Source organism: Polyergus mexicanus, unplaced genomic scaffold, assembly GCF_030449975.1.
Source record: "Polyergus mexicanus isolate NDT 795.1 unplaced genomic scaffold, iyPolMexi1.0 SCAF_6, whole genome shotgun sequence".
Lineage (NCBI taxonomy): Eukaryota > Metazoa > Arthropoda > Insecta > Hymenoptera > Formicidae > Polyergus > Polyergus mexicanus.
In genome coordinates this window covers 6314360-6458538 of record NW_027223326.1, presented here as the reverse complement: position 1 = coordinate 6458538, position 144179 = coordinate 6314360, and the positions used below count along the sequence as shown (strand labels likewise).

The 144179-nt window shown below is 31.8% G+C and overlaps 4 protein-coding genes across 9 annotated transcripts in view; 2 read left to right on the top strand and 2 right to left on the bottom strand.

Annotated features, from left to right (window-relative positions):
• Positions 1 to 15391, top strand: part of LOC138934001 (solute carrier family 7 member 14) — a 103034-nt gene extending 87643 nt beyond the window's left edge. For all 4 annotated transcript variants that reach the window (XM_070297350.1, XM_070297352.1, XM_070297353.1 and 1 more), the window contains exons 7-15: positions 6474 to 6645; positions 9240 to 9423; positions 9902 to 10026; positions 10884 to 11137; positions 12077 to 12319; positions 12579 to 12723; positions 14039 to 14132; positions 14258 to 14385; positions 14601 to 15391. In XM_070297350.1, coding sequence (XP_070153451.1) covers positions 6474 to 6645; positions 9240 to 9423; positions 9902 to 10026; positions 10884 to 11137; positions 12077 to 12319; positions 12579 to 12723; positions 14039 to 14132; positions 14258 to 14385; positions 14601 to 14983 — 1728 coding nt within the window. In that variant the 3' untranslated portion in view covers positions 14984 to 15391. The remainder of the gene's footprint in view (positions 1 to 6473; positions 6646 to 9239; positions 9424 to 9901; positions 10027 to 10883; positions 11138 to 12076; positions 12320 to 12578; positions 12724 to 14038; positions 14133 to 14257; positions 14386 to 14600) is intronic.
• A 13511-nt stretch (positions 15392 to 28902) lies between these two features.
• LOC138934087 (protein obstructor-E) lies at positions 28903 to 32982 on the top strand. The gene is made up of 4 exons (XM_070297518.1): positions 28903 to 29215; positions 31004 to 31282; positions 31956 to 32349; positions 32676 to 32982. Exons 1-4 carry the CDS (start codon positions 29155 to 29157, stop codon positions 32731 to 32733), a joined length of 792 nt encoding a protein of 263 aa, XP_070153619.1. The 5' UTR covers positions 28903 to 29154; the 3' UTR covers positions 32734 to 32982.
• Positions 32983 to 33678: 696 nt separating this feature from the next.
• Positions 33679 to 118568, bottom strand: LOC138934043 (serine-rich adhesin for platelets). Of its 3 annotated transcripts, XM_070297426.1 has the most exons (7): positions 117526 to 118568; positions 85232 to 85292; positions 44059 to 44120; positions 43807 to 43930; positions 42911 to 43079; positions 40685 to 41390; positions 33679 to 39894 (listed from the first exon to the last, which is right to left on the bottom strand). In XM_070297426.1, exons 2-7 carry the CDS (start codon positions 85263 to 85265, stop codon positions 35626 to 35628), a joined length of 5364 nt encoding a protein of 1787 aa, XP_070153527.1. In that variant the 5' UTR covers positions 85266 to 85292; positions 117526 to 118568; the 3' UTR covers positions 33679 to 35625. The 3 variants fall into 3 exon arrangements, with proteins under 3 accessions (XP_070153527.1, XP_070153524.1, XP_070153526.1); XM_070297423.1 differs by lacking the exons at positions 85232 to 85292; positions 117526 to 118568 and adding an exon at positions 47075 to 47307; XM_070297425.1 differs by lacking the exons at positions 85232 to 85292; positions 117526 to 118568 and adding an exon at positions 47075 to 47307 and having other exon boundaries at positions 42911 to 43067.
• A 10658-nt stretch (positions 118569 to 129226) lies between these two features.
• On the bottom strand, positions 129227 to 131427 carry LOC138933955 (quinone oxidoreductase-like protein 2). Its single transcript, XM_070297253.1, has 8 exons — positions 131080 to 131427; positions 130688 to 130921; positions 130415 to 130606; positions 130159 to 130340; positions 129961 to 130049; positions 129759 to 129885; positions 129557 to 129686; positions 129227 to 129431 (listed from the first exon to the last, which is right to left on the bottom strand). Exons 1-8 carry the CDS (start codon positions 131302 to 131304, stop codon positions 129378 to 129380), a joined length of 1233 nt encoding a protein of 410 aa, XP_070153354.1. The 5' UTR covers positions 131305 to 131427; the 3' UTR covers positions 129227 to 129377.
• Positions 131428 to 144179: the final 12752 nt, after the last annotated feature.

Genomic DNA, 144179 nt, shown 5'->3' with positions numbered 1-144179 from the left:
GCTCTGAACAAATATTGAATCAGTTTACACGAACGATCTCATCGAATTATTTTTTATGTTTTCTATTAATTTTTCATTTGCATTTCGCTTTCATTATTTCATATTTCGATATTGTTTTTGCACGTGTGTGCATCATTGCAAATAGCCATGTATAATTTGACAGTTGTATGTCTTTATCCATTTAAGTTAGGATGCGTCTGGTGCAAAAAAAAAGCAGAATTTTTAATTTTTTACGAATTGCTATACAAATGAAAAATTTGTGTTAAATTTAACAGATATTACATGTCCCAAACGATCCACACAATTTTTTTTTTTAATTTAACATAATATGGATATATTAAATGGACTACTAATACTCTATGTTAACATTGCAACACAAAATGAATGCAAACTTCATAATAATTTGAAAGAAATTTTGTATAAAACCAACATATTTTTAATGACAGAATTAACATGGAAAAATATTATTGAAGATCTATAGTCACTCTCACTCCTATTGTAGAATAGAATTAACATCTTTTTCTGCAAATTTTAACAGATAAGTTCTGTCATTAATAATACGGAATATATGTATTGTGTAAAATTAAAAATAGGTGTAGATTGTGTTATTTTTACATTTCTTTTCAGTTGTTTTAATTATTTAATATTTAAGTTTAATTAACACAATTATATTCATTAAGTACTTTTTGAGTTAATTTATATTTTAATCTGACTTATTTTGATATAAAAAATAAAATATTCAATTTTTGATAATGATTTTTGCCGTAATATTTTATGTACAGAATAATTATACTCTGTTACACCGTGTATATACACATATATATACATATCTAATCTCCTTAGTCATTTGACAGATTTTTGTAAATCTCACGGAATTAATACCATTGCTTTTACACGCGTAACTATTTTAGAATTTACCTATTTAAAGTAAAACGAAATTCTATAATTTATAATACCGTAAACACACTTAAAAAATACATAAGCATTTTGCAAATATAGGCAAATAAACGAAGGCGAAAGAGATTAAAGCTTATTACGATTGGTTTCTTTAAATTACATATAAATTGTAATTCCACCTGTGGTCTTTACTATCGCGTTTACCCATTGTCAAATATTAGCACAGGATCATCAGCTCTTCCATCAGTCGTTTCCGAAAAGTGCGAAGATCCCCGTCGTCTGGAAACGAAGACCCTTCCAGAAACTCCTCAGGCAGAGGAGGGTGCCAGGAGTTGTCAGAAAGATATAGACAGTCTTTTGCCGGGAGTAACTCGGGTTTCCTTGCGACCTCGCTCCCTAACATCTTGCCGTTTATTAAAGCCAATCCGTCGCGTATCACGTATCCCCTCAATCTGAACATCCACCCCGGATCGTGGCGAAATTTCACCGAGCAGACTATACGCGCGAAAGTTTTAGAATATGTACGGAAGATATATTGCGAGGATGTGGAAAGAGATGAGAAATCCCCTTAAGGGCACGTCCGTATGACGGTGATTCCGCAGAAGAGTGATTTCTGCTCTTTTAACGTACGACGCTCAGCGAATGCGCAACGGGCGTTACATGTTTCCTGTGATGATGTAACCGTCTTGACAAATATGTTTGCCGATAACATAAAATGTGTAATATAACACATGTACCTGCTCGAAATCGCGCACTGTTCGGTTTCTTAAATAAAATACTTTTCTTAAATAAATTACATTACTTTTATTCGAAATTAATGATGCAGAATTAGAGAGATTGAGGTTTATTGAGCAAAAATGTAGTATACAAATTGCGCATTTATAATTTATTTTACACTAAAAATAAAATTCTTTCCAATCAAATAAATGCAATTTTGTTAATTTTGATTTTTTAAATTTAAATATATATCTTATTAGCGAAAATTTAAATTTATAAATATTATATATGTATACGTTTTCAAAAATGTTTTGTTATATTAAATAAATTATTATTTGCGTGTAATAAAAATTATAATTTTTAAAATAGATTATTTAAAATTTTAATATAAAAAAAATATTTATTTCAAGTTAAAAAATTATTTACTAAAATAAAGAAAACTTTTGTTTTTTGAAACAAGCCAGCAATTAAAAATGTTCTTTTTTAAAGAAGTAATTTAATGTAATAAAGAGAAAAAATTTAATATAATTTTTTTTTATTTGCAAATAAAAGGATACTTTGCTTTTATTTTATATATTTTACTAATTCAAATATATTTATTGCTTGATTGAGATAACTAATTCCTTTGTAAGTATTCAAATAAATAATCTTTTTGTAATAATAAATAATATTCGTTTTTGAAAAAATTTTTTTTGGATTCAGTATATTTTTTTTAATGTAGAAAAATATTCAATGCAAAATGTTTCTAGTTTCCTCTACCACGACGTCTTTCAACGTCAATTTATTTTTCATTACGAAATGTTTAGCTTTTCTCAGTATATATATTTTGCTCCTTTCTTCTCGCTCAGGATGCACTTGTTTATTATTTACTTTCGCGGTTCTGTTGGTCTTCAAATGGTCCATTTGCGGACGCAATTTCCGAAACCCGAGAATAAATCAATCAGATAAAATGCAATACACGAGAATGCACCAGCTTTCTGGTGCTGGATCTTTCCCTCCCTTCCCCTCTCTCTCTTTCTCTCTCTCTCTCTCTCTCTCTCTCTCTCTCTCTCTCTCTCTCTCTTTCTCTCTCTCTTTCTCTCTGAAGATTTATCCTTCTCCTTCCGGTGTAATCTATGTTTCTAACCGCGTGTCTGTATATCGCGATTTTCAAGAGGAATATAGAATTTCTCAGAAATTGTTCATCCTTTTTGGTCTATAAATATTCTGCGATTTATATAGTATAATAGCCACATTTGAAAACTGAATGATCTTTTCTCTCTAAAAATTTTATCAGCCGTCAGCTTTTACAGTTTTTTTTTTCTGAAATGGTTCAGCATAAAAGGTAGAATATTTTTGAAAAGAGTGCACACATACATGCACAAAATATTAGCGCAAACATAAAACTTTTTTCTCAAATATTTTGATAAAAAAGATCCGATCTAAATAATCCTATTTGAGAAAACTCTGCATAAGATAAAAATTGTTTATCGAAGAATAAGATTGTTGCTCTGATAATACATAACAACGTGTCCTACCGTAATATTTTTTAATTTACTACATTACGTCTAATTAATGTTTGAAGCAAAGTGTAACTTATAAAAGATGTACTAATTGCGTGACGATGTGGGAGGGTTAATTTTACCTCCTTTTTCATATTTATTTCTTGCTCGCAATTGAAAAAGTTACTCTCTCTGTGCACGATAAAAATAAAATTTTTTTAAATCAAATAAATATTATATTTTGTTAATTTTGATTTTTTTACTTAAACAAATATATTCTTTGTTTTTAAAAATGTTTTGTTATATTAAATAAATTATTATTTGCATGTAATAAAAATTATAATTTTTAAAATACATTATTTAAAATTTTAATATAAAAAAATATTTTTGTTTGAAGATAAAAAATTATTTATTAAAATAAAAAAAAACCTGTGTCTTTTTAAACAAGCAGCTAAAAATTTAATTTTTTTTTTTTTTTTTTTTTTTTTAAGAAAATGATTTAATATAATAAAGATAAAAGAACAAATTCTTTTTTATTTGTTAAAAGCATACTTTGCTTTGGTTTTATATATTTTACTAATTTAAATATGTATAAATATATGTTTGCTGCTTGATTGAAATAACTGATTCGTTTGCAACTATTTAAATAAATAATTTTTTAAATAAAATAAAAATTTTTTTCTGTGTATAGTTTTTAAAAACTCGCAGATTATGCTTCAATGAAGTAAAATTGCAAGGGTGGCAATTTTTTTTATTACTATATTATGCAGAGAACATATTTAACATATTAAACATATTTATAAGTAGAAATGTTAAAATGCGTGTTTATAATTGCGATTAAGTGTTGTAATTAAACGCGTGGATGAAATGAACTTTATTTTTCGTCACAGTTTAATATTTAGGGGTAGTCAGACGGAAACTCTGTAATATAAGGATAAAGGGATAACGTGTGCAAGAGCCAACAGGGTCAGCTATCTTGCTGAAAGATTCACGATCCATCTTAGAAGCCTATCTCCCCCGTGTCTTCTTTTAAGGTATCCTACGCTCTTACCGTTCGTCTGTTGCCTTATAAAAATCCGGCCATCTTAAGCTCATCTCTTTTTTTGCCTTATAAAGATAAAAAAAATACTTTTTACTCAAATAATTAAGATAAAACGCGAAGGTTCCTCGTTAAGGGTATAACGGCGGGAGCAATTTTCAAGAGTTTGAGAACGAAAGTTTGCGGAACATCGTTACATTACATCCCTTTGTTCGTCTAGAACTTATATAGAAACTTACGCATAATAATAATAATGCTAATAATAACATTTTTTCGAGAGCAAATACTTGGCATTGTTTGCAATATCGTTTTTATGACTTGCGCCTTTGCACATCGCATCGCCAGTAATTTCTTCACTTGGCTAATGGAATTCCGGATTGAAAAACACAGAGGCATCTCGGTATCACTGAAGTATGCATTTGAATGCTATATCTGGCGTCGACTCGCGCCAAGATATTTGGTCACGATTTAACTGTGCTTTTGTGCAGCACGTGGGCGAAATGCAGGAACGTAGGAGAACGAAATGCGCTGGTTACACTACAACGCCCATCCCTCGCGAAAATTCACAGCGATTCCTGAAACCTCCCTGTTATCTTGTCACGCTCGATCCCACTATACTCTCTGTGGGCGAAGATTTAAATTTCAGTCTTTTCAGCCAGTAATCTTAGGATCTTTCTCTCCCTTTCTCGCTCCTGCTTTCCTTGCTTTTTCTCTCTTTTCTTACTTGGTCTTGAATAATTTAACCGACCTGCTCTTAGCGTTGTAGTGACATTAGCAATATATATATAATTTAGGAATTCTTTTTATCCATTTTCGGTAATTGTTTCGAATAAGGTCTTTTCTGAATTTTGAGAATATGATCGGATCTCTTGGTAAAAGTCTTTGTTGTGACCCCAACAGTGATAATCAATCGGGGAAGCCCGACCCCCGTCACCCCCATCCCCCAAAATTATCGAAAGATAGGTAATTATGTAGTGTAAAGTCCACTCCACAATCAAACCAAATTTTAGTTTTAAATCAAAAATAGGTTTGAGTTAGGTTATATATCTTTCGGAAATAGAGACCCCGCCGTAGGAGAAAGAGGGCCGGATCGTACTGGATCCACGCATACACTTTCTCATTCACAACAATCGTGGAGTGGACCTCGCTTTGCTTTGTAAAGTATATGCATGGACACAGTGGGTTCCGCCCCTCCTACGGAAGGCACCGCTTCCGGAAGATATAACCTAACCCAAACCAAATTTTAGTTTTAAATCAAGAATAGGTTTGGGTTAGGTTACATCTTTTGGAAGTAAAAGAGGAACCCACTGTGTCCACGTATATACTTTACAAAGCAAAGCGAGGTCCACCCCAAAATTGTTGTGTGTGGATGGAAAAGTGTATGCGCGGACGCATTGGGTTCCGCCCCCCGTACGGGGGGCCTCACTTCCGGAAGATATAACCTAATCCAAACCTATTGCTGATTTAAAACTAAAATTTAGTTTGGTTGTGGAGTGAACTTTATAGTACATAATTAGCTAATTTTCGGTAATTTTTAGGGGTTTTTCGTTTTTTGGGGGGGATGGGGGTGATGGAGGTCGGGCTCTCCCGACTGATTATCACTGTTGGGGCCACAACAAAGAGTTTTACCGAGAGATCCGATCATATTTTTCAAAATTCAGAAAAGGCCTTATTCGAAACAATTACCCCATTTTCATCAGAAGAGTGCACCAAGATATATATAGATGAATAAATTCTTTTGGACGATCGTTTTTTGTGTTACCTATTATTTAAGTAAAATATCTTCCCCTTCTTACTTCCTCTCTCTCGATAACGGAATTCATTAAAAATTTATAAGCGTATCGAGCAGACTTCAAATATATAAACGCTTTAATATTGTATTGAGAGAGAGGTTATTTGCAGTAAATCTGAGCAAAGAGAAAGCAGAGAACGCTGATGATAACCGCGAAACAATTCATGTCGAGAAATTAACTTTTATCGATTTCCAGTTAGTTATTTTATATGCATGTAGCCATAACTGATAAAATAAGCGCTGCTTTTGAAATCGGACAAATCGACGCAAATATTAAATTTTCAATACTAACAATAGTAAATTTTACACAATTTATAATAACAGCGCTTTATATGTATATAAAGGACTAGTTTTATTTGATCACGATTTTTGTTCAGATTTTTTTCTTTATTTTACTTTTAGATCTTTTTACTTCATTTATTTATTTATTTTTGCCTCTATTATATGTTGGATCATTATAATAGTCTTCATTGTAAGAGTTTCTTGATCAGCTCATTTCGTAATATATTTTAACTCGATGAAAAATTGTATTTCTTTTCTCTTTCAGGTTTTCACGGGCGCGGCGACGTGTTTTTACGCCTTCATAGGCTTCGACATAATAGCCACCACTGGTGAAGAAGCGACAAATCCGAAGAAGAGTATCCCGCTCGCAATAGTCTCATCATTGATCATAATACTCGTTGCTTACGTTACGAGCAGCATGGTGTTGACACTGATTGGTGAGTGGGCCGTTAAACAATACATAACGCCATTGTCGCTTCGGTTGAAATGCATATTTAGACGATTCGTCCTTGCAAGTGCGATAATAAGCCGTCTATTGTCGAGTGAAACGGACGCAGGGGGTGTATACTCCCTGGAAAAACATGGAAAACCTGGAATTCTCAGGAATTTCTTCTATACCTTGTAAAATTAGGGAATTCTTATGGAATTCTTATTGGAGAGTTAAAAAAGAATTCTTTGATAATTTTGCTCTTATATTGTAAGCAATCGGCAGAGAGTGTCTACTCTCTGGAAAAACATGGAAAACCTGGAATTCTCAGGAATTTCTTCTATACCTTAAAAAATTAGGGAATTCTTATGGAATTCTTATTGGAGAGTTAAAAAAGAATTCTTTGATAATTTTGCTCTTATATTGTAAGCAATCGGCAGAAGGTGTCTACTCCCTGGAAAAACATGGAAAACCTGGAATTCTCAGGAATTTCTTCTATACCTTGAAAAATTAGTAAATTCTTATGGAATTCTTATTGGAGAGTTAAAAAAGAATTCTTTGATAATTTTGCTCTTATATTGTAAGCAATCGGCAGAGAGTGTCTACTCTCTGGAAAAACATGGAAAACCTGGAATTCTCAGGAATTTCTTCTATACCTTAAAAAATTAGGGAATTCTTATGGAATTCTTATTGGAGAGTTAAAAAAGATTTCTTTGATAATTTTGCTCTTATATTGTAAGCAATCGGCAGAGGGTGTCTACTCCCTGGAAAAACATGGAAAACCTGGAATTCTCAGGGATTTCTTTTGTATCTGGAAAAATCAGAGAATTCTTATGAAATCTTATTGGGGATTTTAAAAAAAATTCACATTGTTTGATTATTTTGCTCTTATATTGTATGCAATTGCTGATAAGCCAGGTTATGTGAAAATTATACGTTGAAAATATATGATAAATTTATATATACCTATCTCTGTTTATATATTCAATGCTTAACAAAACATTGAATATGCAATATAGGGGAAAGTAGAGTAAAACCGGGTAGGCGGGTCAAACCTCGGTTTCTTCGTGATAAGCGCTACTATCTTTGGTTAACTCGTATCAATTGTATATCGATGCCATTATTATTTTGAGATGAATCGTGCCCACGTGCATACGATATTTCATTTTTGAGAAAAGTTCAAAATTTTTGGGCCAAAAAAATCGGTGTCGGGGCAACAATTAAATCGTTATGGACTTTTTCTTACACAGAGCATGCAACATTGCGTTCTGTAGATATTAGAGATCATATCGCATTAGTTTTGATCGTCATTTTTATACGCCAGAATATACAACTACTGTGTTTGTTATTTTCTTTTATTTGGGGTAAAACCGGGTATTTACGAACCTCATGTAATGAAAAGAGGAAAAATTATTATCCTGACTTTGTCCCCCTACAAAAAGCAGTTGAAAACGAAAACTATGACTCAGAAAAAGAAATCATTATAAAGAAAGCTTTTTGAGACCCCTAAAGTTAAAAAATTAAATAACAAAGTCTTGCAGCAATGTAGAAGAAAATATGCGATATTTTTATATGTGATTTTTAACAATAAGATACATCTTTGTTTTGATTAAAATAAATCTAGATTTTGTAATTGCACAATGTTTTACATGTTTTCGAATGAGTATCCGATTTTACCGGTAGGGCAGAATCGAGTATTTTGACTTCTCCAAAAAATCTTGTTACTCTTGGTAATCAAATATTTTTTTTCAGCAACTAGTCTCATTTTCTCATAGTTTAAGTTTAACTCCACTAAAGATCACTAATGGTCAGCAAATTCTTTTTATTCTCTGATTTTTTGTAGAAAGACAAATCCAAAAAAGTACCCGCTTTTACTTTGCTTTCCCCTATATTCTTTATTGTAATTTTTAGTAATAAAAAATGAAAATGTTATGCAAATAAAAAAATATTTATTTTACGAAAGCTATTCAGTTCTTTTGTTCATTGCAAATTTAGCACTTAAAACTTAAGTGACTCTGATGTTTTTCCTTTGTATGAGTGAAAAGCACATTAGGGAACGCATACAATAAAATAACTGTTTTAAAAAGTTACAGCAAAAAAATTATTAAAATATTCTCTTTATATAGAATTTTGATCAATAATACTTGGAAAACCAAGAAACTATCAAAGAATTTTTTTACAAGATTTGAGTAGACACCCTACACACATATGTTCTCGCATTATGTATGATTTTAAATGATTATTTTATATCGATGCTTTAGAATTATTTTAATCATTTTCAATATTTCATATCTAATTTTCGATATTCATGAATCCTATCACGGTTTCATCTCGTATTTGGATTTTACAACCGTAGAGGCATTCAATAAAATGTACAATGAAAGATTAAAATTAACATGGAATTATTATTTAACGAGTTTTATTAAAGTGATTGATTTCGGAGTACTACTATTATTATATTTCGCATATAAAATGGTTATTATTAACTCTGTTATTGCAAAATAAAATTTTTAGAATTAAATTGACATGATAGTGTTTTATGAAATGGAAGATAAGTCGTCAATGTACACATTTCTCGACATTTTCGATCTCTTTGTATTTTAGTTCCCTACGACCAGGTCGATCAGGATTCAGCATTGGTGGAGATGTTCGGTCAAGTTGGGGCCTACAAGTGCAAGTACATTGTCGCGGTCGGTGCACTAGCGGGCCTGACGGTCTCCATGTTTGGCAGCATGTTTCCAATGCCTAGGATAGTCTACGCAATGGCTCAGGATGGCCTTATATTTCGGTAATGATTTATATATAAATACTGTCGTATGTATTGAAGAAACGTGTGAGCCATATCGCGAATACAATGAACGTAGCATAAATCTAAATTATTGAAATATTAAGCGGGATGACAAACTTTGTCTAATGTAAATAAGATCGCAATAATTCAAATTGATCTAACATATTGTCAATATAATTAATATTTATTTATTTATTTAGCATAATATACGGAAAAGAAAAGAAAAGCTGGTATATTAAAGTAGCACAAAAAACACAAAAAGTTAATACAAATAAAAATAATTAAAAAAATTTTTTAATTAAATTAAATTAAATATACAAATAAAAATTAGCTTTGAGATAAAGAACGATGGACGGACCGTCCCAAAGTAGCGATGGACGAGAATAAGTCACATAATTTAAGTAATTGATAATTTAATTAATAGCCTTATATGAACTGTTGAAAAATAATTTTAATGAGCACATTTTTACTTACGCAGGAGCCTCAGCCATGTATGGCCCGCGACGGGCACTCCCGCAATCGCGACTCTAACTTCCGGCGTATGCGCCGCTTTTGCTGCACTGCTAATCCAATTGGAGGTGTTGGTGGAAATGATGTCAATCGGTGAGGGATATTAATATCGTGAAATATTCTTTAAAATACGAATTATTTCTTGTAGGAATTCGTGAGACTCTGATTGATTATTGACTTATTTTACAAAAGTAATTACTATTACTATTAGTAAGGATAAATCTGTTATTGTCTGCTCGAAGATTAACGTTTTTCAAATACAATGAATATATATATATATATATTATAAAATATAAAACATAATATATATTTTAGAAGATTTTTACTCTTAAAGATATTTTATAAGACATAATTACGTACATAATAAAAAAATTCTAACGTAAGATTTTCTTTTTAAATATTACACTGTTGGAAAATTTGTGTTTTCTCGTTAAAAAATATGCCGGTTAAAATTTTTGTATTAAATATTTAACACATTTATGCGTTAATTTAACATATTGCTGTTGTATTAATTGAACTCAAATGTTAAATTATTTAAAAAATTATGAAAATAACACAATGTGCACATATTTTTAATTTTACACAATAAATATGTTCCGTTAGTAACAGAATTTATCCGTTAGAATTTAGAGAAAAGATGTTAATTTTATCCTACAATAGGAATGACTACAGACGATAAATAACTTCTTTTCTAACAAAATTTATTTCAAATTACTATGAAGCTTGCATTCATTTTGTATTGAAATATTAACATAGTCACTATTTAATATATCCATATTGTGTAAATTAACACAAGAATTTGTGTTGGCCGTTTGGAGTACGCGATATATGTTAAATTTTCCAACAGTGTGCCTATCAAATTTATAGTTCATGTTTCTTGTATTCCATTGCCAAGAGAAAGGCACGTTATCTAAACGTTCAAAGATCTTCGTTCGCGATTTATATTTTAGGTACGCTACTGGCGTACACCCTGGTGTCTACCTGCGTGCTGATACTGCGGTATCAGCCGCACTCGACAAATCTAGTCGAGCTGCTGCCTCAGAGTCTGAGGACCCCGTGTCGTTCGCCCACGAAGGAGACGCAGGGGAACGGTCAAGTATCTTATGGCAAGGAGCTCAGGCCCGATCAGCTTACGACCGCGTTGAATTCGGTTCAGGCGTCCCAGTCGGAGCTCACAACTACCAACAACGGACAACGCGTTACGGTAAGGCGTGCTCGGTGTTTGTACAACGAACATCTTTTCTGCGATGGAAGAAATTCCAGCTCGACGAAAAAATAAAGTTTCTCTAGTTTTACATTATTCTCCCTTGGTTTTAAATTCTTATATATTTATACGAATTTGTTGTTTGGCGTTTTCAAAAATGTACACTGGTTTACTATTTCATTTCTGTGCTTGATTATTTTTGAATCGAGTTAGAATATTTCCGGCGAGTAATAGCTTCTAAGAGATCTTTTCCCCATTTCCTCAACTATTTTTTGAAATATTCTTTCTTCTATCCTTGCAAACTTTTTTTATATATTTATACAAAAATGTACTGAATCCAAAAAAAAATTTCTTCTTTTTTTATATATTCATAAAAAAATGCACTAAAAAATCTTTTCTTTTATTTAAGAAATTATTTATTTAAATATTGGCAAAGAAATTGGTTATTTCAATCAAGCAGCGAATATATTTGAATTAATAAAATATAAAATAAAAGCAAAGTATGCTTTTATTGGCAAAAAGAGAATTTGTTTTTTTTATCTTCATTATATTAAATTACGTTCTTTAAAAAAATATTTTTCAAGTTTTTTGGCTGTTAAAAATCTTCTTATATTAAAATTCTAAATAATGTATTTTAAAAATTATAATTTTTACATGCAACTAATAATTTATTTAATATAACAAAACATTTTTAGAAACAAAGTATATATTTATTTAAGTGAAAAAAATCAAAATTAACAAAATATATATATTTGATTAAAAAAATTTTATTTTTAATGTAGACAAGAACGACGAGATTTGTCTCAATTATCGTTAAAATTTTCAAGATGATGACACCCTGTTCTTCCAATATATTGCAATGTCGACGAAGGAAATTGCATCGAATAGTATGACGTAAGAATGGAGTACGGGTGTTACGAATTTGCATTATTATTACAGGTGCGGCGAGTAAGAAGATGCAATAGCTCGTCGCCGGATTCGGACGACACGTACGGCGGCGAGGAGGACGACGTGGGACTAGGTAAGGACGACCAGTATCTCGTCAGCGACAGAACGGAGAATAAATTTTACGGCAGCGTGCACGCGGCCGCGGCAGCCTCGAGTTGCGGTAGCGCTCATCAGTATCCCGGAAACACGCCGATCATAGGACCACCGTTGAATTATCTACAGCGTCGGCTTCAGGTAGGATCAAAATCCAATCGTCAGACTAGAATAAGGATCTTCGGTGATAAAAACCCGGAGGAAATATTTTAGTCCTTTCTTTTTAAACGTAATCAGAATTTCTGATACGCATTTGAAGAAAATTTCGACACAAAACTCGCCAAAATAAACATAATTTTGACAATTGTAATATATTATAATATATTTTTTAAATTATAAATATATTTTTGAATATATTATAATATATTTTTTTAAATACTATTTTGATAACGCTTTGTAGGCGGCGCAATATCTTTGTCCTGCTATATTCCCATGGGTGGACAGAGGTCCTGCGACAGAAGCGTCAGGACGTTATGTCATGAAGCTTGTTGGGATCTTATACTTATTGATCCTTATCTTTGACTTGATTATCGTCTGTGGAATGGGTGAGGAATTTATACACACAGAAGTAGGATTATATATATATATATATACATCCTGTAAAAAAAGCACCCGGAATTTTTAAATAAAATACAATCTACTTATTTAATCATCAAAATTTATTTTGTCGCCTTCAAAATAGACCCCCATCCGAGGCAATACACATATGCCAACGCTTAACCCAATCTTCAAAACACTTTTCAAACGCTGAAGAAGGTATTGCCTTCAGTTTCTCCTGCGAATTCTTTTTTATGACTTCTATCGACTCAAAACGCCTTCCTCGAAGTGGTAATTTCAGTTTAGGAAATAAGAAAAAGTCGCACGGGGCCATATCTGGTGAATACGGTGCTTGATCGATGACATTCGTTGAGTTTTTGGTCAAAAATTTGCGTATCCCAAGATTGATGTGTGCGACGGTGCACTATCGACGGTGATGCAAAATCCAAGAATTGTCTTTCTACAAATCTGGCCGTTTACGACGAATATTTTCACGCAAGCGCTTCATGACACTCATATAATATTCTTTATTGACCGTTTGTCCATCAGGAAGGAATTTCGAATGAACAACACCACAATTATCAAAGAAAACAGTGAGCATGACTTTGATTGTTAAGCGATTTTGATTTGCGGTTTTTTGGATTTTGGCTCGTTTTCGAAGCGCCATTCCGATGATTGTTGACTTGTTTGCATGTCGTACTCATAAACTCATGTCTCATCACCAGTTATAATGCGTTTCATAAAAGTAAAGTCACTAGAAGCTCGCGAAACCATGTCTTTAGCAACCATTTTTGCAAAAAATCGCAGAACACACCTGAAGTCGACTGACATAAACAGCTGCTGTAAACAAACTGGGTGACAGATGGCGCTCAAACTCAGCATAACAATTGAGTGCAGTGGTGCTAACTTCACCAACAAAATTTTTTTTCAATACATGTACCGCGGGACTTTTAAATGAGAAATTCCGGGTACTTTTTTTACAGAATATATATATACAGAGCTATTCATGAAATGGATCAAATGTTTCAATTTTAATTTCTATATAATTTTTTGATATAAAAAAGAGAGAAGAAAGAAGAATATATATGTATATATATATATATATATATATATATATATATATATAATATTTTATTTTACGTTATTATTAGAAGAGTACAGAGAGAGAGAGAGAGATAATACAATTTTTAAAATAACATACTAAATGAGAGATTTTAAAACATTTTTAAACACTTGATCAATTTCACGAATTAGACTATAAATCTAAATCTGTAAATCTATTATTGTTCAACATTGCACAGTTCTTTTTCTTTTTTCTTTCAGGTAATATGGGGACGTTCTTAACGATACTACTATTCGTCTTTCTCTTCGCCATAATCGGTATACTTCTCGCCATTAGTAGAAAGCCACAAAATAGGTAGGATTATTAATCCGTAATCTCATTTAATTCATAAATCACAAAGTTCAGTCGAGTGTGAAATAACTGAGCGTGAAATTTCACAAACTCCATACATAATTCCCGATATTTCCTTTTTGTTTTAGGAACAGCGTAATGTTTATGACTCCGGGCTTACCCTTCGTCCCCGCGATAGCCGTTACCGTCAACATTTATCTCATTTTCAAGCTCAGCATCCTCACCTTAGTCAGATTTACGGTCTGGATGATTCTAGGTACAAAAAAAAAAAAAAATTTTTATCGCTCTTCTAAAATGTAAAACTTCATACGAATTATTTAAAGATGGAGAGTTGTTTATGAAGAAAGACACGAGTCAATCCACACGGACTTCTCGTCGATTTTGTCTTAAACTTTCGGATGTTATTAAACAGACGATCGTATTTACTGCCGTCAATCAATCACAACAAAGCGCGCTTGTGTCTGTCATCAGGTTTTATCATGTACTTCTATTACGGCATCAAGCACAGCAGTCTGGAGGAGGCGAACGCGTCGGAAAACGTCAACGACATCGTCGTCGGTGGCACGGCCGGCAATATCGAGCTGACCGTCACCGATCACCATCAGCAATATGCGACGCCGGATCGTAGCATCTACGAGGGCCAACAGTTGGACGCGTTTGGCCAGCCAGTATTCGGCAGCACGAACTTTGGCGGTACGCCAAATCAGCAGCAGCAACAGCAACAGCAGCAGCAACGTATCGGCGGAGGCTATCAACAGAGGCAAACGGCAAGCGGCCACCGCATCGACCAAACTGCGTCGACGACGACGACCTTGTTCATCGATCAGGAGACCTTCCCCACCTGGGACGATTGAAGAGCGTCGTGCGCGATGCCGAGCGGATATTAATGTATACATAACACACGAACAGAAAGAAAGAGAGAAAGAGAGAGAGAGAAAGGTATTATATTACACAACGCTTGACAAACACGTTTGCGCGTGTGATTGGCATCGGATGATGATCACCGGTGACATTAGACCCTTCGGAGATTGCGATGATTTTGGAATCGAACTTTGACGGCTGCGCGAGATCTTCTTTTGGAACGCGACGAGCTTTCAGCAAACGATCATAGAGTTGCGCTTGAAATATGGATAAAAAAATCGTCTAGAATACGTCTTCTAAAGGTATATTTAGAAACGTAACACAATGGTTATTGTTGATTAATTAATGTTTAATAGATTATTCGAGATTAAAAACTTGAAGTGTTAATTTAGCAATGAAAAAAAAAAAGCAAAATTTTTGTGGAATTTCTCTAGTTTCTTCAGACTGAGAGATGTCTTGAAATATAACGACGAATTTTTGTATGATGAAAAAAAATGTACTACATAAAAAAATTTTTTTTTGATTGAAAATATTATCTATTTAAATACTTGCAAAGAGAGAGATATTGGTTACTTCAATTAAGCAACAAATATATGGGAATTAGTAAAATATAAAATAAAAACAAAGTATACTTTTATTTGTAAATAAAAAAAAAAGGATTTGTTTTTTATCTTTATTATACTAAATTTTTAAAAACTTTAAATATTATTTCTCAATTTTTGGCTGCTTCTTTCAAAAATATCGGTTTTCTTTATTTTAATAAATAATTGTTTATTTTCAAATATATAAATATTTTTTATACTAAAATTTTAAATAATGTATTTTAAAAATTATTATTTCTATTACATGCAAGTAATAATTTATTTAATATAACAAAGCAATTTTGGAAGCAAATATATTGATTTACATTTTTAAGAAAATCAAAATTAAAATTTTATTATTTAATTTATTTGATTGAAAAAGATTTTATTTTTAATTTACAAATATTCAAATTTATTTGAAATATTTACTTGTCATAATTATATGTGTTGACTACAATAAGTTAAACTTTGAATACGAGTTTAATCATGTTCTTTTTATCAAAATTACGAGATTATTGAGAAGATGTATGTCAATCGAGACCAAAATCCACGATGCTCCGAGGGTCGGACTTGTTGACTACTATTTGGGGACGAATGTAGGAAATAATTTTGCGGCAATATTTATTATTCTAGTTGTATAGTATCGTCATTGACAAGGTTGCAGACGAGGAGGAGGAAGAGGGGAAAGGGGAATGCGACATATCAAAAGAATAAAAAGGGGTGAGAGAGGGGAGAAGGGAGGAAAATGAAGAGACCATTATCATTAGTATAAGGCAAAACTTGTGTTTTCCAAAAGAGCGTTCTAACTGCTAACATAAGTTCAAATTTACCGCTAGTCCGAGGCGAATGCGAGACGAGAGTGACAGTGTCGTCTGGAGCGAAAGGGTGACTGAAAGATACGAGAGAATGAGAGCGAGGAAAAAAAAACTGAGAGAACAAAATAGAACAAAAGGGAACGAGGCGTGCTTGAAAGAATAATGAAGAGAAAGAAAGTACGTTCGAGCGAGTCCATAGAGGAGAACACTTTAATTGAAGAAATAAGAGAAGAAAAAAACAAAAACAGAAACGTCATCTCTTGCCTAACTTTAGTCTTTCCCCCCTCCTAAAAAAAAAAAAAAGAAGTTTAGTCTAATCTAACATATTATAATCGTATACCTAAGCTTACTACATACTTACATACGTCTTACCTCGAGTAAAACCCTTTGATTATTAATTTACACATAATTTGTATAAATTATCTAGAATTTAAGCTCTCATTGCCTCCCAACGGATGAAGGATTTAAATTGACATGAGCTCGGTCTTTTTCGAGGTCTCGCCGCAGAAAGAATAGACTTATTAAAAAAATTGATGGAAATAATGAAGAAATTGTAATCTACTCCCACATTCGCTAGAGGGCGCGTCCATTCTTCTTTCTATCTATTATATTTAAACAAAATAGAATATAAAAATTGCTAATCAAAGATTGAGAAATAAAAAGTAAACTTTGAGAAAATAATAGGGATATTACATGTTCAGTTTTACAGAGATTAAACTCTATCTTGAATCGATTTTTTCAATATGTTTATCTCTTGCGGAATAATGGGAGAGTCGAGAGAGAAAGAAAGAGAGAGAGAGAAGATTTCGTTTTTGTGTAAATATCTTTGGTGTTTCGAGAAAGAAAAAAAAAACTATTTCTCCGTACGTACGTGCACAAGTCCGTTGTGCTTCTCTGTCCGCTAGTGTGTTCCGCGCGATGAATCGAGGATAGCCTTCGATACTAATTAAAGTCGTGGAAGATGCGCGCCCGTGTCTCCGATCCGAGCGGATTACTTATTCATACCGCGATTGTGGCTGGTCTAATTAATTCGAGATATTTCGGGAATATACTGTGTGAAAGACGTGATACCCTCGTGCTTATTCCGTCTAATTGACATTCATCGGGCCGATATATTAATCCCGCGACTTAATTCGCGAAGCGATGAGCCAAGTATTCCAAGAGATCCAGAAAGATGATGCGACATGCGATTGCGATAAAACGCTAGGAAAGCTAGCAACGGGACGCTCATAAGATTGATCAGCGAGAATTTTTATCACCGAGGACGAAGCGTGCTGATAGCACGCAATAGCGAAAATGGCCTTAAGGCTCCAATCTATTCTAGTGGTATGAAAAATTGATGATCTTTAGGAATTTTTTGAAGAATATTAGACGTTGTTCTTTTCGACGATTCAGGATATATTTTTATTGATGTTTAAACAGTACGTCGGTGTTTTTGAATCTTGAATATTTAGCTTTTTTTGTTCAATGCGCGTGGCGTGTTCAAAAATGGCGATGCGATATGCTGTTTTTTGTATAATTGTCTGAAATGAAGAAACTCGGTCTAATTTTATTCCGTAGGATATTTTTTGGACCAAATTAGAATTAATAAAATCAATACTCTATATTCTTCCAATTAATATTAATAATATTAATATTTAATATTTTAATATTAATAATTAATAATATTAGAATTTAATATTTTAATATTAATAATTAATAATATTAATATTTAATATTTTAATATTAATAATATTAATAATTAATAATATTACTAATATTAATAAATATTAATATTCTTCTGACCTTCAAGAAATAAAAAAATTTCAGCAAAATTTAAATATCTAATTTCAATATGAAATTAGGTTTTTTTACTTTCTCTCAGTATGCCAAAAATATATTCTACGGAATAAAACTAGATCGATTTTTTTTTTTTCGGACACAATTATACGAGGAGTAGAATGAAGGGAGGGAAAAAAAAAAAAGTTGAATATCCAAGATTTAAAAATACTAAAAGTACTGTTTTTAAACATCAATAAAGGCGTATGTAAAAGGCTAAGAAGATTAATTTCTAATATTCTATAAAAAGAAAATTTCTAAAAATCATCAGACTGAGCCCTTAATTACGACACGAATTATTTTTATCTCGGGATTGTTGTCTTTCATCCCTTCTTTCCCCCGAAATGTATAAAGCTACTGCATATGCAGCGAGTATTTTCACGTTATCGTTACATTATTGACGTTATTATCGCTTCTCCATCATCGTGTTTTTTTTTTCCCCTCTCTTCTTCGCTCGTAACGGAGACACACGTTGAGCATAGTATTCGACATTCGATCGTGCATCTTCCGGAAGAGCATCGCGACGCTCGCCGATTGCTCGAACGGGCGAGAGGGTCGTTGGCAGGTACGACGGCACCTCCCCCGCTTTCGCGAAACTGCATTTCTTCTCGTGTCTGTATTTACTTTTTTGTCCAGCTGCTCCCAACCACTTTAACTACTTCGTTGGGACTACATCGTCCGGCACATCGTGCGTGGAAAAATCGCAAAGATCCCGCGGCTCTCGAGTCGTCCGACACTCCCCGCGTCCCTTTCCCACGCGAATGGAATTCGATGATAATATATAGGCGACGATACAGCAGGATCGATCGCTTCGAATGAAATTGCTTCGAGGAGAAACACTGTGATTGAATAGAAATTATCGCGCGCGTCCGATCGATCGTTTAATGGAAAATATCGATGGGGTCCGACTAGGAGAAGATCGATAATTGTTTATCGTTATCGGTATCGATTATTCTTATGGGGGATAAAATTGATCGAATTACAAATATAATTATCGTAGAATAAGGTATCATTTAGCGATCAAAAAAAAAAAAAAAAAAAAAAAAACAATAATTTGCTTGTTCGAGATGGATTTAATGTGCGTTAAGGCGCATTTCTATTGTATATGTATTTTTCTTTCTTGATATAATCGAAACTGCTCTATTGTAATTTCTCACGCGTACGTTTCGATCTTTGTACTAGGAGCAAATTTGTTCCAAGGTCGATCGTTCGCCCTGACTCCCTTTGGCGCATCTCGCGCGCGCGAATCTGTCAACGGAACCGATCAGGACCGTGATTAATCTCGCATGCGAGTGAAAAAAAAAAAATATATATATATATATATACACACACACATACTCTGTGATCGAAATCTCTAACGACAACGGCGAATGTCGATTGTTTCGGTTGTAAAATTGATTCGAGGATCAAGAGGAGAAATACTCGACACGCTACAGGGGCAGGTGTCGAGAGCTCGCGCGCGTCTCGCTTTTTTATTCTCTTACATATCGATCGGGGGTGATCTTCTCACATATCAGTCTTTATCCGCGACGCGGGAAAGTCGCGGAAACGTTGTGTGATTATATACAGTTATAGCTACATATATCGTATGCGCGCGCCGTCGACGACGATATATTGTATATGTATATGTTCCAATATACGTAGAATACTTTCTATACATACGAGAATGTTCGATTTTTTAGGTAATATACGTACACACATATCAGAGATATGGTCGCGCAAATTCGCGTCCACGCTCCTAATTACGATTTTCATTAACTCGACATCTGATTCGCTCAAATTCAACTGATTATGAAACTGGAGATGAAGGGGGTGACTTAAATTTTTAGTCGAATAGAATATTGACGTATGTAAGAATGTTACCGCACTGTCGGAAAGTTTGTTTTCTTGTTCAAAAATATGCCGGTCAAAATTTTCGTGTTAAATATTTAACACATTCATGTGTTAATTTCATGTGTTAAATTCTCAACACATGATATTTTGTGTTGAATATTTAATACATTCGTGTGTTAATTTAATATATATTGCTGTTGCGTTAATCGAATAATTAAATTAAATTAATAACATTTTTCCAAATTAATTTTATCATTAAAAATATAATGTTGGTTTTACACAAAATTTATTTCAAATTACTAAGAAGTTTGCATTCATTTTTTGAAATATTAACACAATATTAATGTCATCATTTAACATATCCATATTACATGTTAAATTAACACAAAAATTTCTGTGGACATATGGCAAATTCAGGCTGAATTTTTCAACAATGTAAAATATTTTTGATGTCAAAAAATCATGAAAAAAAAAAATGGCATTTAATTAAAAAAATCATCGGAAGAAAATTTAAACGGTTGAATTATCTGTAGGAATTTCATCATAGACGGAGCGCGGACGTGAATTTCGTGTGTTTGCAATGCAATTTACAATTCATGTTTCTTTTATTTTTATCTTGCTCCTCTACCCCTGTAATAATGTCGCGGTTATCTTAGGGAATTCTTTTATCACACGCTGGATCTACGTCACCGTGATATCATTTTACAAGAAAATTGGGCTCTTCGCGAATACGATTTACGATCCAATGTAAACTTATACGCGGCACTTTCTCCGAAAGCAAAGCACAAATTTGTGCCGCTTGATCGTTATATATATATATCTTGTATTATATGCATGATGAAAAATATTACTAAGCAATCTTGAGTATTCTCGAAATAAAGTTAGCGATCGATACGAGCAATGGAATCGAACGTGTTGGCATTCTCTTGTCCACGGTGACGTAACATGTGTCGCGCGTTGGAGAAGTTTATTCTGTGAAAGAATCGTGCCTGTACACATCTCTCTCCAGATGTTAGACGAAACGTTAGAGATCCCTCCCTTGAAATGGACAAGAAAATATGATGATCGAAACGGCGAACTTAATCGAAGGAGCTAATGAAGAATCAGCATTTTTATGAAAAATTGATTTCATCTTCGTAGATAAATTATTGTTACGTCATTAAAAATAGCGATGAGGAGCGTTTAATGGGATGATACGGTCCTTAAACGTCGTGATCTTAAAGTAATTTTAAACACAGCGCATGAGTCAATTTTTACATTAAGCTGTAAAAGTGTGACCTCGTATTAAATTGTAAAACTAACAGATATTACAGAAGAATCTCACACTCTTAGAAGATATAATAGATTACAGTTTACGAGAATTACATTCTGGGAGTTATGAGAAAATATGGACATCACACAAGCGATTCCTATAAATCTTATGAATAAATTGAAAAGTGATAACTCTGCAATATTTTTTTTCCATATTAATTTTTAATCGAACTTCAAAATCGGTAAGCTCGTCGCAACATGATACGGCTTCCTTTCCATATTCTTTAGCCTGTTAATTACAAGTATGCTACCTATGTGAGTATAATAATGTTATTGTAGTAAGCAGATTATATATGTTTCGGGAAGAGAGTAAAAACTACAAGAATAAACTTTTGCGAGATGAATAGCAAAACGATAAGAAGAACGTGACATTTTACTGTTCGCTCTTTTAATTAGTTTTTCGAATTCTTAGATGGGAGAAAATGGCCTATTGCACAGAGCGACGAGAGAATGTCGGCCGAGGTACAAATTATCAGGGTTGGGAAGTAACGCGTTACTTGTAACGCCGTTACCGTTACAGTTACTTTTTTTCGGTAACTGTAACGGTAATGGCGTTACAAATTTTATTTGTAACGGAAAAAGTAACTTCGTTACATTTTTCGGTAACGAGTAACGAATTTAACAGTTACTTTTATCGTTACTTTTTTCAAATTTTTTGATTTATTTAAGATATTATTCTTGCTATTGTGCGTGATAAAATTTTTATCTTAACCGTAAAGCCGTAAGCAAATCGACCAATTAGCATTCTTATTATGTTGTAATCTCATTTACTACCAGTTCTAAGTACCTTGCAACGAAAATTAGAAAATCTCAATAAATCTGACCTTATAGATTGCCATTCATTAGTTGAAGCTATTCAGCAAGGTTTAAATAAAAGATAACTTATTAATTTGATTAATACATATGTTATTTAATTTAAAATAAGGATTTAATTGAAAAATATTATTTTATTTTAAACTATTGATTCAAAAGTATTAATTTCAATAAAACAAACAATGTCGCTTAATTTACTATATTTGATTTTAGATTTCTTACAATATTTGAAACAAAAGAATTACTAATAGCAGCATGTTTACATCCAAAATTTAAGTTAAACTGGTTAACCGGAGAAAAAAGAAAACGTGCTGAAAATTACTTGGAGGATTTATTGGGAATCCGATCAACTGAAAATTCTCCAAAAGCTGGAAAATCTGACGATCACGATGATTTTTTCATTTTTGAGCAAAAAACGGTGCAAAATGAATCTGAACAAGAAGAATTGCAACGGTTTTTAAAATCAAATAATTGTAATATAGAAATGTTAAACGACTATCCAAAACTTAAAAAACTTTTTATTAAATATAATACAGGTCTACCAAGCAGTGCATCTGTAGAAAGAATGTTTAGCATCGGTGGCTCTGTATTAACACCACAAAGAGGGCATTTAAATGATGATACTATGGAGCAACAAATTTTATTAAAAATTAATAAAGAATTTCGATAAATTTAATCATTTATTTTGTAATAAACCTTGAATGAAATCTTGCTTACAATTTTTTAAAAGTTTTTCTTATGCAAAATAATTTATTAGTTTGTATTGTAAAAAAGTAACGGAAATTGTAACGACTCGTTACTTTTTAGTAACTGTAACGGTAACGAGTTACTTTTTAAAATTAGTAACGAGTAACGGTAACGAGTTACTTTTTAGAAAAAATAACGGTAACGGTAACGAGTTACTTTTATAAAGTAACTTTCCCAACCCTGCAAATTATAAAGTAAAATTTAAGTCACAGAAAAAAATCATTGTCATGTTGAGACGAGAGCGACCTGAACGATGTTAAAGTTCGAAAGGCGTCTACTAAGAATGTTCGAGAAATCTACACTGTTGGACAATTTTTGTATTAAACGTTTAACACATTCACGTGTTAATTTAACATATTGCTGTTGTGTTAATTGAACTTAAATGTTAAATTATTAAAATAACTGAAAAAAAGTGCAAAAATAACAGAATGTGCAGATATGTTCCGTATTATTAGTGACAGGATTTATCTGTTAATATCTATAGGAAAAAAATGTTGATTTTATTCTAGAATAGGAGTGAGAGTGATTGTCAATGAAATAGATCGTAAATAACATTATTCCCAGTTAATTTTATGAATAAAAATATATATATTGATTTTACATAAAATTTATTTTCAATTACTATGAATTACTACTTTGCATTTATCTTGTGTTGAAATATTAACATAGTATTAGCGTCACCATTTAACACATCTATATTATGTTAAAGTAGCACAAAAATTTGTGTAGTTTATTTAAAACATGCAATATACGGGGTGGGACATTTATATTGAGACACCTAAATATCTAAAAAATAAAGCGAGATAGAAAGAAATGTTTCGGACAAAAGTTGTTCGGTTGTAAGGGGGTCATAAGATGATGCCGTTAGTTTGATCTTGAGTGGAGGCACTTCGGAGATCTCAATGTCAAACTTGTTTTTTTAAATGAAAATACCCCATGTTTTTTACATAAATCGATTCCTTGCAATATTCTGCATAAAAAGTTATAGGAGATATGATAGTCAAAAGTTTAATAGTTCACGAGATATTTTATACTTTATTTTATTACTTTACTTCGACATAATTTTACATAAACTATGAAATATCTCATAAAATTATTTATTTTGCAATAATGTTACCTTAATATTTCAAGCTCAAGAAATGAGAGACATCAATCGGTGTAAAGAAAATAAAACAAGATTGACATTGAAATCTCCGAAGTGCCTCCACCCAATCAAACTAATGGCAACATCTTATGACCCCTTAGAACCGAATAACTTTTGTCCGAAACATTTCTTTCCATCTTGCTTTCATTTTTAGATATTTAGGTGTCTCAATATAAATGCCCCACCCTGTATGTTAAATTTAAGCTAAATTTTCCAATGGATATTTTTCGTCGAGATATTATTTTCAAATCAAACGTTTAATTTGAAACATGTTTTATTTAAAAAACTTAGCAAATCTCTCAGATTTGCTCGTCTATGCGTGTACTTTGAAATAGTAACTTGCTCTGCAAAATACCTTGAGAGTTCAGGTGGCTGTAAGTTGAAAGTATTAGTTTCTACGAAGAGACACGACGCGGAGAAATATCGCACTTTCAATAGAGAAAAGCTGTGTTACTTTTCAAAGAGTTACTTTTAGAAAAAAAAAATGACTTTACACGAATTGCCGTATAAATGATGACAGTATCGAATGCACTGAGCAATAATGTTGTAGTTTGAAACGATTCCTTTCCTTCCTCTCTAAATTGCAATTCGCGAAAAATTAATTCGCGGTAATTCTCCTTTTCCACTGCAAGTGTGATATAAATATAACGGAGGATAGAATAAACAATCGATGGCTAAGGAACAGTTTGTTTTCAGGACATAATAGCGAGCGTGTGATCCATGTAAATGTACGAATGTAAAGCCAAAGGAGAAGTAGAAATGAAATGAAAAAAACGCTAAAAATAACAGAAATTTTTAAGAGCCACGTAAACATACCTGTAACAAAACTAATTTAAAATAGAATGCAATAGAATAATACTCTGCAAATGTAATGACAAATTTGGCGCCAGTCATATTTACGTTAGATATATTTTTCTCTTTGTTCTTCTCAAAAATTCCTATCCTGTGACTTAACAAATTGCACATTTTATTTTCGACACTTTGAATAACAGTGTAATGGGATCTGCGTTCCGGAAACTGCATCCGGCGTCAATATCATTGATTAAATAATGATATTATAAAAAAAAAAAGAAAAGAAAGAACGGACACGTTGTATCAATATTAAAAATTAACTCGTAGCGATTTTAATCACCTATGTAAGCACGTAATTTGCGACAGCGCGTAACACACTTTGCAAATTCTACGAGTCGCTTGTTACGCTTGAGACTTATTACAAAAGTGCATTTGTTCCCGCGTCAAACGTCGAGCGAATCGATCGCGCACGCGTGGAAGATCCGAGATTACGAGCTCGGCGAGAAGGTTAGCAGCAGGCAGTTCTGTTGAACGCTATCTTTCTCCCTATCTTTGTCGAGAAAATATCGTAAGGAAAAGATTTTCTTGCCCTTAAGAAAATGCAGAGGAAGAGAGAGAAAATGTGAAAGAGAGAATGTGAGAAAGGGAGAGAAAGTATGCGAGTGCGAATGATGTATGATATACTTTGTGCATGATATGTATACTTTGTTTCTCTCGGGACAGTCGGGTGGAGGGCACTCGAGATATCTCGGGAAGATATATGCGCACGAGAAGGACAGAATTTTTTCCATGTAATATATATTATACCCTTACGTAACTATATACGTTGTTTAATATTGATAAGGATCAAAAATAAAAGTGATTATTCAAAAGCTAAAACGCCCGATTATACTCGATGTTACATTTCCTATATATATATACAGAGTGTACCGTAAAGACCGGATCAACGCTTAAGGATAGATTCCTCAGATCATTTTAAGATGATTTTTCCTCAGTAAAAATGTCAAAGTATCAATAATTTTTGTTAAAAGTTATTAATAGCATTAATATAAACATAAGCAGAACCATAAATTTTAGTTTTAAATCAGAAATAGATTTGTGTGTAGGTTAGGTTATATCTTCCGAAAGTAGAGTCCTCCCTACGAGGAGGCGGAACCCACTGTATTTACGCATATACTTTACAATGCAAAGCGAGGTCCACCTTACAATTGTTGTGTGAATGGGAAAGTGGACGTAAGTGTGAAAGTATGGACGTAACAGGTTCGGTTCTCTCTACGAGGAGGCTCCACTTCCGGAAGATATAACCTAATTCAAACCAAATTTTTAATGTAAATAATTACCAAATTTAGTGTGAGTTACGTTATATAACCCAAACCAAATTTTCGATTCGAATCAAACTATAACTTTAAATATCTCAGAAATTATAAGAGACCGCCGACTAAGTTATAAGAAAAAGTTACTCAGGGTCATGTCCGTGACAACATATGTCAAGGTCATTGGCGAGGAGTCCGTTATATTGTAAATAATTACCGTATAAATAATTTCACGATGTTAGTGAATGTAAAATGAAAAACAGAAAAGGCCGAGGGTTGATATTATGAACTTAACGCAAGATAAAATTACAATCACAGTGAAAAGTTTAATTTCGATACCAGAAGGCAAGTAAACTTTCTGTCTATATTTTTTAGATCAATAACTAATGGAAAAATAAAATATTTTTAATCGTGCTATTTAGTTACAATATTTTAAAAGATTTATCGTGTAATTTCTAAAAAATATCGTGAAAAGTTTAATACACGTATATTTTACATAAGAACAGTAAATAGATAAAAGGTTGATTGATGAATATTATCAGAAATATTTGTTGATAAATTATATTATAATAGATTATATATTATAATTATAATTCAATGCTCTTTTCATCTTTGTAATCTTTTAGATTAGTATAAAAATATAAGAAAAATGAAGAAGAGAAAGTACAATGGACGGATAAAGCCCCTTGGAAACGCGTATAATGCGAAGTAGTATTGACCTTTCGTTGTCAGACGATCTTGCGGCGCACCCAGTCAGTAGTTACGCACCCTCATTAAACAGACGACGCGTTCCTTACGCTACAATACAAGTGATAAGTGTCGTCGTTATCGATCACATATCGATCAGATATTTGATCAGATATTGATCCTTGCATTTATCGACTAGTAATTTTTGTCTGTATTTATATACTGTTGGAAACAATTTGACTTCAATTTAAAAAAAAATATTTTGGCTGTACAATAGTAGCAAAAAACTGTCAAAATTTAAAAAAAATAACATATTTCTTACGTTTGTCCCAAATGGACTACACAAATTTTTGTGTTAATTTAACATAATATGGACATGTTAAATGATCACACTAATACTATATTAATATTTCCACATAAAATAAATGCAAACTTCATAGTGATAGTTTGAAAGAAATTTTGTATAAAACCAAACATTCTTAATGATAAAAACATTTTTAATGATAAAACTATCTTGGAAAAATATTATTGACGGTCTGTAGTCACTCTCACTTCTATTGTAGAATAAAATCAATATTTTTTTTCTGTAAATTTTAATAGATAAATCCTGTCGCTAATAATACGCAGCATATCTACTCCTATTATGTAAAATTAAAAATATGTGCACATTGTTATTTTTACAATTTTTTTTCAGTTATTTTAATAATTTAACATTTGAGTTCAATTAACACAATGGCAATCTGTTAAATTAACACGTGAATGTTTTAAATATTTAAAGCGAAAATTTTAACTGGCATATTTTTTAACAAGAAAACACAAATTCTTTAACAGTATATATAACACTATCTTGTCGCTAAAACTTCTGATTCATCTGACGCCAATGTCTTTTATATTGCAATATACGGAACTGTCGCCAACTGGCGCGCGTTATGACACGTGAAATATTCGGAGAATTGTCGCCACTATTTCCGTGACGTAATCAGGTGCTGGCTGTTTTTACGAGGTAAGACATCACTGGACATCTACGATATTTCACGAGGTAACTCGCTCTCGTCCGTACGAAGAAAATGTCAAGGCTCCATTCCGTGAAACGAGATAGTTCTTTCCTCTAACACGCGAGCATTCTTGCGATACGTGCTCTTTGCCTCTTTCGGTGAAAAAAAAAAAAACAAAAAAAAAACAGAAAAAATTAGAATGATTAGGATGAAGAAAAAAGAGTATATCGTGTTTATCTAAAAAATAAAATTTTATTCGTTCCTTCAAGGAAATAAAAGTTTATAGATTAAGATAAGTAGATTTATCGCTAAAAAAAAATGTTTTATCAAAAATATATTTTTGATGATTGGATAATCGTGATAAATGTTCCTCAATCGTGTCATATCAATCTTATTAGACTGAAATAAAGTTTTTTTTTATTTTTCCTGTAATGTAAAAAATGCTACAGAATTTTTCCTGTAATAAGAAAGTGCCATGTGTCAAGTACGTATACATATTTAACTTTATATTAGTCTCATTGAACGATAACAGTATACTAATCAATTTTTTATATAAATTAAATTTATATACTAATTTACGTAATTAATGCTGCAGTATGCGTATAAATGCGCATCTAAATGCGACGCACATAACAATCTTGCTCTTTATCGGAAGAATGACTCTCGACCTGTGCAATTACCATCCTCGTACGAGGAGACAGACAAGGCTGACTGCAAATGGCATTTCTGACATATTCATATAAATCCATCTCGTTGCAGGTTCATGACAATATCCTCTAATCATAGAATATTATACACTATAAAATACAGTATCGGCTATTAATTTATGAGTAGAAAAATGACAATGTTTACGACAAAATCTTTACAAGATGTTTTTTTTTACATTAAATAAAAAAAATATATATATATATATTTATAAAATTATTAATAATTTTTATTATAATTTAATTTTGAACAATATTATAAGGATATATATTTTATTTATTTATTAATAGTTAATATTGTATTTTAACTGCGCGTTACATCCGAGTTAAAATAAGATGCCGAATGAATGAAACTTAGAATGGGACGATTAATCTTTTCTATGGATAAGTCACGTGACCTTCCTTGAGAGAAGGGTGGGACGACCGCCTCTATGGTCACTAGCGTTCGAAGAGCACGAGAAGACAACTTGTGCGCGCGAGAGGCCCCATCCTCTCCCGCTTCTCATCCGCATGCGAAGATGATAAAAGCATGTTAGGTGGTAACGGCCCGTCGTAGTCCTCCTTTCGGGATCGGTCCAGAAGGAACGCGTGAAATTTTGACGACAACCGGAATGGCCTCGAGACCGATCGTCCATCTGCTAATCGCCTGCGGCATTTTCGTCGCGACGACATGTGAGTAAAAAGAGAAAATTTACCCTCTCGTGTTCTTCGAGAAAGTGAATTCGCATCCGTCTAATCGACACAAGAAATCATCGTCTCTCTGCTTCTGTTTTCAATTATCGTTTTAATCCCGCAGTGATGTGTTACGTAATAATATACGAGTGTTGACGTTCTCCGTATTTATATGTAATTCTTCGTGTAATAGATCGCTTCGCTTTTTCGCAAAAATTTATTCCTACGCGCGACACAAATTTTGTGCACCGTTGAGTCTCTTTCTCTTTTCTATTAACGAGTCCTGCAGTCGTTGAAGAATCAATATCAGGCTGTATAAGATTATTTAAATAGATCCTAGTAAATTAAAATAAGCAGTATTTTCAAATTAAAAGATGCATTAAATTTTTACAAATACGATTTCCAGTAATTAAATATATTGAAATGATAATAATATGTAATAAACATATTTTTTTTTTAATTTTTGAACGGCCATTGATATGACTGTGACAGACGCAGTTTATTAATTAAACATATTTTAGCATTAAATACTGCAGACTTTATCTTAAAAATTATATGAAGTTTAAAGGGAGAAAACGTAATATATATTTTTTTTTTTAATATAAAGGTAATATATATTTCAAAAAAAAAAATAATAAATGTAATATATATTTTAAAAAATATGTATTCTGTAATATGCATTAGATTTAGAATGCTTAGGAAAAATCGTATGCGCCGATTTTTATGAATGCAAACGCGTCCTGAATAATATTTTGCAGTTACACGTATGCTCAGTCACGGACGCATCGCTGATTTGTATGCGATGCGCGTTGTTAAAAAAAAAATGAATTTTTTAAGCTCAAAATTTATATAGACAAGCATGAATATTAATCGTCCACTATCACATTTAAATTTACATAGTTGTTATATCGCGGACCCGCACACAGTGTTTGCTCTTAATAAAAATAAATATTGTACGTTGTATATATCCCGTGGAAAACGATATTTTTTTATTTTATTCTTTTTTCACGAACGTGAAATGTGCAACCGGTAAAATTCTCCTTTTGTCTCCTAACGATGGATAATCGAATTTGTAATCAGTGAAACTTTCTCCCGTTGTTTGCGTTCCACGTGCACCTTGTGCAATTTCTGCCCCGGGGAAACATCTCTCGGGAATGCCTGATGGTTTTCGTATACGAAACTATTGTCGCTGTTTCTCGACCTATCGTGATATCCCGAGGCCATAAAATCGGGCCCGGTTCTCATTCCAGCTCCGCTTCGAATAAATCGTTTTAATTCTTCGATATTGAAAAGGGCACAGATAAAGCTGTCTAACAATAAATCAATCTTAATTGTGTATTGGGAACGTGCGATTTTATTTCTACTCATTGATTTCTTTTTTCAATATTTTTACTTTATCTCTAAGAGTATTTTTGGCCCAATCTCGCGCCTGCGGCAAAATCGGTTACAAACGGCACGCAGACATTGCGAAAGCGATGCGCAGGTAATGCTTAATGTATGCGCATCACACATACATACACATACGAATTCGTAGAGGTCGAATGCTGGCTATCACCGAACTTTCGCCATCGTGCGATAATCGCATCTTGCCGCGTTATCGAACACGACTCATTAATATCTTCTGGACGGACTCGTTTGACAAGTTTTATGTTGGTCGTCGTTTCAATCAGAATCTTGAAACCGTCGTCGTTTTGTGCGATTTTGATAGGTGCTCATAAACGCTATGTAAAAAGAACTTCAAGTTATGGACGAAATTTTTCTATAAAAAAACCATTTATCGCGTTTCAGCGCTCAATCAAAATCCCAGATTCTCGAATCAACTGTTTGACAATCAGTTGAATCGCAACCAGCAGCAATTCTCGCCGAAACGCGGCACATCCGCCTCCTGTCCGGAGACAAACGGCCGTTTTCCGGTGCAGAATCAATGCGACGCTTATATCGAGTGTATTGATGGGATTGCCGAAGAAAAGCTGTGTCCTGAAGGTTTATATTTCAATCCCGAAGCTCGTTTCAACTATCCTTGCGGATATCCGATCGACATAGATTGCACCGGCAGGCCAAACTTGCGTGAGTTCTTTACTACGATCAATCTTTAATTTCCAATTATTTCCAATTATTTCGTCGATAGAAATAATATTGCATTATCAGATTTTAATTTTAATTGTTTGTAAAGTTTGACATATTTCTCTTATTTAAACTATCAAAGCTCCATTAAAAATCAAAGATTTTACACACTAAAAATAAAATTCTTTTTAATCAAATAAATATATTTCGTTAATTTTGATTTTCTTTTACTTAAATAAATATATACTTTGTTTCCAAAAATATTAAATAAATTATTTGCATGTAATAAAAATTATAATTAAAAAAAAAATATATATTATTTAAAATTTTAATAGGAAAAAAATATTTATATATTTGAAGGGAAAAAATTATTTATATTAAAATAAAGAAAACTTTGTGTTTTTGAAACGAGCAGCCAAAAATTTGAATGTTTTTTTAATGGAAGTAATTTTTAGTATAATAAAGATAAAAAACAAATTCTTTTTTTTATTCGCAAATAAAAGCACTGCTTTGCTTTTATTTTATATTTTAATAATTTAAATATATTTGCTGCTTGATTGAAATAATTAATTAATAATAATTTTTTTAATAAAAATTTTTTTTTGCAATTCCATTCTTTTTTTCAGTATATAAAGTGGGATTAAATAACAAAATTTGATTGTCGAATTTCCCTTAGAGACGGCAAACCCGACCGAGGACTGTCCCCATCAATACGGCTACTTCAAGATCGGCGATTATCAGCGTTGCGGACAATTCATGAATTGCGTGGACGGTCGGGGTTACGTCTTCGATTGTCCGGAAGGTCTGGCCTTTAATTCGGAGACGTATCGATGCGACTGGCCGGATCAGGTGCCGGATTGCGACGCCGAGGCTTTCCTCGGCTTTCGCTGCCCGGAGGTGAAAAGCGGCCCCTTCCTGGATGCTGAGATTAAGTTTTACCGCAGCAACGCCGATTGCCATCACTTTTACATCTGCGTGAATGGCCGTCCACGACTGCAGAATTGCGGCGAGGGGAACGCCTTTAACGAGCTCATCGACGCTTGCGATGCTGCGGAAAATGTCACCGGCTGGTGAGTGAACGTCTTTTAACATGAACAAAATGACTTGTCAACATTGCTCCTCATCTATGAATTTTTGCTCTAAAATTTTGCAAAAAGTTATAAAATGTTGTTAAAATGTCTTATTGTTAATATCATTCTATTAAATAATTGTGTAATTTATTATTACATATATAAGATGTTTATATTTAGTTTTTACTATTATAATGATTATATATCTTTTTTCGACAATAATTCACGTACAATAAGATTGCTGATATTTACACTAATAATTAATAACATATGATTTGTAGCTATCAAGTTATTTAAGTTACTTTAAATTAATATCCTTTTTTCAGTGAACACGAAGCGATAGCAAGAACTACTCCGACATATAAACAGACGAGGCTTTTTTAAATTCGAGTGGAGTTGAAGAGTAAAAGCAAAGATTGACAGCGCAATAACACGAAAAGAATAATAATCAAGAGCTGCAAAAATAATGAGATGTGCATCAAATTTCATTATGTAATACGACGTATTTTAATACAAGAAAATTGTATATTCTTATGATGCAAATGATTGCATACATGCAAATTATATTAATGGAGGACAAATATATAAAAGATCCAATTTTTTACACAATATATTATATAATATAAGCATACAAATCATACACATACACGAGTTGATGCCGCAATGTATATATTAATGTATAAATTTTGTTTCATCTCTTAAGTATATGTATTTAATATAGAATTGTAAAACTTTTAATAAAAAGAAATACTCCAGTCCTCCTCTTCTACATATCAATAAACACATCTCGCATAAGGATATTTTTACAACTGAAATGCAATGTCACATTGATATAGTTATATATAATATTAAAATTTTGAATTTAGTGTTTTAATGATATTTGTTAAATATTTTAATACAATATATATATATATATACATTTTATACTAAATTTGGTATATTTTTAACAATTATATATAAAATCTTTTACACTTTAACATTACGTCTCATCTTCAACAAATTGTATTATTTTATGATATATTTAACAACTGAAAATTAAAAAACGCCGGATAGAAGTTTTTCTTCTCAAAACGATAAACTTTTGAAACAACAAAGTTTATTTAGAAAACATTTTCTTTTTTTTTTTTTTTAATTTTTAGACTTTAATAGAATATCATATTTTAGAGAAAATAATCGATAAAGATAAGGATATTACAAAGAATATCTTAAATTTTTCTCTAATGCATATGCAAGAAAAAGGAAGCACAGGATAAGAATTGATGAAAGATAAAATGAATATCACACATACACACACGTATGCGTATAGAATATACAATTATTATTGACATAGTACAAATGCTTACAAAATATAGTGGCTATAATTTTTCTCGAATATTATTCGTCGTTGCGCGCACGCAATATATGGTATACATATATGAAAATTATCAACGAGTCACACGCTCGTTTCGGCGACACTCATGAATTTCCTAGATTCTATCTAAATCGCTGGATGGTTCGAAATAAAAAAGAAAGGGAATCCGTAATAATATATATTTATCTACGGCTGAGGCGCACTCATTTTCACTCACAATTAAAGCGTCGTCTACAATACGTGGAGTAAGCCTGGCGTAAGAAGTAAGAGTAGGTGTAAGAGGGCTACTTCCGGTTTAAGTGAGCTGGAGTAAGGGCGTAAAGGAAATAAATAATTTTTATTTCCTACTTCTGCTACACCTCTTTACGCTACGCTCGGCCAATCAGAGCGCAGGAGGAAAATGGTCACTCGAGAAGTACTGCTTGGTTAGGTTAGGTTTCGTTACGTTTACTCTATCGTATTGTGGACGGAGCCCGCGTAAGCAGCTTACGCCAAAAATCTTACTCCTACTCTCTTACTTCTACTCTTACTCATATTGTAGACGGGCCTTTAAGCGCGTTAGTCAATAGTAGGAAATTGTCAAACATATGAAAAATTACTCAAATTCTTTGTTGCGATCAGCGTTTTTTTTTTACGATACATGCCGAATATTAAAGTGAATATTATCAAATATACGCATATTTTAACATGAATTGCGAACTGTAAATCGCAATCTTTCTTTCTTCGATTTTCTTACATATATGTAACGTTGTAACGCATTTGTTGAATCGACTACGCGTTTTGCACGCTCGTTATTTCGAGATATCTATGTTTTATCAAGCTAAATTCATATCTAAAAGATGCTTGAGCAACGATGTTACGTCTTATTGCACTTTTTGGTACTACGAGAAGTTGATTTCAAGAAATTGATACAAGTAGAACAAACGTAGATGAACGTTTATATCTGCGATATTTTATTCGTAGGCACATTTTATACGCGACAATTAAAATAATATTAATTATATATATAAAATAAAATTTTATGAAAAAATTTCATATAAAAAAGGAAAATTAATTACATATATGAAATAAAACTTTATATAAAATATTTATCAAAAGCAGATAGTATTCTGTGTCAAGATATTTTAATTAAAAATCTTTTCATACATTTTTAAACGCATATTACACACATTCTAATTATTGATCCATGACGAGAGTTGACCTGGATGCAGAAGCGCGTATGTTTTATCAAAAATATATTTAACATTTTATCGATATCAAATAAAATTATCTCTTTGATCGGGAAAAAGGCAGCTACTTCCGGAAAACGTCAATATAAATATCGCGCTATCGAGCGAGGTGCTAAGAGTAACGAGAGTAATCGTGGGCGTAGATATCCTCGGCAATATTCGGCAACGTGTTTACAAACTTCGCGCGTCATTAAATCAATCGCGTGAAAAGGATGAGAAGAACTACTTTACGATCGTGTGCGATCGTAATGTCTTCGCTTAAAGTCTCTCTCTCGTGCCTCTCGGGAACGATGTAGGAACCGATTATTCTTCGCTCTCTCACTTAAACGCTAACAGTGCCGTGCGATTGTTTGACAGGTGCACGCACGCAAATCAGCTGCACCGACGCGTGACGCACTTCCTCACTTCTCATCTGATCCAATCAGCAATCGCGAGCCGATTGAATCGACATTAACTTTAATAAGTGTGAATCCAGCGCGAGGGGCGCTATGGCAATGGGGCTTAGAAGAAGAGGGGTATTCCTCCCTCTTCTTCTTCGAGGGGTATATGCTTACGTGTACTACGTGTTAAAAAAAAAAAAGAAGAATTATAAATACACTACGGAGAGTCCTATGAAGGATTCACGAATTACCAAAATCAACGGGATCGAGAGTGTCGAGGAAGCTTCGAAGGCGGGAAGGGAAGGAGACACGACTCTCACCAGGACCGATTCCGGCAGTTCCGATTACGCACATCGTGACGGCAGCTCTGCGTCTCCTCGTCGAACGTCGTGTCCTCTTCGCATACGAACCGGAAGTCCAGCACCTGACGCGCGGTGAAACCGGGCGAGCAATAGTGGAACAATCGACAGTCCCTAGCGTCGCCGTAGAAGCGATACATCTCCTTCTCCAGGCAATTGAAGCTCGCGTGCTTCCGCGATACTGCGAACTTTCGGCCGCTCGGCCGATGGATCGCGGATTCTGTCGTTGCGACAGAATCGGCGTCTTCAGCTTCAAGCTGGACGGTCGTTGAGGTCGGAATCGTTGAGGTCGAAATAATCGAGGTCGGGATCGTCGAAATCGGAATCGTGGAGGTCGATATAATCGAGGTCGGAGTCGTCGAGGTCGGATTCGTCGAGATCGGAATCGTTGAGGTTAGAATCGTCGAGGTCGATATAATCGAAGTCGGAATCGTCGAAACTGGTGTCGATTGTTCGGCGAAAACCGAAGAAGTTTCGGTAACGTATTGTTGGTGGTTTTTGGTGGAAGTTATCGTGGTCTCCGCTTCTTCGGGATACTTGTCGGTACTCGTCTCGCTGTATTCGGTATATGACTTTTCAAGGGGCAAGGTCGTCAGATGCAGAGAGGTCGTCGCGGAAATATCGACTCTTTCCGTAGTTTTCTGGGGTTCCATTTTCACATTTATCGTTGTCTGTTCAACAGAGGACGACGCAAGGATAGTCAGTCTAGACAAGAGAGTAGAGGTCTCGATCTCTTTGGTCGAGATCCGTGAATCAGCATCCTTCGAAGAGTTAACGGGGGAATTTTGCTCGTTTGGACTCGAGAGTTGATCCTGCTTGTTTATCTGATCGCTCTTCGCGGTGGGATCAACGGATATGGATTCGTTCGTCTCCAATTTACTCTCGAGAACGTTCTCCTCGCTTCTGCCAGACTCTGTCGTCGTCGTCATCATAGTTGGCATCGCCATTGTTGTTATGGGCCCCGTCGTTTCTTTCTTCGGACTTTCCGTATTCAGCTTCTCCGTAGTAGTAATCGCAATAGTAGCCGCGGTGGTGGTAATAGGTTTGCGTGTCAAAGCGAGCTTCCTGATTACCGGCTTTGGCGCCAAATCGTTGTAGGACTTGGGCGGTTTTGCCGGTTTCGGATTAAACAGACCCATCCTCGATTTAATTACGACTGGAATCGGGGTCGTCGTAGGCGGTGTGTAAGCGTAAATTCTTCTGTTCCCTACGGGTTTGAAGAGTTTCGATGATGTGGGACGAGTAGTGGTAGTCGTCGGTCGAGGGGTAGTCGTAGTCGTAGTCGTAGTCGTAGTCGTAGTTGTTGTACTCGTCGACGACATCGTTGTGGTAGACACTGTCGTGTTGGATGCTGTTGCAGCAGTCGACAAAATTGTGGCAATATTTGTGACTTCTTCGAGACTCGTCATTTCCGTGATATCCTCTTCCGCATGTTCCGTCTGCGTTTCCGTTTCATCGTCACTCTGATGTGTTTCGAGATCCTTCGACGCTGCGTCTCCCTTTTCTCCGTCTATCTCCTCCATTTCCCCTTCCTTAGAATCATTCGATTCAGTCACAGTTTCCATCTCTTTGTAATTTTCCGGCTCGTAATTGTCATCGATATAATCATGCGCATCGTCGGATTCCAACGTTCTCTTTGTCTCCGCCTCGTTGTTCCCATCATACGATGTCGGTAATTCGTCCGTGAATTTTAAAATACCTTCGGTGCTGCCTTCAGTGTCTTCGGTCGAACCCGTAACGTCCTCCGGAAAATCGTTGTATTCCTCGGAGTTTGCGTAATCAATGGACGTTGTATATTCTTCGGTATTCTCTGATTCTCTATAATTTTCCTGGTCACGCGAATTTTCCGCAGACGAATCTATTATATCCGGATACTCGTTTAATTCTTTGTAATCTGTCTCTTGGCTGTTTTTTATAGTTGAATATTCCTCTTCGTTCGAATCATCAGCACTTATTTTCTCGCTCGATTCTTCGCGATAAAACGACTCTATGGAATCATCCTCGCGAGAAGAAATCGCGGCTTCGTGAGATGAAATCTTGTTGGGTGTCTCTTCTGAGCTCACTTCCAGCTTCTCCTCTTTCGTATTCGCGTTGGATTCGTCGTTGTCCGAAGTTTCGTATTCTCTCGAGAAGAATTCTTCGTTGGACTTTTTCTCTTCTGAAACGTGGCTAACTTCCATCGATTCCGTTTCGACTGCGCTTTGCGGATTCTCGGTAAAGTTTGTATCTTCTAAACTAGTGTATTCGATTTTCTGCTCCACTTTTTCTTCAGATTTATCGACATGCCGCTCTGAATCTTTTACGCTCTCCTCCATAATTTGATGATCAAACGATCGCTCAATCTCTTTATCTCTTTCAACGTCGTTGCTCTTGCTGTCTCGCAAACTCTTCAAATATGTCGCGTCGCGTTGACCAATCGCCCTCGTGTCTACTTCTTTAGAAGTTTGCGATTCTGATCCTCCGAAAACGTGGCTGTCGATTTGCTCCGTAACTTTCGTCTCGAGGGGTACAATAAATGGGGTAGTGGATGTAGTAGTAATGATACTAGTAATAGTAGTAGTCGTTTTATCAATTTTTTCTTTCTGCCGAATTGTCTCCGTCAGTTCGACATTGTTTGTTTTTTGCTGCTTTATTTTTGAAGATAAACGTCTCCTCGAAGATCTCGCTTGAGAAATATTCCTTCTCAAACCAGACTTTTCTTCTCTAGAATCCTTGGAGGTTTTTTGCTCGGTTGTTTCTCGTGGAACTCCCAATTGTTTCTCTTCGTCAGTTTTGAAGCTTGATCGTTTTTCCGATTCGTCCTTTGTCAAGTATCTTGGCAGTTGTCCGTTATCTTTAAATTCTTTATCAGTCTCCGATGGATTGTGCAAGTTGGATTTACTTTCTTCCTCAATAATAATCTCGAGAGGAACGTCAATCTTGGATGTTTTGACATCGGAATTCGTAACTTTCATCTTAAAATCATTGTCGGAATCAAGTATTATTACGTCTATATCATCTTTCGGAGATTTGTTTTCTTCCAAACGAGCACTTGTAAATTCAACATTAGTTTCGAATTTTAATTTAGGCTTTGATTCCAACGTATTTTTAATATGTTTTCTCTTGTCCAACAATTTTTCAGCATTAGTTTCAACGTTTGAAGATAAATCTTCATGACTCGATTTTTTATCTTCATTCTTGTCTGCTTTTTTATCTTCTTCTTTCAATCTTTTATCTTCTTCTTTCTCGTATGCTTCTTTATCTTCTTCTTTCAACTTTTTATTTTCTTCTTTCTCGTCTACTTCTTCATTTAGCATTAAATGTTTCGAAGCATCTGTCTTTAAATCTTCTAAATCATCTATCTTTTCTATCGCGATATCCTTTGTTTCGAGAATCTCGCTATCTTTCGCGACGTGTTTAGTAGTATTTTCAATCTCATCAGCAGTATTGCGATAAGCATCCTCATCTGCTTCGTCGCTGAATAGAATATCTCTAAACTTCATCAGATTCTCCCTAATAGCCCGGAAATCTCCGATCTCGGTACGCGGCGTATCTTCCACGCTCGTCGCTTTATCCTCGTTCTTATGCGATTCGCTTTTTCGTATCGCTTTAAAATCTCCGTCCCGACTATTCGCGTCGTTGATCAAATGATAGAATTGACCGTGAATTGATCGTTTTCTACGCGAGAATCGCTCCGTTGCGTCTCTCGCCACCTGACGATTCTTGGGTATCTTTGGAACGTCGCGATAAAATGGATCGAAAGACTCGTCGCCCTCCTTGTAGTCATCATAGCTAGCCGGTATCGTCGGCAACGGCAACGTCACCAATTGCGTGGTGTTCAAAGGTCTGCCGGACTCGTCGCTCACGCTCGCTTTTGCCGTGACGATCACCCGCGATTGCGACGGCAACAGCGGCGATGGACTCTGCACGATCTTCTGAATATCTGGTGGTGGTAGATTTATAGTAATCTGATGAGGCTTAAGCTGCGGCACCGTCACGCTTGGCGAATTCACCCGGTGAATGCCCCCTCGTTGGATAACCGACTGATGAACGACCGATTGCGAGGGTTTTGGCGAAGGTCTCGGCGTCGGGTAAAACGATCTGACAGTCGTCTCGATGCTGGCCGGGGACATCGGCAGAAAGTTGTCGGATATCCTCTGCTGCTGCGACGTTTGACTCGCCTTCGTTTGCACCGTGCGAGACGACTCTTGCAGGCTCGGAACCGGAGATATCGTTAACTTGGACACCTAAAATAAAAGTGATACGAATTTTCTTCTCTTATTTTCTCTTCTTCACATATAGGATGTTAAAGAAAGAAATCAGGACTTTAAGGGCAGATAGTACTTACAAAATAGAAGAAGAAAGTCTTAATAAACATGAATTAAAAAATTAATATTAATGTCAACCTAATTTAACCTGAGGTTAAGCTCCTTCATTTTGGTTAAAGCAAGAGACTTGCTCGTTTCTCATGTTTTCGCGCCGCATGAAAACAAATATTATGTATCCTTCTTCCATTTATACGCTTTATAACGTATGTCAAATAGTTGAAACAATGTCGAGAATTTTTGAAAGAGTTTACAATTCTGTTCTCTCTACGAAAATGTAAGGAAAATAAAAATGGGAGGAAAACAGAGAAAGTCTTCTGTAAACTCTGGAGTTTGAAGAATTCTTCTTTTTTCTTTGGACAAACAAATTCTTTTTTTGAATGAAAATATTGTAAGGAAATCCGTTGTTGAAGAATTGTTCATAATTCCGATAATATCAATTTTTCGATTTATGTTTATTAGAACTTTTTTCTTTCATTTCGTAAGTACTATCTGCTCTTAAAGCCTTGAACCCTTTCTTTTGAAGACCTTGTTTAATTGATTATTATATATCGCTTGAGAGAGAATACTCTTTTATATCAAAATATTTAATTTAAATTTCAACAAGAGAAAAATCTCTTCAAAATTTTTGAGTCGACTGTAACAATAAAAAATCTTTAAAATTTAAATCGACTGCAACGATCAAAGAGAATTATTGAAACGCATGCTCTACCTTTCCCTTATTAGTCGGCTGTATCACCTCCAATGGCCTTATATCTTCACGCTCATCCTCGTCGCGATAGTCGGCGGTCTCGCGTGGATTGTTGCTGTGCACGGCGAACTGTTCGGTAGTGCTCGCGATGCCGTGATTGTGAAAGAGAGGGTTGATCAAGACCGCCGGGCTGTTGGCGTTACTGTTAAGCAGAGTCTGTATCGTGGCGGAGGACGTAGAGTGATATAGCGGCGTCACGGTTGACGGTTCGTTATGTTGAATGATCTGCGGCGATGGACCCACTGTCGAGCTATATCTGATCTGCGGATGGATCTGCGGGGACGGTGTCGTCGAGCTGACAACACCCTGACTGCTGAACAGCTGATATGATGTGGCTTGATTGCTGACGCGCTCGCCACCGTTGTGAAAGATGTACTGATGATGATAGCCGCCGTTTTTGTCATCGTACAATGATTTGGACTGGCTCGTATGGACTTGCGGGAATGGCGGCTGGGGCTGATAGTGCTGCGGATAACCGGACGGATGTTGGAAGGGACCGCTCGCGACGGTGGTGGACGACGACTTACTGGGATGAGACGTAGTCGTGGGGCTGGAGGTGGTCGAAGTTGTGCTGGGTCGCGCCGAGGTCGTTCGTGCCTGATGATCGCCCTCCACTGGGCGATCCGTAAGATCGTCCTCGGCGTCGGCATCATCGTTCTCGTGAAGGCTGCGGGCAGGTAAAAGGATAAAAAGCGGATAAGAAGCTTAAGAAACCAGTCATTATATTTCGCGCGGTGCGCTGTGAGCGATCTACAGGCTGCGATTTGAAGTATCTTAAAACGCGGAATAAATCTTGATCTATTTTTTCGTCGTATATTATTCGGAAAAGATATTGTCAACGTTAGCGGCAACAAAGACGCGCCAGAATGTCGCGGCAAGCAGAAATCTCGACGCATTTCTGAGCTTCTCGCACACTCGCGTGCGCGTTCGGTTACGAGATAACCGCTTCCAGGTAACGACCGTTTATCGTCGGATGACACTGAAGGATGATAATAACGATGTTAACCGTATAAACTCGCAGACGCGCAAATAAACAAGGTAAAACGAACCGCGTGGGAAACGAGATTTACTTTGGCTAAAAATAGACGGCCGTCAATGATTAAGCAGCTGTGTCGTCGAACGGAGAGTATAAATTTCGTCACCGTGACAGTTAATCGTTATAATTTTCATCTGCATATATATTGTATATATTTCAGTTCAGTCGGCGCGAGAGGAGAGGATTCTGGCGCATTCCTGAGATACCGGCCGCGAGTGAAGAAAAGCCAGTAAAGTATTTATGGATGCTCGAGCTATGGGCATGCCTTTTATAGCCCGCAATTTTGTACCGTACGTCCGACTCGTCTAAGATATATAAGTACTCGCGAAAAAGTGCATACCCGAATTGCACGAATTGAAATGCTGAAAGAGACTTTAAAAGCGTGTCCCGTATTTTTTTTCACCGCATCAAATTATGCGATTATATCTCTAGGCGTTGCTTCGGATATATTGCATAAACGAAACGAAGCGAAAAAAATGTAGCAACGAAATCCAAGCAAGATATTTTTTTTTTTAATGCAATGATGATAATACATATACAGAATGTTACACAGTTGGAAAATTGATGTTTCTTTGTTAAACAATATAACGGTAAAAATTTTGATGTTAAATATTTAACACTTTTATATGTTAATTTAACATATAAACATATAAGATATTTGCATATTGCTGTTGTGTTAATTGAACTCAGATGTTAAATTATTAAAGCATTTGAAAAAAATGTAAAAATAACACAATGCGCACATATTTTTAATTTTACATAATAGATATGGTCCGTACTTTAGGTGACAGGATTTATCTGCTAAAATTTACAGGAAAAATGTCGATTTTATTCTACAATAGAAATGAGAGTGACTACAGACCGTCGATAATTTTTTTCCAAGTTAATTTTATCATAAAAAATATGTTAATTTTATATAAAATTTTTTTTCAGATTACTGTAAAGTTTGCATTTTGTTGAAATATTAACAATATTAGTCATATTAATCACCGTTTGACATATCCATATTATGTTAAATTGATATAAAGATTTGTGCGGACCGTTTGAGATATATGTTAAATTTAAGCCAAATTTTCCAATTATGTAATTTACCAGAAAAATTAATTTATAAAATGGAAAGAGGGTGCGTAGATTGCAATCTGGCCTTTTACCTGAGCGTCACGGCGTTATTGCCGTAGAGCTCCAGATTCAGATTGTAGAATCTCTCGCTTTTACTGCAATCGACCTCGTCGACCCTCTCGCAGACTCTGGTTTCCTGGTCGAAGACGGTCCCATTCAGACAGAGGAACTTTATATCCATGATCTCGTCTGAAACCAGATCTCACGGTGAAGAAGAGGGTATCATTATTTGGGGATACTCTGGAATCTTTGGAGTGCGTTCATCGTTAAAATTTTATTGAGACACTTGTGCCATTTCAAAGATTGATTTGATCTCCGAACTCCCAGATAAAATTACACACGTCGCGTTCACCTCGCGATCCAATCCATAAAATCCGTCTTATACAGGTAATTATGCAAATCGTTTTATATGTCAAGCGTTTACGTATCACGACAAACGATCGGATTCAGATCCTTTTGCATCTCCGGCTAAGAGTCGATCTGGACTTGTCACGGACTCAGATCCGGTAAATTAGAATTAAAAACAATAATTAATAACGGCCGCGAACCAGTTTAAGGTCAACGCGCGTATCGATGATAAATAGATCGTATCGAAAAGTCCGGCCGAAGGTCCCGTCGAAGTTTTGTAATCAATGGGGAGAACGCTTTGCAACGAGAATGTCACGGTCGTCGAGGAACGTTTACTGACCTAACCTAAGGGTCTGGCTTTGACTCGTCACGAGAAGGAGTCCGTTCTCCGCGAATCCACAATGTCGAGAATTTAAACTCGTTGACTGGAATTAACGTTCGTTACTTTTCTGCCGAATGAAAGCGGTGAATGCAGAATTAATATGATTTAAAAGCGACATTTTCTTTATCATCGAGATTTTTATTCCGTAGATTTTGACATTTGTATATTGAGAATCCCGCCTTTATAATGCAAAGCTACCTTTCTGGCCGATGGTGCACACGTGAAACATTTGACAGCCCGCTTCGACATCTGCGTAGTATCCACCAATCACCTTTCCTTGACACGAGAAGTTCGTCTCCGGCAGGTTGTCGAAGTCCAGATACTTAAAAAATCAAAAATCCGGCGAGTTAGAGAAGAGAAAATTCAGCTATTCATCGCGACGAGTCAAGAAAATGATTTAAGTAAATATGGTTTTATACTTTCGATTAAATTAGTTTTACAGGCACTTACGCCAGGTTCCCCCGCGCTGCATAACAAACGGCCATGATGAAAATTGAGGATCGACACGAAAACTGAAAAACAAAAAAAAGAAAAGAGATATGAGGGAACATAAATTTACATTACGCTGTTATAGATATAAAAAATTCAAAAGATTACACTAAAAAAAAAATGTACTAAATCCAAAAACAATTTTTTTTTTTTATTTAAAAAAATTATTTATTTTAATACTTGGATTGGTTATTTCAATCAAGCAGAAAATATATTTGAATTAATAAAATATAAACTAAGAACATACTTTGTTTATTTGCAAATAAACAAGAATTTTTTAGAAAAGAGTAAAGAGAATTTGTTTTTATTATTATACTAAATCATTTCCTTTAATTTTTAATTTTTAATTGCTTGTTTCAAAAACACAGATTTTCCTTATTTTAATAAATAACTTTGTATTTTCCAATAAATATTTTTTTATATTAAAATTTTGGTAAATACGCATAAAAGGTTATTCCTCACCGATTTTATCGCTACTTGGATATGTTGTAGGGGAAGTTCTCCTGAATAATTCGCTGTAAAAAAAAAAAGTGGGAGAAAGAATTCGTTTCGAAGATATGACAAATTAAACTTTCACAGTTTTAATGCTTTTTCTCGGGTATTATAAAGTGATATAAGGAAAAGTAAAGTTTAGTGTACGTTGTATTTGTTGTAGGGTAGACATAAAAAAAGTATTTGTTTACATTTACGAGATAGGTACATGATCATAGATATTTTGTCAATAATCGATTTTCACCTATTTCTCGCGGTTCGTTAACAGCTTTCAATATGCGACTACATGAATTTTTGAGTCATATCTTCAATTTTACTTTTAAAATTGAAAATGAGTTTGGGTTAGGTTATATCTTTCGGAAGTGGAACCTCCTCCGTAGAGGGGGGCGGGGGGGGGGGGCGGCATCCACTGCGTCCACGTATATACTTTACAACGCAAAGCGAGATCCACCCTACAATTGTTGTGTGGATGGGAAAGTATATGCGTAGATGCAGTGGGTCCCCTCCCCCTACGAGGGGGGGGGGGGCTCCACTTCCGGAAGATATAACCTAACCCACAAACCTATTTCTGATTTGAAACTAAAATTTGGTTTCGATTACGTTACGCCATCTATGACCCTGTACTTATCTCGTAAATGTAAACAAAAACATTTTCTACGTCTTTTGCAAGAAATTAAATGTACACAGATATCACTCTGTTCCTAATTTTATTTTATAATACTTCAAAGAAAAGCATTAAAATTGTGAAATTTCAATTCATTATGTCTTCTAGACGAATGCTTTCCCCCACTTTTTTCTAGCGGGGTATTATTCAGGAGAACCTCCCCTATACAACATACATTTAAATAACGATAAAATCGGTGAGATGTAACCTTTCGTTGCACATTTACCGTTAGTATTATATTTATAATTTATTCCAGAACTTAAAATATGTTCTGTCGTGTTATATTTGCGGAGATATTTAAATCCAATCATATATAATACGTATTATTATATATCAATGTAAAAAATAATAAAAGATAAATTATTCTTTTCAAAAGATAAAATCCTGCTCTCCACCATGTGTCTCATTCGGCACAGCCGTAATTAATGACAGTAATTTATGCGGTTGTGCAATCGTAGGACCAGGGTTCCCTGTGAACCCCCCGCTTGCACTATAATTATGCATAGCTATCGTCACGCATCGATGATAGGTTAATGCTCCAGAAATTCGAGTTTGTAATTTCGATTGGCTACCGTTATATATATATATATATATATATACGTATAACGTAATTCCGTGTAAATGTAACGTTACGTAAACGCGATTAGAGTATATATATATATATATAAAGAAAAAAATTACATTAAGTCAGACAGAGATTAATGAGACGTGGTTAAATGAATAAAGATGAATTAAAAATGAATTAGGATGGGCTTGAAATTAGGCTGAATTTAAAAATGTAGCAGCATTTGTATTTAAAAGCAAACATATATTTTGCATTATTCACAATAAAATGTCTTTCTTCGTTTTTACTGAATATTAGAGAAGCCTCGCAAAAAAAAAAAAAAAAAAAAATCGACAAGACAAAATGTAATCAAAAAGTAATAAGATACTAGAATAGACAAACTTTCACCTCGCTTATCTAACACGCGCCACAGACAGGTGTTAATTGTTATCGTCAGATTAAATTATATTCGTCACGCTGACTCTGTCCCGTATTCAATTACAGCTCGCTAATAATTCTTTGATCATTCAAATTGCAATTCGTATTTTTCATCAATAGGCATTTATATAACACGACTGTATAATTGATTTGTGGAGCATAACGCTTTATTAATAACACTTCGACGTAAAAGTATAGTACAGTAAATACATTTATAAATATACACGTACGATAATAGTTGAGAAAGAAAATAATTTTTAGTCACTGACAGTAAATATTAGATATTTATAAAATATAATAAAATATCAGATATTAAATAATTATCTAAATAATACATACTCTCTAATATTTAGATGCAGGCTTTTTTTATAAATGAGCTACAACATAGTCTCCCAATTATTTCCAACCGAACGTTTAGTTTCGTCCATTCCACAATTCGACTATCTTACAGGCGCATAAGTCGTACACCTGTTGGCGGTGTCGTGCTTGACAATACGCTTGATCGCAATATGTCGCGGCCGTTTCTGTCAAACGTGCCGAGAACTATCGGACTCGATAACTTACGTGCAGCTTTTAATTTCTATGTGCGCAAAGACGAACAGAGACCTTTCACCGAGTGACGTTTGTAAAATATATTCCGCGTACTTAATCTCGATACTTTCGATTATGTAATAATTTCGATAAAAAGGCAAAGAGAAATGAAAGAGAGAGAGAGAGAGAGAGAGAGAGAGAGAGAGAGAGAGAAATGATGTAAGCCGGCGTGAAACAAAAACAACGGCACGGTAGTTAAGGTACTCTCTCGTCGGATGCTTCGTCAATTATTTTTTACATATGCTGACCTTTCGTTCGACGATCGTCTGACCGCGACGCCATGCGACGTTGGTTTCCATCAGTTTCACCGCGGCCAGCGTCGTTAATAATACTGCATAGCTTTCTCGAGGTGAAAGAATATTTATCCTCGTCGATGTCATTCGAATCAGGAGTATGGCAATGAAGATGTTTAATAATTTTATTAAATATAAGAGTTCCAATCATTCTTACGCGATTGATATTTTTCAAGGATTATGATTGGCATATTCTGTTCTGATATATGCATATCGCAGAGAATAATTTGACTTTAAAAATGGAAATAAATAGAATTTTCTTTCTTGCTGTAAATTCTTTTCTTGCTTATATATATACAGGGTGTCCCATTTTAAAGGATTCACTCAAATATCTCAAAAACACTGCGTTAAATCGAAAAATGTTTCAAACAAAAGTTGTGTGGCTTCAAGGGGGCCATAAGATGGTGACAACGATTTGACCTTGAAAAAATCATTTGAAGATCATGTGAAGGTCAACTTTAAAATCTTAAATGGAAACCACTATTTTTTATTTAGTATTCTTGTAGCTGACATCGAGAGCTTTCCAAAACACTATAACAAAGTATTTTTTCATTAAGTACTTTTTGAGTTATTTTATATTTTAGTCTGACATATTTTGATATAACAAATAAAATATTTCGTAAAATATTCAGTTTTCGATAATTTTACCGTAATACTTCTATGTACAGAATAATAGGACAAATTAATTAGTGCCAAAAAAAACAAATAATTGTTTAAAAAAATACATTGTAAATAATTTTCTTAAAAACAATTTTTTTTTTTTATACTAATTAATTTGTCTCATTATTCTGTACAATATACATATAAATACATAGAATTATATACATTTAATATACATAGAAGTGTTACGGTAAGATTGTCGAAAACTAAATATTTTAGATATTAGAGATATTTAATAATTATATCAAAATATGTCAGATTAAAATATAAAATAACTCATAAAGTACTTAATAAAAATATACTTTATTATAGCATTTTGGAAAGCTCTTGATGTCAGCTACAAGAATACTAAATAAAAAATGGGGGTTTCCATTTAAGATTTTAAAGTTGACCTTCACATGACCTTCAAATGATTTTCCAAGGTCAAATCATTGTCACCATCTTATGGCTCCCTTGAAGCCACACAACTTTTGTTTGAAACATTTTTCGATTTAACGCAGTGTTTCTGAGATATTTGAGTGGGTAATTTAAAATGGGACACCCTGTATATACAGGGTGTCCTAGACCACTCCTAGTACATCCCTTTTCTTTGAAAGACTAAGCATTTTAGAGAAAGACGTTTTCAACAAAAATTGTATGGTTTTAAGGGGAACATAAGATAGTGTCATTGGTTTGACCTTGGATGGCATCGTTAAGGTCAAGTCAAGGACACTTTTTATTTCTTAAATAGAACCCCCTATTTTTTATTGCATATTCTTATAGCTTATGTCGTGAGCTTTCCGAAACACTATAAGAAAGTATTTTTTCATAAAATACTTTTTGAGTTAGTTTATATTTTAATCTGACATATTTTGATATAAAAAATAAAATATTTCGTAAAATATTCAGTTTTCGATAATCTTACCATAATACTTTTGTGTACAGAATAACGAGAATTTAATTTAATTTAAATTATAAAGAAGAGAATCTATTATAATTTCAAAAAAGGAAATAAAGCAAATAATTCTATCTTTTATTTAAATTATTTTTAAATTATTATTTAAAATATTTTAAATCTGAGAAAAAAAAGTATATATATATATATTATAGAAATTAAAAATAATTGCAATAAAAACAAATATATGTGAAAGAATATTAATTCGATCTGTCAAGGAACTATTGTTGACAAATGTATGCGCGTATATATTATTATTGCAAATTAATAATTTAATTTAAGTATAAAAAAAGGAATTTATTATAATTTCAAAAAAAAAAATAAAGCAAGTCTTTCCATCTCTTATTCAAATTATTTTCAATCTATAAAAAATATATAGAAATTATAAATAATTGTAATAAAATATAAAAATATTCATAATTTTTATGAGAGAATGTTAATTCAATCCGAAAAAGCCAGGCATAGAAGCGATTTGTTACGATTTATGCGCATGCAATATATCGCGATGTCGTATTATATCAATCAATATGAAACTCATATGATATAATTGCATACGTATATTTTTTAAACTGTTTATTTTTGTTTACAATAAGAAGTACATACACAAAGAGACGTATTTATTCCACCGTTACGATCGACATGGTCGTTAATCATCATCATGAATTTTATTTCCCTGATGCCGTGCCTGGATGCTGCGATGCGATGTAAACACACGACGGAAGCCACGTAGCACACATCGCGGCAGCACAATAATAATAATCACTCCAGCTTTCGTTCATCGCAATTTTCGCTTAATAGCATACATAGTGCAAAGGAACGAATCCCGTTGCAATATACATAATTGATGTCATGTAACGCCATCGTGTAACGCGCCGTGCGGTAGATGTAAAAGTCCAGAGATATGTATATATATAAGCGGGCCTGCTTACTTTTTTTTTCTCACCGCATAAGGTATGCATAGACTGCGTGCACACACTGCGTAGAGGCGTAATTCCCGAAGAAGAAGAAGAAGAAGAAGAAGAAGCGCGTTCGCCAGTGATATAACCCCTTAGCGCATAATACCTGTGTGAATCCCGTGACATTTAGATCTCTGCCAGAGATCTTGGCCGGCTCGTTACTCGTCTTCGCGATTTCGTCAATAAATTATCTCCGTATCGTCGATCCACGCGCGGAATGATCCCGATGAGAGTGGACCATTTCATAAGTCCATCAGAAGACGCGAGAACGGACGGATGTTCCGTCCTGCACGATGTACAATATCTTTTCTTAATGCGAGATGACACGTGACATCGATCTTTGTGTCATTTGATTATCTGTCATTCATCCTGAGTAATTTGTTAATTAAATAAAACAACGATGGTATTTCAATGTCTTTGAAAATAAACATTGCCAAAATGGACAACTTAAAGGACAATTAAAAAATGTGAGAATCTATTTTTCCCTTCCATATTAATAAGATTTAATATTTTTTAATCTTACGAAGAATTAAGGCATTTTATTATAAATAAATATATGTGAATATATTAATAAATAAATAAATATGTAAATATATATTGAAATACAATATATGAATAAATATGATAAAATATTGTTTTAATATTACGAAGAGTTTAGGTATTTTGTTATGAATAAATATATTAATAAATAAATAAAATATAAATATTTATATATTTGAATATATGAATATACTGGGTGGCCCATTTTAATACATCCAGTCGAATATCTCAAAAACCAAGCCAGGAAGAGAAAAATGTTTCAAACAAAAGTTGTGTGGCTTCAAGGGAGCCATAAGATGGTGACAATGATTTGACCTTGGAAAATCATTTGAAGGTCATGTGAAGGTCAACTTTAAAATCTTAAATGGAAACCCCCATTTTTTATTTAGTACCCTTATAGCTGATATCGAGAGCTTTCCAAAACACTATAATAAAGTATTTTTTTAAAATACTTTTTGAGTTATTTTATATTTTAGTCTGACATATTTTGATATAAAAAATAAAATATCTCGTAAAATATTTAGTTTTCGATAATCTTACCGTAATACTTCTATGTACAGAATAATGAAACAAATCAATTAGTATAAAAAAAATTGTTTTTAAGAACATTATTTACAATATATTTTTTTAAACAATTATTTGTTTTTTTTTGGCACTAATTAATTTGTCTTATTATTCTGTACATAGAAGTATTACGGTAAAATTATCGAAAACTGAATATTTTACGAAATATTTTATTTTTTATATCAAAATATGTCAGATTAAAATATAAAATAATTCAAAAAGTACTTAATAAAAAAATACTTTATTATAATGTTTTGGAAAACTCTCGATGTCAGCTACAAGAATACTAAATAAAAAATGGGGGTTTCCATTTAAGATTTTAAAGTTGACCTTCACATGACCTTCAAATGATTTTCCAAGGTCAAATCATTGTCACCATCTTATGGCCCCCTCGAAACCAAACAACTTTTGTCTGAAACATTTTTCTCTTCCGGGCTTGGTTTTTGAGATATTCGACCGGATGGATTAAAATGGGCCACCCAGTATATAATAAAATATATTATATAAATATATGAGAAAAATATAATGAAACTATTATGCGTTTTGCCATATCAATTAATCAGATGTTTTTAATCTGAAACAACGATAGCGAAATAATTGATCATTTTTCTTTAAAGGCAAATAAAAAAATATTCACATCGCATTAATACAAGACCACATGGTGAGATAAATTTCTTAGATTAATTAGAGAGATGATCGATTTAATATTGTTGCAGCGGGCGCGTGGAGATCGCGTTAGACAAAGCATAAAGTCATAGGTTACCTTCGCGAACAGCCTAATTAATATCGACCATCGCGGATCGGCGATGAGAGGGATCGAAAGTAAGCGTGTTCGAGAAATGGATCAATCGAGTATTGAGAAATGATTCCGAAGAGCGTCTAGGTATACGCTTCTTTTGTTGGCGCGACGATAATAATCGCCGAGCGAATAAATGCAAATTTATACGCTCTCTCATTCGCGGCTAATTAACGGTTAATCAATCGGCAAGTCGTTTCGCCCGCAAGCTTCCGCAACCCTCTCAGTCCCGGCACGCGGTAATTAATTCCGCTCATGCTCGTTTTCCCTTTCTTTCCGCGAATATTAATTGCACCTTCATAGGAATGAATCGCGAATGCGTTGTTTTTAGCGTCGTCGGTAAATATTGAGTAATCATTGACTTGGTATATACACAGTTGGAAAATTTGGCTTAACTTTGACATAAATCGCATGTCCCAAACGGTCAATATAAATTTTTGTGTTCATTTAACATAATATGGACATGTCAAAACGGTGACATTAATATTTATATTTTATATTAATATTTTAACACAAAATGAATATGCAAACTTCATAATAATTTGAAATAATTTTGTATAAAATCAATATATATATAGGCTTTATTGTAAAAAACTGGTTATGCATTTTGAAATTGCTTGTTGAGTCACTCCCAATGATCGTGCCAATTCTTTTTGACTTTGACTCGAGTCTTCATTAAGTAACGCCTCCAATTCTGCATCTTCGAAAACCTTCTCTCTTCCACCGCTATGCCCGGTCTTCGACGTGAAAATCGCCGTTCTTGAAGCGTTGAAACCACTCACGACACGTTCTTTCACTAATAGCGGCTTCACCACAAGTATTTGAGAGCATTCGATGAGCCTCAGCCGCAGATTTCTTCATATTGAAGCAGAAAATTAAAACCTCCCGCAAATGACGAGAATTTGGCTCGTAAACTGACATTTTCAATCGAGAATAACTTTATGATGCGGACACAAATCGACTAATGTTTCTATGGGGTTATGTTGACAGATGCCCAAGTTTATTGCATGACGTCTATGATCTATTTATTTCGATCACTACTTACCGCTAAAGCCATCTATAGGAAAACAGCGGAAGCAAAGTTGTACACCTAATAAATGTGTTAAATATATATTAAATATTTAACATATATTACTTATTTGATGACAGAAAATAATTTTTACCCTGTCTCTCTCATTCATACAACGGATTATCGGAGACAGCATTTCACATAATGATATTTTAACTCGCGTTATTCGTGCCTTGTTCAATTTCGTAATTGACAGCCGGATAACCGAAGCTTCGCGCGGAGGATCGTATATACGCGATGCGTCCGCGATCCCTCCTCCCTTTCTCGAACGAAGATGTCCAAAGTATCGATTATCGCAACCCGACCGTTTCTGCCATTACCGTGATATTACCGTTACAGTAGCGTCACTCCAACGGCAGGTTACTCCATTGTGCAAGAGCGTTGCTCAATCCCCCTCCGGGCGGCTCATCTCGCAGTTTTCCCTCTCGCAAGATCCCTCGACCGAAGCGTATATTATACTTTTCACGCACGCGGAAACTATTCTTTACGCTGATTACTGTGATCGCGAATGAGAGAAAATCAAATTATTATCCCGTTGCAATTATACGAGCGTCTCGCTACCCTGTCGTCCCGTTTTCATTCGCGGCAATATTTCCGTAACACTCGGTATTATACGAAAACGATTAAGTAATATATACATATATATATATTTTAAATATTAAAATCCTGTCTTAGGTTTCTTAAGTTAATTAGAGATACAAATCAAGCTGTTTGAGTACACAAAATTGGATAAATTTATATATATGTATATATATATATTTCTCTTTACTATTTTTTTCAAATATGTCGATATATAATACAATAATAATATATCGTCGATTACCAGGATTGGGAAGTAACGCGTTACTTGTAACGCCGTTACCGTTACAGTTACTTTTTTTCGGTAACTGTAACGGTAATGGCGTTACAAATTTTATTTGTAACGGAAAAAGTAACTTCGTTACATTTTTCGGTAACGAGTAACGAATTTAACAGTTACTTTTATCGTTACTTTTTTCAAATTTTTTGATTTATTTAAGATATTATTCTTGCTATTGTGCGTGATAAAATTTTTATCTTAACCGTAAAGCCGTAAGCAAATCGACCAATTAGCATTCTTATTATGTTGTAAAAATGCTTGAATGTGATTAATCAACTTATGGCTCTTGCAGACCAGTGCGATGACGCGACGCGCGATATCCAATGAGAGCTTTATCTTTTCGGAAAAGCAGAGCTCTCATTTACTACCAGTTCTAAGTACCTTGCAACGAAAATTAGAAAATCTCAATAAATCTGACCTTATAGATTGCCATTCATTAGTTGAAGCTATTCAGCAAGGTTTAAATAAAAAGTAACTTATTAATTTGATTAATACATATGTTATTTAATTTTAAATAAGGATTTAATTGAAAAATATTATTTTATTTTAAACTATTGATTCAAAAGTATTAATTTCAATAAAACAAACAATGTCGCTTAATTTACTATATTTGATTTTAGATTTCTTACAATATTTGAAACAAAAGAATTAATAATAGCAGCATGTTTACATTCGAAATTTAAGTTAAACTGGTTAACCGGAGAAAAAAGAAAACGTGTTGAAAATTACTTGGAGGATTTATTGGGAATCCGATCAACTGAAAATTCTCCAAAAGCTGGAAAATCTGACGATCACGATGATTTTTTCATTTTTGAGCAAAAAACGGTGCAAAATGAATCTGAACAAGAAGAATTGCAACGGTTTTTAAAATCAAATAATTGTAATATAGAAATATTAAACGACTATCCAAAACTTAAAAAAATTTTTATTAAATATAATACAGCTCTACCAAGCAATGCATCTGTAGAAAGAATGTTTAGCATCGGTGGCTCTGTATTAACACCACAAAGAGAACATTTAAATGATGATACTATGGAGCAACAAATTTTATTAAAAATTAATAAAGAATTTCGATAAAATTTAATCATTTATTTTGTAATAAACCTTGAATGAAATCTTGCTTACAATTTTTTAAAAGTTTTTCTTATGCAAAATAATTTATTAGTTTGTATTGTAAAAAAGTAACGGAAATTGTAACGACTCGTTACTTTTTAGTAACTTTAACGGTAACGAGTTACTTTTTAAAATTGGTAACGAGTAACGGTAACGAGTTACTTTTTAGAAAAAATAACGGTAACGGTAACGAGTTACTTTTATAAAGTAACTTTCCCAACCCTGTCGATTACTCTCCTCGTTATTAAAATTGAATAACGTTATATATCACAGTGCTCTTACCTCGATCTTTATCCGTTTATAACTCATTCACTCCAGTCGCGGCATAAAAGGTGCTTCTACAATACATCGTATCTACACGATCTCTGACCACCTTGAGGATGACACAGACGAGGAAGAGCCGTGACATGACCTCCTGCGATTTTATTGCGGCCCGAAAGGGCACATCGTATTGCGGAATCGCGTAAGAGCAGCACCTTTCACCTTCCGCGAGCTCATAGATCGCCTTTACGTCGATACGTCCGTGATATTACCAGCGTGCCTCCTCAATAATTTACGATGTGTATCGACGCACAAAATCAGCTGTTCTCTCGTATACATACAACACAGTGCAGCTGGATCATCGATCTTTGCGGATTTCAAATTTCGTTAATTACTGTCGAATGCAAAATTGATCGGAACAAAGTTTATATTGGACCTTGATCGAATGAAATCTCATTTGCACTAAAAACAAAATTTTTTTGAATCAAATAAAGATATTTTGTTAATTTTGACTTTTTACTTAAATAAATAAATGCATTGTTTCCAAAAATATTTTGTTATATTAAATAAATTATTACATGCATATGATAAAAATTATAATTCTTAAAATAAATGCAAAGTATGCTTTTATTTGCAAATTAAAAAAAAAAATTGTTTTTTTATCCTTACTCTACTAAATTACTTTCTTTAAAAAAAAAATATATTCTTAATTTCTGGCTGCTTGTGTCAAAAATACAGGTTTTCTTTATTTTAATAAATAATTGTTCATTTTATTTACTATAAAGTATTTAGTATAATAAAGATGAAAAAGCAAATTTTTTTTTCTTTGCAAATAAAAGCATACTTGCTTTATTTTGTATAAATATATTTGCTGCCTGATTGAAATAACTAATTCCTTTGCAAGTATTTAAATAAATAATTTTTTTAAATAAATTTTTTTTTTTTTTTTTTATGTAGTACATTTTTTTTCAGTGTCGAAATTTTGCGATCGAAAGATTTAATACCGAAACTTCAAGAATCGTGTAGGAAAGAGCGGTGAGCAATAAATTCTTTTTTAATAAAGTAATATCATATTGCAGATTACGATGAGAATATTACTGAATGAATTTTACGTGAATAACATACAATTAGCAGAATTTTATTTCGTCATTTCTTACATATTGACAAATAGCATTATTAATAGACAATTTTATTACTATTCTGCTGCCTGTGCACACCGTGATATTACGCAAATTCCATCAATGATCCGCGTGATGAGCATTCATCACGCGAGAAGGTACTTAAAAAAAACTGATCCGGGAAATGAGCCGATTTCAATGCTGATTGAATAATTATACACCGGTACAACTTGTGTATCGTGGATGATCAATTTCCTATGAAAAGTTTGATCGAGAAGCATACACTATTAGATAATTTGTATTTTCTTGTTAAAACATATGGCGGTTACGATTTTCATGTTAAATATTTAAGACACTCATGTTTTAATTTAACATATTGATGTTGTGTTAATTGAACTCAAATGTTAAATTATCAAAAGAAATGAACAAAGGTATTAAAAAATAACACAATGTATACATATTTTTGATTTTACACAATAGATATGTTCCGTATTATTAGTGATTGGATTTATCTGTTAAAATTTACAGAAAAACATGTTGATTATTTCTACAACAAGAGTGAGTATTTTTTTAAGTTAATTCAAAACACAAAATTTCTTTCAAATTACTATAAAGTTTGCATTAATTTCGTGTTGACATATTAACATAGTATTAGTCACTATTTAACATATCCATATTATGTTAAATTAACACAAAAATTTGTGTGGACCGTTTGGGACATGCGATATATATGTTAAATTTAAGCCAAATTTTCGAGTGTAATTTTGAAATGTTCCAGATTAAAAAAAAAAAAAAGAGAATACGACCGCGATATCTATTTCGTATGAATTTAATCGAAGATTAATCAAGAAGGTAAAGAGAAAGCATAATCTACACGTTTGTGAAAAATATATTCATTGTCAGATATCAGATGTATGAATTATTTCTCTACATGTTCGCGTTGCTTTATACACAGCATTCGTAAAAATATTTAACAAATATATAAAGAATCTTGCTAGAAACGATCTCGATTTATATTTCGCACGACAATGTTGTTTATTCCGACAAAATTATATTTACGATATAAAATGGTCTTGATACAAGCAAAGGCGCTTTGAAAATGATGAGAAAGACTATATCACAGTGTTAAAGTTTGTAATAGATTTGTTGAATGCACAGAGGAAGGCTCTCTCGTACCCGGAAGTTGTTAAAATTGGAAATCACCGCGAAGGCGTCCTAGACGAAATCGTTTATCCAATTAAGATGTTAATGAAGGCTGTCGAAGATTGCTCCATTTCCGCGTGAGTTACTTACTTCTATTTGCACATTAGTATTTGCATCACTATAGAAAAATTATTTGTTTCAAATAAATAAAAACATTTTATAAAATTCCTTTATTAATAACAACTGATAAATAAAATAAATATTAAATACAAATAAATAATTAAATAAAAATAGTACAATAATTTGTAAAAAATTATATATATATGTATATACTGGGTGGCCCATTTTAATGCATCCAGTCGAATATCTCAAAAACCAAGCCCGGAAGAGCAAAATGTTTCAGACAAAAGTTGTTTGGTTTCGAAGGGGCCATAAGATGGTGACAATTATTTGACCTTGAAAAATCATTTGAAGGTCATGTGAAGGTCAACTTTAAAATCTTAAATAGAAACCCCCATTTTTTATTTAGTATTCTTATAGCTGACATCGAGAGCTTTCCAAAACACTATAATAAAGTATTTTTTTATTAAGTACTTTTTGAGTTATTTTATATTTTAATCTGACATATTTTGATATAAAAAATTCAATATCTCGTAAAATATTTAGTTTTCGATAATCTTACCGTAATACTTCTATGTACAGAATAATGAGACAAATCAATTAGTATAAAAAAAAATTGTTTTTAAGAACATTATTTACAATATATTTTTTTAAACAATTATTTGTTTTTTTTTTGGCACTAATTAATTTGTCTTATTATTCTGTACATAGAAGTATTACGGTAAAATTATCGAAAACTGAATATTTTACGAAATATTTTATTTTTTATATCAAAATATGTCAGACTAAAATATAAAATGACTCAAAAAGTACTTAATGAAAAAATACTTTATTATAGTGTTTTGGAAAGCTCTCGAGGTCAGATACAAGAATATGTAATAAAATATATGGGGTGCCATTTAAAAAAATTGAGGTGACCTTCACGTGACCTTCAAATGACTCTTCAAGGTCAAACCAATGATACCATCTTATGGCCCCTTCGAAACCAAACAACTTTTGTCTGAAACATATTTCTCTTCCGGGCTTGGTTTTTGAGATATTCGACTGGATGGATTAAAATGGGCCACCCAGGATATATATATATATATATATATATAATATAAAAAAATGCATAACATATTTAAAAAATTACGACGTACATGTACATCAGCCAGGCCGATTTTTTTAATGACTTATCTAATTCGTTTTCTAAGAATGTTGTATCGAAAAATTACGAATCATTCATCAGCGAGTTAAAACGAAAAAAGAGTAAAATAAGATTGAGATAAAAGTGAAGGTGAACAGAATATCTACGAAGTGAATCGTTACAAAACCGAGGCGTGATAGTAAAGGGACAAGAAGGTCGCGGATCAGTTTACTTTCTACATGTCATCTTGAAATAGCATCAGAATCAGTATGCGGTTAATCCTCAAGCAAGTAGGAGACAGACCATTTCTTTCTTCTCGAAATAAAATTTGTAATAAAAATTGATTCACTTTAAATGATGCGTAGTAAAAAATTATAAATTAAATAATACAAATTATTTAAAAAATTAAAAATTTTATAATTATTTTATAATTATTTATAATTATTTTTTATAATTTTATAATTAATATTATTTAATTATAATTTATATTTATATTTTTAATTATGTCTAATTTATATTTTTAAATTAGAATTTCATATAAATTCTTTTCGTAAGTTTTATTTGCATATCAATTATGTATGTTGGAGATATTCTTTTCGTTTTTATTCCATAATTTTTCATAAAAGAACAACTTGTATGTGCAATAAGAGTTTACTTGTCGTGTCTTAAGTGTTTAAGGAATTTCCAAGCATTTCTACGGACACGTCATCGCATTGCGCCGCTTGCAGTCGCCTAATGCAGCGAGGAAACGCGAAGGAAGAAAGGCGAAGAAGGTACAGTTAGTTTCTTTAGCGGGATGAACGGGCTGGTATTTAAGGTCGGAAGAAGAAAATGCAGATCTTGCACAACTGTACATTTGAAAACTTATACCATTCACAATCTCGTAGGTGGAAGTCCAATTGAGAGGTGATAAATAAGTTTCGCGATATGACGAGGAAGAATCGTCTCGTGTCAATGTTATTACGTTTACGATTAGAATATTGGTATTTTAATGTTTTTATTTATTAGATAACATCTTTTAAATCTATATAATATAATGACTTTTTCTTGTCTAATTTACGCATAAATATACATATTTTTGCTTTTTTAGAAAACCAATAATTTTGACAAGAACAATAATCTTAACAATCTTAGTCTTTGTATTGTCTCGATAACTAATTAAAAATCTTGTCTTGACCTTGTCTTGAATTTCGAGACAAGATGAGACAATATCAAGACTAGACTTAACAAGCCTAAAATAGAGATTATTATAAAACGTATTATATTGCAATGCACAAAAAATATAATGCTTCTTCAGATTTACAATCTTGTCCAACACATTTTAAGTTTCTCGTCAATTTTACATAAAAAGCAGCGGAGAAACAAACAAAAAAAGAAGAGGAAGATAATGGAGTTTCATGTGCAAGAATTTAAATCGTTGATCATTGTACGATCGCACTCGAAATTTCTCGCGATCGGCCAAATATATCGATGAAAAGTCGCGTCGAGTAACGATAATAGTTCAATAGAAAAATTGCCCTTAAATACTTGTATTGTAACTTGCATATTTCCGTAATCGTTGACCTCCGCATTGACTGCTACAAAAGTGTCAGAAGGTAATTGGACGATAAGATTACATACTTTTCTCATAATGTCAAGGTTCGATTATATTTACAAGGCAAACGTATTGAGATTCGATGATAATAAGCCGTACACCGTTGCGTACGTGGATTTGCAAAGCCGTGTTCGACCTTATTGTTAGACTCGAGGTCTTCTTCTTCTTCTTCGTGTGGGGATTGGCTCCGACAAATACTTGTCACATCAACTGATAACCAGGTATAGGTTTTAGATAAATTAATATATATGATAAACGAATATAGGTATTAGATAGGATAATATATGATAAACCAATATAGGCATTATAGAGGATAATGTGTAAAAACCTCTTCTTTTTGAGTCATATGGGAGGATGGGGACCCGAGCGGAATCGAACCTGGAATCTCTCGATTACCAGCCTGTGACTCTACGCCCGGCGCCACACATCGCCCCTAGACTCGAGGTAACGGGATGTATTGTATCATTCATCAGGTCACGTTTTCAATAAAGCGTAGTACGCTAATAGAATTAAGAAACATAATTCGATACTTATTTTTTAACGCAATTAAAATTTTTTATTAGTTACTTATATAGAGACATTATTATTATTTTTTTTTTTTTTGTGAACAGTTAAAGTTCTCTTGAAGGCGCACTTTAATTCTCAAAAATAGTCGACAAGATTACAAAAGTTAAAACAACGCCGTCGAGTTCTTCTCTCGAGAGGAGTGCTCTTCGGACACTTTTTTAGCTTCCATAGCGCGTCAAATAAAAAAGCTATTAACGAGAGGAAAAAATCAAAAGAGGTGGCCGCGAGAATGGAAACGGCTTCTGTGTGTGAATCAACTTTTGGCCTTTAGAGAATTAGACTTATACAATTAGAGAAGAGGAGGAAGAGGAGGATCGCGGATGAAGAAGAAAACCAGAAGAGGTTACGGCGGTCCAATCGCTTAAATATTTATGAGAGCGTTCTCCGTTCGAGACGAGAGCCTTCCTAAGCAGCACCACCCGAATTCTTGTCCTTTGTAAACTTTCTCCCGAACACTTCAAGAGCCCCTTCTCTAATCCTTCCACTTTTCTCCTTCATTTGTTCCGGTGATGGCAAATTAAAATAGCGTTTAAAGACTCTCTTTTCTATATTTTATCGAGATACCTTATAAATTTTTCTTATAGTCTGGAAATTTAATAAATGCAGTAATGCATCTTAAATAAGCATAAAATTTAATTATGGTAAATACATTGTAGCCATAAATGTAGCCTGTTTTACTTAATAGAAACATTCTGAACAAAATTTGTTATTGTGTTGCGAGTGACATCAAAAAATATACAATATAATTTTAAAAAAGTCGTCCTCTCTTTCTCTCTCTCTCGCACTCTTCCTCCTTTTCGCGAGACATTCTCTTCTATAAATAAGATCTCGTTAGCATAATTATGCGTCCGAGCAATCAAGTCGGAATGTTCCTTGGACGGAGACGATGTCAATCCAGGTCAAATGACGTTTATCTAGTGTAAACGGGATGAGACATGCACAATAAAAGAACATTTTAAGCCGCACGTGCCCTGAAAAAAAAAATTTTAAATAAAAGGAAGAGGAAGGAAGAGAGAAAGCAGAGCCTTCTCGCTATGACTGAATCACGTGTAATGAGATTACAAAGTATCTGCTACTCATATTTTCACGTCAAAATACTTATCACAATTTTATACAATGTATTCTAACAGTCAATCCATCGCGAAGAGCGACGATAGTCGCGCATATTTAAAAAAAAAAAAGAAAGAAGAAATAATACACGTTCCGCTTCCCGATCGATCAAACACGCGTCGCGGCAAGTGATATCGCTACCGTGTTGCATATGGGGACACGTTGCATATCGCCGATTGCATTCGTGCGAATCCTGCGTAACACTTTCTAGAGCCGATATTACCCGGCTCACCCGGACGTTATATACCCGCGAGAGACGTTGAAATAAATAGAACTCGAATGTAACAAAATGTCCCGGTCACTTGTGTTACCAGCATGACGACGGCGACTGTGCCAATGCACTTTTGTCGTTTCCAGTTCATTTGTCGCTGGTACAAGTTGAAATTGCGTTCGTGTTTAATTTCTTAAATCTTAAAACGAGACTTCTCTTACGCAAAAGAGGCAACGAATTGATTTATTATAAACAATTTGCAGAGTTGGGAACATTACTTTATAAAAGTAACTCGTTACCGTTACCGTTACCTTCTTTGAAAAGTAACTCGTTATCGTTACTCGTTACCGATTTTAAAAAGTAACTTACCGATATCGTTACTCAAAAACTAACGAATCTTTACTATTTCCGTTAATTTGTTTATAATATATTAATTCGATACTATATAATATATTAATATTAAATTAGTATATTATTAATTAATACTAATATAATGCATGAATTCTTAATATTAATATAGAAATACCAAGTTTACATTTTTATACTTCTTTATAAAAAAATTTATAATATATATAAACCATATAATAAACTATATAATAATATAAATTCTTAATCTCTTAACGTAAATCACAATCTTTCCTTTATCAAATAAATTTTATCGAAATGTTTTATTTATTTTTAAGAGAAGTTGATGCTTCACGGTATCATCATTTAGATGACATCTTTGCGGTTTTAATATAAGGAGACGATTGATTGGTTATGGCATTCTTATCATGCGTAACGCGTTGACACGTTCTATGTTCCAGAGCCATTAGTCAAAAACGAAGTAACGATAGAAGTAACTGTTAAAATCGTTACTCGTTAGTGAAAAAAATGTAACGGCGTTACCGTTACCGTTACAGACAACGAAAAGTAACGCCGTTACCAATCCGTTACCAAAAAAAAAAAATAACTGTAACGGTAACGGCGTTACAAGTAACGCGTTACTTCCCAATCCTGACAATTTGTAGAAATTTTTAAAAATGTTACACATTATTATTAATGTTCTTAGAACGTAATTTATATTTTTCTTGTTTCGCGTCCAAGCTGAAACAAAGACATTTGGCTCCATTCTGCAACAGCGATTTTTTTTTGATCCGAGCCTTAATTGCATGGAACAGGAGAAATCTTAGATCACATATGTACACGTGCAATGTATCATGTACAGCGCGTACGTGCAACACGAGAACGAAGTCATTGCTATTCGAGACCAGCCACGGAAAGAGAAGGAAACGGAAGTCCTCCATTATCCACATGGATCGCAGGATATTTCGTCTCTAACTGCCGACGCTGCGAATACAAAAAGTCTTTTTTGCATCTTCGATTACGCCTCGAAAATATGGCAAATGGATTCGTCGTAATCAGCGGTTTTTTTAGGGAACAACGCATCTCCGTGAAAAAATGTTTCATGCAAAAGTTGTAGAGCTCTAAGTGGCTCATTATATAATAATATTAGTATGACCTTGAATAGCACCGTCAAGGTCATATAAAAATTACATTGAATTTTTCAAACGGAACCTCCGATTTTTCATTACATATTCTTGTAGCTTATCTCGAGAGCTTTCCAAAACACTGTAATAAAGTATTTTTTTATTAAGTACTTTTTGAGTTATTTTATATTTTAATCTGACATATTTTGATATAAAAAATTAAATATCTCGTAAAATATTCAATTTTCGATAATCTTACGTAATACGTTTATGTACAGAATAATGAGACAAATCAATTAGTATAAAAAAATAATTGTTTTTAAGAAAATTATTTACAATGTATTTTTTTAAACAATTATTTGTTTTTTTTTTTTTGCACTAATTGATTTGTCTCATTATTCTGTACATAAAAATATTACGGTAAGATTACTTTATTATAGTGTTTTGGAAAGCTCTCGAGGTAAGCTATAAGAATATGTAATGAAAAATAGGGGGTTCCATTGAAAAAATTCAATGTAATTTTTATATGACCTTGACGGTGCTATTCAAGGTCATACTAATATTACGATATAATGCGCCACTAATTGTTTTTATGGCATATATTAATTATTAAATTGCAATTTAAAAAATTACAAATATTTTTTTAAAAACGATGTTTTTTCGGACTATGAAAATTTAATATAAAATGATATAATATTAATTACAATGTTATAATATGAAATGATATAATATTATTTAATATATACACAAATAGTTTCTTGATAAAACTAAGATAACATATATATTTAAATGAATGTTAGACTTTATATTCGATGTTGGTCTAATCAGCAAAATTAATTTGAAATGCAAAAGATACAGAAAATATTCAGCCTAAATTAGTATAAAGTGACAAGAATAAAAATTGTTAATTATTATTTTGTTGCGATCTTTACAAATAATAATTATTTCTCTAATAATGCTTGGAATCAAATATATTTCCACAAATTGAAATTTTTCACTTGAATTTTTTACGATCTAAATTTAATTTGCTATTCGGATTGTAATCGTGTAGTAGTAAGATAGAAATCATAAAATCAAGCGATTGACATAACGAGAGATCTCAATGTTAATTCGTTCTGCCTATTACAATTATTGATTAACTTTTGATAACTGTATCGCAAAGATTTTTTTATCGAAGCACACATCTAGCGCGATTTATTTATTCATTTCATGTAAACCATATTATTTTAAATAGAGAAATCAAAGCGACAAAAAAAGATACAGTTTCTTTCGCTATTTTTTCATATTTTAACTGACAAAATTAATGATATTTATAATTGTTGGATATTTTTATTTTGCCTATTTGATTTGTTGCGCTTCATTCGACGAAGACAGCGGCGATTTATAATAGAGTACTGTCTGCTTTTCCGGCAGGCGCGTGACGATACAAACGTCCCATTCAATGACTGATGAGATGAATGACACGAGACGCGAGATGCGAAAATAGGTTTTTTTTTTTTAAATAAAAAACGATTATTTCGTGAAAAAAAAACCATAAATCTCGTTTCTTCAAAATTTCATTTTGTCTTTACATACTTAATACCTTTATATTTTAATTACTGCAAATTGATTTTTCATTATTTTTAACTATTTAGATTTGAATTAATCATTATTATTTTAACTGTAGCTCGCATTTTAATTGGCTATATAGTTATGTTATAATTATTTTTTTTAATTAATAAAAATTTTTCTTATATATTTAATTGAAAATTGTCCGAAGTTTCATTAATCCATTAAAATTACTTTCGAAAAAAAAATTAATTAAAAATATAAGAACTTTAGTTCCTTTTATTACGTTAACAAAAAAAAATATAAAGAAAAATAATATTATATCTTAAAAAATAATTTAAAAAACACGTTTTTTCTCAATTATTTTTTTCTATTAGAAAAAAAAACGATTTTTGTACGTCCCTAATTGTGATATAATATATATATATGTATATATATAATATATCAAACGAGATAAAGTCTGAAGTCCGAGATTAATCGATGAACTGGCTTATCGCGCGAAAAATGTCGCGAATGCGTTACATATGCAACGAGCGACCGATAAATCGAGACGCGTGAAAGTCGCGCGACTGCTTCGAGTACCTCCGAGTCATACATTTCGAATTGCTTTAATTACGAGAAGTTATGTGAAATCGATCGTTTCTATAAGCGAGCACGGGAGCGCGCGCGAAAAGCCGGTCGCGAGTGTTTACCTCGTATTAGAGAGGAAGTGTATTATTATAATGACCGTGCACACACTCTGGACACTCCCTTTCAACTCTGGAATGGTCCCCTCGCATCGTGTCTGTCATTGTTCCTCGGGCTATTTCTTGACCATTCATTTCTTCGACCATCGCAAAACGGCATGCGCATTATAAAGGACAATCCATTAGGAATGACAGGAATGGGATTCAATGATAATAAAACGCAGAATATTAAAGCAAAAATTTATTTTACAATTATGTTACATTATTTTATCATTATTTCACAATTATATTAATTTTTCCACGGTAATCTCAGTTGACGCCGATGGCACATATGATAACTCTCCAAAATGATTCTTCTTTACGTAATGCGAAAATTTTTTTCCTATTCTTTTCCACCCTTTATACGTCAATCGATAAACTTAGAGAGAGCGGAATTTATGGTAAAGTAAATTCTATTACGGAGGAATACGGTAATTTAGGATCGCGAAAGGTTAACGCGCCTTTTATGGAAATAGTTCGTTCGCGAGTAAACGAGAAAACGAGCGTGATACGCACGTGGCGCGTTATACACATGGCAGTACAATTTTCATTGTAATCTGTGCATTTTTTTTTTCCCTGCAATTCACGCGACTTCGACTGGCACAGACTTTACACAGACCGCGCGCGCTCTATAAAGGGGAACCCTTCCATTAACCGCGTGTCAACGCGCCGTGTAAATAGTTCTCAGGAAATAGCGTGGAAACGAACGTATTTCATCCGGCGAATTGCGAAATCTTTCCCGACGTCGCCGCGAAAAAATGCGCCGGTAAAAATTTGCACGGAATTCGCGCTGCGAAAGCATAAAAGGCGAGACGAACACGTGAACGTCTCCTGTCAATTTTCAATTCCCGCTTTCGTTCTAAATTCGCATAATTTTCCTTCATCCTCTTTCTCATCACGATCACCGTATTTCTCTCGTGAAAGAGATTGCTCGCGCGTGTCAATTCGTGCCCATACAGCACTGAAGCTTGCAACAACATTGCTGCAACATTGTAATATTGCATATTGCAGTTTAATGTTGCAGAAATATTGCAAAGACATTATTTTATAATATAACTTTAGCAATGTTACAGCAACATTCCGAAAATATTACAAAAAAAGTATTCAATAATCGCTAGTTCATTCGTTTACCACTATGCAGCGCATGTTGCGCTATCTATTCCGCATTTAATTTTTAGTCACGATGATTATAAGAATTCTTTTAATAGAATTCTTTTAATAGATTCCATTCTTATATAAAATCAAAAATTTCATAATAATTTTCTAATATGCAAGATACTTCAGATCTTAATAAATAAATTTTGAGATTATATAAAGACAAGAGAGATGTGAAAAAACTCGTTGTATGCGTAAATTCACCACAATCTTTTTGCATCCGGCTATTTGAATATTTCGAATACAAAGAAATTGTGAATTTACGCAATTGCAAATTGAATTTTTTCTTATTTCTCTTAGATATTCTCTGTCACTGAAGGAAATCGAATGTGTATTGAAAAATTTACATTTTATAATTTCGTTATTATTATAATACAGAAAAACTATATACACGCTAAATCCTGACTCTTATAGGCCTAATTTCTTATTATTTTTTTCATATGTTAAGGATATTATGTCGATAAATATACATAAAGCATTATTGCATATATATTATATTGCTATGTTGCTGCAATATTATATTGCAATATTTCTGTAGGCGGACATTTTACTGTTGCTGCAATATCATAACAACGTTGCAGCAACATTTCGCAATGTTTCTGCAATATTGCAATCTTGCAGAAAAATGTTGCTGCAATGTTATTGCAATCTTGCGGTGCTGTATGGGTGAAGTCTGAATGTTTCATTCCTCAACTTCAGATATAGCATGCAATTTCCGTAAAAGAGAGCGACAGATCCGGAAACGTGTTTCCCAAACACACGTCTATAGAAATGTAAATAGAAAAACATAAAATGTGTTTATTTTTTCATAAGGTTTTTTTATGAAAAAAAAAAAACAACAAGCCTCAGTTTTTCTCAGGTATTTAATATCTTTACATTATTTATTTGATTATTGCAAATTGATTTTTCATTATTTTTAACTTTTTAGATGATAGATTTGAATTTATTATTATTATTTTAAATGTAGCTCGCATTCCAATTGGCTATACAGTTATGTAATTACTATTTTTAAATTGAACTAAAGTAAATTGTATTTATTATAAATACAAAAATACAGTTTGTAATTTTTAAATGTCCTTTAATTAATATTTAGAATAATATTTCAATCGTAATTTGCCGCAAAAGTTTCATTAATTAATTAAAATTATTAAAAAAAAATAAATTAAAAATATAAGAACTTCAATTTCTTTTATTTATTAACAAATAAATATAAAGAAAAATAATATTATATTTAAAAAAAATAACAGATTTGGTTTTTTTATCTATAAAAAAAATACGTTGTTTTTCAATTGTACTTTTCTATTAGAAAAAAAAAAAAAACGATTTTTTTCACATCTCTACACGTCTATCATATATTTATAAAGCATAAAAAAGATATAAAATAATTTTTTTTCTGAATTTTATACGTACATTTCATCGTTTTATTATCCTTTTTTTTCGGAGTCCATCTGATTTCATATCGCATCTTCTATTAATATCGATATTTAATCGTCTGATAGTTTTCACTCTGCGGCACCGATTGTGAGATGAAAAACAAAGGCTACCTATTTCCGTGGGAGAAGAAAAAGGAGAGCGGTTAATAAACGGCGACGTTGCGCGTGAAAAAAGACGCTCCTCCATTATCCTTCTTTCGAGCGTTATGCATTAATTAGAATTGTTCATGCCTTCGAGCGGGGATATTAATTGAATTGTCTTCTTTCCCGCGACTATCGATACGCGACGCCATATATTTCACTTTCCACGAAGCTAGACAATAAAAATTTGCATAGCCTTTTTATTGTTCGTGCGCGCTTCGTCGAGAAAATCTCATACATGGTATACTTATCCGAGTGATCAATTTTAGCGTTTAGAAATCTGAAATAATTCGATGGAAAGCGTACATAAGAATCTTTATAAAAACGAAAATATTTTCCTTTTAAGAGAAATGTTTCCTTTTTAACAAAGTAATTAATTATCAATCCATTTCTTTATTCGAGATTCTATAATTTGTCAATTATTACAAGTATCGCGAGTAGAGTTTTCAAAGATTGTATACATTTCGGAAAAAGTAAAATATACAACGCGCATCTTTTAATAATCGTATTGTGGTCTCGAAAGGATCGATTAAAAATCGAAATTCTAGATCGTGCGTAATAGTTGAAGTCTCGCGGTGATATAAGCGGTAGGCAATTAGTTAGATATGCGAAAAAATGAATCTCGGAATTTTAATGCATGTATAAATAACGACCGCAGGATATTACAAACCGGCCAGTGTGACCGAAATGCAAAAATTTGAAATTAATCTCGCGTCCTGTAACGGCTCGCGCGCAACACAAGGACGCGTTCAAAAGGCGCTACTTTTCCCCGATTATAATAACGAGAGTCCCGGGGCCCGGGAGTCAATCGCATTACGTTACAGCGAGAAAAACGTGGAAAGGGATAGCGCGCCTTTTCGCGGTTGCGATTTCGCGCGTGTAAGCGCACAAGGATAAAATACAATCTCGGAACGCGCATATGAGGGCAGCGACCTTCTCCATCTCCCCTGCAAGACGCCCTCCTCTCGCTATCTAAAGCATAGACAGAGAATGAACGGATATCCGAACTTTGAGAAAACTCTGAAGCCGAATTACAATAATAATAAGTATATAAGTATGCGTTAAAAAAAAAATTTTAATCCAGAAAACTTCTTTTAATTTAAAAAAATTATTTATTTAAACACTTGCAGAGGAATCAGTTATTTTAATCAAGCAGCAAGTATATTTGCATTAATAGAATACAAAATAAAAGCAAAGTATGCTTTTATTTGCAAATTAAAAAAAAATTTCCTTTTTTTATCTTTATTGTACGAGAATACTTCCTTTAAAAAAGCATTTTTTAATTTTTGGCTGCTTGTTCAAAAAACGCAGATTCTTTTTTTTTTTTTTTTTGGTTTTAATAAATAATTTTTTATCTTTAAATAAATATTTTTTACATGTATTAAAATTTCAAATAATTTATTTTAAAAATTATAATTTTTGTTACATACAAACAATAATTTATTTATTAGAACAAAAGATTCTTGGAAACGAAGTATATATTTATTTAAGTAAAAAAAATCAAATTAGCAAAAAATTAGCGAAATGTATTTATCTGATCGAAAAAAATTTTATTTTTAATATACAATTGAACTTCGTTACTCTCTTAGATATAATAAAAATAAAAATAAAAAATCGGACACCCACTTTTACTTGAATTTCATAGATAATTTCTTTTTCTGTTTAAAATTTAAGTTTTCCATAAAAATTATATTATACGTAACAAATATTTTTTTTACTGATATAATTGTCTCTTCATTTAATAGTTTTGTCTATGGATTCTCTGCAATTACCATCGCATCGTTGAATCTGCGAGAAGCAACGAGAGAAATTTTGAAGGAAAAGGTGAGAAAAAGGAAAGATCGCTGCATGCAAAGTTCGAAGCCTTCAGTGAAAGAAGCTGCTGCATTATAGTGCCGTGTCGGCGGGATATTAATGACAATCAACATGAGAAGACGGACGCGTTCACGCACATCGTTTTCATTCATACGACTTCCTGCTCTCAGTTCGAGAATAGAGAATGGAAATTTATTAAATAGTTCGCGACAATCGCCAAATGTTTAAAGATTAAAAAGATCTTGGTCTCAATTTTCAATAAGTTCTGATTATTTCGAAAATTATATTTTGTTTAAAGTTTTCTTTTTCTAATAAAATTTCCCAAACAAAAAAATCTTAGATCCCTAATCTGAAAATTTGGTTTTTTTTTTTTTTTTTTTATTACGTGTCAATTGATTATAGAAAATGTTAAAAAGGAAATATTAATTCTATAAGATTGGATATATTTAATTTTTAAAGTCAGAGATTAATTTTTGCAAAGTAATTTACCGGATTTCAATTTAGATTCAATTTCCCGCCTTTGTTCGCAAAATGGCTGAGGAAAGAATTCACAGCGAACGCGAGAAGATGAGTGCTCGTATGCCCGCTCGCATCTGGCCGACATATTAGATTTTAATTTCAAGAACTAAGTTAAGCCCGCACACAATAGAATATTATAGATATTTATATTTCGCTACTTAATAATATTTGCACAAAAGCGTTCTTGTGTGATTTTGTTATAAATATTATCCAAATTAAAAGTAATGAAACGTAGAGCGTTAAAAAATTTATTTTCGGCGAATATGGAGAGAGGACTCTTTCACCATAATTATTATTTCGCAAAAATACCTGGGCGTTGCTATCGCAACCTAAGAACGCGTTTTACTGATTGAGTCGATTGACCTACATTTAAGAAAAGAAAGTATAGTGGACGAAGGTGTCGGGAAACATTACATTTATCCATATCTGTATCGCTCAACTTTCTTATATATATTTATTACGTAACTTTACCTTTACTATCAACCAGTTTTCGATATTTAATTAGAGTATATAAATTATGAATTATATGTATCTCAATAAATTATATCATTATTTATCAGGGTTGGGAAAGTTACTTTATAAAAGTAACTCGTTACCGTTATTTTTTCTAAAAAGTAACTCGTTACCGTTACTCGTTACCAATTTTAAAAAGTAACTCGTTACCGTTACAGTTACTAAAAAGTAACGAGTCGTTACAATTTCCGTTACTTTTTTACAATACAAACTAATTAATTATTTTGCATAAGAAAAACTTTTAAAAAATTGTAAGCAAGATTTCATTCAAGGTTTATTACAAAATAAATGATTAAATTTTATCGAAATTCTTTATTAATTTTTAATAAAATTTGTTGCTCCATAGTATCATCATTTAAATGCCCTCTTTGTGGTGTTAATACAGAGCCACCGATGCTAAACATTCTTTCTACAGATGCACTGCTTGGTAGAGCTGTATTATATTTAATAAAAAGTTTTTTAAGTTTTGGATAGTCGTTTAACATTTCTATATTACAATTATTTGATTTTAAAAACCGTTGCAATTCTTCTTGTTCAGATTCATTTTGTACCGTTTTTTGCTCAAAAATGAAAAAATCATCGTGATCGTCAGATTTTCCAGCTTTTGGAGAATTTTCAGTTGATCGGATTCCCAATAAATCCTCCAACTAATTTTCAGCACGTTTTCTTTTTTCTCCGGTTAATCAGTTTAACTTAAATTTTGGATGTAAACATGCTGCTATTATTAATTCTTTTGTTTCAAATATTGTAAGAAATCTAAAATCGAATATAGTAAATTAAGCGACATTGTTTGTTTTATTGAAATTAATACTTTTGAATCAATAGTTTAAAATAAAATAATATTTTTCAATTAAATCCTTATTTAAAATTAAATAACATATGTATTAATCAAATTAATAAGTTACCTTTTATTTAAACCTTGCTGAATAGCTTCAACTAATGAATGGCAATCTATAAGGTCAGATTTATTGAGATTTTCTAATTTTCGTTGCAAGGTACTTAGAACTGGTAGTAAATGAGAGCTCTGCTTTTCCGAAAAGATAAAGCTCTCATTGGATATCGCGCGTCGCGTCATCGCACTAGTCTGCAAGAGCCATAAGTTGATCAATCACATTCAAGCATTTTTACAACATAATAAGAATGCTAATTGGTCGATTTGCTTACGGCTTTACGGTTAAGATAAAAATTTTATCACGCACAATAGCAAGAATAATATCTTAAATAAATCAAAAGATTTGAAAAAAGTAACGATAAAAGTAACTGTTAAATTCGTTACTCGTTACCGAAAAATGTAACGAAGTTACTTACTTTTTCCGTTACAAATAAAATTTGTAACGCCATTACCGTTACAGTTACCGAAAAAAAGTAACTGTAACGGTAACGGCGTTACAAGTAACGCGTTACTTCCCAACCCTGTTATTTATATACTGATACTTATTTAAAAGATCGATGAAAACGAGAGTTTTCATCGACGACTGTTTTCCTTTGACTAGAGTTGCCAACAGTTTTCTCGTGCGAGAAATATTTCAGCCTATTAGATTTTGGGATTTCGTTTGTGATTTTGACAAATTGTTCTCTTTTCTTAAGACAACATATCCGTTTGAGCCTTCGAAAATTGGATACATTTTCTAGATTTTTTGCAGCGCAACGATTTGATAAACAATTTTTTTTTAACGATATTAATACAATATTATTAAGTATTCAAATAAAAATTTTCAGCTCAAAAAAAAATTTTTTTCTTGGAAGTTATGCGAATATTTGCAAATTTATATTTTCATGCACGGTGTGCGTGGAAAACGTTCGTTCATCATATCTAAAATCAAAAATACAAGTTTTTTTTTTTATTATTACATATTAATAGCTATTTGTTATGTTCGAAGATTCGTTTTTTTGAAAAGAAAATCCACCTTTTTTTTTGTTTATAACAAAGAAATAGGGAATCGGATTTAAAAAAAGGCTTCGTTAGCAGATGCGGAATCTTATTAGAAACCCGCATGCAAAATTTGAAATCAATCCGTCAAACGTAGTCCGAGTTTTTATGCACATCGTGCATGAAAATATAAATCTGCAAATATTCGCATAACTTAAAAAAAAAAAAAAAAAATTAAAGCTGAAAATTTTGATGTAAGTAATTAACAATATTGTATTAATATTGTAAGAAAAAATAAAAGGTTTTATCAAGTCGTTGCGCTGAAAAAAAAATCTAAAAAATGTACTCATTTTTCGAGAATCCAAACGGATATGCCTCCTTAAATCAAACTGAAAAGCATCTGTTGCAATAACTATCGATAGTCAATTTAAAATTTACTTTATAGATCGTTTTACGTATGTGATTAATATTAGTACAGTGCATTTTAAAAGACATTTTAAAAAGGTATCTTGAACACATTTTTTTCTACCGAAAAATCAAAGAAAATCAAAGTGTAAAATATTCAGTATTTGACCAATATCGATGAAATACTTTTATAATGCTTTAAGCGGATCTGAATAAAATTAAAACATAAATTTATATTCTTTATCTATCTATTATTCTAGATATATCAGGTTTTCGAACGTTTGTCCATTTAATGTCGCTTCAATCAAATTTCGATTAACTTAATCGGCTTAATTAATTTAATTAGCAGAATTGCCTGTAGCTAGAAAATATTTCCAACCTTTTATATGAGATTCATTGTTTCCAATTTCATCTTCTTTTTCATATGTAAAGTAGCAAACACTATTGGAAAATTTGTGTTTTCTTGTCAAGATATGCGGGTTAAAATTTTCATATTAAATATATATTTAACACAAAATTTATTTCAAATTACTAAGAAATTTGCATTCATTTTGCGTTGAAATATTAATATTTAATCACCATTTAACATATCCATATTATGTTAAATTAACACAAAAATTTGTGGGGATCATTTGGGACATGCGATATATACGTTAAATTTAAGCCAAATTTTTCCAACAATGAAGAATTAATAATTTTATATCCATATTAATAAAATAATATTGACAGATGCAAGTTACTAAGCTAAGCTTGAACAATTACTGAAATGTATATAGTGCAAAATATAATGCATCTCAAATAGTGCGTGGTCGATCACTTTTGGCGTCTCGATTTTAAACCTTGTCCGCGAGCCTATACAGCACCGCAAGATTGCAATAACTTTGCAGCAACATTTTTCTGCAAGATCGCAATATTGCAGAAACATTGCGATATGTTGCTGCAACGTTGTTATGATATTGCAGCAACAGTAAAATGTCAGCCTACAGAAATATTGCAATATAATATTGCAGCAACATTTTTCTGCAAGATTGCAATATTGCAGAAACATTGCGAAATGTTGCTGCAACGTTGTTATGATATTGCAGCAACAGTAAAATGTCCGCCTACAGAAATATTGCAATATAATATTGCAGCAACATAGCAATATAATATATATGCAATAATGCTTTATGTATATTTATCGACATAATGTCCTTAACATATGAAAAAAATAATAAGAAATTAGGCCTATAAGAGTCAGGATCTAGCGTGTATATAGTTTTTCTGTATTATAATAATAACGAAATTATAAAATGTAAATTTTTCAGTACACATTCGATTTCCTTCAATGACAGAGAATATCTAAGAGAAATAAGAAAAAACTCAATTTGCAATTGTGTAAATTCATAATTTCTTTGTATCCGAAATATTCAGATATCCGGATGCAAAAAGATTGTGATGAATTTACGCATACGAGTTTTTTCACATATCTCTCTTGTCTTTATATAATCTCAAAATTTATTTATTAAAATCTGAAGTATCTTTTGCATATTAGAAAATTATTATCAAATTTTTGATTTTATATAAGAATGGAAACTATTAAAAGAATTCTTAGTCCAATGTCTGAGCCCTTGTACTGGCGTCATATCATACGACTTAAATTAACAAAAATAGTTATATTTTTTAAATCTTACTAGCCGCTCTTTGTAAATTTTATATAATCATCATGATTAAAAATTAAATGCGGAATAGATAGCGCAACATGTGCTGCATAGTGGTAAACGAATGAACTAGCGATTATTGAATACTTTTTTTGTAATATTTTCGGAATGTTGCTGTAACATTGCTAAAGTTATATTGTAAAATAATGTCTTTGCAATATTTCTGCAACATTAAACTGCAATATGCAATATTACAATGTTGCAGCAATGTTGTTGCAAGCTTCAGTGCTGTATGGGAAAGTGCCGAAAGTATGCGTGCGCGGCCGTGTACGATGATTGTCCGACCACGTGACAGAGTGAAATTAAGATCGTGACTGACTAATGTGCGCTTACGTGACATCGGCACCAAGAGAGACACGCTTCGAAAGGTCTAACCGCATCCTTGCGCCGGAGTTACGCGGTTACGTAAGAAGAAAAGTGAGACATTGAAAGAGAGAGAGAGAGAGTCCGTGGAACGAGACAGAAGTCGAGGAAATGTGTATCAACTCGTATCAACTACTGGCTCTCGATTTTTGCAGATCTGTCCGGTACCTGTTACGAGACGGCATTGCATATATGTAAAAGACGTAGAAAAAGACAATATTACGACATTTGTAAAGCGATAATTACATGCCATTACGTGCCATTAAAATTCGCCACTTACGAGTTATAATATTTTCCTCCGCAAATAATACAGTAGTAAAATTTTCATAAAAATAATGAAACAATTGTATGAAATAAAAAAATTATATATATATATATATATATATATATATATATATATTTTCGAAATTATGTATATACCTTAATTGCACGTTTCTTACTTGAATGCAGTGTTAATTCAAATACAACGAGAGTTGTGTTCGAATCGGATGTCTGTGCTCACAGAATGAATGTGAATTTTCGATTATTGCAACCCGATCGAACGCGAACGAAGTGAAAGCCGATCGTTTGCATTGTACGCCAAATGAAAAGCGCATTGAAGATTGCGCGGGATTACATAAAAGAAATTCATATCTTCGCGTAGAAGCGTCATTGAAGTAACACGTGGATTTATGTTCGTGCGCGATTAACAGGGAAGTCTTATGAAGTCTTAAGATTAATTATTTTTCTCATCTTTTTCACGGATCTTTTAATCTAACCGTTACGTAATTGCATATAAAGAAGCAAGGAGTAATATTAATGAGAAGTGACATAAGTACGACGTAGTCGCGAGACTCCGAGAAAAATGCGAGACAATTTTTCGTTAAATGGCATTCTATTAAACGACTAAATTTTAAATTTCATTGTACTGTGATAGTTGAAAAATTTGTGTTAAATTAAACATATATAAAATAGATGTAAACTTCAAAATAATTTGAAATAAATTTTGTATAAAGTCAACATATCTTTAATGATGAAATTAACTTGAAAAAAAGTTATTGACGGTCTATAGTCACACTCTCACTCCTATTATAGTATAAAATCGACATTTTTTTTTTTATAAACTTTATAATTTTTTAGATAAATCCTATCGCTAATAACAAGGGACATATCTATATCTATTGTGTAAGATTAAAAATATGTGCACGTTGTGTTATTTTTATACTTTTTTCAGTTGTTTTAATAATTCAATATTTGAGTTCAATTAACACAACAACAATATGTTAAATTAACACGTAAAATATTTGTTAATTATTTATTAAATATGTGTTAAATATGGGTTAAATGTATGTTAAATATGTGTTAAATTTTGTATTAAATATGTGTTAAATATATATGTTAAATATGGGTTAAATGTATGTTAAATATGTGTTAAATTATGTATTAAATATGTGTTAAATATATCTGTTAAATATGTGTTAAATATGTGGTAAATATGTGTTAAATATGTGTTAAATACGTGATAAATATGTGTTAAATATTCGTTAAATATATATTATGGTAAATATATGCAAAATATATGCTAAATATGCGTTAAATATATGTTAAATACGTGTTAAATATTTATTAAATATATATTAAATATATACTAAATATATGCTAAATATGTGTTAAATATGTATTAAATACGTGTTAAATATGTGGTAAATATATGTTAAATATTTGTTAAATATATATTAAATATATGCTAAATATTGCTAAATATGTGTTAAATATATGTTAAATACGTGTTAAATTTTGTGTTAAATAAGTGTTAAATTTGTATTAAATATTTAGTACAAAAATTTTAACCGGTATATTATTTAGTATAAGACAACATAAATTTTCCAATTATGTGATGAAAAAATAAAATAAAATCTCGATCGCCGAGAGATAATATTTAAACACGTTGTAAAAGTACTCCTTGCTAAGGATTAACGTTGTGCGCCGCACGATAAAATACATCTGCCACATAACGGAATCGTAAATGAATGATTCTCCCGGCACGAATGTCTCGCGTGTTTTCCGCGTTTACTCTCCGTTTACCCTCGCGATGCGAGTTTCCCACGTGCTTCACGGTAAGCGGTAACTTTCTTCGGGCAAATGTGTTTCCATCATTGCGAACGCCCTCGCAGACGTAAACGTAAGAACGATCGGGCAGCGATCGATCTCCGTCTACGACGAGACAAGCATCATTTCTCGCCAACTATTTGACCTCCTTAACTCTTCGTGTGTTTCAGCTTGTTAGAGATTGAGAGAAGCACAGCTTCTCTCACCCTCTCATTCTCTCTCTCTCTCTCTCTCTCTCTCTCTCTCTCTCTCTCTCTCTCTCTCTCTCTTTCGCCTTTTTATTTTGCCGCCATCTTTCGCGTAGGCTGGAAACGCAAAACGACTTTTTCCGCGAAACATCTTTGTATAATATCTTTGTATAATATATATAATATATTTTGTATGATACATTCGCTCCACTAATACACACAGATGAACTCTATATTTATTGCTCAATCCCATTCTTTCTCGATCTATTTCATTCTTGTGTATTTATTATAGTAATTTACGATTTCTCGAAGTTTTTCTTGAAATTTAGAAATCACATTTTGCAATTCGATTATATTTAATTGATACAATATTAGGGTTAAGAAATATTTGAGTAAAATTATTGTATATTTTTGAAACTTTTGTGCGATTCGAAATTGAATATATAAGAAACTTGGATGATTTATGAATCTAAAATTTTATGCAGCGACTGTGTGTGCATAATATCGGAGAATATGCGGAAAAAAGAAATTAAATAATACGTGTTAATTAAAGGACAAGTACAAATTATAGTCAGGGACATAATGAGATATTTTGCCCATTTCTCTGCGAATTTATCGTATAATAACAGTGGCAAAAGAGTAAAAAGAAATTTCGCTGCTGTCCCAAAATAATTTTTTTTTACATCTAAAACCTTTCTCGCATTAATCGTGTAAATAAAATACGTATGATTTTCATATTATCTATCACGAAAGAGTTAAGTGTGTTTCTAAAAATACTCGGATAAAAATTAAACATGAGACTATCATTACATTTTCGACTATCCCTTATTATTTTTGCGGATTTTTCAACTATATTCTTATCGGTTCAAAGTTAAGATTTATCAACAGAACAAAATTGCATGCGGTCTTAGCGCGGACGGAAGCTCGTCAATTGTCAATGAAAATTTTCCCGTAGGAGAAGCGAGCTGCAATAAAACGCGCAAACAAGTGGATGATGCTCGGACATCCCACGTGTTTCGACCGCGATGCATACATACGTTTCCCGCATAGATATCCCACGAGGCCGCATTCCGTCGTCTCGTCGGGCTTTCAATAGACAGCATTTTTTATGCGGGAACGAGTAGAACCGTACATATGCGTCATGCAAACCGAGTCGTCTCGATTATTACGGGGCCCATATTCGCGTTTATCGCGAATTGTAGGCGTTTGATTCCAACCTTTTATTTATCTAGCATCGAACGTCGCATGTCACTTTATTGTAGTTTGAGAGAATTGAATGACCGCGTCTATAACGCCAGGTTCGTGATCAATTTAACGATACGTAGAGTATTGGAGATTGGGGGCGATGCGTGGCGCCGGGCGTAGAGTCGCAGGCTGGTAATCGAAAGATTCCAGGTTCGATTCCGCTCGGATCTCCACACTCCCATATGACTCAAAAAGAGGTTTTCACACATTATCCTATATAATGCCTATATTGGTTTATCATATATTATCCTATCCAATACCTATATTAGTTTATCATATATTAACATATCTAATACCTATACCTAGTTAATGGTGTATAGACAATTCCTTTCGGAAAGTCTCCCAGCCATATCAGAAAAGAAGAAGATACGTAGGGTAAATCATAGGATTGATATCAAGACTAGCCATGATATTACTCGAGACAAGATCAAGACAAGATTTTTAATTAGTTATCAAGACAATATCAAGACTAAGATTGTTAAGATTATTAAAAAAAAATCAAAATATGTATATTTGTATGTAAATTAGATGAAAAAAGATCACTATATTATACAGATTTAAAAAATTTTATTTAATAAATAAAAACAATTATATTAACAAGTTTAGAAACGATCAATACAATAAACAATATAAAATTTTACACAATTAATTAGCTACACAAAACTTTGCATACAGCATATGTGCTGATTTGTGTAGCTAAATATATTCGTTATTTTTTTAAAGATAACGGATATAATAATATAACGGATAAGATAACAAATAGATGAGTGTTTTGGGACGTAAACAAATGACAAATAGTAATAATTATCTTAAATTATTATATATTATAAAGATTATATGTTGTGTTATTTTAATATTATTTTAAACAATTGTTTTTAAAAAATTTCAGTATTAGATAAAAATTGTTAATAAAATCGAGACAAGACAATACAAGACGAGATTTTTGCTACCAAGATTCACTCAAGACAAGATTTATGTTTCCGAAAATGTTCAATATCAATATAATATTTTTTCGAATATTGTCTTGTCTTGGATTTTGCTTGAATCCTAGTAGATTAAAAGAGATCTTTAACGTTTACAAGTAATAAATTATCATTTATAAGATATGGAAGAAGATTTTTAAATAATTTCATTTTAATACAAAAACAACGATATTTTTTCAATAACCTTAAAGTAATAGTTTAGAAAAATTTTAAATAACAGTTTAAGAAAAATTTATGGAAACGTTTATTGCAATTTGCTTGGCTGCTGGCACGCAACGTGCGAAAACATGTGGGATTTGCATTTTATACTTCGTGGTCTCAGCTGGTGGTCTGACGAACACTGTAGTCCTCACGCTAATTTACATATTTGATCGTAAAAATTTGATCGTGAAAGAGTTCCTTTGCTTAGGTCACTGTAAATCAGTATTTATATTACATGTTGGGGAAAAGAAAATCATTGAATTTCTTCGCGTCTTTTGCTCCGTCATAGCAAACGTATTTCGCGATAAAATCGCGAACTTTGCGATAAGTATCCATGAGAGAGAGTTCCGCATTGAATTTCAGTCTCCTTCGTGAAAATTATACATATTCCACGCTATCCGACGCTCTCTTGATTCCTGAACAAATTCTTTTTTTTTCCCATCTGCTTTCAATTTATATCTTTGTAATATTAATATTCATATTTCTCCACGAAGTGTCTATTCAAATGCTGTTAAAAAGATTTTCTGAGAATTTCCCGATCTCCTAGGTATTTTTGTACAATATTCTACGTAAAGAGAACATTTTTAATCTTTTGGTGCAACTTTCTAAAATAAATTTTTTGTTGCACGAGTTTTTACTGTTTATCACTTACGAAGAAAAAAACGTGGAAGAAACTGAAGTACTGAAGAAAAACTGAATAATTTTCGAAAAATAAATACTTTTCACTTGCATGTAACATTTTCATTTTTTATCACTATAAATTACAATAAAGAATATATACTGTATATTTTGTTAAAACATTAAATATGTAAACAAAGAGATAGAAACATATTTATAATATATTTTGAACACATAATTTATTTGGCTTACCTACTGCTTAGTGGATATAAGTGGAAAATTATTAAAGAGAAAATTTTTACTTAAAGATGTATGTGTCATAAATCAAAATATGAAAATTTTGTAAACTGTTCTACTACTTCTTCTGAGTATTTGTGCAAAATTTCAGCATAATTTTCTTAATTGTTTGGAAATTATTCAAGTTTAAAGTTTGTATTGATCCCTATGGAAAATCACATATTGATGTAGCACTTATTAACAAAATTGACAAGGTACATCGTCAGCGAAATAAAAATTTTCACATGTATTAACAAAACTTTTATAAACATTTGTGCAAAACTTGATTTAGATCCACTTACTTATTTAAATGTTATTTACTAAAAATTGTAGCAAAATATTTATAGTAACCCGAAATCTTCCCGTAAATCACTTGTATTTTTTTCTCTTTTGTTTCTTGCGGTTAATGTGAGGAAGTATTCACGATCAAAAGTTTGTGTCATAAATTTGAAAAAAATATTAATTACAACTATTTTATTATCTTTTTGACGAAGACATTAAAAACCACATTATTTTGTCGTGTTCAATCGTCTTTTTATAATTCAAATTTATTTATTTATTTGACATTCCAAACAGTATAAACGTGAGAAACATTTTTTTTTAATTTTGACAGCTTTTTGTTACTATTGTACAGCCCAAAGATTCTTAAATCTCTCTAGTTCTCAATAAAATTCCCACAAGAATTTCCTGATTTTTCCAGGTACAAGAGAAATCCCTGTTTTCTACGTTTTTCCAGAGATCTCGATGCCGTTGTCCTATTGCGAGAAGATTCATTCGCGATTCCCGAACCGTACCAGCCGATCACTGGCCGCCTGTTTACGTTCATGTAGGAAACACCTTGGTCTCGGCACAAAAACCCATTTAGCGAAACAGCTAAACCGGGCGTTTCTCGAGGACGATTGTCGATCATGAGTTAAACCCGCGCTAAGTTAATCCTCGGAAACGACGGAGACTGCTTTTATCGTGGGACGCGACGAGTTTTATGCATCCTGCCCCCGCTAAGGATGACCGGGAAAAATGTTGTCTGCATACGAATATACGGGAGTGAGTCAAGCGGGATAATAAAATCGTGAGATGCGGAAGCGAATTAAGAATTAATGACCGGTAATTTAAATACTTTGCTAGACGAAAATATTATTTCGTTCAACACTATTGGAAAATTTGTTTTCATGTCAAAAAATATGCCCGTTAAAAGTTTTGGGTTAAATATTTAACACATCCGCGTGTTAATTTAATATATTACTATTGTGTTAATTGAAATCGAAATTATTAAAACAACTGAAAAAAGTGTCAAAACGTACACAATGTACACGTATTTTTAATTTTACACAGTAGATATGTATTATATTAGTGATAAGTACGTATTATTAGTGATGAGATTTATGTGTTAAAATTTACAGAAAAAATTGTTGATTTTATTTCATAATAAAGACAAGAGTGACTACACATTGTCAATAATATTTTTCCAAGTTAATATTATCATTAAAAGGACCAATTTCACACAAAATTTATTTCAAATTACTATAAAGTTTGCATTCATTTTGTATTGAAATATTAATATAATATTAGTGTCATTGTTTAACATATCTATACTATGTTAAATTAACACAAAAATTTGTGTGGACCGTTTGGGACATGCAATATATGTTTTAAGCTCAATTTTCCAACAGTGTTTATATAATGATATCTTAAAGATATTTTGCGTATGATTTGAAGAAATATTTTATTACAAATTTCAAATAATCGCGGGCTAATAAGAGCCAGAACGCGGATAGTAATGCGTTAGTTTCATAGAAAAATAAGTTTTCTATGAAACTGAATATGTGCACAGGGCACGAAATTTACTTGGTGCTATACTAAGATTTTTTTTTAAAATAATCTCAATTTGAGATATATAATAACCCCTCTTTACCCCCCTGGATAAATAAAGGCGAGAAAAAATATCGGGGCAAAGTCGAAATATTTTATGTTTTTAACACTTTAAACTCTACATCTCTCTTTTTATAAACTCATATAATATACAAGGTGTTTCATCTTAATTTCCTCAGGCAAATATTTCGAAAAATATAAAAAATGCCAAAAAAATATTTCGCACGTACAAAAGTTTTATGACTTCGACGGAGACATAAGATGGTACCATCGGTTTGACCTTGAAGAGTTATTTGAAGGTCACATGAAGATCACATTTAATTTTTTAAATGAAATACTATATTTTTTATTACATATTCTTGTAGCCCATCTTGAGAGCTTTCCTAAACACGATAATAAAGTATTTTTTCATTAAGTACTTTTTAAGTTATTTTATATCTTAATCTGATATATTTTAATATAAAAAATAAAATATCTCGTAAACTATTTAGTTTTTGATAATCTTACTGTAATACTTGTATGTACAGAATAATGAGACAAATCAGTAAGTGTAAAAAAAAACAAATAATTGTTTAAGAAAATACATTGTAAATAATTACATACTTTTTCTTAAAAACAATTTTTTTTTTTTATACTAATTGATTTGTCTCATTATTCTGTACATAAGAATATTACGGTAAGATTATTGAAAACTGAATATTTTACGAGATATTTTATTTTTTAAATCAAAATATCTCAGAATAAAATATAAAATAACTCAAAAGTACTTAATGAAAAAATACTTTATCACAGTATTTTGGAAAACTCTCAAGATGGGCTACAAGAATATGCAATAAAAAATATAGTATTCTATTTAAAAAGTTAAATGTGACCTTCATTTGACCTTCAAATAACTTTTCAAAGTCAAACCAATGGTACCATCTTATGTCCTCTTTGAAGACTTAAAATTTTTGTACAAAACATTTTTTCGTATTTTTTATATTTTTCGAAATATTTGCCTGGGGAAATTAAAATGAAACACCCTTTATATACAAGGTGTCCGCCAAATAAGTGATCAAACGAAAGGTGAAGGTAGATTTGGTCAAACTGAGTCGAAAAGTCCTGAATCATTTTTTTTACAACGCTTAATAAAGGAATTATTATTGAGTAAAGTCTGGTCAATCAGCACCGATCTTTAGCCGGACACACGTCGGTGAACCGCGCGCCTGATAGGCTGCGGAGGGGCACACTTCACGGCGCGCGGCTCACCGACGTGCGCCCGGCTAAAGGTTGGCGCTGATTGGCCAGACTTTACTCAATAATAATTCCTTTATTAAGCGTTATAAAGAAAAATAATTCAGGACTTTTCGACTCAGTTTGGCCCAATCTACTTCCATCTTTCGTTTGATCACTTACTTGTCGGACATCCTGTATATACATTGGCCCCGAACGTTCCAGTCAAACTTTGAGATCTTATAGGAAATTTAATTCTGAACAAAAAATTTCCTATAAACATGGCTCGAAAAATACTTTCTTAAAAAGTTATCGCTCAAAAACTTTTGATGCAAAGGAAGAGCAAAAGATAAAAAGAAAATAAAACTCAATAAATTTCTTGAAAATACGATAAAAATAAAAATCTTTTTCTTTTATGAAAATAAAATTAATTTTTTTAAACTAAAATAGCACATAATAGTAGAAAATGAATAAAGACGTGAAAAAATTAACTGTTCTCAAAATCCCCCCCCCCCCCTACCTCCAATACACTTTCGGCATCGAGTAATGACCAATTCAGTCGCTTTACGGATTTCCTCCTGATTCAACTTTAATCGATCTAACAATAAATAACAAAAGCACTTTTTGTACATTTGGAACTGATTCTATTGAAATCTATGGAACGTACAACAATCATTTTGATCTCATTTGAAAGATAATTTAATTTTCTACAACTTTGATTTCGGTACTTTTTTTAAAAGACACACATTTTCCATGATATTTGGAAAAATGTGTCAAATAATCACGATTTCAGAGGTTTTTGAGCGATAACTTCTTAAGAAAGCAATTTTTGATCCATATTTATAGGAAATTTTTTATTCAGAATTAAATTTCCTATAAGATCTCAAAATCTGATTGGAATGTTCGGGGCCACTCTGTATACATATACAAAAGTTAGATAATAAATAAAGTTTGCGTTTTATTTATTATTACGTTTTTTCAACATCAACTTAGTATCGTTTATTAATTTAATTCATAGAGAATTGTAGAACTTACCCTGCAGCAAAAATCCATGCAGCGCGAGGTTCATGGCTATGATATGATTGATTTCTTCAGCCTAAAAGAGAAAGAGTATAGATATAATTAATCTTCTTAAAATAATTCTTGAAAAAAGAAAATTAAATTTATAAGCACGTTATACGAAATTAATTATCCATATAATTTAATTACCCCTATAAATTACATTGAATATATTTAAATATATAAATATTAAGTATTGTAAGAATAATTTTGTATATATATATATACTTTTAATAATCTATGTGTAACGAATAAATAAGATCTTTCGCACAAATGGAAAGAGAAAATACTCGGTACGTTGAGCAACGTTGGAAACAAAAGTCAACGACAAAAAAATTCGCTAATGTCATTCTAGCAATTTGTTCTCAGAGGATAATAACGTAATAACGAGCTACGCTAATTGCTACTAAATCGCTCGGAGGCGTAAAAGAATAACCGAGGCAAATAAACTCGTCCCGCCGTGGTCTTTGTGTGCTCTTGCAAACGAACAGTAGCTTCAAAGAATATGTGTGACTACTCCACCACGTTGGTGTGTCAATATTTGTCTGGAAATATCGGCACACGAGAGAAGAGGAGAGGAAGTGCCGCGTGGCCTGATGTTTCGCCTGATGATGCCGTGTACGTATATCCCGATCGATCGAATACCCTCTAGTACTAGTTAACTATCCCGTCTACTAATTAAGTATGAGTTAAGCAATTTTTTGCAGTGAGAGAAAGTCCTTAGAGATATAGCTGGAAATGCAATTACAAAATCATTCGCGATTAATGCCCTGTGGATGTCATAATTTTATGAGATTCAGGCGATAATTCGAAAACTTTGTAGACATCTATTTCGTTACGACAGACAAATTAATTTATAATTAATATTCAAAGTAGCAAACACAATGGCACTTTTCAAAATAAATCTATATATATATATATATATATATATATATATATATATATATATATATATATATATATATATATATAGGGTGTAACAGAGTGCCCGTATCAGCAGTTTTTTGAGGAAACCGAGAAGAAAAGTCCATTACCATTTTGCGATTTTCGTAATAATTATTGAGAAATTAATTTAAAAAGATGGGCCAATCCATGCCTTGCACAAGCGCGCGGCGAGAAGAGACTTCCTACTTAGGAAGGCTAGGCGTTGCTAGGCGCGCGGCGAAGTGATGGGAGGGCCTCCCTCCCGCCCTAAAAAAAATTTTAATATAAAAAAATATTTATTTGATGATAAAAAATTATTTATATTAAAATGAAGGAAATCTGTGCTTTTAAAACAAGCAGCCAAGAATAAAAAAATATTTTTTAAATGAAATAATTTAGTATAATAAAGATAAAAAAAATTATTCCTTTTTTTATTTGCAAACAAAAGCATACTTTGCTTTTATTTTATATATATTTTACTAATTCAAGTAAATAGATAATTTCTTTAAATAAAAAAAATTTTTTGTATTTAGTGCATTTTTCTTCAGTGTATATATATATATATATATATACACTGAAGAAAAATGTATTAAATACAAAAATTTATATATATATATATATATATATATATATATATATATATATATATTCTTTATCTCTATATCTTCTTATTTATTTAGCGATTAAAAATTTAAAAGAAGGCCGAAAAACAATCATTAAATTTCGAATAGCGCTTCGATATCTTCAAAGAAAATTGTCCGCCCACGTATTGCATTTCTATTTGTACCGTTCTATTTCGTTGTTTCCACGTAGTTGTAGCGCTGCATGCATATATCAATTTTGTACGTGTGATAAATGAAGAGTGAGATTCGCGCGTGCATACGGAAGAACGTTCGAAAGTCCATCGGAACAATGGCCGTTCGACATTGCAGGGAAAATAATTCAGGTCAAGCATGGTTATAACGGCGGTTATCCGCCGGCGAAGAAACGGCCCGGATGGATTTCTGGCGACCCGAATTATTCGCGAACGCAGTAATTATAACACACGGTCGACGAAGAACGCGTGTTATATCTACTCAAGGAAGTGGGAGAGAATTATTATCTCTCGCGGATCGGTGGGTATCTTAATAGATGATCATCAACTTGGAACGTTAATAACTTTTCGTTCTATGGAAATTTTTAAGAAGCAATTAAGATATTCGTTTCTCATTGTGCAACCTAACTTTCTCTTTGTTCATCCGTCTTTTAGACCAGTGCACGCACGCGCGATTGCTTCTTCTAGTTATTTTCATTAAGATCGTTCGGACTTGGATATGTCAATTCCAGAAAAGATATTAATAAAGTAACATGTTTAATTTTTTTTTAACGCTATATTATCATTATAGTCACCAAAGATATTTATTTTAATTTGTAACAATTCTTTTTGTACAGGATGTCCCATTTTAAAAGTTTCACCCTCATAACTTTTCAGGATCAATGTTTGAAGGAAAACGACTCGGATAAAAGTTGTAGGGAACAAAGAGGGCTATTTAATCGTGACCCTGGATTTGATATTAAAGGTCATTTTCAAGGTCATTTGAAGGTCAACTTACGTTTTTTTAAATGGAACCCCCTATTTTTCATTACATATTCTTGTAGCTTATCTGGAGAGCTTTCCAAAACACTATAATAAAGTATCTTTTCATTAAGTACTTTTTAAGTTATTATGAACGAGAGAAATCAATAATTTAAAAAAAATGAAAAAACATACAACACAAGCAGCTTCAACTTAATAGATTCACACTTTTGGGATATTTTCCTATGCAGAAAACTCGAATAGCTTCAAGGTCGGATTGCACAAGCGTGCAGCTGCGGCCTGCTTTTACGCTATGCACTTTATCGCAATGTAAAAGCAGCGTGACGTTTATCAGATGTCCATTTATCATAACGGATCGTGTCTCAGTTGTCGCTCGATAAATGGAGCCGATAACGTGGACCCGCGATTGGCGCGCATTTCTTCAATACGTTTTGCGTGGCAGTAATGAATGATCGGTTGTGATTTAATCATTCTCGAATCGAGATTTATCCACCCAGCCTTCCTTCGCGAAGGTGTATACGTATTACAGTTTGTCGGGGCCGAGACTGAAGAGACATTCATTTGCCGTTTAAACTTTATCCATATGCGTACGTGATCATTAAATCGGGAAAAAAATAGCTGTCATCCCAACTCGACCGGCTAAGAGAGCGCACCTCTCTCTCCCCCTCTCTCTCTCCCTCCCCCCCCCCTCTATCTCTCTCTAATTTATAAAACATTAATTTTATTTATAGCATTTGAATTTCGTATAGATACAATTTTTAGCAAAATTAAATTAAATTTTTTTTATATTATTGATTTTTTAATATTATTAGTTTTTTTTTAATAATAAATTAAAGGCTCTCTGATATTTAATATCTGAATAAATAATGGCTAATTATTATGAGCCTGAGCGTGGTAAAAAATACGCAGATTGTTTTTCCTCTCTTATAATTCTTCTTTATTAATGGACGTTTCGGTCCTATGCTCGGACCTTCTTTAGCATATATATATATATATATATAATATAATGGTATCATGTGCATTTATTCCTGGCCCGCTATAAACATCGCCCGGACACCGCGGGCCACGAGGAACAAGACATAACTAATTTTTTTTATTCTATTTTTTTTTATATATATATTATTAAGTTTTTTTACTTCTGCTTACATAGTTATTCTTTCTCTATCCTCCCTCCCTTCTCCCCCCCGTACTCTCTCTGTAATATGGTTAATAGAGTTTCAGGTGAAAATCTAATTGAAAGTGGTGTTCGTTTATTACAGAAGGGGAGGAGGGGGAAGGGGGAGGGGGAGGGGGGAGGGGGAAGGGGCTATTACTCTGTATATATATAAGAGTCGAAAGGCTCGAATTCAAATCCAGCCAGAAATATCGAATATATTCGATAATTCGATCGCCACCTCTCGGAAGGCAAAAAAAATGACAAACCACCGAAAGTTATCCTTACCAAGAAAACTTCTTTAATCTAGACCGTACTTATAAAAGGGCGCATACCGTACATATAGATGAAGGTCACACGATGTTCCGGATACAGGCGTATCGAACAAGAAGTCGCAAAGGTTAGGTTAGGTTAGGTTAGGTGCATAATCCTTGTCATACAGAGAGAAGATATAATAGAGGACGGGAGCCATAGGTAATCGTGTAAGTGGAAACATCAGACGATTAGAAAGAGATAGAATCAAGTAACCTGTCATTATTTATTCGCGCATGCGCAGTTTTTGATATTTAGTATTAGCAGTTTTATAGCAATAAATTTGTTGCAATAACAATTTAACTGAAATATATTTTTCGTATTACTTTATTATTTGAATCATATGCAAATCGTTTATTGAATTTAATTATATATTTTATTTGTACAATAATATAAACAAAATTTTTGTGATTTCTTTAAAGATTAAAATATATCGAAATTGATAATTTGATCATTAAGAAACTAATTTATTTTTAAAATAATTTGTGAATGTAAATTAAAATTTACCTTTATTTAACACTTAAAATTATAATTATTACATTTATTTATGGTTTAATTTTTGTCTACATATATATTGCAAAATACGTTTTTTAATAAATTTTAACTGATTTTCTGTCATAACAAAACATTTATTAGATTTTTAAAAATCTGTATTAATTTTCTTTAAAATATAACTTTATAATATTTTTTATTATGCTAATGTACTCTCCGGACTCTGTATACTCTACTCTGCGCATGCGCTAACAGACAAGGACAGCCAGTTCACTTGATTTCGTCTCTTTCTAATTGCCTGATACTCTTTTAGCTGATTCTCGCCCTCTATTATATCTTCTCTTTGTTGTCATATTAATACCGTCTATATACAGTATTTGTCGATTTCTTCTTATGTTGTTTTCATACGGATATCCTTTCTTTCAAGTCGAACGGTGCAATTTTGAAATAATCGTTGATTTGAGATGCATTTCTACTGAAAACTTTTAATAATTTGTATATATGTATACACACGCGCGCACAAAATAAGTGAAATTTTCTATTATATTATTGGAATTTAATCCAATATTCTTTAAATGGCAAAAATAATCGAACAACTACATTATTGTGATATATCTACGTAGGACTGTAATTTTTTGCAGTTTATCTTTAAAAAATATCCATATTGAATATAATTGTTAAGTATTATAGAGCAAATTCCCAAAAAGGCGAAAAATCATGTATCCCTAGTTTTCAAAATTTACTATAATGTGATCTTGTCTTGATTATTTCTATTTGTCTTAACTATTGATTGATTATTGTCTCGATTTTAGATTGTATAATACTAATAATTGGTTGTGAAAGAGTAACATATATTGTATAACTTTTTTATAATTATATATTATTATTTATTGAGGAGACATATAATATGCGTTTTTGAAATAAGGTTCTGTGACAATAGATAAATAACGATATTTCAATATACAATAATAAATTATCTATTAATATATCTGTATTCACGCCATTTGATTATTAATAAATATAACATAATATATTGACACAGAAAATAACTTGCTATGTATTTTACTTTATACAATAGTTTGTATATTGTGGACGTTTATTTATTACATATATATATATATATATATATATATATATATATATATATATTTATTATTATATATTTAATATTTCTTTCTCTCTTTCTCTCTCTCTCGGGATATAAATCAATATAACAATTGAGAATGCGCCACGTTATAGCGGCGCCATAAATATACGTGTCGAATTTTTAACTCCCTCTTGTATTATTTATTACATTTATTTTTTTTGCATACCAAAAATAAAATTTTCTTTAATCAAATAAATACGTTTAGTTAATTTTGATTTTTTTTTACTGAAATAAATATAGGCTTTGTTTTCAAAAATATTTTGTTATATTAAATAAATTATTATTTGCATGTAATAAAAATTATAATTTTTAAACTACGATATTAAAAATTTTAATATAAAAAATATTTATTTAAAAATAAAACAGAATTATTTATTGAAATAAAAAAAAATCTTTTTAAGCCGAAAATTAAAAAAATGTTTTTTTTAAAGGAAGTAATTTAGTATAATTAAGATGAAAAAAGCAAATTTTTTTTATTTGCAAACAAAAGCATACTTTACTTCTATTTTATATATATTTTATTAATTCAAATATATTTGTTGTTTGATTGAGATAACAAATTCCTTTATAAATACCTAAATAAATAATCTTTTTAAATAAAAAAAAAAATTTTTTTTTATTTAGTTCATTTTTTTCAGTGCAATAACAAACTATCATATATAAATGATATACACGGTGTGTCGTTACATGCGATGCGCGTGCTATTTACGTGCGCGTGATTCGTAAGAGGCGTTTCTGTTCGTTTCGGTGCACTTTCCTCTCGTAGCCGCGCACTCCTAAGAGAGACGATATATTTTCACCTTACATAAAACCAGCACATCGGCCCTCGGCAAATGGCTCTCGTTTCCATGGCAAACGAGACTTTCCCCGATTCCGTATCGCGCAATATATGCATGTATATCGAGGAGACGATTGGTCGCGCCTTCGGCCTCGCCGGATTTCGCGGCCAATTCATGATCAGTTGCATTGGCTCGATTGGCACCGCCAAATCCTAATTTATCTAGGACATACCAATATACCTCGGAATTCTTGAAATTTTTAAAATTACTCGCTTGCTTTTGCTATAACAAAATCGGATTTTTTGATGAAAAGAATGCAACGTTTGCTTAAAATGGCGCAGCGTCATTTTATAAACTTTCAAATTTTCTGCAAAATCCGAGGTATATGCCCTACCTAAGTAAAATTCTATTTGAGTTTTCGTTTCAGATCATCCTAAGCTAAGCAATCTTGTATACACCGCAAAAAAAATTTTTTTTAAGCGCTTTTTTATTTTTCAAACTAATCGATTTTTTTAAATAACTTTTCTTTTACACATTGCTCGAAATATATATAACAAAATTTCAAATAGATCCGCCGCGTAGTTCTCTCCAAAAAAAAAAAAAAAAAAAAAACTTGCAAATATATATATAGTCTTCTTTTCTGGCGTCCGAAAGGGAAAGTTTTGCATTATTACTTACATACACGGTCATAAAATGTTAAATCCAATTTTTTTATCTATAATCTATCATAAAATATATAACAAAATTTTCAGATGGGACTAGTTTACAAAAAATGAAATAATTCACTACATAAGAAAAGTAAGTGACGAAAACTACTAATTTTGCCATTAGTTAAATGCCAAGAAGTCAGAAAGCTGACCGTTCTCTCGTTCCTAACAGTCTTCGATCTATTGGCTCTAATTTTACGCAGAAGAAAGCGAATTCGAAATCGTCCGCAATGTCGCGTTCTGCATACATTAAAATCGCAGATTCCGCCTTTTCACCGAAAGTGGGAAACTCAAGTACTCGGTCACGATGATATATTCTCCCGCTATATAAAATAAGAAAAAAAATACTGCGTAATTGATTTCGGATGAATTTATGTTTGGTAAGAATCACATCAGTCTCTTATGAGAACGAATATGCAATACGAAGGGTGAAAGAAAAGGCGAAGAGGCTAACCCCATACTACAGCACCATAAGATTGCAATAACATTGCAGCAACATTTTTCTGCAAGATTGCAATATTGCAGAAACATTGCGAAATGTTGCTGCAACGTTGTTATGATATTGCAGCAACAGTAAAATGTCCGCCTACAGAAATATTGCAATATAATATTGCAGCAACATTTTTCTGCAAGATTGCAATATTGCAGAAACATTGCGAAATGTTGCTGCAACGTTGTTATGATATTGCAGCAACAGTAAAATGTCCGCCTACAGAAATATTGCAGCAACATAGCAATATAATATATATGCAATAATGCTTTATGTATATTTATCGACGTAATATCCTTAACATATGAAAAAAATAATAAGAAATTAGGCCTATAAGAGTCAGGATCTAGCGTATATATAGTTTTTCTGTATTATAATAATAACGAAATTATAAAATGTAAATTTTTCAGTACACATTCGACTTCCTTCAGTGACAGAGAATATCTAAGAGAAATAAGAAAAAACTCAATTTGCAATTGTGTAAATTCACAATTTCTTTGTATCCGAAATATTCAGGTATCCGGATGCAAAAAGATTGTAGTGAATTTACGCATACGAGTTTTCTCACATCTCTCTTGTCTTTATATAATCTCAAAATTTATTTATTAAAATCTGAAGTATCTTTTACATATTAGAAAATTATTATCAAATTTTTGATTTTATATAAGAATGGAAACTATTAAAAGAATTCTTAGTCCAATGTCTGAGCCCCTGTATTAGGGTCATATCATACGACTTAAATTAACAAAAATAGTTATTATATCTTTTTAATCTTACTAGTCGCTCTTTGTAAATTTTTATAATCATCATGACTAAAAACTAAATGCGGAATAGATAGAACAACATGCGCTGCATAGTGGTAAACGAATGAACTAGCGATTATTGAATACTTTTTTGTAATATTTTCGGAATGTTGCTGTAACATTGCTAACGTTATATTGTAAAATAATGTCTTTGCAATATTTCTGCAACATTAAACTGCAATATGCAATATTACAATGTTGCAGCAATGTTATTGCAAGCTTCAACGTGATTCGATTTACGGCAATGCAATTATCTTCTATCGAGTGCGCGTGCGCTTGTTCCTCATGTTGAAGTGAGTGAATTGCATTCGCCATTTATGTCGTCGGAATAGTATCTCTTTTAAGATACTTTACATTCTCCTAAATCGCGTTGGGACGAAAACGAAACCGCGCTCGGTTTACCTGCGGAATGTCACGTTCGGAATAAATTATTCCTCCCCGATTTCTCGGCTCGACGAAAAGTTGGTTGGCCTTAAGGAAATATCGGACTGATAATACACGCCAAAAATGATACTTTTTTTCAAATCTCTGACTATCGGATATCACACTAAAAATAAAATGTTTTAAATCAAAATAATATATTTTTTTAATTTTGATTTTTTTACTTAAATAAATATATACTAGATTTGAAAAATTTTGTTTTATTAAATGGATTATTATTTGCATGTAATAAAAATTATAATTTGTAGAATTGATTATTTAAAATTTTAATTTCACGAAACATTTATTTGAAAATAAAAAATATTTATTGAAATAAAAGAACTCTATGTTTTTGAAACAAACAGCTAATAATTAAATATGCTTTTTTAAAGAAAGTAATTTAGTATAATAAAAATAAAAAACAAATTTTTTTTATTTGCAAATAGAAGCATACTTTGCTTTTATTTCATATATTTTACAGATTCAAATATATTTACTGCTTGATTGAAATAACTAATTCCTTTGCAAATATTTAAATAAATTTCTTGTTCCAAATAAAAAAAAAAATTTGGAGCTTAGTACATTTTTTTAGTGTATAACAAATGCAAATTTTTATATTTTCCACTTATCTTTTTCACAAATCCTGATAATTTCTGAGGATATAGTGCATATTACAAAAATATAATGATGCTCCATCAAAGGGAGATATATATTAATAAATATTTGTATTAATTATTGTACAAATATTAACATTCATAAAGAAATAAATAAGACGCAAAAATAGAAGAAGTTTCCCTCAGAAAATAAAAGCCGGAAAATAAAAAATAGCTAAGATACAATGTTGATATTAATTAAATGTAAGAAGAGTTGAATATCTCTCTGATAAGATATATAAAAAGATGACGGAGATGTTATTCGAGATATATAAAGTATCAATTTTATAATAGATAATCTTATATAAAATATACTATAGAACGCATAATATATATAATATATAATCTGTTCGTAAATTCTTCCCATATAAAAAGGTTCTCATATGGTAATTCACTAATTGACAAGACAATTGTCGTAAATCGAAACGATTCTTCAATTACGTTACTTCCACGTCATCAGATTACGATAGAAAGTTAAAAGCATCCTCATTATCCGACTTTGATTGCAACTCAGTCTGCACTAGAGTCGGGACAATATCGCCAACGCAAATCAAACCCCAAATAATAATGACAATTATTCTCTGATTACATAAACGAATGTCGTGAAACAATGTAGTCTTTCACGCGCTGCAATTTTATCGGAGGATTATTCGCTGGCCGTGACAGCTCGGATTAAGACAGAGTTGGATTGCGCATTCATCGCAAGCCCGAACAAGAGTGAGAGAGAGAGAAAGAGAGAAAGAGACGCCTCGTGAGCGCATCCTGAACTTTCTAAACCGATTCAATCGTTTATTCCCTTTTGTAGCATCTGAAGCTAGCACCAGACTATGCGCGTATTCACGATTCGTTTATAATTCGTGAATAGTGTGGATGGATGATTCGTCAAATTCAACCAATCAGATTTCTTTATACCGTTCACGAATCACGAATTGCGAATACGCGCATAGTCTGGCGCTAGCTTCACTCGCTTCTTCCTATGATCCAACTTCACGTATCGCGATAAAACTAAGAATGAAGTTTCTTTGATATACTGAAAAAAATGTACTAAATCCAAACAAATTTTCTTTTTTATTTAGAAGAATTATTTGCAAAGAAATTAGTTATTTCAATCAAGCAATAAATATATTTGAATTAATAAAATATAAAATAAAAGCGAAGTATGCAAATAAAGAATGAATTTGTTTGTTATCTTCATTATATTAAATTACTTCCTTTAAAACAACAATTTTTAATTTTTGGCTGCTGATTTCAAAAATACACGTTTTCTTTGTTTAAAAAAAAAAATAATTTTTCATCTTCAAATAAATATTATTTTATAGTAAAATTTTAAATATTTTGTTTTCAAAATTATAATTCTCTCTCTTATTACATGCAAATAATAATTTATTTTATATTATAAAATATTTTTGGGAACAAAGTGTATATTTATTTAAGTGAAAAAAATCAAAATTAATGAAATATATTTATTTGATTGAAAAAAAATTTATTTTTAGTGTAAAAGTGTGTATAAAAAATAAAAATACAAAAAAATACTATGTAGAGTTTCTTTGCAAAATTACATATCTCATATTTATATATTGAACATTTTAATCTCTGTATCTGCTTAATCTATGGATCTAAGGATTCAAATCGATAGTTGTTCCGGTAGGCAACATTCTAAAAAAAAAAAAAAAAAAAAAAAACCAGATTTCATTGTGTTCTGGTGATTTACTTAGGCGATTACCCGTTTCGGCATCGATTTCCAGTTACGTTTCAATTTCCGCGTTTCGGATCAGCCGGAAATTTGATCGGAGATTCGCGTGTCGATCGTGTCCGATACCCAATGTAATTCAGACTGTATTTTACCTTTTTTCCGGATCAACTCTTACATAAGGGCCCCAATTATCCAAAACCCCCTCTCGTATACGATCGGCTCGTCAATGTAGTAAGATAATGAGTAGTTGCGCGATATTTCGAGCGCGATAAATCGCGCCAGGGATACGATCGATATAACAAAACGGGAATAATATTGCCAGACTCGAATAAAAATTGCCCCTCGGCTCTTTCCTTTCCGCGTGCGCCCACCTGACTTTAACGACCGCGTTTAACGGATGCAACGTGTCGGCGTTTGTATCTCCCGAGATTTTCTCGCGGCAGCGCGGTGAAAATCGTGATCTATCCGTGAATCCATAAATCAAGCAGCGCGCGGCTCCGGACTCGCGAACGAGATCGAGGATGATGATGATGATTCCGGCCTCGGACGAGTATACGAGGGAAAAAATCTTCCAGATATATTGCCGTCCTTAATTACATCACTAGTAAATAATAGCCCGTCAACTCACGGAGGATTCTAAAATCAGCGTTAGAGATGTGAATAGAAATAAAACTAATTTTCTTTTTCTTCTATAAAATATTGTCTCTTTTTTTGGTGGAAAAAAAAACAATATGTCTCTTTTCTTAAAATTTTATTATTTTTCATATATGTATTTTTAACATCTTTATTATATCATTAAAGAAATCTCTTACAATCGGCTTCTGTCTCTATCCATTTGCAATTCATAAATATAAATATTTTATAAAAACTGATCTTTTTATTTTATTTCTTTAAGAATAATTTTAATAAATTAAAGAGATTCTTGTCCTTCAAATGATACCAAACACAATATAATCGAATAATTTTCAGTCAGATGCAGAAAAAAAAATTTTTATTACGCATCTAATTGAAAATTATTTCGAAGTTGGTGCAATTAGCTGCATTAATTCTGAAATTTAACATTAAAATTACTTTCGAAGAAAAATTATTTACAAAACATAAAAATTTTAGTTTTTGATTATTTTAACCGAAAAATATGAGGAAAAATAATATCATATTTTAAAAATAATGAAAAGAAAATCATATTTGGTTTTTTTTCTATTAATTAAAAGAAAAACGGTTAGTATATTAATATATTAATCTGAAGTTGTAACTTGATCCGGTTTTATTGAATTTATGCGCGTATATACTCGTATTCATATAAAAAAGAGATTTGATAAAAGGGAGTTTACTAATCCAACATCAGTGAATGATATCCTGATAAAATGAAATTATTTCGATAAAGAGAAGTGTGTCATGAAATATACAGGATGTTCTCAATTTAAATGGCAAAACTTCCGGAGCGTGTAGGGGAGCGAAAAGCTAAGACAGCTAAAACAAAACAAGTTTTCGTTTTTTTTACTTATTTATTTACATTTTATTTATGTTATCATCTATTTAATGCGGATATTGTTCAAAATGTTGCCCTCTTGCAGCAATGCAAGCATTACATCTAGCACCGACCTCATTAATTGCAGCTAGACATTGTTCTAGTGATATTTGGTGCGCCGCATCTATGATTCGGTCTCTTAATTGCTCTCTTGAATTGATTGGCACCGTAAAGGATAACGTCAAGTATTTACGTATGTAAGGAATCTTGAAACAGAAAGTTTATTCGGTGCCAATCAACTTAAGAGAGCAACTGACAATGAGAGATTGAATTTTTGCGATTTTTCTCTACAATGGAGCAAAAACGAGCAAACCTCTAATAGACTTCTTGTCTTAATTTTTCGGTCCCCTACATGCTCTTGAAGTTTTGCCATTTAAATTGGGGACACTCTGTATAATGGGGGTACAAATGTTTCATATGGTGAAAAATCTAATTGACGTTTTGACACTATCATGCAATTTACATCATTGCTTGAAAAAGACTACTATACTAGAAAATAGCAAAGTCATTGTCCGGTTGGTCTTCACGCGTTTACATATAAAATATACATATCTGCATCATTCAACCTCTAAACCACAAACGGGACATCTGTCCCGCTATGTAACCCTATGACAGTGATTTACCTTAGTACTAAGGCTTAGATAGATGAGATAATAACAGTTACTCTACATACACAACGTGAGGAATACTTACAAAAATTTCTTTATCGTAATAAGAAACAAAAATATATAATTTACATCATAATTATAGATTGTCTCTGAAATTACTGTGCTATATACTGAAAAAAATATATTAAAAATTTTTTTTTATTAAATAACAGTATTTCTTTAAACACTAGCAAAGTAATTAGTTATTTTAATCAAGCAGTAAATATATTTGAATTAGTGAAATATAAAATAAAAGCAAAATATGCTCTTATTTGCAAATAAAGAATTTGTTTTTTTTTTATCTTTATTATACTCAATTACTTCTTTCAAAAAAATATTTTTTAATTTTTACCTGCTTGCTTCGAAAACACAGGTTTTCTTTACTATAATAAATAATTTTTTATCTTCAAATAAGATATTCTTCCTGTATTAAAATTTTCAATAATTTATTTTACATATTATAATAAATTATTTAATATAACAAAATATTTTTGGAAACAAAATATATATTTATTTAAAAAAAAAAAGTCAGGATTAGCAAAATGTATTTATTTGATTGAAAAAAATTTTATTTTTAGTGTACTGATTAAACCTAATATGTCGCATATTTTTGCCATTTTTGCGCTATGAATGAGAGTTAAAGTAGATGCGGGAAAGCTCGTCGGAAAGGTAATCGACACGACGAGTCCTGTTATTACGTCATTACACCTACAACGCGTAAGTGACGTAAGCGAATCGTGTGCATATTAATTTGCATTTTTACCGCGCGCGTGCGTTTCGATCTCTGTTCGGAGAACATTTTAAACGCTATAGAATTTATCATAACCGCCTTCACTATTCGCCGATTATATCATTGGGAAATCGGCAGCGAAACGAAGCCGTAATGAAAGTATACGACAACCCGTCGTGGAAATATTCGCAGCGTTAATAAACGCGCCGATAATCCGTCCGGTGGACGGATAAACAACGTGGGATGAATAAAGTAGAACGGATGAAGATGTCGCATGATGCAAATTTACTAATGACAATAATTACGTTAACAGACCTAACCTAACAGAGTCTCTACATAATAATGTGATTGTCCTCCTTCGATAAACCGATTCGTCTCTAAATAATAGCCGTCTCTCCCCCTTCTCTCTCCCTCTCCCTCTCTCTTCCTTCCCCCACCCTCCCTTCCGCCCTTCCCCTCCTACCCACCCTCTCTCTTTCCCCTCTCTCTCTCCCTCTCCCTCTTTCTCTTATGGCCATGGAATATGGAGAGTACCACAAGGATCTGTATTAGGACCTTTGTTATTTATAGTATACGGGGTGGCCCCGAACGTTCCAGCCAAACTTTGAGATCTCATAGGAAATTTAATTCTGAACAAAAAATTTCCTATAAACATGGGTCGAAAAATATTTTCCTTAAGAAGTTATCGCTCAAAAACGTTACTCGTACTCGTTATCTAAGAATGACTTGACCACGTGAAAAGGATAGAATATTCTACGCGCTAACATTGAACCTGACCTTAAATTAGAATGTGGGGAGGATGGCGCTAGTGTTGCCAATTTCAGATCGCGCAACATTGGATGGCGCTTTATCGCGCGCAAGCAACGTACCGTATTACGTATGCGCATCTAACAGTAAATAACAAAAGCACTTTTTGTACATTTGAAACTAGTTATATCAAAATCTATGGAACGTACAACAATGATTTTGATCTCATTCGAAAGATAATTTAATTATCTACAACTTTTATTTCGGTAGTTTTTTGTTAAAAGACGCACATTTTTCATGATATTTGGCAAAATGTATAAAATAATCATGGTTTCAGAGGTTTTTGAGCGATAACTTCTCAAGAAAGCATTTTTCGACCCATGTTTATAGGAAATTTTTTGTTCAGGATTAAAGTTCCTATAAGATCTCAATGTCTGGCTGGAACGTTCGGGGCCATCCTGATATATAAATGATATAATCAAAATATGTCGAGAAGGATGTAATATAAAAATGTTTGCAGATACGTTAATATATGTAACTGGAGAAAGTAGCGCGGAATTAAAGGACAAAATGAATATGGCATTTACTATAATAGAAAAGTGAATGAATATAAATAAATTAAAAATGAATGCAAGGAAAATGAAATATGTGATAGTCGGAAGTATAAGAAAAGAACTGCGGGATAATATTACATTGAAATATTTAGATAGAACTGAGATAGAACGTGTGGAAATAATGAAATACCTAGGTATAATTCTTGACGACAAACTATGATTTAAGGAGCATTGTGATTATATGCTAAAGAAAATAGGGGGAAAAAACGAGTTTTTTGAATAGAGTAAGTAGTTACATATCGGCATACACTACCCATACAGCACCGCAAGATTGCAACAACATTGCAGCAACATTTTTCTGCAAGATAGCAACATTGCAGAAACATTACGAAATGTTGCTGCAACGTTGTTATGATATTACAGCAACAGTAAAATGTCCGCCTACAGAAATATTGCAATATAATATTGCAGCAACATAGCAATGTAATACATATGCAATAATGCTTTATGTATATTTATCGACATAATATCTTTAACATATGAAAAAAATAATAAGAAATTAGGCATATAAGAATCAGGATTTAGTGTGTATATAGATTTTCTGTATTATAATAATAACGAAATTATAAATTGTAAATTTTTCGGTACACATTTGACTTCCTTCAGCGACAGAGAATGTCTAAGAGAAATAAGAAAAAACTCAATTTGCAATTTTGTAAATTCACAATCTCTTTGTATCCGAAATATTCAGATATGTAAAAAGATTGTTGGTGGATTTACGCATACAAGTTTTTTCACATCTCTCTTGTCTTCACATAATCTCAAAATTTATTTATTAAAATCTGAAGTATCTTGCATGTTTGTCAATTCTTATATAAAATTTGATAATAATTTTTGATTTTATATAAGAATGGAAATTATTAAAAGAATTCTTAGTCCAATGTCTGAGTCCCCTATGTTGGGGTTATATCATACAATTTAAACTAATAAAAATAGTTATTATATCTTTAATCTTATTAGCCGCTCTTTGTAAACTTTATATAATCATCGTGACTAAAAATTAAATGCAGAATAAATAGCGCAATATGCGCCGCATAGCGGTAAACGAATGAACTAGCGATTATCGAATACTTTCTTTGGAATATTTTTGGAATGTTGCTGTAACATTACTAAAGTTATATTGTAAAATAATGTCTTTGTAATATTTCTGCAACATTAAACTACAATATGCAATATTGCAATATTGTTGCAAGCTTAGGTGCTGTATGGGTAGATGTATTGTATATAAAACAATCATAGCGCCTTACTTTGAATATTGTATGCCGCTGTTAATTGATATGGGAGAAACACAACTGAATAAATTGCAAAAAGCACAAAACCGGGCCATGAAGATTATATTGTAATGTGATAGACACACCAAAGTGGAGCGTATGTTACAAGCGCTGCAGTTTATGTCCATAAAACAGAGGCTATATTATAATGTGTGTATATTTATTTTTAAGATTTTCAGGAACGTGTTACCGGAGCAATTAAGAAATAGATTAGAAATAATGGGAAATGAGAGTCAAAGACAAACACGACAAACTTGGGACATTGCAATAAAATATCGCAGAACAAGGAGTGCGCAAGAGAGTATGTTTTACGAAGGAGTGAAAATGTATAACGCATTGCCAGCTGAAATAAAACGGAATGAAAAAATTGTGCGGATCTAAGCAATTGTTAAAGAAGTATATTGTAATTAATGTAAACTATAGATTTGTATTACAAATAGCTGAGAGAGCTATTTAAGAAAATAAAAGCAAAATTAACAAAATGTATTTATTTTATTAAAAAAGATTTTATTTTTAGTGCAATAACGTTACAAGAGCATTATTATTATTATTTTTTTTTTTTTACGCCTATCTTCAACCGACAATTATCGTGACCGTTAATCGAATCTATATTTCTTCCTCAGACGTTTGTTGATGTCGTCGAAAACAATTTGCCATTATCCGATGACCGGCATCCCACACGACGATGACCACGGTCATTCAGAGATCGCGATCATCAACGAGAAAGTAAAAGAGTACCGTTACATACTCTACACCTCGCTATCTCATTATCCTTATTATGTTATTTCCCAACGATTTATAGTCGTCGTACGCAAATTATACCGACGAATGCGTAAAATACGATCGAGAGAGAGAGAGAGAGAGAGAGAGAGAGAGAGAGAAAGATATCGTGAAACTCCATGAAGAAGAAAGCCGAATATTTAATGAGAGAGAAAGAATACTTCCTTCATACACAGTACATAATTATCTGCACCGATTCTAAAACAAAGGAACATATTTCCATATACACTCTATTTCTCTCTCTTTCACCTACATATGGTATATATACATATACAGAGTGTCCCATTTTAAAAGTTCCACCCTCATAACTTTTCAGAATCAACGTTTGAAGGAAAACGACTCGGATAAAAGTTGTAGGGAACAAAGAGGGCTATCTAATAATGACCTTGGATTTAAAGGTCATTTTCAAGGTAATTTGAAGGTCAACTTCTGTTTTTTAAATAGAACCCCCCATTTTTCATTACATATTCTTGTAGCTTATCTCGAGAGCTTTCCAAAACACTATAATAAAATATTTTTTCATTAAGTACTTTTTGAGTTATTTTATATTTTAATCTGACATATTTTGATATAAAAAATTAAATATCTCGTAAAATATTTAGTTTTCGATATTCTTACCGTAATACTTCTATGTACAGAATAATGAGACAGATCAATTAGTATAAAAAATAATTGTTTTTAAGAAAATTATTTACAATGTATTTTTTTAAACAATTATTTGGATTTTTTTGGCACTAGTATACTTTAAACCAGAGGTAATGATAGATCCATGCCGTGTCGAGCGGGCCAGCGCAACGAAAATTAAACGTGCGAAGAAAGCGTGTAGGCATACTATTTTAACGTACACAATTGTCTCCAGGATCGATAGTCCATTTACGTTAGATTCGATCGCGCCGACCGGTCGATTACGCGGAACCAGAGACCTTTCGAAGTTCACTCAGTGAAAACGTTCAACGGCAGCGAATATCTTTTTCTTGAGATTCCTCATCTAAATATTTGGCTAAATCACCGAATTGGATTAAAAGTTTTTTCATGGTATTTATAAAAAAATGCGATATTTTAATCTTGCAAATTTAATATCTTAAATGTCTCTTTAGTAAGAATAATTTTTAATATCTTTTTATATATACTTAATTTTTAAGTTAAAAATATACATTTCGGATTCTTTTCCATATTATGTATTATAATAGAACATTAATCTTATTTAGTGCCTATTATAAAATAAAAAATAAGGTTCCATAAAAGTGCAATCTCTCTGTTTAAAGAAAAAAAGAATCTTGCACTAAAAATAAAATCTTCATCAATCTTTCAATAAATACGTTTTGTTAGTTTTGATTTTATTATTTTTTTTTTTACTTAAATAAATATACCATATACTTGGTTTCCAAAAATGTTTTGTCATATTAAATAAATTATTATTTGTATGTAATAAAAAAATTATAATTTTTAAAATAAAATATTTAGAATTTTAATATAAAAGAATATTTATTAAAAAATAAAAAAATTATTTATTAAAATAAAGAGAACCTGTGTTTTGGAAACAAGCAATCAAATTTCTTAAAGGAAATAATTTATAGTATAATAAAGATACAAAAATAAGTGTTTTTTTTTTATTTGCAAATAAAAGCATACTTTGCTTTTGTTTCATATTTTTAAATCAAAGGAAATCGTTTTAGATTTAATACATTTTTCGGTGTGAGAACATTTAATCTAGCTTGAAATGGTTTAAATGAGGAAGCTCAAGCTAAAGTACGTCAAGGCTAAATAGCTACGCTAAATTCTTCGGCGCATTTTGCAATAGGATTAAAGTTGTTGCGAAAGTAACAGCTCATCAACGGCATCTACATCTGTCACACACATGTCCTTCGTTTATTCGCGCTACGCGTAATGATGAACGCGTGCATTTCTAACCCCATACAGCACTGAAGCTTGCAACAACATTGCTGCAACATTGTAATATTGCATATTGCAGTTTAATATTGCAGAAATATTGCAAAGACATTATTTTACAATATAACTTTAGCAATGTTACAGCAACATTCCGAAAATATTACAAAAAAAGTATTCAATAATCGCTAGTTCATTCGTTTACCACTATGCAGCACATGTTGCGCTATCTATTCCGCATTTAATTTTTAATCATGATGATTATATAAAATTTACAAAGAGCGGCTAGTAAGATTTAAAAAATATAACTATTTTTGTTAATTTAAGTCGTATGATATGACGCCAGTACAAGGGCTCAGACATTGGACTAAGAGAGAATTCTTTTAATAGTTTCCATTCTTATATCAAATCAAAAATTTGATAATAATTTTCTAATATGCAAAAGATACTTCAGATTTTAATAAATAAATTTTGAGATTATATAAAGACAAGAGAGATATGTGAAAAAACTCGTATGCGTAAATTCACCACAATCTTTTTGCATCCGGATATCTGAATATTTCGGATACAAAGAAATTATGAATTTACACAATTGCAAATTGAGTTTTTTCTTATTTCTCTTAGATATTCTCTGTCACTGAAGGAAATCGAATGTGTACTGAAAAATTTACATTTTATAATTTCGTTATTATTATAATACAGAAAATCTATATACACGCTAGATCCTGATTCTTATAGGCCTAATTTCTTATTATTTTTTTCATATATTAAGGATATTATATCGATAAATATACATAAAGCATTATTGCATATATATTATATTGCTATGTTGCTGCAATATTATATTGCAATATTTCTGTAGGCGGACATTTTACTGTTGCTGCAATATCATAACAACGTTGCAGCAACATTTCGCAATGTTTCTGCAATGTTGCAATCTTGCAGAGAAATGTTGCTGCAATGTTATTGCAATCTTGCGGTGCTGTATGGGACGCGACGAATGTTAAATTGAAACGCGAGATGTGTAATCAAGCTGCATTGTATATCAAAAATAATTTTTATAGAAATAAATTCTTCGAAGCGTGCGCTAGAAGTACGGAATAAGGAGACGGCTTCGTATAGGGAGAAGGTTTCATCGCTGTAGAAATCATTTAATAAAACAGTAGAAAGAAAAACTCAGTTTATTCGTAAATGAAAGAAAATTTTTCTTTTTCACGATAAAATAGTTGTTTCTTATTTTTAATTACTTTTTAAATTACTGCTTTCCAAAGTTACAGTAAGGTTTGATACATATCTTTTCTTTATTCTCTGTTAAATTTAAAATATATACGCGTTTCAAAATTTCGCCGCTTCATAAAATTATGTTACCGTACCTCAATAATAACGATAGAGGAAAGTGAGATCGATATAGAATATTATTATTCTTATTAATACGATAAAAAGAAATATGAGATAACACTTGAAGGTAACGCGTGTGGGTCTTAACAATAGCCCGTTACGCATTATGTCCGGAGCGCAAATAACGCGACAGAATTAATGGAGTGATAGCAGTCAAGTGGGTAGGAAAATCGCGAGCGCTATGTAACGTTCTTTTCGTAATACAGCATACTTGAGAAAGGATTAACAATACATTTCGCGCGTGGGTCGTGTCGCAAAGGCGCTCTTACGTAACGCGGTGTCGATTATCGTTGGAGAGTTATCGATCGTGCACCGATCAGCTGATAAAAACTATGAGCAACAGGGAAAAATGGTCTGGAGAGAAAGACAGAGAGAGAGAGAGAGAGAGAGAGAGAGAGAGAGAGAAAGAGAGAAGAAAGAAGGGAACGCAACCGAGTTTTTACGATGACACGAAAGAGAGATCGACAGTTGCACTATTTGCAAGGTAGGATATTTCTCATTTTTCTGTTATTACACTAAAAATAAAATTTTATCCAATCAAATAAATATTATATTTTGTTAATTTAGATCTTTTTCACTTAAATAAATGTATACTCTGTTTTCAAAAATGTTTTGTTACATTGAATAAATTATTATTTGCATGTAATAAAAATTATAATTTACAAAATATAATATTTAAAATTTTAATATAAAAAAAAGGTTTTATTTGAAGATAAAATATTATTTACTAAAATAAAGAGAACTTTTGTTTTTGAAACGGTCAGCCGAAAAATTAAAAAATGTTTTCTTAAAGTAAGTAAAAAATTTAGTATAATAAAAATAAATTTTTTTTTGTGTTGGCAAATAAAAGCATATACTTTGCTTTTATTTTATATTTTGCTAATGCTAATATGTTCGCTGATTGAATGAAGTAACTAATTTCTTTGCAAGGATTTAAATAAATAATCTTTTTAAATAAAAAAAATTTTTTTTTGGATTCGGTACATTTTTTTATAAATGTATAAAAAGTATAAAGAATAAAAAATATATACTTATATGTATGCAAAAAAAGAATAATTCTCATTTGAACTAGCATAATTAATATCGCGTGCATATTTTCAATATGGCGGCAGTTTGCAAAAAAAATTTGATATCATACCCATCTCTCCGAAAAAAATAGAAAAAAGCTGAAAATTGTGCAAATTAGAAATTTGCACATTGCTTTCTTATAGAGGAAATTTTGTGAGCGAAATAAATAAATAAAGAAAGCCAAAATCGGGCTAATATATACGCCTATATTGATAATGTTTTAAAATGCTCATCAATATTTCTCATGTTATTTTTTGGATATTTTCGTATTCTCTAGAGTTCAAATATTTTGCAATTTTTTTCCAGTTTTTGGGATCATATCCTGTTTAACGCGATAATATCCTGTAGTAAATAATTCTCATCTTATTGGAAATTTATTAAAAAATGTTTATGACTATCTGTATTTTAAATATTGAGAATAATTCGGACTATTAAATAAGACGTAGAATTAAGTTGTGTAAGTAATTGTCTAATCAATAAATTGATTCACAATACATTTTACCAAATCGACTCGATAGTAACCCAGGTATTAGGATTTTAAAATCGGCACGATTTAAATCCGATGTTGGCTTTAGAAATTCGTTGGCAAGCCAAAATCGGACTAATATACGCTCATGTTTATAACGTTGGCAAATCACATCTAGGATATTGCAAAATATCTTTTGTCAAATACAAAAATTTACATTAAAAACAAATTTTATAAAAACCAGTTACTGATCTTCACCAACTACGATACCAATTATCCTTTAATAATACTCTATTCATATAAAAAGATTTAATTCGATATTTTAAAATTTGCAAAAGTTAAGACGTGTATAGACATTTCTCAAAATATTCAAAATTTTATAAAAAATTAAGTCTTTTACCGTTCCTCACTAAATTAAATATTAAACATTCTTTAATAATATTCTATTCCTGTAAATAAATTTAGCCCGATATCTCAAAATTTGCAAAAGTTAGAGCAACGACGCCCTTTTTTGGTGCATATATCGTACACACATACATATACACATACGGAAATTTTTTTTAAATGTGATTTTTCGACATTTTAGAACATTCTGAACAATTGGTATAAAAAACTAAAAAAAAATTTTTTTTCACGAAAACAAAGCTCTCCTCTATGAGAAAGCAAAAATCAATATAGGCCATCGATCGATCATTCAAACGATAACAGCATGTTTACTAAGTATAAATTTAAAACCATACGTCAATCGGACTAGCAGCTTTTTTACAATCGTGATCACCATATTCAAAAACATGATTACGAGAAAAACGCGCTTCAAGTTTCGTCAAATATTTTTCGTGATGTGTCAAAACTTTTGTATGTATGTATGTCTTTATTGACTCCCCAATGGGGTTGCAATTTTATACTCTTACACTTTACAAATTTACAAATATATTTCATTTTCTTACATTTCCGCTCTTACAACTAACGCTCCTACACCTAACCTAACGCTTTACACAACGCTTTACTACACCGCTTTCCTTTTCCCTCTCTTTTGCTCTTCTCCTTTGCTCCTCACGCTCCCTTTCCTCCTTCATCCTTATGCTCTTATCTCTAACACTTCTAAACACACATAGCTTTCCTATCTTTTCTCTTTTCGCTTTTCTCCCTTGTTCCTAACTCCTAACCCTCTTTTTGTCTCCTTCCTACTCCCCTCCTTTTTTAGCCTTCTTTCCTTCTCTGTCATTCCTCTTTCTCTTCTATAAAGAGATATATGGTGGGATGAGATCCGAGCGGAATCGAACCTGGGACGTGGCACTTGTCAGCCCGCGACTCAACGCTCTAAGCCACTCATCGCCCCCGTGTCAAAACTTTTGTATTTACCGTTATTCAGCTATTCCAAGACCATCGGGGGGACGTTCTAGAATATAAACAACATACGCATATTTATATTGTTCATACGACAAAAGAGACCGAGGGTAAAGTAGCCAGCTGGTGCGCGCTATCTGAGTCGATCGTGCGATGATCCCATGCGCCGCTATCATTTTAACGTGTATATTGTACTTTGTCAATTTTTATTTTTCCTGGAAAATGTTTTTGTTACATGTATCTAAGACTATAAAGTTTCAAAAAAACGCAAAAAAAAGATCGATTTTTTTGAATCCTCGAGGCTAGATAACCCCCTTAATACAAAGAGAGAGAAACACTGATTTTTTATATCTTGTATACAATTTTTTCCGCATGAGTAAGGAAAGATTGATAATTGATCATTTACGGATTTACGGATTTAGAAACTTACATATCGCGTTGATGAAATAGGATCAATTCAAGTATCGGCCGAACAAGATAGATACGGCTAGAAGTGGTCAACCGCTGCGCCAATAAAAAAATATATATATATACCAAGCAGCGATAGTTGCAAGACAAGACCGACTTTCATTTTCGAGATAAGCGGTCTTTTAACCGCCGTCGAAATTCTTCAAAAAGATTGCGTTACGCCAAGCGTTGAAATTATTATGTAAATCGGTCAACTATTTATATCAAAGCAAAAAAGGCTTCGTCTCGCTATAACGAAAAAATAAAAGAAAAAAAACCGTGATCTCCACAGTTATTTATAAGTATAATACTTTGATGACGTCTGTGAATGATTGACGTGTGGAGGTAAAAATGCAATCAATTGAATATTCGAGTTTAATTAACACAACAATAATATGTTAAATTAACACATAAATATGTTAAATATAATATTTAACACAAAAATTTTTATATTTTGGTATATTTTTTAACAAGAAAACACAATTAATATAAATAAATTAAAGATAGTATTTATACGAACCAGCGCAGTTTTTAACACGCGCACTTTATTGTAATTAGTCGACAATTATTTCTGTAAAAGCGAACGTTTCGGATCCTTTCTTTGGGCTATTCTCAGCGCAAATAGTTAATAATAAAGAAATTCAAATTACATAATTACATAAATGGTCAATAATCACATTTGGCAATGTGTAAAATAAAATTAAGTTGTCAAAAATAATATTAATTATAAATAATAACGTGATGTTTATCAGACATAATGCTTATAAAATAAATTTGATGTATTGAACGAATAAAAATACATAAATACTCAAGGTCTCAATACGTAAAATTAAATGAAAGCTGTCAAATTCGCAAAATCAATCGATGCATTAAATCCTTGCTTTAATGGGGAGATGGAAGTTATAGTGTTTCCATACCCTCGTAAATATTCTAAACAGGGAACCAGTTACACGTAAACGTTTAATTTCAAAAATGATCTATATTAAATGATTTATATTAAAAGATAGGGTGACGTGTGGCTTCGTGTAGAAGTCGCTGACTAACAATCAACAGATCACAGGTTCGAATCCGTTCGAATCTCATTTCCTATATGCTTCTTGTTAAGAGGCTTTTTAAAAATGACAGAGATATCGACAAGATGATATGATTTATATGTAAGATGATCTGATACAGATCGGAATCACTTCTCCCTCTCCGGACATAATTAAAAAAAAAAAATTAAAAGGCAAAAAAATAACATCAATGTACAGATCAGTGAATTCTATATATATACTGGAATGAGCGATTGTTTAGCTGTCGCTACTATTTCGCCGAGAGAGAGGTGCCTATGGATTCTGGCATTTCTTTCTAGTATTATCTGATTGGTCCATGACATGCACGTCACATCATTCTGATATCACGTGACACAGAAAGCGTTAGTAATGTTTATACAACGGTAAAGACAAATTATCAAAAATTTTTCGTCAAGATTGTCGGACAAACGACAATATAAAGAAAATAGTATAAAGAAAATAATTGTTTTCAAGGAAAAGTATGTAATTATTTATACGGTATCTTTTTTCAAATAATTATTTGTATTTTTTTATACCAATTGATTTGTCTCATTATTCTGTACATAAAAGTATTACGGTAAGATATCGAAAATTAAATATTTAACGAGATGTTTTATTTTTTATATCAAAATATGTCAGATTAAGATATAAAATAACTCGAAAAATACTTAATAAAAAAATACTTTATTATAGTGTTTTGAAAAGATCTTGACAAGGGCTATAATATGCAATAAAAAAATAGTTTTCAATTTAAAAAATTCAATGCTATCTTGCTATGACCTTAAAAGTGCCACCCAAGGTTTTAACTAATATTCCTATCTTCTTGCCCCCTCAAGACTAAACAACTTTTATCTAAAAGTACCTAACCTAAAAAGTTTTTTTCTAAAACTTACAGATTTTGAGATATTTGTCTGTTAAGATTAAAAAGACTCACCCTGTATATAACGATAGAAATCGCATCCATTTGTTTGTTAGCATATAATGTACACAAGAGTCCATGAATACACCTCTTTTTTACCACTTCCTGGTCGACCAGCGAAAGAAAGGTGCAGATTAAGAGATATTACGATAACTTCCATCTCCCCATTAAAACAAGGATTTAATGGATTGACTTTGACAGCTTTTATTTAATTTTACTTTTTATTAAGACCTTGAGAAACAGTATTTATGTATTTTTATTAGTTCAATGTCAATTTTACTTTATAAGCATTATGTCTGATATAAACACCACGTTATTATTTATAATTAATATTACTTTTGACAATTTAATTTTATTTTACTCATTGTCGTCTGAATACTGACCATTTATGTAATTATGTAATTTGAATTTCTTTATTATTAACTATTTGCGCTGAGGATAGCCCAAAGAAAGGATCCGAAACGTTCGCTTTTACAGAAATAATTGTCGACTAATTACAATAAAGTGCGCGTGTTAAAAACTGCGCTGGTTCGTATAAATACTATCTTTAATTTATTTATATTAATTGTGTTTTCTTGTTAAAAAATATACCAAAATATAAAAATTTTTGTGTTAAATATTTAACACATTTATGTGTTAATTTAACATATTATTGTTGTGTTAATTGAACTCAAATATTAAATTATTAAAACAACTAAAAAAAAATGTAAAAATAACACAATGTGCACATATTTTTAATTTTACACAATAGATATGTTTCGTATTATTAATAACAGGATTTATGTCAAAATTTACAGAAAAAAAATATCGATTTTATGCTACAATAGGAGTGAGACAGTTAATAATATTTTTCCAAGTTAATTTTATCGTTAAAAATATGTTAATTTTACAGAAAATTTCTTTCAAATTATTATGAAGTTTGCATTCATTTTGCATTGAAATATTAACATACTAATATCATTTAACATATTCATATTATGTTAAATTAATACAAAAATTTGTGTGGGCCGTTTGGGACATGCGATATATGTTAAATTTAAGCCAAATTCTCTCCAACAGTGTATTGATTATATCACGATCGCCAAGATTACGACGAGAAATCGCCTATAAATCTACGCATGTTTCTTCGACCTAGATCGCGAAATATCTTATTCAAACGCGACAGGAAATCCTGTCGCTCTGAAACGGATCTTCTCTCCGTCGAGAATTTCTCGTAGGAATGCGATACATCATCGCCAGGGAGAGAGTTAAACAACGATGATACGCAATTTTTCGGACAAAAGTCTGAAGGAAAGCGTGTAATAACAGTCTCGCGTGTAATTACGATTATAATTTGCCAGACGTAGAACGCGATATGCTTATCGGTAATTCAACTTATTTTTTTAATTAATTAGATCACATTCTCGTTATACATAGTCTTTATCCACATGCATAGATGAAGATCTCTGTATCGTTGGAGTTTTCTCTTTCTTCTTTTTATGAAAAATGTATATTACATGTATTTCTTTAATCATTAACTTTTAAATAGTAAATGTAAATGCAAATAATAAAGTAAATGCAAATAAATAGTTTCATCTTGGAATCCAGAATAGCTGAAATTACTCGCGTGGTTGCGTAGAGAAGAGATTTTCTCTCTTGGAAATTCCTTATTCGAATCATGCGGAGATAGACTAGAAATTGTATAGATGCAGAGAGGAGAGTATCTTGTGGTAGGTGCGCGTGATGCGTAGCACGTGTGCGAATGAAAGTGAAAGAGTTTTCTGCGGCGCTTCAGGAAACGTCAGATTCGATCAACAAGGCGAATTCGACAAACAAAGGACTAAGTAGATTGAGATGAGAGAGCGATCTTCACGATTTTCAATTCACGACAGAATGAAAGCTCACGTCGTTAATCGCGTAAATTTTTATTAACAATTAAACGATGCTTGTTTGATACGTAACGTAAAATAAATTTGAGGTTTCAATCTGTTAATTTTTAAAAAACATAAACTTCATACATTTAAAGTATTATTTAAAATTTCGATGTGTCTGCAAAATATTGCCGACGCACACAGCATGTAAAGAAAAGAAGTGGCAAAAATTAAAAACCGAAAGCCAATATCAAAACGACTAGTATACTAGATGCTAATCGGAATATATGCTAATTAAGAGATATCGATTAAACAATGTTAAAGTAAGAGTAGGTAATCTTAAAGCAAAAGTAATTTATATAGAAATATAATATAAATGTTAAAGGAGAACATATACAAGAGGATATTTTTGAACCTAAATTAGTAGACTCAATATTTCTTGAATTATTTCTGAACTGTTGCTAACACCAGATTAAATCGATGATATTTCACACAGCTGCGCTTTTTTTTATTAAAAATAAAAATTTATGATTGCCGACAGAGAGAGGAAGCGGAGCGCTACAAATAATTGGATCATTTAAGATGAGAGAGAGAGAGAGAGAAAGAGTTCTTAGTTAAAAAATTTACATCAAATTTAACATATATTGCATATCCTAAACAATCCACACAAATTTTTGTGTTAATGTCACATAATATCGATGTATTAAATAGCGACATTAATAATATGTTAATATTTCAACACAAAATGAATGCAAACTTCATAGTAATTTGAAAGAAATTTTATGTAAAATCAACACATTTTTAATGATAAAATTAACTTGAAAAGATGTTATTGACTGTAGTCACTCTCATTCCTATTATAGCATAAAATCGTCATTTTTTTCTGTAAATTTTAACAGATAAATCCTGTCATTAATAATACGAAACATATCTATTGTATTATGTAAAATTAAAAATATGTGCACGTATTGTGTTATTCGTACGTTTCTTCATTTGTTTTAATAATTTAATATTTGAGTTCAATTAACGCAACAGCAATATGTTAAATTAACACGTAAATGTGTTAAATATTTAACACAAAAATTTTTACCGGTATAATTTTTAACAAGAAAACATAAATTTTTCAACTGTGTAGATACACAAAACTCGATGAGTTCGATAAGTTCTTCGCGCCTGTCGATTTTCTCGCTGTACAGGCGATGCACAATGCTTCGTAATCCAGAAAAGCCAGGCAAAAATCCAAAAATAAAGTTTCAATTTAAGGGATTTTGACTGTTGGATTGGATAGAGGGAAGGTTTAAATGTCATGAACCAGGGTCAGAAAGAGAAAATTGTTTATATCTGCTTTTATACAGCCAGTACAAAAGTGACATTCGAACGAGTAACACGCAAGGGGAAATTAAACCTTGTATTTAAAAGTATATCAAAATTCGCACGTTTCACCGATTTGAATTTTATAAAATGGATCTTTCAATTGAAAATAAGTAGAATATGAACATGTATTTCAAATATCATATTAATAATATATAAATTAGCATATTATAAATATAATTTGTTGAAATTACATGAGAAACTTTTAAAAATTTAGAGAAAAAGTTATAAGTTCTGCAGACTTCCGCGAAAGAACTTATTGTGGATTGTAGCTTATACTTTTATTATAGCTGCCTCTCCAGCTGTCTTGCAAGTTTTTGTGATGAAAAATACAAATATCTCAATTAAATACGTTTAAAAACGTTAGAATTTGTTTTTACCGTATTGACACTTTTTAGTAAAGTCTACTTTTTGAGATGCTATTTACAACGTTTTTTATTGTATTGCGTTCGTTATTTATGTATTATGTATTTTTTTTACCGTTTTGCGACAACCTTCTACCTCTACCAACAACTATTTTTATTATTCTCTACATTTACATCATAAGTATCGTTTTGTTTTATCTTTTATTATTGTCGAATTTTGTATGTAACCTTAATTTTAATTTTGTGCGCTGAAGATGGCCCCAAAAAAGGGACGAAACGTTCGCCGTGATTAATTTATTTTAATTTTTAATTATTAATTTTTAATGCAGTGATCTTTTATATTAAATATTGTTGCGCTCTTAATACCGCGCTTAGCTCGTTATTGCCATTTTACATTCACATTTTTTATTTTAATCATTTGAACCTTATATTAACATTATTGTTTTTATTTAATAATTGTTAAATTTATTTTAATCAATGTATATTTATTATACATTTTTTACTTTTTATTTGAGCGCTCCTACTAATAATTTTCTAAATTTTAAATTTACAGTAAATAAAAAATAACTATCTATAATTAATTATTTACAAAATTTTTTTATATTATATTTGCTATTTTAGTTCAATTCGTAATTAGCGACCTTAAAAACCCCTAAATACCAAATTTCATACAAATTAAATGTCCTTTTAACATTCAGATCCGCCATATTGGATCTGCCATTTTGTTTTTTTGTCATTTTGACCTTGGATTCGTAATCAAAAACCCGCTGTTACCAAATTTCGTACAAATTGAAAACCGCTTTCATATTTTGACCAGATTTTTGAGATTTGGAACCACTGTGCGATGGGAAGAAAAAATGAGCGTTTCTAACCGCGGAAAATCGGCGAATACCGAAAAAACAACCGGGCACGGTATAGGTTATTTGCGACGTTTTTAAATCGCTCATTCGGCATTTTTTAAGGCATTTCAAGAGTTCACTTCGCCCGACGAAATTATCTTAAGCGGTAATTTCGTTTAACTTATCAGTACGAAAAATATTATACATATCAAAAATTCAAACGAAAATAATGGCATACAGAAATTGGCAAGTGTAATATATTTTTGAAAGGAAAATTATTTAAAAAAAAATTCTACCTGTCGCAAAAAAATAAAAAAAAAGCATTGGTGCATTCAATAAAGTAATCCTATATCCGCGTATACAAGAAACGAGTAATGAATGAAGAATAACGAAAAAATAATGTAACTTGAGTTTTTTTCATATATAGGCCTCTGCGTCTATAGTTATATAGTGAAAGCCGATATTTCGAATCAAAGAAAAATATCGGAGAAACTGGTTGAAATCAGTTTACGTCTAGGTGACGGGCCGTGCATAATGTTACATATGCAACCCGTCGTTACGTAATATGTATGTGTGTATGTGTGTGTGTGTGTGTGTGTCGCCGATATATAAATACTTGGCTAAAAATATAATTTTCTAGATAAAACTGCATAAAAGATTACACCTCACCGATTTTATCGCCACTTAAATATGTTGTAGAGGACGTTCTTCTGGGTAATTCTCCGCAGGAAAGAAGTGGGGGACGATATTATTTTGAAGATACAAGAAATTGAAGTTTAACATTAAAGTTTGTGTGTGCTGTAATAATCTGTTATTTTTTCATTGAAAAGGTTGCTTACAACATTTACACGTACACAGGGGCAGGGACTCTGCCCCTCTCCCTGTACCCTAATCCCAAAAAACTTCTAACCTAACCCAATCCAACTTTATCTTTAAAACTGAAAATAGGTTTGGGTTAGGTTAGAATCTTTTTGGGATGAGGATGCAAGGAAAGAGGCTCCGTTCCTCCCCCTCTTACGCATTTAATAAATAACATTTATCTCTTTAGATATATTTAGTCATCAGAATAAGAAGAAATGAGGAAAAATAATAAGCTACATGTATAAATATTTAATTTATCTTTGTAATTTATTATGACCATATACCTATTCTATAAATGTAAACAAAAACTTTTTTCACGTTTACTCTACAAGAAATACAATGTACACAAACTTCAGTGTTTCCTAATATTATTTTATAATATCTAAAAAAAAAACATTAAAATTGTGAAACTTAAATTTTTTGTATCATCTAAACCGACGCTGTCCCCTACTTCTTTCTTGCGGACAATTACTCAAAAGAATCTCTCCTACAAAATATTTAAATAGCGATAAAATCGATATAATTTTTTATGCAGTTTTATCATTTTCCAAAGAATATAATAAACGCGATGATTCTAACTTGATTAATGAAGAATCATATTATGATCGTCTGTAGCTAAAAGACGATTCTTTTTTTTTGTTATCCTTCAGAGTATGAATCATTACTTTTCCCGAATCATCATACGTGTCTTGTATATTCTGTCAATTATATTCTCCAATAATTTACTAATAATTAAAAACACATTTAGGAAATACAATTCATCATAAATTCTTGCCTGTCAATTTCTTAGTAATCACAATTCAACAAATAATAAAATAAAATTTGTTTGATCCATATTAAATTTGCCAATTTTTCTCTGCCAAAATAACGCGATTCGTTTAATTATTCATTCTCTAAAAATCTCAGATAATGAAAAGGATAAAAAATGACTAACCCGTATAGTTCGGCGGCCAATAATTATCCTCGCAATCGATCTTCGATCGTCGCACGTTCGATGATCCTTGCCAGGGGATGCCCTCTCGTTCCTGCTCTATGTCAGGCCTTCTTCTTCACTTCTTCAGATGGATTTAGCGGTCCCCGCGAACACGTGTGTCTTCGCGCATGTTAATGCACGCGGACAAGCCACACGCGCCGAGAATCATGCTGTCCTGAATAAATGCGAGCCTCTCATCGTCAGGCGGGTCGCCGATGACGCTCGGTCATCGATTTCGCTGTCACGAATCGATCCGCCGAAAATACCGAAAGATAGACACACAGCAAGCGCACTTTCTCCTGTCCGTTGCACACCACGCGCGCACGTTCGCGAAGTCGACGGTTTCCTCGACTTTGCTAAGATCGTGCGAGGAAGGGAGCAGGCTCGCGCCACGTGCCGCGAAAATTGGAGAAGATATGTCTTCTCCCGAGAGTAGCAAAATTTGATATAGAAATATAAATTATTATGTAAATTATTGCGTAATACAATATTGGAAGAAGCCTCGATTTCTTGCTCTCTCACAAAACGTTTCCGGAAATAATAAAAAAATAATAATCTGAATCTCTAAATAATCTGGATTATTTGAAGAAAAATTTCCTTTCTCCTGACTTTCTTGTCTCGACGTTCGTTCACAATATTTTCGTTGTGAACATTTCACACGCGCGATTTAACTTGTCAAGCATCGCTACGAGTTTCGAATATTTGACAGCTTGATTTTTCCCGTATTGTTTTGCGAGGTAAAATTTAAATTAAATCTTTATGCATCGCGACGCGAGATTTTGGAAGCACTCTTCATCGAATTCTTTTTTTTTTCTTTTTGTCTTTGCACCAATCACTCATCAGGATCCAAAGCACCGTGTGTGCTCGAACCGACGGACTATCCTGGGATTATAATGTCGGATTTAGTCAACCTCGCTCCGTGGAAGCAATCGTCAGACTAAAGTCGTCATACTGCTGGTAAGAGTATGTGCATGGGTTTCTTATCCCTTCTGTTAGCACGAGAGATCCCCTCTTTCTTTCTCTCCTCCGTCCATCGGAATCTTCGCTCGTTCCGATACCGCTTATTCTGTTCGATTTATTTATCGATCAGATAAACAAAATTCTATGGAAGCACATATAATTTTCTTCATTAATTAAAAAAATATATATATATAACTTGAATTTTTTCTATATAAAGTAGAAAGTATTTTGCAAAAATTAGAGATCACGTTTTCTGAAACTAGATCTTATTTAAAGAAGAAAGAACATTGCTTTTTTGTGATATATATGAAAATTTCATATCAATTTTAATATTTTATTTCAATTCGTATATTTTACTACACATTGTTGGAAAACTTGACTTAAATTTAATATATATTACATGACATATATCACATGTCACAAACAGCCTACATAAATTTTTGTGTTAATTTAGCATAATATGGATATAATACTAATAATGTTAATATTTCAACACAAAATGAATGAGTGAACTTCATAGTAATTGGAAAAAATTTTATGTAAAGTCAACATATTTTCAATGATAAAATTACTTGAAAAAAATATTATTGACGGTCTATAGTTACTCCCACTCCTATTGTAGAATAATATCAACATTTTTTCTATAAATTTAAAAAAATAAATTCACTAATAATACAGAAGATATCTATTGTGTAAAATTAAAAATATGTGCACATTGTGTTATTTTCACATCTTTTTTCGGTTGTTTTAATAATTTAACATTTGAGTTCAATTAACACAACAGCAATATATTAAAATAACACGTAAATGCGTTAAATATTTAATACAAAAATTTTAACCAGCATATTTTTTAACTAAGAAACATACATCTTTTATTTTTATTTTATTTTATTTTCATCTTTATGTCAGGGAACTTTTTACACGAGAAAATCAGGAAATTTTTTATCTTGAAGCTTTTTCGTCGCGCAACAGATAGTTCTCACGCATTTTTAACGAGCACATGTATGCAACGTAAAGTGTAGATCGTCGTTTACTATTATAATAATTATCCCTAATGAAAGAATACTAAGAATACAAAACCGTCATGTGATGTATCGTTTCGAAGTTGAAGTTAGAAACGTCGGGTATTAACGTCACTTTCGATGAACTTTGTCGAAATTGCACGTTTTGCTTTCAACAATCTTAATCACCGCTCTATCAATGCCAAAGAGAAATGCTGCAGAAAAACAGGCGGCCATTCTCATCTCTTTTGCATTCGTCCAGTTTAATCATTCTGTAATATACAGGGTGTCCCAGATCATTTGGGACAATACTTGTGTGCAGATAAAGCGGACCAAACTGAGTCGAAAAGTCCTGTCTCATTTTTTTTTATAACATTTAATAAAGGAGTTATTATTGAGTAAAGTCTGACCAATCAGCGCTGATCCTGGTGAGCCGCGCGCCTGATAGTTGCAGGAGCGCACACTTCACGGCGCGCGAATCACCGACCTGCGCCTGGCTAAAGGTTGGCGCTGATTGACCAGACTTTACTCAATAATAACTCCTTTATTAAGCATTATAAAAATAATGAAAGATGACTTTTCGACTCAGTTTGGTCTGCTCTATCTGCACACGAATATTTTCCCAAATGATCTGGGACACCCTGTATATTGCAATTACTTAATAATAATTCCTCCAAAATCTTGTCTTTTCAGAGTCCAATCTACTTTAAAGGGTCAAAAAAAATCAACTTCTTTACATTTTCTGAAAATATGATGTCTAAACAATGTCTTTCAAATGTTATTAAAAAATTTGTAAAATTGAGGAAGTTTATAAGATAACTTTGAATAGAATAGCGCGCGGGTCTTCAAATGGGCCTGTAAAACTTTAAACGCGTTTTTCTTAAAACTAATGGATTGAATAACTTTAATTTTTTTTAAATGAAGGATATTTTTATGGAGATACTAAACTTGAAGTATTAAGATTATTTATTATTGTTTTGAAAAGCTCTCGAAGTAAGCTACAAGAATATGAAAAGAAAAATAAAGATTGCTATTTAAAAAATTAAAGGTGACCTTGTCCTGACCTTGGCGACGTTATCCAAACCCAAACTGATAAGATCAATAAATAGATCTTTTTTAAACCCCACAACTTTTATTCGAAACAATTTTCTGTAAAACTTAAATTTTTCGAAATTTTTCAAGGTTTCCATACTTTTCCTCATCCCTTATACAGGGTGTCCGACAAGTAAATGACCAAATGAAAGGTGAAGGTAGATTGGGTCAAACTGAAAAGAAAAGTCCTGTACCATTTTTTTCTATAACGCTTAATAAAGGAGTATTATTGAGGAGGATTATTGAGTAAAGTCTAGCCCATCAGCGTCGACTTTTAGCCAGACGCACATCAGTAAGCCGCTCGATTGATAGTTTGTGTCGCCGTAGCGACGGAGCGCTCACACACACTACCAGACGCGCAACTAAAGGTCAACGTTGATTGAACAGACTTAATTAATAATAACTCCTTTATTAAGCATTATAAAAAAAATGGTTCAGGACTTTTCGACTCAGTTTGACCCAATCTATCTCCACCTTTGGTTTGGCACTTACTTGTCGGACACCCTGTATATAAATGTTATGTCCTTCGAAAATTCTTAAACTTTTTATATACAGGGAGAAAGTTAGTTATTCGAGATAATTATTATTCATGACGTGTAAACTAGATGAGATTCGGCGATTCTTGCGATTGTGTGTTAAACTCTATATAATTTAACCCAGTGCAATAAAACATGATAAACGGGACATATTTAAATGTGAAAAATCGAGACTTTTTTTATGGGAACGACTCAGTGCGATGAAATGTAGCGGACGGACAGACGGGAGTAAAAGGCTTGCAAGGAGTCGAGAATCAGCCGAGAAAAGTGTAGGGGAAAAGTGAGCTGGGCGACCTTCGCGACAATTCACTTATTTTACCTTCTGTCTGATCTCTCGAATTCAGCTCGTACTTGTAGCTGCCCGACTTTTCGTTAATGCCTTTTCGGCATCGAACCGATAATGGAAACAACTCCTGCAATCAATGCCAAAAATATCTTTTTTTATAATTGCGAATAAGCAGTCTAATTTTAGATACAATAATGTTTACTCGATTTAATTTAATTAAATATATTATTCCATATATATTTATAAATTAAAATAATTATTTCCACGCATAACAAAGGAATATAAATATATATCTTTAAAAATATGTTTAAATACTTGTATCTTTGCAATTAAAAAAAAAAAGAAAAGGAAAAAAATTAACCAATAAAAAAAGAAAAAAATTTCCAAAGGAAAAAAAATTAATATCAAAAATTGAAGCTATTATATAAATACGATTATGTTTAAAAACAATACAATGATGCACTAAAAGCTGACTTTTTCCTTAATTATTTTCAGATCGCGAACAGTTACGGATTTTTACAAAAAAATTCTTTTTTAAAAAATTGAACCTTTTTATTTATATGTCTCTGCTCTTCGAATGCAGAATTTATATCAATTGTTAAACATGAATATATTAGTAGAATCAAATATAGTTTTGATACAAATTCTTCTCATTATCAGACGTTGCAAATCCCAGCCACGACGGAAAATCGCGAAATATTTTTCATCAGTCCGCTCTTGAGCGTTAAGTTCTCAACGCAACAATATTCGTTAATCGACAGCAAATCTATCAGCACGTCGCCAATCTCTCATATTATAAGCATAAAGAAAATCTCGGCGCAGCACTAAAACCGCTAGCAGTCGCTTTGCAGAGAAAGGCGGCCACCCACCGGCTTACACAACTGCTTTGCTCCAGTTATTAGTATGTGACTCTTTTGCCGGTCGGGCGACCTGACGAACCGTGACGTGTGACAGGATTGTCATTCGTGTCTCTCTTTTAAAAAGAGAAAAATTTGCGGAAGCTGAATTATGGGATAAATCCTGTGCAGCGATTCTCAATTGAATTTTTCATCTTTGTCCAAAGTGGTTGCGTCGCAACACATTTAACACACTATTTAACAGGGTTGGGAAGTAACGCGTTACTTGTAACGCCGTTACCGTTACAGTTACTTTTTTTCGGTAACTGTAACGGTAATGGCGTTACAAATTTTATTTGTAACGGAAAAAGTAACTTCGTTACATTTTTCAGTAACGAGTAACGAATTTAACAGTTACTTTTATCGTTACTTTTTTTAAATTTTTTGATTTATTTAAGATATTATTCTTGCTATTGTGCGTGATAAAATTTTTATCTTAACCGTAAAGCCGTAAGCAAATCGACCAATTAGCATTCTTATTATGTTGTAAAAATGCTTGAATGTGATTGATCAACTTATGACTCTTGCAGACCAGTGCGATGACGCGACGCGCGATATCCAATGAGAGCTTTATCTTTTCGGAAAAGCAGAGCTCTCATTTACTACCAGTTCTAAGTACCTTGCAACGAAAATTAGAAAATCTCAATAAATCTGACCTTATAGATTGCCATTCATTAGTTGAAGCTATTCAGCAAGGTTTAAATAAAAGGTAACTTATTATTTTGATTAATACATATGTTATTTAATTTTAAATAAGGATTTAATTGAAAAATATTATTTTATTTTAAACTATTGATTCAAAAGTATTAATTTCAATAAAACAAACAATGTCGCTTAATTTACTATATTTGATTTTAAATTTCTTACAATATTTGAAACAAAAGAATTAATAATAGCAGCATGTTTACATCCAAAATTTAAGTTAAACTGGTTAACCGGAGAAAAAAGAAAACATGCTGAAAATTACTTGGAGGATTTATTGGGAATCCGATCAACTGAAAATTCTCCAAAAGCTGGAAAATCTGACGATCACGATGATTTTTTCATTTTTGAGCAAAAAACGGTGCAAAATGAATCTGAACAAGAAGAATTGCAACGGTTTTTAAAATCAAATAATTGTAATATAGAAATGTTAAACGACTATCCAAAACTTAAAAAACTTTCTATTAAATATAATACAGCTCTACCAAGCAGTGCATCTGTAGAAAGAATGTTTAGCATCGGTGGCTCTGTATTAACACCACAAAGAGGGCATTTAAATGATGATACTATGGAGCAACAAATTTTATTAAAAATTAATAAAGAATTTCGATAAAATTTAATCATTTATTTTGTAATAAACCTTGAATGAAATCTTGCTTACAATTTTTTAAAAGTTTTTCTTATGCAAAATAATTTATTAGCTTGTATCGTAAAAAAGTAACGGAAATTGTAACGACTCGTTACTTTTTAGTAACTGTAACGGTAACGAGTTACTTTTTAAAATTGGTAACGAGTAACGGTAACGAGTTACTTTTTCGAAAAAATAACGGTAACGGTAACGAGTTACTTTTATAAAGTAACTTTCCCAACCCTGCTATTTAACATATATATGTTATATTAATACAAAAATTTTTGTGAACCGTTTAGGTTTAGGACATGCGATATATGTTAAATTTAAACCAAATTTTCCAACAGTATAAAAACAATCTATACGTAAGGAACGAACTCGTCATTAGTGTTGTATATATAGTAATAATTGATTAATTGCAAACTTTGAAGAATAATTTTATTGTCTTTGATTAGTTCGTAGAACTGTTTTGATTCTTTCGCAACGATATCGCGTTTACAATAAATATAAGAAATAATTAATGATATTAGACAGATCATAATTCTACTTGTCAAATCTCCAATTTATCGCAATGCGATAATGCATCCTAGTAACGAGATCGTTATTCATCACACTTGCGAAACCTGTTCCAGAAACAGTTTAAAGAGTAGCAATAGATCCTCAAGTGCCTTACTCGATTGTGATCGAAATGATCTATAACGTAGAGTATTATGACACGGCATGTCTGACGGATACGTTTCCGGTTAATATATAATTGTCCGTTATATATTCCTTTCAAGAAAACAACTCTATTCCTTCCTTTTTCTCGGGATTTATCAATTTATACTTAATCTTAACATTATGCAAATTAATTTAATAATTGCAAATTCAATATATTTGTTATATGTATTTCAAATCTGCATTTACTATTTTTGAAAATATAATGTAATTCAGAAATAGTGAAATATATTTTCCTTTCAATCTGATTTGTAAATTACATTTGAGTATTTTAAAATCGTGATTTACGATCCTCTTTCCAAAAAAAAAAAAAATTATACAATTCGACAATGTTAGCACTAAAGACTAGCGACAGATTAGTTTAAAATTCCATTATTTTAGTCTGTATAATTTTTTTATACATCTCTCTCTCTCTCTCTCTCGGTGTTTTTTATAAAAAAAATTACCGAACATGTATCGTATGCGAAAATCTCACGAAAATGATCTTTTTGCAAGAATATAATGACATAAATCCTTTTTTCAATTTAAGCTGCTTTAATATGTTGTCTGTACTAAGCACCATGTTTCATATAACGCTAAAAACGTAATTATTTGATTCCTGCTTATATTCGTCTAATGTGAAAATCATCGTTTAATATCAATATGAGAGAAGAGAATCAGAAAGAGAGAGAGAGTTGCATTCAATACAAAAAATCTGTCACCTTCATTATATTATTCTCCTATTAGTCTCTAAATAACATCTCATTATTATTGTATTCTACGAGCTATTCATATCATATGTTTCATAATATTTTGTATACGTTAATGATTAAACAGTTTGTTGCGAAAGATGAATGAATTTCGTAAAATTATGACTCTCTAAATATTGACTCTCAAGTTTTCGAAATTGGCTGTTTATACATATATACAAGGACCCATTTTAACTTTTACACCGCAATATCTCGAAAACTATGCATTTTCAAAAAAAATATTTCAGACAAAAGTTATTTGACTCGAAAGGAGACATAAGAAGGTGCCATTGGTTTGACTTTGGATAGTCGTTTGAAGGCCACGCGAAGGTCACTTTTAATTTTTTAAATAGAAACCCACATTTTTCATTACATATTCTTGTGGCTTAGCTCGAGATCTTTTCAAAACACTATAATAAAGTATTTTTTCATTAAGTATTCTTTGAGTTATTTTATATCTTAATCTAACATATTTTGATATAAAAAATAAAATATCTCGTAAAATATTTAGTTTTCGATAATCTTACCGTAATACTTTTATGTACAGAATAATGAGACAAATCAATTGGTATAAAGAAAATAATTGTTTTTAAGAAAAAGTATATACTTATTTACAATATATTTTTTTTAACAATTGGTTTTTTTTATCCCAATTGATTTGGGGGGATTGATCATTATTCTGTATATAGAAGTATTATGGTAAGATTATCAAAAACTACATATTTTATGAGATATTTTATTTTTTATATCAAAATATGTCAGATTAAGATATAAAATAATTCGAAAAATATCTAATGAAAAAATACTTTATTATAGTGTTTCGAAATGCTTTCGAACTAAGCTACAAAAATGTGTAATAGAAAATGTGGGTTTCCATTTAAGAAATTAAAGGTGACTTTCACATGACCTTCAAAGGACTATCCATGATCAAACCAATGGTACCTTCGTACCTATCCCTCTTCGAGTCAAATAACTTTTCTCTGAAAGATTTTTTTTGAAAATGCATGGTTTTCGAGATATTGCGGTGTAAAAGTTAAAATGGGACATCCATATAGTTACTCAATATTCTTATTTCTTCATTTTTCCTCTTATAAAGAGAAAATAGGTTAGGTTTTTTATTTCTACATTTCTCTCTATGTAAAATTATATCTGTGAATGCGTTTGTATCTTGTTATATAGCGACAGGTTAATTACGAAAAATAAGTAGCGCGATTTGGATGATTCAAGTACGTACCATATATATATATATATATATATATATATATATATATATATATATATATATATATATATATATATATATATGTTTGAGGATAGTTGAAATTGCTCAGAATCACATTTCGCAGGATAGCTAGGAGATTTTTTTTACGAAGGACATCTGTATCTTTACACATGTGCAACTAATGCGTTATTTATCTATTATATAGTTATCCTGAGTTTTGCGGTTTATATTTAAAGTCACATGTACGTTCGGATATGCAATGCGTAATCAGCAGAAAGACGATATAGAGAATACGAAAAAAAGTGTCACGTGGTATAAGCTTAAACGAAAGAATCTCGCAGAATCCAAGCAATCTCTTTCGCACTAACAAGTTGCAATACAATTTTTCTACGAGCAATCATTCGTTACCTGCGAATCTGAGACATCTGGCAAGCACACAACAGCCATAATGATATTATCTGTACCGTATATCACTAGTAAAACATCCGTCTCTCTAGAAGTATGTATGATGCATATCTAGGTTTATAGTAAAATCTGTGGAAGAAATTTGTCTCGTGTCATAAAATATCTTATTGCACAAGGCATATATTAATTAGCACAAGATCCTTTTTCGAAAATTCTAATTTGAGTTAGACTAAAATAAAGAAAAATTATATTAGTTAAATATTTGATAAATATGAACTAATTGTGAAATAAACATTTCTGTTAATTACATTTTGTAATTAAGTACATTTCTGTGATTTATCTCACAATACTTTTCAATTTATAATAATATTACATATTCTTATATAAAGACAAAAATATTACAATAAAGTCCGCTTAAAATTGATTAAAAAATCTGACTTTGTGTCATGTATCTTCTTATTTATTTTATTAGAAATTATTCATTTTCAATAATTAATTACGTGAAAACTGTAAATGTCTTAATTTTTATTTTCAGGGAAGATAAGACAAGTAAAATCTGTGGAAAGAAATTATCTCATGTCATTATAAAATATCTTATTGCATCAAACGTATATTAATTAGCATAAAATCCTTCCTCGAAAATTTCAATTTGACTAAACATAAGGAAAATTATATAACATTGGGAAAATATGAATTAATTTGAAATAAATCTTTCTCTTAACAAAAATGTTGAGAAGAATTATTTATCATAATACCAATTTATATTACATATTTTTATAGAATAAAAAATTATAATCAAATCCGCTTAAAATTGATTAAAAAATCTTACTTAGTGTCATATATGTATCTTCTTTTTTATTTATTTCATTAGAAACCATTTTCGATCATTTATTATATGAGAATGATAAGCGTCTCGATTTTTATTTTCAGAAAAGATAAAAAAAACTCGAATTTAATTTAAAAAATCCATAATTATAGAAAATGTAACAAAAGTAAAACAGATCGTATTCTTTAATATGAATATTTTTTTAAATCTTTATACATATATATTGTATATACGAATACGCCACGTTCTCCAACCTTGGAATTCGAACAGGACGCGAACGATCAATGTAGACAGAATCAATTTTCCTTGATTTCGCGATGACAGCACGTCGTCAATTTACTCCAAGGTTTAGGGAGAAAGCACATTTACATATAAGGAGTCTGGTGCTTGCGATATCCAAAGATAGACTGGACAATTGGATTTGAAAATCGCGCTTAAACAGTACGCCTACGATTAATTAAAAGGGGGCTACCTTGAACTCGAACCACTTTATAATTAACGACATAAGACCGCTCTAATTGGCCTTCATCGCTAGTCGGTAACAATGCGTTAATAAAATCTGGAATGCGCCTGTTCGACATATACAAGAAATTTGCAATGTACATTCAAATTAATATAAATAGTCGAGCTTAAAATAATAAAAAAGCGAATACGAAAAATAAGACAATAATTTTATAAATTTTCTTCAATATAATATTCAAATAAAATTATGAGATAAATGTTATAAAAAATAGTTTACAATTAATTTATAATTAAATTTAAATTTATCTAATATTCTTTAATTAACGTTATATCAAAATAAATCCTAATCGTTTGGATATTAAGTTTTACAAAATTAAATGCACATTTGTGCGTGAATTTCTACAATATCTCCAATAATATATCGTACAATAAATCATGCAATTATATTTCAATAGTTAAAGTTTACAAAAGAGTAGCCTTGATAAATCTAAATATCAGATTCTATACATCAGATGTATAAAATAATCACGGCTATCGCGTTTTGTCATATTTAAATAACGCACTATGACAGATTTCAATCATCACAATATCCTTCACGTGAAATATAGAAAGTCTAGGCATAACAATTATTTTAAAACACTATATTCTATATACATATCTTAGAGGAGTACCGATGTCGAATCACTAGTCCGCCTAGACTTGAGTATTCGCGCCTTACTATCGTGTTCCTGAGTCACTGGCTGGCTAATCAGCACTTTTGATAATCTACATATTTACGCTCGATGCCTAAAAGGAACACTCACGGAGACTAAAATGATGGATAAAGACTTGGTGATTGATCCGCACTTTTCGTAACTACATATGCTCCTTTTCACATAATCTACATGGCATAAAAATGCCGATTGTCTTTTCAAATAACATTTAATACGTGAAAGTTAATTATTTCAAGACTAAAACAACATTGAGCAATTGAAAAATCGCAAAAAGCGAGTCCGTTCTTTTTACAATATATTATGTACATATTAAAGAAATTATTTCAAATATTTAAAAATTTTTTAATAATTAGTTTTTGTATAAACGGCCGGTGAATATTTCTTTAGCTAATGTTGGAAATTTGGAAATAAATTGTAAACTGTAAAAGTCGCAAGAAATTTTAATAATTACTGCGAATTATAATATAGTAGGACGATCTGTAGAAACTAGATTTTATTTGCTGAGTATAATGCACAAATTAGAAAAGAAAATTTTATTAACGCGACCTTAATCATATTAACATTTTCTATTTATATAACATTTATCTTGTAATATAATACTTTGTGAAAATATATATTACTGTGCACATACAAATTTATTTATTTTGTCACTTTTACTGCTTCAGCTTCCTTGTTCCTGATGTCGATTACAACCTGTGAATTTTATACATAATTTATGTAATATTATAACATTGTTTATTATAAGAATTGTCTATTATAAGAAATTCTTAATATATAGAAAATAGCCAAAAAATTTTCGGATCCTATCTATCACTTACTTTTCCCAAAGATTTACTTTCGGAAACAAACTGCAAAGCATCATTGATTTTATGCAAGCCAACAATCAATGAGCAAGATGGCCTAATAAGCCCTTCTTCAAGGAATTGTAGAACCTCATCTCCTGCTTGGCTAATTTTAAATAAAATAATTAAACTTTTATTTATGGAAATAAAAGAGAGGAGCTATAAACATACAGCATACCGATATACGTCAGGCTTTCTCTTTCTATATTCTGCGAGATTAAAACCTGTAACGCTGAAGGAACCTTTTTGCACCTCGGAATGAGCATTCGTCACGATTGTCGCCGTGCCAGCTACGATTACGCGCCCTTCGTGACAGAGGCTACAAGTGAGTGAACCGTCCAATGTTGATTATGATTTCTTAAAAAAATATAGATTTATACCTTCACGAGACAAATGATGCACCACCACAGCGAAATTGTCATCGCGCAGCAAGTCCTTTAATGTTGCATCTTTATAGACACTGGTAAAGCTAAAAATATTACATGTCTCACCAGTGTGTCTTACCTGACATGGAAATCCAGACATGCAGTTTTTCTCTACATCTAAAAATCTATTGACTGATGTCTTTAAAAACTCACCAATCCAACACCTTCTTGAAATATTCTCCATCTACATCATCAAAGATAGCTGTGATGTCTCGTTCGGCGGCGATTCCCTCTATTTGCTTTAATAATTTCTTATCTTTGTATTTCAGGGATGCGAATGCTCCTTTCTTCCGAGCCAGATCCGCTCCATCTTCAGTCGCGCATACCCCAATAACCTAGGTAATTTAAAAGTAATAGAATATTTTATAAAGTGTAATTATAAAATAAATTGTAATTATAACAAATATACCTTTGCTCTATAAACATTTGTTGCAAGATCTATTGCTGCCAAGCCAATTCCACTTATACCAACGTTTATTAAGATCATATCATCCTCGTCTATATTGACTTTTCTCTCTAGCGCAATTAGAGCAGTAATATAGCTGTCTAAAATGCTCACAGCATCTACAGAATTGATCACTGATGATACTTTCCATATATCCTAAATAAGATGCATTGTTATTGGTAATATTGTGTTAAAAAAAAATTACAGACAAAAATCCATATTTTAAACATAGTTTACCCCAATTTCTGCCAGACATCTTTCGGCCAAACCTCCATATCTTTCCTTATTAAGAGTAATAACTTTATCACCAATTTTATAGCCATTCTTTTCTGCCTCCGTGCCAACTTCAATCAGTTTTCCAACAACTTCGTAACCAAGAATGGTTGGTAATTTTGGTTCAAATGTATACAAATTTTTACTGAGCAGTGCATCAGAAGTGTTTAAAGCGCAATAATGAACATCGATGAGAACCTATGAAAATAAATTGCTATTATTATTCGATATAGTCTTTTGATATTGTTATATTGTTTTATTTATAAATATAAATAATAAATTGTAAATATAAATAATAAATTGTATATATAATTCTGCAATATTTTTTTTTTTTTTTTTTTACTTTTTTTACTTACTTCATTCGCCTGTACATTCTTTGGCGGCTCCAGATTCTCTATAACGAGAGGCCTGGAGAAATCTTTCAATAATGCAGCTTGAATTTTTCCTGGCTGCGAAGCCGGAATGACATTTCTCGCATTTTCCTCGACAGCAACACTGCCGAATTTTGCAGTGATAATTCGCGATGACAAATTACTCCTGCATAATTTTATGAAAAATCTATGTCCTACCAATGATGTCATATTAAGAATATATAATTAATTGGACATCATAATCATGGCAAAAATTTCAAAATATTTTGCGGCGTTTTTAATATAATAATACAACATTTAATAAATTTTAAAATACCATCTAATCTAGGATCTACATAAACCATAGACATATAGAATAGACTGAGCGTTGCGATCACCTATATAGGGTGCGTTCGCGTTATTTAGCGCTATCGGCTGTTCGCGGAGCTAGCTGGTAGCGCTATCAAACGCAATCATGACGTCATCACAGATGAATAGACAGATAGCCAATGGCCTAGGTTAAGGCGAGACTGCCATTTCCGTGCTCAGATTATCGACACACTATGCCCCTTACCGACACACTATGCCCCTGGTTTGAGTCCAGACTAAATATATCCGATTTTGTCGACAGACTATGCCCCTGGTTTGAGTCCAGACTAAATATATCCGATTTTGTCGACAGACTATGCCCCTGGTTTGAGTCCAGACTAAATATATCCAATTTTGTCGATAGACTTTGCTCCTAGGTGCAAATCCGGACTAAATGACCGCGAGACGAGTGTGACAGTGTGAGAGATGAAATGATGAGAATAAACATGAGATTAATAGACAGATCAGTGACGCGATATTGCAGCGGTGGCAAGCGGCCGGCGAACTAGAACAGTTTATGACAGATAAATTAATTATTTCAACAGTAATATAAAAGTTAATTATTATATTTTATATATATATAAAATATAATAATTAACTTTTATATTACTGTTGAAATAATTAATTTATCTGTCATAAATTGTTTTAGTTAAGTCAAAGGAGCTTAAATCAAATGTAAGGAGAGAGTGACAGAAACGTAAACCAAGCTTCTAGGAGACAAAAATTGAAACAACGAAACGTAAAAGAAGCGTTTTTTTTACGTTTCGTTGTTTTAATTTTTGTCTTCTAGAAGCTTCGTTTACGCTTCTGTCACTTTTTCCTTACATTTGATTTACATTCCAATATTTATTTTTGTCAGAGTTTTGCTTCTTGGCTATCTATATGTAATATTTGACTTTTTAACATAACTATTTTAAATATGATAATACTAATACTTATAGTTTCTCTTTCAATAATTTTTAATAAAATTATACAATGCAATATCGCTTGCATTTAAAAATTTGTTTTTTGCATCCGATAAAAAAAGAAACTATTAAAATAATTGGATTAATGTTAGAAATATATTTTATTTTCGTATATATTTTTTATACATTTATATACTCTAAATAGCGTCAAATGTTAACAACATTATTTTTTAAATTTAAGTACTATTATTTAATAAACACGGAAAAAAATAGATTAAATGTAAATAGATATAATATTATATCTAATAATTAAATCTCATTAGATGTAAAAAATGGAAAACTTAAGATCTACTTTTAAATTTAAGCATATATATCTTATATATTTTTAGATCTACTTATGTAACAATTTAGATCTAATTGTAAATGGATCGATATAAATCTATATAGATTTACACTGGTAGATCTATCTAAATCTCTGTAGATCTTCAAAGATCAACTAAGATTTAAGTATACGTATGATGATCTATTTAGATCTACTGGTGCAGATCTATTTTTGAAATAAATCTGCATCGATAGATCTATCTGGATCTAAATGGACCCAAATAGCAAAGAAATGTTTAATAAATGTTTGAAACTTATTTTTTAAGATATATATTTTTAAAACGTTTCTAATTATGAGTGAAATCTGTTTTTATATATTTTTATTTAAAAAAACTCTATTTTAACGTTTATGTAAAATAAGTCTTGATTCAACGTTTATTAAATATTTAATTTTTTAATATTTTATTGATAAAATATTAATAAACATTTTTAAAATATCTTTAAAAATGAGCTTTAAACATTTATTAAACATTTCTTTGCTACTTGGGGATATGCTTACATCTAAGTAGATCTTGAGTTTTTTATTTTTTAGATTAACGAGATTTAATTAGATATAATTACATCTATTTACATTTAATCTATTTTTTCCCGGGAAGGTCGTCTATGTATTTTTATTTTCTCCAAACTTTTTGAAACTTTTCTTTGTGTTTATTGATTTTATGTTCTGATAAATGTTATTTTCTTACCATACATCTTGTAAACTTAAAAAAATTTATATATCTCTATTTTGCTATTAATAAATTTTTATTTTATATAGGTAGGTATATGATAGATATATACATATTGCGGTGTTATAGACAAGTCTCTTTTAAATAAATAACAAATAAAAACGTAGCAATACATTTTATTATTAATTGAAAGTACAATATTTGCGTTTATACATTATATAAAAAGTATATAAAAATTGTTGGAACGTAGAATGTAAATTGTAAAATATAATAATTAACATTACATAATTTGAATAAACATATAAAAAACATTAAAAATTTTAAAAATCAACTATAAATTAGTTACCTGTGGTTTAATTTTTCTTATATATATATTAAAATTATAAGGGATAAAATCCTTCTTAGTGTTATGCCACAAATATAATAAAATAATGAATTCCGATTTAATCTATGTTCAAACCAGAAATAAATTATAATATCTATTGTCATCAGCCAGTCTCAAAACATCGATATCTATAATAATGAGTAATTATTATATACCATATGCATATTACTAATTATAATGCATAAAAAGAAAGAACTTGAGATTTAAATACTCACGTGTTTTTTGAAGAATTATTGTATTCAGACTCAAATAAGATTTAAATAGAAGAATTTATATTTTAATTTCTATGCATACACATTTTCAAAGAGATTTATACTTGTTCTTCATATTTGTGTAATGTACTCTGAGTTACATTATGACAATATATTTTTAATCCATTATACCTTATCATCTGCATGTAAAAAAATGTGACCCTGAAATATATCAAATAAATAAAGTATGCACCTGCATGTTGCAAATTACATATTTTTTCTTAAAAGCAACTAAATAAATTTGTACGTAATAATTATATATATATATATATAAATATATATTTATGTGTATATTTATAAATGTAATAAAATATATATATACATACGGAAAAAAGGCATTGAACAGGCATTCTGCCAGGCGCGCAAAGTTGTAGCAAAGCGCAGTCTGTATTGTGTATTTAAAATGTTTTTTTATCCCAGCTTTAGATTTATTGAGATATCCGTTGCTGTTTTTTATCTTTATCTTTTTACATGTGCTTTATGTTCCTCAGTTTTTGACACTTTGTTCTTATTTCTTTTGATCCTCCAACTGTGTTTATTCCTTCTCTCCTTCTATTGTTATTTTTTTTTGCAATTGCATATATCTTGACTCTTATCATAAAGTCCAACATTTGGATTCTATGCAGGTAGCACTCGTTGTTTGAGTCAAACCAATCTGCAGCTACATGATGCTGAACGTGTTTTATACAAATCTCAAGAAGATTTCTTTTCACATCTTTTAAATGCCAATATTTCTTATAACAAGAGTTGAATGCTTGAAGTTGAAGAGCAACAATATTTATAAATACATCCGTTGGCCTTGATAGCCATTCAACTTCTGGTCCATCTTCGTCTTCGTGTTCATATTCACGTAATTGAATGTAAATCTCATTATCATTTGATCCCTCCATCGGTGTTTTTATATTTGTTTCACGGCAGCTGTCGCACTTAGTATTTTTGTAATTATTTTGAGCAATATATCCTGCAAAATATGCAATTGCATTTCCTTCATATGTCCCTGGTGAATTACTGTTGTCGATTATATTTATTATAAAGTTGTCGGAATAGTTCTCTTCTGAATATTTCGTTATTTCTTCAAAAGCTGTCGCAATAAGATCATCATTATCGTCATTATCCATTTCAATTGGAAAACTTAATTCTTCTTGCAATTGAACAGTATTTATAGCTTCTATTTCACGAACTTCCGATGTACTCTCCGTTAACGAAAGCGTTTCTGGACAAGTTACGTTGCCTTTACCACTTCCGTAAATACATCCACTTGATAATATATGGCGCAATGTTAACCGTACCATTCTCGCGGTGGGATTACGGTTGAATCCTCCGCGTCCTCTAACTTTTCCGAATGTATGCTCTACGGAATCCTGGTTACATAGTGCTGTAGCGAGCTTGAAGTCTGGATAATGTTGTTGGATGGAACGATACATAGATAAAATTGCTCGCACAGTCATAATCATTCCATCAAAACACGGAGGTCTCGACATCTTGTCAGAAGAAATACTCCACTTTGAACACCATTCTATAAAAGATGTTAATAACTCTTCAGCCATTGCATTAGCATTTGATAACGGCCCCTTTTCTCCTTTCCAATCATTTAAATAGTACACGTTCATAGCATCTATTATTTTATTCATTTTGTATACAAAATCCGCAGATGCTTCCCATGAAGTACTTTTCAACACATTACTGTGACCTGCTGTTGATATTGATGCAGCAAATCTTGCACTTAACATTTGAAAAGCTCTTTTGACATTCATGGCTTCAAAATTATTCGGATAAAAGTGCGCGTAGGTAATGTGATTTAATAAATTTGAAGTGCTTAAATTTCTGTCAAATTGCCACGTTTCAAATAAATCATAAAACGACATTATTATTTGTCCGTTGACGTAAATATATTTATGCGATCTCAATTGACTAATCAACCGCTTGATAAGATGGGGCCAATCAAAGGAAGTAAAATAAGTTTCATTATTCAATAAAAAAAACGGTTGATGTGATGAAATTTTCCAATTACTGAAAGCTTTTCTGTTTGCTCCACCTTGGTCACATGTAATCAATTGTACATTTGCTCCTACATCTTTCAGTTTTCGCAAACATATCTCGGTGAGTTGAACAATTTCTTTATGCGTTGAATTTTTTCCGGTCAAAAAGTATGCTACTATTTGCCGCCAAGGATTTTCTGCATTAATACTATCAAGGCAAAATAATAAAACATGTTCCGCTGGTTGATCGCTTCGTCCTAGAGGTCCAAAATCTACTAATCCTTCAATAATGTCGTATTTTTTACTGTATTCTTCAAATTTTTTTATTGACATTTCATCAAATTTTAAGCAACAAAGTGTTTGCGAAGATGGTAGTTTTGATAAATTTTCTTGAATTTTCGAAAATATTTCTTCGCAGAATCCCGGTCGAATTTCTGTTTCTGAAATCCAATTTCTCACAGAAGATTCTGATGGAAGATTTAATCCTGCTTTTCTCATTCGTGAATATCCACTTGCGGAATAATAAAACATAAATTTCGCAAGCTGTTTTTCTTCTTTTGTATATTCTGCTTTTCCTTTGTGTAATTGAAGCCTTATCATTGTTTTCGCTAGTGGTTTTAAATATTTTTTTCCATGCAAAAATTCATTTACACTGTGCTTGCAAACGTTTTTCTTCCTCTGAGCTTCAATATTGCGACGTTGCAAAATTGCTGTGACATTCTTTTGTTTTCTTTTTCTTTGTATAAGAAGCTTTTTTAATCTCGAATTTTCTCTCTTTAATTTTTCGATTTCGGATAATTTTTCAATATACATTTCTTTGGAGGCAGACTTCTTTTTTGGAGGTTGTTTACTTTTTTTCTTTTTCAGCATGATCGCTTTCATTTCTACTTTTTTTTGAGAATTATTCTCCAAAAATGGAAATAATGGAAGTGGATTTCCATTGTTGAGCCATTCATCGTCATCTGCAAAGTTATCTCCAAAATTGCTGAAGAGTTCTTTTCCAGAAGGATAACACTTTTTATTCATGATCTCCATAATGTCTGGAAAAACGGTGTCAGAAATGACTTCCATCGGAGTGCAATTTCGATCATCTGAGTGATCAACATTTTGTTGTTCAATTTCTTCAATGCTTGTGGCTTCTTCTGTATTATTCTCACAGACAACAGAAATCTCAATATTCTTGGGAACCCATGGTATGGGATTTCTTCCAATATGTAATCTTGTATCACTTATCAAATCTTTTTTATTAAAATGTTTTGCACATAATCCAGCTTTTCGAATAGATGCCGGGGACCACTCCAGTAGATTTTCATTACCTGTAGTTAAACATAAATCAACTAAGCTATCGTATACTATTTATGTCCACTTTTAAAATTTTACAGGCATGTAACACTTATTAAATACAGTCGAATGCCACAAATGCGAATGTGCGGAAACGTCTAATTTCTGATATTTTAATTTTTAATTATTCGGCTTGATTAATAATAAGAATCTCTTTTCTAATTTTACTGCTTTGCTTTACTCAGCCCTTTCTTACACTTTTCTATTTCACTTTATTGTTTTATTCTTTAATATATTAAGAAATTGGTCGGGTTACGACAGGTCTTATATTTATCACCGTCAAATATTTTCAAGATTTTTCTATTTTTACTTACCACAGTTTCTTATCCAAATATCAAATCTTCTATCAGTCTTTTGTGGAAAACGAAACAATTTACAGTTTTCTGATTTAACACTATCACAGTTTTTATAAAGGCATCTGTCGAATACTGAGATTTTCTTCATACTCTTATCCTTATCCATTTTAATCCACGAAAAAATCCTGCAACAAAAAACTTCTCGGCCGCGAACGGAAAACGACAGAAAAAACACAATCTCCGCGAATCTCCGTGCTTAATTGAAAAAAAAATCCTGCAAAAAATCTTTCGGCCGCGAATGGAAAACACATAAAAGAACGCTATCTCCGCGTTTAATAATAATAAAAAAAAATAAATAAATAAAATCCTGCAATAAAATCTCTCGGCCGCGAATGGAAAACACGAAAAAGCTATCTCCGCGTTTAGTTTTGAAGAAATCACGTGATTTTCTCAAAACTAAAATGTTGTTTAAACTGTGGATTTAATTAAAATCCACAGTTCCGGATCCGGATCTTGCACGTTTCACGGCACAATTCACTCCACAATTCGCAGTAACATGTATAAGTATCGTAGTTTAAATAACTACGATAAAAAGTCGCAAAAATATCACAATAAAAATAGCTTAGCAGCACAATGAAATAATGCTCGACAACGCCAAAGGCTCGCAGAGCAGTAGCCAGATTGAGCTTTCAATAACAAACGACGACGCGAGTCGTTAACAAATGATTGGAGGGAATACCGCACTGGACACAGGCGCTCCGCGGCTCCTGTTTCGAGGAATCGGAAAATTTAAAGATAACAGATATATTGTTTCTGTCTCTCTTTTCACCGATCCGACAACGTAGACGACACATTGCTCGCTTATTCTTACAATGGTGTTAAATATAATTTCAGATTTTTAAACTTTATATATATGTATATATACCCAGATAGACAGATATGCTGAACATAGCATGCAAATATTTTAGGTATACTTTGTGATGTAATTAGAATAGCATAAAATAACAAATAGTTACTTATAATTTTATGCTGTTTTAATTGCATACAAAGTGTACATATAAAATATATGCATTTCTATGCTTTAATAATGTCGGATTAATTGCATTATATCTCTGACAAAATCAGCATATTGTCGCAATTTTTACAGAAGATCTCTTTTACTTGCTGATGACACAAATGGTAATTTGAAAATCACGTAAAGATTACCTTTAATTTTTTAAATAAAACTATTTTTTATTTAATCTTCTTGTAACCTATCTGGAGAGCTTTTCAAAACACTATAATTAAATTTTTTTTACATAAAATACAAAATAAATCTTGTAAAATATTCAGTTTTTGATTATCTTATTTTAATACTTTTATGCACAGAATAATGGTATGAATCAATTAATGTGAAGAAAACAAATAGTTGCTTTAAAAAAAAAGTATGCAGCTGCATGTTGCAAATTATATATTTTTCTTAAAAACAATTGTGTTTTTTTTTACATCAATTGATTTGTCCCATTATTCTGCGCATAAAAGTGATTACCCAAAATTGAATGTTTTACAAAATATTTTGTATTTTATGTCAAAATATTGCAATATTCAAGCCTTATAACTCAAAAAATACTTAACAATAAAATATTAAATTATAATGTTTAAAAAAGTTCTTGAATAAACTACAAGAATATGCAATGAAAAATAGAGAATTCTAATTAAAAAATTAAAAATGATTTCTACATAATCTTCAAACAATTATCCAAGGTCAAACTAATGACACCTTCTTATATTCCTCTTAAGGTCAAACAACTTTTGCTTGAAACATTTTTTTCGTAAATTGATAAATAATCATAAATCAGGGTGATAGATTAAAATGAGACATGTTTGTATGTTGCTCTTTGGATTCTCGCACTTTTCTGCATCTCATCGCTTCTTAACCACAGGCACAAGCCACGTACATGAGAGTTCCGAGCTCCGGCTCCGGTTTCGAGGAATCGGAGAATTTAAAGAGAACAAATATATTGTTACTATCTCTTTTTTCATCGATCAACGACATAGTCAACACATAGTCGACACATAGTCAACATCTTATGATTACGATGACGTTAAATAATTGTTGATATTTTGTCTACAGAAAAATCATTAATGCTTATAGTTTATTAAATTATAAGTTTAATATATGTAATATCATAATGAACAAACGACAAATAATTAAGCAATAATTAAGCAATAAAAATCAATATATTGAAAAAATCAATAACGGATAACAGATTTACCGCATAAAATGCATATCATTAATTAATTTGAATTGTTTATACATAATTTAATTACTGTAAAATTACATTTTCAAATTTTTCTTACTTGTTATGTAAAATCTCTTGTTCATATCAATTATATACTTGTATATATACTGGGTGGCCCATTTTAATCCATCCAGTCGAATATCTCAAAAACCAAGCACGGAAGAGAAAAATGTTTCAGACAAAAGTTGTTTGGTTTCGAGGGAGCCATAAGATGGTGACAATGATTTGACCTTGGAAAATTATTTGAAGGTCATATAAAGGTCAACTTTAAAATCTTAAACGGAAACCCCCATTTTTTATTTAGTATTCTTATAGCTGACATCGAGAGCTTTCCAAAACACTATAATAAAGTATTTTTTGATTAAGTACTTTTTGAGTTATTTTATATTTTAATCTGACATATTTTGATATAAAAAATAAAATATTTCGTAAAATATTCAGTTTTCGATTATTTTACCGTAATACTTCTATGTACAGAATAATAAGACAAATTAATTAGTGCCAAAAAAAACAAATAATTGTTTAAAAAAATACATTGTAAATAATTTTCTTAAAAACAATTTTTTTTATACTAATTGATTTGTCTCATTATTCTGTACATAGAAGTATTACGGTAAGATTATCAAAAACTAGATATTTTACGAGATATTTAATTTTTTATATCAAAATATGTCAGATTAAAATATAAAATAACTCAAAAATTACTTAATGAAATAATACTTTATTATAGTGTTTTGGAAAGCTTTCGATGTCAGCTACAAGAATACTAAATAAAAAATGGGGGTTTTCATTTGAGATTTTAAAGTTGACCTTCACATGACCTTCAAATGATATTCCAAGGTCAAATCATTGTCACCATCTTATGGCCCCCTCGAAACCAAACAACTTTTGTCTGAAACATTTTTCTCTTCCGGGCTTGGTTTTTGAGATATTCGACTGGATGGATTAAAATGGGCCACCCAGTATATATATATATATATATATATATATATACATATATGTAAAGATGTAAAGAAAATACATGGTTGCCTTTAAAAAGAAGTATGCACCTGCATGTTGCAAATTACATTTTTTTAAAAGCCAACTATGTATTTTTGATACCCCAATTGATTTGTCTCATTATTCTGTTATTTTGCGCAGTAAATCTGTTATCCATTATTGATTTTTTTACTACATGTGATATTGATTTTCATTGCTCAGCTGATTTTGTCTTTCATTTATTATGTTATTGTTCCGATGTTATAAACTAATCATTATTGATTTTTTTGTAGACAAATTTTTTTAAATATTTATTAAGTAATACATTTTTCATTATTTAATTTTTTTTTATAGTAAATATTTTACAAGTAATATTTAATGTTTATTCTTGTTTCTAGTATTTTTTATTTTGCGCAATATTCTGTTTTGTATTAAAATATTTTCTTCATAAAAATCGTATTTAAATGTTATGTTGTGCCTCCGGGAGAGGTACGGTAGTTGGGATCGTTTGCCGGAAGGAATTTAGGAATTCGGGCTCCGCCTGGGAAATACACGTACTTTAGTTAAATAATTCAGACACTTTCCACGTTAAATAAATAGATAAATATCAGCTTTATTTGTGACTTGGCTTATTTACAATGTTCCCGCACATTAATTCGCATCGCGTGTCGCGATAGCGGATATTTCAACGTGCGCGTGTCTAGAGTCGAGTTTCGGTCTCAAGACTCTTATTTTGAATCAAGATGTGCGCGTGATACTTAAATGTAAAAAAAATATTAATTCCTGATTTCAGCTTATTTTTATCGCTGTTAACTAATGTATATTAATATTGTAGTTTTATTAGTATACATATGCGCGCGCGTATGTATGTGTGTGTATATTTATTTATTTAAATTAATATAAATGTAGCTCGAAGAAGCATATTATGTCACGCTGTTATACGCAACGAGAAGTCTGCATGCCGCGTAACGCGTCGCTTCGTAATTGCCAATTTGCTTGAGAACGTAGTTACTGCATTGGCCGTTATGACGGTATGGCGCTGAAACCAGTGAGAAAGACCAGTCTCGCCTTAACCCGGGCCATTGGCTATCTGTCTATTCATCTGTGACGTCATTAATGGCAGGAAGCCTGAGAGCGGCCATCCCGGCGTTTTCCGTACGATAGCTTTTCGGTCCCGTACAGCAGCGCCTCTACGTCCATTTAACAGCCGCTTGGAACTACATAGCAACGTCCACTTTCGATGGCATGGTAAATCACCGTTTGGTGTGAGTCCGTGCTACGTCCATAATTGTAAATTCACTAATACGTCCCGCATATAAATGTATTATTAAAGTAAATCTCGATAAAACAATTCTAGAAAACAAAATAATTTTTGGATAAAGTTCCGAATAGGTGAACCCTCCGATTTTTTTGAAATAATTCGAAATTTTTGAAATAATTTTTTTAAGATAATTCTTATACGTATAAAATAACTTATTTTGTATAATATTTTTGTTATCTTCGTTAAATGTTACGTACAATAAAAAATATTTTTCCTTCTACGTAATGTATAACATATATTTGTATTAAAAATTATTTTCCCCCTTTTTATTACCTTTGCAATAAAAATATTAGTTTTATTTTCGATTTTTATATCTTTTTTAAATATACGTTTAAATACTGATATTTAAATATAGATATTTAAGCTTTCATTACTTTGAGATTTCTATGAATATAATTTTTCGATGAAACCCAAATCCGTAAGCAAAACTTGCGATACTTGACACCGCGTGCTCGCCTGCCAGACCACCCTCTTATGTTATCTGTTTGAAATAAATTTCAACAGGAATAATAAAAGTGTCCACTTAGCCGATCCTAACGGACTCTCCAAGAGGCTGGGCTTAATTTCTAAAAACAAAAGCCTACACCAATAGGCGCAACTTCTGGACCTTCTTCTGGAAGGGTAACACCTCCTACTTATGAGAAGAGTAGATAGTAAAGATTTGATTTGTTAAAAAAAAAGTATTCTGCCTAATGGAGAGGGTATGTGGGGAGACGTTAAGATTCAAAGATATGCGAAAGCTCCTCTCAAAAATTCATTCTGCTCCCGTTCTTCAACCGACTCACTACTTAGCTAGTAGTCAGCTCTGAGCTCAGAATATTCATTCTCCCGCGACTCTAAATTGCGTAAAGAGTGAGCTTAAATAAAAGTGAAAGACTTAGTGATACGTAAGTGTTAAGTGCCAACAACCCGTGTTTAAACCAGCAACACAACAAGCCGGGTTCCCGAGCCATCACTGCCGAGCCCATTCTGATCACCAGCGACAGCTGAAGCCGAATCCTTAACCACTACAAGTTTCAATGTATTCTCAAGTAGTAAGTGGGTTGAACAATTTCAATTTCTATCCTTCCTTTTATTATTATTATTATTATTATTATCATTTTACGTCTCGTATTCTGAAATAATTCTTGGATCAATCAGTACCTTATTTCGATACTTCGTACTTAGATCTTGATTGTTTTTTGTGTAACTTTCTCTTTCTTAATCCTCATTCTTCCTCCCTTGAAACATTACCTCGAAACTCCCTCTCGATTCCCTATCAGTCACTACGAGTTACCTGTATTTTACAGCGCGACTCTCGACTTCCCATTAGTCACCACGAGTTACCTGTATTTTATAGTGCGACTCTCGACTTCCCATTAGTCACCACGAGTTATCTGTATTTTATAGTGCGACTCTCGACTTTCTATCAGTCACCACGAGTTACCTGTATTTTACAGCACGACTCTCGACTTTCCTATCAATCACTACGAGTTACCTGTATTTTACAGCGCGACTCTCGACTTCCTATCCGTCACCACGAGTTACCTGTATTTTACAGCGCGACTCTCGACTTCCCATTAGTCACCACGAGTTACCTGTATTTTATAGTGCGACTCTCGACTTCCCATTAGTCACCACGAGTTATCTGTATTTTATAGTGCGACTCTCGACTTTCTATCAGTCACCACGAGTTACCTGTATTTTACAGCACGACTCTCGACTTTCTATCAATCACTACGAGTTACCTGTATTTTACAGCGCGACTCTCGACTTCCTATCAGTCACCACGAATTACTTGTATTTTACAGCCCGACTCTCGATTACATTTGTCGTCTTTTCTGCTCCCAGTTCGTCCGAAAATTTTCATATAAAAATATAAAATATAAACTCTTTTTTTTTATTATTACCCGGATCTGAAATCTAGAATTATTCAGTTAATTAAGTTTCCAAAAATTGTTTCGTGAATTA

Coding starts and splice junctions, on each gene's coding strand:
- LOC138934043 (XM_070297423.1), bottom strand. CDS start 47,270: ATGATTGGAACTCTTATATTTAATAAAATTATTAAACATCTTCATTGC. Junction 44,121..47,074: donor AGACGATCGTCGAACGAAAG/GTCAGCATATGT, acceptor TTTGTTTTTCAG/TTTTCGTGTCGATCCTCAAT. Junction 43,931..44,058: donor GCAGCGCGGGGGAACCTGGC/GTAAGTGCCTGT, acceptor TGATTTTTTAAG/TATCTGGACTTCGACAACCT.
- LOC138933955 (XM_070297253.1), bottom strand. CDS start 131,304: ATGACATCATTGGTAGGACATAGATTTTTCATAAAATTATGCAGGAGT. Junction 130,607..130,687: donor GATGTCTGGCAGAAATTGGG/GTAAACTATGTT, acceptor CATCTTATTTAG/GATATATGGAAAGTATCATC. Junction 129,432..129,556: donor AAAGTAAATCTTTGGGAAAA/GTAAGTGATAGA, acceptor TAAAATTCACAG/GTTGTAATCGACATCAGGAA.
- LOC138934087 (XM_070297518.1), top strand. CDS start 29,155: ATGGCCTCGAGACCGATCGTCCATCTGCTAATCGCCTGCGGCATTTTC. Junction 29,216..31,003: donor CATTTTCGTCGCGACGACAT/GTGAGTAAAAAG, acceptor ATCGCGTTTCAG/CGCTCAATCAAAATCCCAGA. Junction 32,350..32,675: donor GCGGAAAATGTCACCGGCTG/GTGAGTGAACGT, acceptor TCCTTTTTTCAG/TGAACACGAAGCGATAGCAA.